The sequence below is a fragment of the Podarcis erhardii genome, assembly GCF_964252035.2.
Source record: "Podarcis erhardii genome assembly, chromosome: 17".
NCBI lineage: Eukaryota > Metazoa > Chordata > Lepidosauria > Squamata > Lacertidae > Podarcis > Podarcis erhardii.
The window spans coordinates 20416769-20560947 of record NC_138515.1 but is presented as its reverse complement, the minus strand read 5'-3'; the positions used below and the strand labels follow the sequence as shown (position 1 = coordinate 20560947).

General features: G+C 42.5%; 2 protein-coding genes across 2 annotated transcripts; both read left to right on the top strand.

Moving 5' to 3' along the window:
- Positions 1–53679: 53679 nt before the first annotated feature.
- Positions 53680–128121, top strand: FREM1 (FRAS1 related extracellular matrix 1; the record flags this gene model as incomplete). The annotated part of the gene is made up of 36 exons (XM_081845743.1): positions 53680–53910; positions 59158–59252; positions 62003–62304; positions 63349–63545; positions 64048–64371; positions 67353–67461; positions 68534–68665; positions 70313–70657; positions 71887–72029; positions 72815–73011; positions 74710–74800; positions 75629–75796; positions 76704–76912; positions 79978–80071; positions 82401–82653; positions 85701–85895; positions 87261–87446; positions 89175–89371; positions 91409–91634; positions 93919–94063; positions 94995–95136; positions 96611–96806; positions 97659–97923; positions 103028–103442; positions 105788–105989; positions 107682–107826; positions 111615–111744; positions 113707–113779; positions 115968–116117; positions 118938–119167; positions 120673–120720; positions 121410–121565; positions 121984–122112; positions 123523–123638; positions 124745–124830; positions 126024–128121. The coding sequence occupies 36 exons, from the start codon at positions 53680–53682 to the stop codon at positions 126221–126223; spliced, it is 6522 nt and encodes a 2173-aa protein (XP_081701869.1). The 3' UTR covers positions 126224–128121.
- Positions 128122–135678: 7557 nt separating this feature from the next.
- On the top strand, positions 135679–137747 carry CER1 (cerberus 1, DAN family BMP antagonist). Its single transcript, XM_081844682.1, has 2 exons — positions 135679–136176; positions 137343–137747. Exons 1-2 carry the CDS (start codon positions 135682–135684, stop codon positions 137634–137636), a joined length of 789 nt encoding a protein of 262 aa, XP_081700808.1. The 5' UTR covers positions 135679–135681; the 3' UTR covers positions 137637–137747.
- The last annotated feature ends 6432 nt before the right edge of the window (positions 137748–144179 follow it).

The window sequence follows — 144179 nt, the reverse complement described above, 5'->3', positions numbered from 1 at the left end:
TTGAATGTCTCATATTAAAAGCCACCTGGATGTAGAAAGCTAGCATGTCAGGGTAAAGCAAGGCCAGCTCACATTCCATAAGCAGGGGATTTTGAACCATAGCTGTCAACCGTCCCTTATTTGGCGGGAAAGTCCCTTATCCCAGAGCTGTGTCCCACTGCTGTCCCTTATTGAGGATGTCCCTTAAATTTACCGGGTTTCAAAGGAAGCAGCTCCTCTCCCTCCCTCCCTGCCGGCCAGGGAGGAGGGAGGCTCCAACTGTGTTGGTTGGCTGCGTTGCTCACCCAATAAGGCTTCTAAGAATGACTGGGGGGTGGAGCTTGCATGCCTTGTGCTGATCAAATCGGCTGTGTTGCCGGGGGACTCGCCTTTGCTCAGCGCTTCCCAGCAGAGAGGTGACGGTGGTTTTCCTTGCTGCATCCCCTTTGCCAGGTTGCTGCGCTGTGGGAACCACTGCTTCAGGCTTCGTTTGGCTGCTGGCTGGGCTTTCTGCCTTTGGCTTGGAGGGTCTCAGAAGCTGAACATACCTGTGCTGGGAAAATCCATTATTTTGGTTGCTAATCCCTTAGTTTCGAGGCTGCTGGTCCCTTATTTTCAAATCTGTAAGTTGACAGTTATGATTCAGATCAGATTTCATTCCCCCAATGGCACAGCTAATGGTATTTGCATTTTTGCTGCACCCCTCTGAAAAGTTTGTGCGTGCGTTTAAGAAGACATCTTTATTTTTAAACGTATGCAGCACTTAACTTCAGCTTTCTTCTTATCGCCTGTATTTTAAGGCGTGGTTCACCCGTGCCTCCTTTGCACTTGATGACTGCAGCATTGAGTAATGCCTTGCAAGTGTGAGTAAGTCATCACAGAAAGAGCTTTTTGTATCACCTCAAAGACACAGCACGGTTTCAATGGGGCGAGTGAATGAAGTGCCCATCAAATGGCAAAAAATGTGTGAACCACTCTGAAGCCACACTGAGTTCCACCTCGGCCTGAACTTGAAAAATGTGTTTCCATTTTCTCTTTGTGTCCCTCTGATGTCACTTTTCATCCATGCATATCAGCACATAACTTAAGGCACTTCTCACAGAATCCTTGACAAAGTCCCTTTAGATCAGCCAGATGTATGTCAGCTTTATATCAAATCACTCTTGAAACATGCAGAAGCTCATTTGGGGAGACTAAAATCGATATGAAATAGAAAATTGGCACGTGTCTAACAGCTCTAAAGTTACACTGAAAGAATAAAAAGTAAAATTAAGTGGCCCTTTTGGGGGGGGGGAAGGACCCATGTAAGCACATGGAAAGCCTTGGAATAAACTACTAGGACTGAGATAAAACTCAAGTTTCAACAATGTCAAAAAAGCATCATTATTTTTAAGCAGGTCTTTGGAAGGGGGAAGTTACTTGTTCGTCATATTGTCTTCACTTACCTTCACTAACAGCAATCTCTCTTATCGTGACGATTGGAATATATTGGCTACAAAGTACTGCGATGTCATCCAATTCACTGAGCCATAAAGCCACTTCCACACTTTGGAGGAGGTGGGGTTGCGGGCTTCACGACCCCTCCACACACGCGGTGGGTGGAGCTCAGCCCCCGTGCGATTGGGGGGATTCCTGGCTGCATCACTCCCTGGCCGGCCAATTGGCCGGCTCAGGAGATGTGGCCTGCCCTATAAAGGCGGGACGCGGCCGGGCATATCCCAGCTGTTCTGTTTCCCACCCTCCCACCCTATAAGGTTTTGTTCTTTGACCTTCCTATGGACCTTGGTTGGTTGCCATTGAAGGGCCTGGTAGGAATTTTTCCACTTGGCAAATTGGCACCACTTGGTTTTTGCCACTTGGTTTTTGCCTACCTCGTAGCAAATCGTCACAACTTTCTGGGTATTGGCGGTTAGGCATTGATATAGTTCTGCAGGTGGAAAAGGGGAGGTAATGCCATCACCTGCCTAACTCTCATGAGATTTTAAGAGAAATAAAGTTTCATCAAACACAATATATGGAACTGATGAATCAGGAAATAGAATGGAAAATAAAACAAATGAGGCAAAAGACCTTCGAGTCAGCAGATAAATGTGGGAAGCTACTGTCATGGCAATTGAAAAAGAGACAAAAGCTGAATACGGTGACATCACTCGAAGTAGATGGGAAGTTTATTAATAAACCAAATGAGATAAGTAATTGTTTTCAAAGTTTTTTCAAGAAATTGTATAAACAAGGGCCAAAAAATGAACAAGAGATAGAAGAATTTATTGAAAAATATGGCCTGCCAAAAATTTCGGAAAAAAACAGAAGGAGTTTGAATGAGAAAATTACAGATCAAGAAATAGAGAGTGCCATTCAGGATATGCAACTAGGGAAATCACCAGGACCAGATGGACTAACTGCGAGATACTATAAAGCATTGAAGGAATGGTTAGTACAACCATTGAAAGAAGTTTGCAACCAAATCTTGGAGGGGAAAAAGGCTCCCGAATCGTGGAAGGAAGCATTCATCTCACTTATACCGAAGACAGAAACTGAGAAACATCAAGTTAAGAACTACCGCCCTATATCACTTCTGAATGTGGATTATAAAATTTTTGCAGACATTTTAGCAAAAAGATTTTAAAAAGTTTTGTTAGAGGAGATTCACAGGGACCAAACAGGCTTTCTACCAGGTAGACAATTGTCAGACAATGTGAGGAACATTATAGACATTTTAGAACTTCTGGAAACTGACATAAATAGAAAAGCTGTGCTGATTTTTGTGGACGCAGAGAAAGCCTTTGACAATATTTGCTGGAGTTTTATGAAAAGGAATCTCCAAGGGATGGGGGTAGGCAAAAACTTTGAAAACGGTATAGGTGCAATATATTCTGAGCAAAAGGCTAAACTAATTGTAAATGGTATGGTCATGGACGAGATTCCAATAGAGAAAGGGACACGACAGGGATGCCCAATATCCCCCCTATTGTTTATATCGGTACTGGAGGTTTTCCTGAACATGATTAGAAGGGACCAGCTGGTTAAAGGAATACAGGTCGGAACTAAACATTATAAGTTAAGAGCATTTGCAGATGATCTAGTTTTGACATTGCAACAGCCAGAAGCCAGTACAAAAAGAGTTTTGGAATTAATTGAAATATTTGGTCAAGTAGCAGGTTTCAAATTAAATAAACATAAGACAAAGGTGTTGGAAAAAAATCTAACGATGGGGGAAAAAGATAGTTTCCAAAGAGAAACCGGTTTGGAAATTGCAAAAAGAGTAAAATATCTGGGGGTGAATTTAACATCTAAGAATGTGAACTTATTTAAAGATAATTATGAGAAATGTTGGTTGGAAGTGAAGAAAGATTTCGATATATGGTCTAGGCTGAGACTTTCCTTGTTAGGCCGAATTGCTGTTATCAAGATGAATGTATTGCCGAGATTGTTATTTCTGTTCCAGACATTGCAAATTCTAGACAAGATGGATTGTTTCAAGAAGTGGCAGAAAGATATATCTAAATTTGTCTGGCAGGGCAAAAAACCCAGAATAAAATTTAAGATTTTGACTGATGCAAAGGATAGAGGGGGCTTTGCCCTGCCGGACTTAAAACTTTACTATGAAGCAGCAGCTTTTTGCTGGCTGAAACCATGGCTACTTCTTGAGAATACAGATATTCTGGATCTGGAAGGTTATGATAACAACTTTGGTTGGCATGCATATTTATGGTATGACAAGGTAAAGGTACATAGAAACTTTAAAAACCATATTGTCAGGAAAGCACTGTATAATGTATGGAACCGATATAAAGATTTGTTAGAGAGTAAAACCCCCAGGTGGTTGTCACCAATGGAAGCCAAGGCGGTAAAAAGACTGAACATGGATTCAGACTGGCCAAAATATTGTGAAATTATAGAATATGATGGTGAAAAGTTGAAACTACAGAGTTTTGAGAAATTGAAACCTAAAGTCCGAGACTGGTTACATTATTACCAGATTAATGAGACCTTTAAGCAGGACAGGAAACTAGGATTCCAGAAGGAGAGGTCAAAGTTAGAAACAGAATTGCTAGAACCCAATACTAAGAATTTGTCTAGAATGTATAATTTGCTGCTAAAATGGAACACACAGGATGAAACGGTTAAATCAGCCATGATTAAGTGGGCACAAGATATTGGTCATGATATTATGTTTGCTGACTGGGAGCAGTTATGGACCACAGGTATTAAATTTACGGCATGTAGTGCCTTAAAAGAGAATATAATGAAAATGATCTATAGGTGGTACATGACCCCAGTCAAGCTTGCAAAGATATATCATTTGCCCAATAACAATTGTTGGAAGTGTAATGAATGCGAAGGAACTTTTTATCATCTTTGGTGGACCTGCCCGAAGATTAAGGCCTACTGGGAAATGATCTATAATGAAATTAAGAAAATCCTTAAGTGGACATTTGTAAAGAAACCGGAGGCTTTTCTCTTGGGCATGGTAGGCCAAATGGTTCCAAAGAAAGATAGAACATTTTTTATGTACGCAACAACAGCAGCAAGAATTCTTTTGGCAAAGTATTGGAAGACTAAAGAATTACCTACTCTGGAAGAATGGCAGACCAAGGTGACTGAATTTATGGGACTGGCAGAGATGACCGGCAGAATCCGTGACCAGAGGAGAGAGACAGTGGAAGAAGACTGGAAAAAATTCAAAATCTATCTTAGAAATTGTTGTAAAATTTCGGAATGTTAAGATGTCAAGGGATTGGATATAAAGAATTACAGCTGTAAAAATTGAAACTTAAAAAACTTTAAAGAGAATTAAATATAAAAAGGGATGAAGGATTGCTAAAAAATTTTAAAACAAGGATGCAGTGAAGGGGAGGTTTGGGGAAGTCGTGTTATGTTTGTCTGTTTTTTGTTTATGTTGTAAAATTAATAAAAATTATTTTTTTTAAAAAAAAAAAAGGTAATGCCATCACCTGCCCCGCTTTATTGAAGGGTAGTCCGATAAAGGATTCCAGGGGTCGTGGCCCTCTCTGAAGCAGGACTCCCTCTACTGTGGTTAACCCTTCCCAGACACAAACTCTGGCAGGGAGGAAGAACGCCCCACCTTGACCTTTCCTGGGCTTGGGTGCACGCAGGCTTCGCACTGCCCAAATGGTCCACCTGCTGCCTCCCCCCCCCCCCAGCTCAGGGCGGCTGAGTAGGAGGAGGCAGGCAGACTCCAGAGGCCCTGTGGTGCACTCGCCTTAAATACCATTGTAAAGAGTTTAAATCCTTAGTAGGATTGGAATATTACTTGTAGTTTAAGGTTGAATTCAGGACATAATGGAAGAGGTAAACATTTTGGATTACCGTAAAAGATGCGGGAGAAAAGGATTAATAAGAGGACCCACAAAGGGGAGGATGGAAGTCCAGGAGATTCCTTGGAATCTTGTCTTTATGATTTATGTTTGATATATCTCTGTAAAATTTTAATTTGAAAAAAACAAATTTCATTAAAAAAAAGAGATTTTAAAATTTACCAGATCTAGCTGTTGTTGTTTTTTACAAGGTGTACATCAGCAGAAAGAGAAAAGGGCATCGATTCTCACATCTGAAGCATCCAAACTAGCCCTCGAGGAAAACGTTTGGTATCCTGAGACACAGAATAAATGCATCCTTTCCACTGAAGCCTGGAAGGATGTGAAAGGTTAAAAACAGTCCTGGCCATTCCACCAGTGTCCCTGTTAAAGCTGACACTAGTGCTGATAGTTCCTGAGACATAGATGAATTAGTTCATTAATTCCTACACCGACCTCAGTAACTGGTAGAAAAGATAGGCAGTCCAGTCCCCAGCTAATATAGACAGGCCGAACTCTGCTAGACTCAGCAGAGCCATACAAATTAATAACTGCCGGGAAGCTGGTGACAAACCAGCAACTTCTTATTTCCCCCCAGCACCCTTTTCATCTCTATTGTGCCATGCCCTCTGCCATTCCATAGGTGAATATTGAGCCTTATAAACCCTATCAGTGCAGCAAAGGCTTTCTGCCTCAGTCCCTAGTCCCTCACATGCAACACTATTTTACACTGAAGGAGACCCTGGGGAAGGGTCATTGCTCAGGGGTGGAGCATCACCTCAGCCTGCAAGAGTCACCAGCATCGCCAGCCAGGTAGGACTGGAAGGTTCCCCAGTTCAAACCCCTGGAGACAGACTGAATCAAAGAACAGCTATGCGTCAAAATACAGTATGCACATCTTTGGGTTTTGCAATGTAGCCGCTCAGCTGTAAGCTGTGTGTAGATTGTAGCCGGAGTCAGTCCAAGCTCCTCCCAGGCCAGGTGGGAAAAGACCAGCAAGACAAGAAACAGGTCTTCCAGGACTAGCAGCCTGAAAAAAAAGACACAGAAATGTAGCCACCCAGCTGTAAACTGTGTGTAGATTGTAGCTGGAGTCAGTCCAAGCTCCTCCCGGCCAGGTGGGAAAAGACCAGCAAGACAAGAAACAGGTCTTCCAGGACTCACAGCCTGAAAAAAAAAGACACAGAAATGTAGCCACCCAGCTGTAAGCTGTGTGTAGATTGTAGCTGGAGTCAGTCCAAGCTCCTCCCAGGCCAGGTGGGGAAAGATCAGCAAGACAAGAAGCAGGTAAAATGGAAAACAAGCAAGGTCCCAACCAAAGAAGAATAGCAACTTAAACTGGTGGAATACGTGCAGCTTGCAGATTTAACATATAGAATAAGAGAACAAGAAGAACACATGTTTAAAGAAGACTGGGAAATGTTTACTGAATATACGGGTGAAAACTGTGTGCATTTAAAAACGCTGGTAGCATTAAGATAAACTCAACAGTGTAAATAAGTTTTGGTGGTGTAACGATGGATTACTGAATGGTTTAGTGCATGTAAAATATGCAGGGATGTATGGTATGCAAAACGAACCACGAAAAGAGAAGAAGGGAAGTCATTGATTTAAGGTTGCCCAAATGAATATTTTGAAATGTAAAACAAGCAAATGGTATTAACTCCTTCCCAGATTTATTATCCCAGGAAAGCTTCTTCAATAAATGTTAATGATTAATCGGTTAAAAAGAAAAAGAAAGAGAAGGAGCAGGTCTTCCAGGACTCATGGCCAAGATGAAAAAAATCAGATGAATTTCTGTGCTGGCTTTTTTTAAAAAAGACGTAGAAATGGGATGAACTGAATTTAAGACTGCAAAAATGAGAAATTGAGAGAAACTGAAATTGGCATGCTCATCTGTATTTCAGTCTGGATAGATTGTCTAGTATGGACCAGGCTGGCTGAAGGGAGGCTGGGAGAGATAACTTGGAGTCCATGGCTGCACTACTCTGGCGACAAGCCCCTCTTGAAAGGACCATGCTATAAGATCTGGATTCCCTATGCAGTCTGAAGGTGTAAATGGGTGAATAAATCATATTTCGTAAAGCTATGACATTCTCTGCTGAGTCTCAGTTCTCCATAATGGAGAATTCTGGGTGAGTGCCTGGAACCCCCTAGGATCTTGCTATTGCTCAGCAGAGAATGGGGGTACCACCCAACTTTTGTAACACTATGTTAAAATAGGATTTTTTTAAAAAAAAAAAAAAATACCATCAGGCATAAATCCAATAGGCCTGATCCAGGAGTCATAGCCAGAACCCAAAGGGTGAATCAGAGTAGACTGTGAACGGCCCTAGTAAAGAGACCCTGGATTGTGCTGAAAAACTGCAACTCCAGACACATGTTGAAGCCATAAAGAAGCCCAGAGGGGTCATTTTGGGAGGCGATGGAGAACAGGAAGTGAGGGAGCTGATACATCTTATCCCGGACATTTATTCCTACTCTGTGAATCTTGGCTTACATTTTCTTGCTTTTGTAATGCATCACTAGGGCTGCTTGCTTGTTTTGCAAAATCTTTCACGCTGACATCTCACCAAGCATCACACATCATTGCAAATTACTGTTTGTAAATGCAAACGGGAGTAATGTGCGGGGAAAGATAACACTATATCCTTAAGGTATCACCGGGAGTCATATCTGCTTAGATCACTGACAGTGGATGAGATATTTCTCGCTCCTACTGATGCATCCCCACCTTTGGTCTGAAAAATTAAACTGCTTTGAAAATCATTGTGAATAGTAATGAGCCTGAAATCAGAGCTTAAAGAAGTTTATTGATGGCCCAGTGTGCAGAATAGCTCCACCACTCTATTTGTTTTACAGTTCTACAAGTTATAGTGGGCGTAGATGTTCAGTTGTTGCTTGGCTCCCTATATGGTGAGGCCACAATCCATAACCCCTTTGCACTGAGCTAGGATGCCTGTGTATTGTATTGGGAGGAGTTCTTGCTCTGGCCAACCCTGCCAGATGTACAAATATGAAATGGGAGACACCTGGCTTACTAGCAGTATGTGTGAAAAGGATCTAGGGGTCTTGGTGGACCACAAGCTTAACATGAGTCATCAGTGTGATGCAGTAGCAAAAAAGCTAATGCTACTCTAGGTAAAGGTAAAGGGACCTCTGACCCTTAGGTCCAGTCGCGGACGACTCTGGGGTTGCGCTGCTCATCTCGCTTTACTGGCTGAGGGAGCTGGCGTACAGATTCTGGGTCATGTGGCCAGCATAACTAAGCCGCTTCTGGCGAACCAGAGCAGTGCACGGAAACACCGTTTACCTTCCCACCAGAGCAGTACCTATTTATCCACTTGTACGTTGATGTGCTTTCGAACTGCTAGGTGGGCAGGAGCAGGGACCGAGCAATGGGAGCTCTCCCCGTCACGGGGATTCGAACCACCAACCTTCTGATCGGCAAGCCCTAGGCTCTGTGGTTTAACCCACAGCACCACCCACATCCCTAATGCTACTCTAGGCTGCATCAATAGAAGTATAGTGTCCAGGTCAACGGAAGTAACAGTACCACTCAATTCTGCCTTGGTCAGACCACACCTAGAATATTGTATCCAATTCTGGGCACCACAATTTAAGAAGGATGTTGACGAGCTGCAATGTGTACAGAGGAGGGCAACCAAGCTGGTCAAGTGTCTGGAAATCAAACCTTATGAGGATCAGTTGAGGGAGCTGGGTATGTTGAGCCTGGAAAAGAGGAGTCTGAGGCTCCCCGCAGCCATCTTCAAATATCTCAATAGCTATCAAACGAACGATGGAGCAAGCTTGTTTTCTCCTGCTTTGGGGGGGGAATCCAACCAATGGCTTCAAGTTACAAGAAAGGAGATTAAGACTAAACTACAGAGTAAACTTTCTGACAATAAGAGCTGTTCAACAGTAGAACAGTCTCTCTCTGGAGGTTGTGCTCCGAGCCCCAAAACCCATCCCCCATGGAAATAAAGACACAGTGGAGACAGAATTTAGTTTAAATGTTAATGGGCAAATTTTGGCCACAACTTTATTAAATAAACAAATGTGACTGGTACTGACTTACACATTGGTATCAAAACTATAACTGGCTCCTGCCCCACCCTGCAGGAAGCCTGGAAGGGCAAACAAACAGCAGGGGGAGACCCATCAATGTATATTGACTGGTGCTCACCCCTGGGGTTCCCAGGGGTCCTGGCATGGCCCTAGCCCCTCTCTGGGCTTCGGACGAGATCCAGACCCCCGGATTCCTTTAACGGAATACCCTATTAATTGGAGGGGCAGGTGATGGCCGCACCTCCCCACATTCCCCTAAACCAATGCCTAACCGCCAAACCTTACAAAGTTGTGATGATTGCTAAGAGGTAGACAAAAACCAAGTGGCCACAGCCAATCTGCCACATTGGGCAAAATTCCTACCCAGCCCCCATTCCAAAACAGGTGACCAACAGAAATTCAAAGCAAGGCCAAACACAACCTAATCAACAGGTGGGTGGGTGAGTGCTTGGCAGGAGGTTCCTACGTCGCACTGCCAAATAAATACCCCCAACCTTGCCACGCTTCCGATTGGCTAAAGGCCATTGGCATAACTGTGGCACCACTGACTTGGAGCGGGGCAAGCCCCACCCACAAGCTGTTGGGGGAAAGTTCCAGGACCGAGCACAACATGGACCCTCTGTTAGGAGGATCCAACTTGTGGACTCTCCTTCCTTGGAAGTTTTGAAGCCGAGGTTGGGTGGTCATCTGTCATGGATGCTTTAGCTGATATTCCTGCGTTGGAGGAGGTTGGACTAGATGACTCTTGAGGTCTCTTCCAACTCTATGGTTCTATGATTCTGCTGGTAAATTTGAATACTATCTTTATGGGCCTGGTCAGTTATTATGCTTCCAGTCACTTCAAACTGCACAGTATTAGTGTCTGCCACAATAAAGCCCTGGCCTGTCAGTCTGAGCAACTCACCATTACAAGGAGCAGCCAATGGTGTATGCCTTGCCTTGCCTTGCCCAAACACTCAGCAATCCAGAGCGGGCTCCAGCTGAAGCAAAAGAGAGGTATAAAGCAAGCTCTTGACATTGCCTGCTCTTTTGCAATTTACTCTTGAACCGAGTGCCAGCCTTTTAACTTCAGTGAAGTTATTGTCCCCATCCTTACCAATATCTCTAATGGCCCTCCTGTTTGATTTGTACTCAGGCAGCACCAGGAGGGTTGACAGGTGAGGCAAGGCTGAGCCGCTTGCTCCAAGCTCTGAGTTTTCCTTTCAACCGTAACCTTAGATACTGGCTCATCTTCTGACAGTGCAGGAGGGTGGCTTCTTTGTATGGGCACGCTGGTGTTATGGACATCACAGAGAGGATAACATTTGAACGAAGTGACTTAAAAGAGCTTTGATGCCTGTTCTCAGCACCCGACTCCAGCTTCAGAGTAAATGATAGCTGCATGACTGCTTCACACCAGTCTTTCCCTTACTGTGTGGAGACAATTTGCATGAGCAGACGAAGATACTTGATTTGGGGTGCGGGGCGAATTCCTGCATAAGGCTGAGGTTTTTGTCACTGAAACCGAAGGGATAAAAGAAGCAAGGGGAATGGGTTTGGGAAAGATGTACGGTAATTCAGCTTGAGTTCAAGCACACGGTTGGCATACCCTCCGATTTTCCAGGGACAGTCCAAGTATTACAGAAGCCAGTTTCTGATTTGATCCCACGTTGTCCCTTCCCTCACCTTGGAGAACAATTTAAAGTGTCTCTGTGTGTGGTGCAAAAATGGAGTCCTGTTGATACTGAAAATAAAGTTCCTGAACCAAATGAAGGAAATGGTGAAGCTGGCATTCAAAGCCCTTCCTATAATTTTGAAGGGAAATGTCGCCAATCCACTTTAAATTCTTTTCTTGAAATGCTTCAGGAGCCAGCCATTTCATTGGAAACACAAAGCTAAATGTTGTAATGAAAATACTGGCTAGTATCCAACTTGGTGAGTGTTCACATGCTACATTTGAGTGTGCAATCTGTGTCAAACTAAGCACTCCTACAGTTATTCATATGTAATATCCAGTACTTTGGCCACCTCATGAGAAGAGAAGACTCCCTGGAAAAGACCCTGATGTTGGGAAAGATGGAGGGCACAAGGAGAAGGGGACGACAAAGGACGAGATGGTTGGATAGTGTTCTCGAAGCTACCAGCATGAGTTTGACCAAACTGCGGGAGGCAGTGGAAGACAGAAGTGCCTGGCGTGCTCTGGTTCATGGGGGTCACAAATAGTCGGACATGACTAAACAACTAAACAACAAAACAACAACAACAAAACATTCAATAGCTGCCATGTCTGATATTGGGGCAGGCTGGAGTTGAGAATATTGGGCAAGATGCACAGTGGTCTGATTCAGCATTTAGCAGCTTCATATGATAATGTGCAGTAAACACAATGAGCCTGGTGTGCTTCAAGGTTGTGCATGTGTGTGAGAGTATGTGGGAAGAATAATCATCCCACTGACAAATCAGGTGACACACCTGTTCTAAAATTCTGCTAATGGCACAACATGTTTCCTGTCTATACATTCAATCAACAAGCACAAAAAAGGCCAGATATTGAAATCAGACAGCAAGCAAAGAGATGCTAAAATGTGAATTGGAAGTAGATGTTAAAATAACTTTGTGATCACAATGCCCAATTCCTTCCTCTTCGCTCTGTGCTTTAAAAGGGGGGTGGGGGGAGTTGGTCATTACAAGATGGTTTTGTTATTTATTTATTTCCCAAATTTCCATAAATTCTGTAAATAAACAAACAAGGAAATAAACAGCTGTCTGACTTTTAGAAGACATACACAGGATGATGATACAAGATGATGGGGCTGCCTATGCTTTAACCCTCCTTTCATAAATTTTGCTGTTGAAAGCCTTTAACTACCTTGGTTTCCTTCCCTGTAACTAACACACACACACACACACACACACACACACACACACACACACTTAGGTAAATTTGTTTTCAGCCTTTCTGCAAACTTGCATTTTCTGTTTTATGCTGCCAGTCTTGATCGCAAGTAATGCAACAACAGCCCCACCTATTGATCAAAGCAGAGTTGTGCCTTGGCTGCTCTGCGGCAGCAAAGCGACTGAAGCGCTCTGCAGTTTTCACTGACAGTTGTGAACAGGTTTTTGAAAAGATTTTGTTTTGCACAATTAAGCAAGCCAATTGCGCCACAAAGGTGTTTTGCCGAATGCCTGCAGGATCGAGCAGCAGACGCAGAGGGCTGCCATCCTTTGCATGGGAAGTTATCCTCCTGCTGGTCTACATATGTTCATTTTGTGAAATTGTGTGTATATTTAATGTGACTTTAACACAGCCCTAAAAATAAGCACAGACATGTGCACTAAAATGGAAATCAAACCGCTGTAATGGATTTTTTAAAAAACCAACAACAACCCAAGCCAAGCATGATATGATATGATACATACTACAGTGCTTTCCAGCCATTTTAAAAATAATTACTTTGAAATCAATATCCCACCTTTCTTCCATATAGCTCAAGGTAGCATATGAAGTCCTCCTCCCTCTCTTTTTATGCTCACAACAACCCTGTGAGGTAGGCCTCATTTACCTAGTCTTACGCACTAACCCTGAAAACCAGATTATTGTGGACAATTGTAAAAGTGGAAGAAACAAAGCCTGATGAGCAGAGAAATGCTGTGTAGGTGAATCTGGAATATAACAAGCATTTGCCAGAGAAGTGGTTTTCGTCAGGCTTATGCATGGTGAAGAACGACAGTTGGGTCTTCCATTTTGGAAAAAATCAAAGCATTTCACAGTACAGTGGTACCTCTGGTTAAGTACTTAATTCATTCCGGAGGTCCATACTTAACCTGAAACTGTTCTTAACCTGAAGCACCACTTTAGCTAATGGAGCCTCCTGCTGCTGCCGCGCCACTGGAGCACGATTTCTGTTCTCATCCTGAAGCAAAGTTCTTAACCTGAAGCACTATTTCTGGGTTAGCGGAGTCTGTAACCTGAAGCGTATGTAACCTGAAACGTATGTAACCTGAGGTACTACTGTATTGTATTTCTCAGGCAAATTATCCTCAAAAATATATTCCCCCCACCCGACCCTGCACTGCACCAATTGGGGAAGAAGAAACTTTGCAGCTTTATATGCTGCTTAGTTGAAGAAGCAAGAAATGCTATTTTGATAGTGTTACTTAGGTCTACTGACCAGGGCCATAGTTTGGGGGTGGTAATGTGGGCCCCTGCCAGGGGCGCAGGCAATGGGGGAGGCACAAAATTGGCTTTTAAAAGTCCATAAATATAAATATTGATTATTGCCTCGTAAGAAATGGTTTTAAATAGGTAAAGGTAAAGGACCTCTGGATGGTTAAGTACAGTCAAAGGCGACTATGGGGTGTGGCACTCATCTCACTTTGAGGCCGAGGTAGCCGGCGTTTGTCCACAGACAGCTTTCTGGGTCATGTGGCCAGCATGACTAAACCACTTCTGGCATAACAGAACACCATGATGGAAACCAGAGCGCACAGAAACACTGTTTACCTTCCTGCCACAGCAGTACCTATTTATCTACTTGCACTGGTGTGCTTTTGAACTGCTAGGTTGGCAGGAGCTGGGACAGAGCAACGGAAGCTCATTCCGTCATGGGGATTCGAACCGCCAACCTTCTGATTGGCAAGCCCAAGAGGTTTAGACCACATAGACAGTGGATTGAATGGGTGGAGGAGAAGTAGAAAGAAGAACTAATTTGTCCATGGCTAGGGGGCACAATCTGGATGGTTCTGCCAGGGGACAAGATCACCTAGCTACGGCTCTGCTATGGACTCTACAAATAGATTTGAAGGAGAACCTGAGGGAGGGTCATTGCTTACAGGTGGAGCATCACCTTAGCCTGCAAGAGTCACTAGCATTGCCAGCCAGGTAGGGCTGGGAGGTTCCCCGGTTCGAAACCCTGGAGACACACTGAATCAAAGCACAGCTATGCGTCAAAATATGCAAGTCTTTGGGTTTTGCAATGTAGCCGCCCAGCTGTAAGCTGTGTGTAGATTGTAGTTGGAGTCAATCCAAGCTCCTCCCAGGCCAGGTGGGAAAAGACCAGCAAGACAAGAAACAGGTCTTCCAGGACTCACAGCCTGGAAAAAGAAGACGGCAAAAATGAGAAATTGAGTGAAACTGAAATTGGCATGCTCATCCGCATTTCAGTCTGAATGGATTGTCTAGTATGAACCAGGCTGGCTCAAGGGAGAGACTTCATGGCTGCACTACTCTGGCAACAAGCCCCTCCTCAAATGACCATGCTGTAAGACAGGGATCAGCAAACTTTTTCAGCAAGGGGCCAGTCCACTGTCCCTCAGACAGGGGGACGGACTATATTTTGGAGAAGAAGAAGAAGAAGAAAGAACGAATTCCTATGCCCCACAAATAACCCAGAGATGCATTTTAAATAAAAGCACACATTCTACTCATTTAAAAAAAAAGCAGGCAGGCCCCACCAATAAGCCAGAGATGCCTTTTAAATAAAAGGACACATTCTACTCATGTAAAAACACACTGATTCCCGGACCGTCCGCAGGCCAGGTTTAGAAGACGATTGGGCCGGATCCGGCCCCCGGGCCTTAGTTTGCCTACCCATGCTGTAAGATCTGGACTCCCTCTATGCAGTCTAAAGGTATAAATAGGTGAATAAATCATATGTCTTAAAGCTATGATATTCTCTGTCGTGTCTCAGTAAACACAAGGAGCCTGGTGTGCTTCAAGGTTGTGCATGTGTGTGAGGGTAGGTGGAAAGAATAATCTTCCCGCCGATAAATCAAGCGACACACTTGTTCTAAAATTCTGCTAATGGCACAGCATGTTTCCTGCCCATACATTCAATCAACAAGCAAAAAAAGAAAAAGAAAAAGAAAAAGGCCAGATATTGAAATCAGACAGCAAGCAAAGAGATGCTAAACTGTGAATTGTAAGTAGATGTTAAAATAACTTTGTAATCAACAACGCCCAGTTTCTTCCACTTCACTCTGTGCTTTAAAAAGGGGGTGGGGGGAGTTGGTCATTACAAGATGGTTTTGTTATTTATATCTTTATTAAATTTCTAGAAATTCTGTAAATAAACAAACAAGGAAATAAACAACTATCTGACTTTTAGACGACATCTGAAGAAGACATCTGATTCCCAGACAGTTTGTGGGCTAGATTGAGAAGGCGATTGGGCCACATCTGGCCCCCGGGCCTTAGGTTGCCTATCCCTGGGCTAGGGCCATACAGGGGCACCGGGGCTGAGCTTGAGTCAGTTCACATCGGCGGGGCTCCCTCTGGTGGTGTTTCACCCTTTTATCAGATTCCCCATGAAGCGAGTGGGAGTCTGACATAGTTTGGATGATTCCAATGCCTAAACCAATACTACTCACATTCTGTATTCAATAAAGTTGTGGCCCAAATTTTGCCCACTAACTTAAACTAGAATCCCGTTTCACTGTCTCTTCATTTTTTGAGGGGTGGTTGGGGGTCTCGAAGTGCAACCAATGACACGCACAATAGCCACTGACAGCCTCGGCAACAACCGATCCAACGTCCACCCTATGCACTACCCATGTATAAGACGACCCCCACTTTTTTAGCATGATTTTTAAAGAAATAGACATAGTCTTATACACAGAAAAGTATGGAATCTCTACTCCCCTCTGTAGATCAACAACACAGCTACCTACAATTCTTGGTGACCATTTTTGAGTGTCTCCACTTCTAAGACTGCTCTATAGAGGGCAGCAGAAACTTGCTATTGACAAAGTGATCACATTCCTTTTCTGTTTTTCTTTTTAAAACATCTCATACAGTGTCCCAGCATGAGAAAAAGATGGAAAAGATACCTTACAAGTGTTATAATAAACTTGCAGGAATAAAACACCATTATGCCTTGTCTCGAATTTGTGGGTTTTTTGCAAAAAGTTTTGCCAAACCTCTAAAAAATGACTGTGCCAATAGTCTGACTTTATGCCTGACTTTACATTTTTTTAATTTTACCTTCTGAAAATGTCAGGCAATACTAAATTATAATTATAATATAATATAATAAAAATAATTAATATAATATAATATAGCTGCAAGAACTTGACCATCATTTTTAATGATTTCCGTGCAATTTTACACACATTCTACTTATCAAGCAAAACTAAATTATATTAATTTAACTAAATTAATTTAACTAAAATATCTTTTGACTTGCCTGGTCATGTTACAACTTTTTAGCACCCCTCATTTTGGGAATTAGAAAGTTGAAAATTTTCACTGAAACGGCTGCTGCCATGAGTGCTGGAAGGAATACTTGCTCCCTGCTGCAAGGCTTATTTCCTCCTGGCTGCAGGGGGGGGGGGAGAGAGAGAGAGAGAGAGAGAGGGAGAGAGGGAGAGAGACTCATTCTCAACAGCTAAAAGAGGCTCTTGGGTGGCCAGAGGGACATTGCTGGAACAACTCTTGGAGTGGAAGATATCAGTTATTTATCACCTTTTCTTTTTAAAAAACTATTTTGTTTATTTAGTTCTCAAAAGTTTACATACTTTACTGTCAACAAATTAATCCATTGACTTCCCATCCCCCCCATGTTTATCCTTTAATACTGCATATTTTAACTTTTAACAGTCTTTACTTAGCCATAATGTCTTTCGACTGTTGCTCATACAGCAAATCCTGCTTGCGTTTTCATGCAATTATAATAGTTCTTTAGATATCCTACAAAATGCGCATATTGCAATGACATGGATGTAGGGAAATGGTGTGTCCTCAAGGGATGTTCAAAAGAGCCCTAGATTCAGGTCTTTCCTGCTTGTGTTTTACTTCTTGATCATGAGCTCAGTGCTGTGCTTTAATTTTCACAGCAGGTGGCAACCTTCTCAAAGTCGAACTGCTCTTGTGTGCTTTCTCCAACCTAAACCTTCATAAATTCCCGATGCTTGCACATTAAGTGCTATTCCACAAGGGTATCAGTTACCATTTTACCTATGGAAGAATGTGTTTATCTCTCTGACCCCTTCCCCTTTTCTCAGGATGAAGAGTTTTCTATTGGGAAGTGGAAGGAAAAGAGAACCCTTCTGCCTTTTCTTTTTCTTTAAGCAGCATATTTACACTAGTCCAAGCATTAAACCACAGAGCCTAGGACTTGCCGATCAGAAGGTTGGCGGTTCAAATCCCCACAACGGGGTGAGCGCCCGTTGCTCGGTCCCTGCTCCTGCCAAACTTGAAGTTCGAAAGCACATCAAAGTGCAAGTAGATAAATAGGTACCGCTCCGGCGGGAAGGTAAACGGCGTTTTCGTTCACTGCTCTGGTTTGCCAGAAGTGGCTTAGTCCCGCTGGCCACATAACCCAGAAGCTGTATGCTGGCTCCCTCGGCCAATAAAGCGAGATGAGCATCGCAACCCCAGAGTCGGCCACGACTGGACCTAATGGTCAGGGGTCCCTTTACCTTTAAGCATAGGCAAACAGCCCTCCAGATGCTTTGGGGCTACAACTCCCATCATCCCTAGCTAACAGGACTAGTGGTCAGGGATGATGGATGGGATTTGTAGTCTCAAAACATCTGGAGGGCTGAGTTTGCCTATGCCTGCACTAGGCACTTAAAAAAAAACCCCAATCCATAGGATCCTAATGTCGATTGGCACATGTGTTTGAATCTATATAGAGGCAATACTTGGATGACCATACAAATTAAGTGACATTTAGGTTGTGGCATGAAAATATTGAGTGCCAACGTTCCTTACTGCCCAGGTACACTGCCCAGGTTTGAGAAGGAATAGTATATTCTTCAAGCTGCCACAGCCAATGGCTGGGTGTTTGGAGAACAGTGCTTAATTTGGAACGCAGTTCAAAAATGGTGCTGAAAAAATGGGAAGAATCCCCATGAAAGCTGTAACAACGAAGGGCATAGAGAAGTCTAATCGCACCAAGAAATACTGGCTGTGATTAGCTTGGAGGATGCAGGAGAATAGATCATACAGAAGAGGAATGAACAACTGCCATCAGCCCCAACCAGTATAGCCATTGGTAAGGAATGAGGGGAATTGGAGCGCAGCAACCTCTGGCGGGGTATAGGTTCCCCATCTGTGATGTAGAGGATGAAGCTATCAACGATGCTAAACTGACAGCTGAAAGCTCCATCATCAAGAGGTAAGCATTGTATATTTTAAGTATGGGGTGACCTGTACCACAATACATAGCCCAAACACATTTGAGTTTATTTTTTTAAATAAAATTTCTGTTTTATATTTCAGAATATTCACTTAAACAACCTTAAAATATCAATGACTTCCTTTCCTCTCCTTACATGGTTCATTTTGCACAGCATATTTTATATAAACTAAACCATTCAGTATTCCATTATTACAGCCATCAAAACTTATTTACACTGTTGAATTTATCTTTATGCTGCCGATGTTTTCAAATACAGTGGATGCTTGGGTTGCAAACGTGATCCGTGCGGGATGCATGTTGGCAACCCGCAGTGTTTGCAACCTGCTGCGGCACATCGGCACATGCGCCGATTGCAATTTGGTGCTTCTGCACATGCTCAAAGCATGATTTGGCGCTTCTGCACATGCATGACCCCTGAAACCTGAAAGTAACCCGTTCCAGTGCTTCCGGGTTTCGGCAGGTCTGTAACCCAAAAAAACCACAACCTGGAGCGTCTGTAACCCGAGGTATGACTGCAAACACAATTTCCTCCATATATTGAATGAACAATCTTCTTTAAGCATATGTTCTTGTTCTCTTATTCTGTATATGTTAGGTCCGCAAGCTGTGCATATTCCATCAATTTAAGTTGCCAATCTTCTTTAGTTGGGACTTTGCTCGTTTTCCATGGCCCAAACACATTTTAACCTTTGTAAAGACAACATTCAGAAGTTCTTTTTCAATCGCAGTCTCCCATGTTTGCATACCAAATGAAGCTTATTGCACAGGCCTATAGCTGTAGTGTTCTTTGGACTCTTTGGTTTGCTTTGCCGGAATCACTCAAGGACCAGAAAGAGTTTGCACGGCGCCTCTGATTCACCTCCAGTAATGTGCAAATAGTAATACCTCTAAAAGGCCAGAGAGTTTTACAATGCAAGTTCATCATCATCTTCCAAGGTGCTATCAGGATAGCAAGTAGACTGGAGTGCCTGTGACCAATGCATGAGAAACAAATTGTGCACTCCATAATTTGCCTCACAAGGTTTAGGAAATCTATTTAAGCTAGGAATTGGACTAGATTCTCTGTTTTGATTCCCTCCTGCTTTGTGATTCTGTGAAAACTGAAAAAGAATAGTGAGTGCTGAGCATGAGGAAGCCAGCCTGCTGAAACAGCTGTTGCAGCTGCTGGGCCTAATTTTAAATTTATTTCACTTAAGACAAAAGGCCCCTCTGGCAGATCTTATTCACAGCTTTGAGCACATTCTTTGGTGGGGGTGGAATTCTAGTTCTGTGAGAAAGAGAGAGATGAGTCTTACTTTCTGTAAACCAGGAGGTTTCCTTGCCAAGTGTCCAATATTTAAATATTTAATCTTTTTCTTTTCTTTTGTTTGCTTCACAACTCAAAACCTCAATGGGAAAAATAATGAACAAGTCCTGCAAACTCTGAGCTGTTTCCTTCATTGTGCTTTGGTCTGGCACCCAAGCAAGAAAAACTCAAATGTGCAGAAATGAACAATGACAACTTGATTACTAAGTCGTATAGGCAGCCTCTGTCCCTGTTTCTCATTTATTGATTGGCAACTGGATCTTTGTCCCATTTTTTGTATGGTTGCAGTTCTTCCCAGGCACTATGAGAAATAATCCTCGATATCTTGGGTGGAGGGTGTCTGTTTCCATTTTTGATGATGTGTTCTCTGGTTGGAAACAATAAACGGGTTTCTCACCACATTATTTATTTTATCCACAGCCCCTAAGCCATTCACCACCACCACCAGGCGTGGCTGATCACATGCTGAAGACACACCTTTGGTACCCGAGGTACATATTGTTGCATGCCACCCCAATCTCCAAACAGTGTGAGATTTCAGGGGTTCCTGACACTCACTCAGGGTTCAGTTTCCTCAGAATGAGGCACAGCAGAGACTTTAGGATATATGGTTTCTTTATACAGCCTGATGGAGGAGTTCACAACATTAACACCCCAATAAGGTCTTGCTTCTCCCATAGCCAAAGCCTTGGATCCAAAAAGGAATCAAGCATCGCTCTACATCTCCAGTTTCTGCCTGCTTCTAGCCTAGCTCACATACACTTAGACTCTGGTCTCAGCTACATTAGTCAAAAAACAGCGTTTTAAATGTTTTATAAACATGCAACACCGGATGGCGCTGTAGAGAACCAATCATTTCTATGTGATTTTACATAGAGGTTTTCTTTCTTTTGTTACAGTCAAACCACGGTTCCCGAATGCCTCAGTTCTGAAACATTTTGGCTCCTGAACACAGAAAACCCAGCACTTACTGATCTGGTTTTTGAACAATTTTTGGAAGCCAAACATGCTACACAGCTTCCGTTTTGAGTTTCCCTATTGTATTGAGGCTTCCGCTTTCAGTTTCTGGTTGCTGAATGTTTCAGAAGTCGAAAGGTCTTCCAGAATGGATTACGTCGACTACCGAGGTTTGTCTGTATAACGATTTGATTTATGACTTATTTATAATGTATTTCCTCCACACACACACACATGTAGATCCACCCTTCTTGCTTTTGTCCTCCTACCTAGCAGCTGGTTGAGGGAGGGAATTTGAAATTTAACAGAAATTGAAATTTGCCTCCCATTTCCACCCATACCCCGTTTTCTTCATTTTTAAAAAAAGAGCTGGATGGTATTTTCTGTATTATTACTGTGACATTACAACTTCTTTTTGTGTGTATGAAAAAACGAAACTGCTGAGGAGGGCTGATATTTCAAATGTTCATGCATTTTGCTCTGGGCAACAGTAGGCATCACTGGATCTAGGGAATCGGGAGCAGTAGTAAGTCTGATCTCTTACACTGTTTCCCAAAGGCAGCACAATGGAACCATGGTTCTTGAACTTAATCCATTCCATGAGTCCATTCAACTCCTGAAACTGTTTGAAAACCAAGGCACGGTTTCCGATTGGCTACAGGAGCTTCCTGCACTCAAGCAGAAACTGTGTTGGATGTTCGGCTTCTGAAAAACGTTTGCAAACCGGAACACTCACTTCCAGGTTTGCTGCTTTCAGGGGCAAATTTGTTCAGGAGCCAAGCCATTTGAGTGCCAAGGTACCACTGAAGCTAATTTCTAGGCAGGTGGGCAGATGAGTAGTGTGAGCAAATAGTGAGTTTCTGTGTGAGTTGTATGACGATCCGAGCACTATCTAACTCAGAACTGCTTCAAGGGATAATACACATCTGGCCCTGATGATTACAGCACACAACTGAGTGCTTATCTTTAGGCCTAGACCCTTGCTGGTAGCATCACTCAGTGTAGAAAGCCAAAAGCATTCAGAAACTTGTTTAGAAACTTGTTTAGTGTGAAAGGATCCAACCTGGGGACTACCCCATTTAAGTCCTGGTCTACGATTTTGTACTCATACAGCTTCTAGACATGTCTGTTGGTGCCTCAGCATAGGAGGAATCAGGGAGTGCCGACTCAGGATGAGCAATAGGTTTGGGGATTGGTTAAGAGAGCTAGAGCTGCCTTTATGAGTTTAGGATTCAGTAGATCTGACTTCATTGTCCTCTCCCAGAAAGCCAGCACAACAAGTTTTTAATGCATCTGGAAAAGAGCTTGTAATAAAGACCACCAAGCAGGCTTCTTTATGTCTCCAGTGGTTTTGACAAGGCTGCAATCAAGATCCCTTAATGCTCCGGTCTGAAACACTTTGAAATTCCATTGGGACCGAACCAGTTTTTTTGCCAGTAAAAAGCCCCCTAAGGCCAGTCAAAATGTCGGTAATTTCTTGTGATGTTTTAGCTTATTAATTCTTCCATATGGCACATAGAATGTGCACACCAGCCACAAAAATCTGGTCTTTCGGAGCCCCCAGCTGATGTATTCAAATGTGTTTAAGGATAATGTAAAATGATGCATAGAATAGCATCCTCCCACAAGAACACAAGAAGTATCCTGCATGTTCAGACTGCCTAGTCCGCCATCTTGTTTAGCACAGTCGCCTGCCACTGCCAACCAGTTGCCTCAGCACAACAGGAAAGTAACAGTCATATCCTGTTGCCACCTCCCAGCAACATGTACTATCCTGTATTTTGAAGAGCAAAAAAGAATACGCTATGACGACTCTCATTTTAAATACCCCTGCTGTATATAGGCTATAGAAGTTGTGATATATTGCTGAGGGAGGTGGGAAAAGAGAAGGGGAAAGCAAGTCTTCAGCCACCAGTTATGTCCAGAAAGTATAGTCAGAGTTTTCAAAATCAGTTTTCAATCAATGTGCCATTCAAAGCAAATAAATGCAATTGTCCCAAATTCTACCCCTAAAAAAAGAGGATGTGTCCAGGAAAAACAGGACTCATGGCAACCCTATTCTGTGTACTCACTCCTAGAGTTTTTTCCATATAACGTTAGCAGGCCTACGGTCTGTGCGCCTATGTACACAGTAGCTGAGTTGTACAAATCAACCACTTTCACATAAACGCAAGACAGCTTGTACCTGTGTATGTGTGAACAAACCTATACCGTCACTGAATCTGTGTAGGAGCCACAATGTAGTGGACTGGATTCAAGCCTTGCTCCAGCCGGGGGGGGGGGGCGGGAGTTGTGGGGAAGGGACAGGTTTTATTCAGATTATTCCAGTGTGCTCATGTTTGTCTTCCCTCTCTCCCACTCCCTGTTTTCCTCCCATTGGTTCCGAACTCCAGGGCTGGTGCAGTTTTCTTACTGTGTCGGGGGCATGGCAGAGAAATGAAGGGGCTTTGGGTCCTGTGTACTAGGACTGGGCGATACATCAATATATAATCCAAAACTGGATTGAAGTCCATTTTGTGATAATGGTTTCCTAATATTTGACCTGGCAATATGTCACGAATCATGATGTGCGTTAGGGCTAGGCAATATATCGTCCAAAACCAGTTTCAAGTCCTTATCATGATATTGATTTCCTTATTTTTGAACTGGCAATATATTGTGAATTCATTATGTGTGTGCTATGCAAAAATTAAAATATGGGGGGAAACATGAAGACAGCCAATGCACTCCATAGCTCCATCCTGATTTCAGACATTGCGATATATCAGTATATTGTGATGTTTAGCTGGTGATATATCAAGAAGTTGAAAACCAGATATCGCCCAGCCCTACTGCGTGCTTTGGGCATTCAGTTTCATCTCAAAATCTCAGTGTTCAAGGGAGATAGTAGCCTGAGTCAGATGTAGCATTCCTGCCTGGTTTGTTCAATCACAGTTTTTCTGCGCTGTCAAACCCAGGAAACTGAAATTTAAGTGCTCCTTGCATGATTTAATCTTGGCAGATGAAAACATTAGAGTCCCTTCTGGGTCAGATCCTCTTACTTAGCCTCAGTCGGCTTCAGTCTAGATTTACACTACTGCTAACTGACAAAGAATAGTTTTATTCCAAGGGTAGTTTGTGTGTCTGTGAGTAATTTATTGAATGTTGCATGGAACTCAAGTTATGGAACTTGCAGAGCCTTGCATATGGTGCGTTTTTGAACAACTGGAAGCCCCTGGGGGAGTTGAGCCCAGGGCTGCAGCTGCCTTCTGATTTGTCTTCCATCCATGACTGTCACATTGGTATCCCATCTTGAAGATAATTTTCTACTCCTTTCTCCCACATTGTTGAAAAATTCACAAGCATGTTTTTCTTTCATTAAAGAGTGTGTTAATACGGTGCTTAACAATTTTGCCTAATGTTGTGTGATATATATGCTGTGGGAATATTCTCTTTCTCCCCAACCCCCAATATATTAAATTGTAACATCCAGGCTATTTTTCCAACAAATGCTCTATATAGCCTGATCTTATTTCAGTAGTGTTTCAGGTGAGAGGCAGGAGTCTTCAGTACAGCTGAGAACTATGTACAATGTGGTTGTCTTGATAATAGATCAATGGTGACAATTGCCATTATGTATCTGAAAATGCACAACCACAATCCAGCCAAAAGTTAAGTATCTAACATGTAACCCTAAGCATGTCTACTCAGATAAATTCCACTGAATTCAGTGAGATTTGCTCCTGCAGAGGCATGTATTGCAGCCTTAGTCCCATTTGCTCCAGTGGGAGAATTAAACACATCCAGAAACATTTCCCATTTAAATATACAGTATGGTTGGAACTTGAGAGTTTATATTTGGCTAGATTAAAGACAGGGAACCTGCAGCCCTCCAGATGTGGTTGGAGCACAACTCCTATAATCTCTTGTCATGCTAGCCAGGGCTATATCTTAATTTATTCTTCAGAGTTACTCTTATTTTGACATTTGCATAGTAAGGAGGGTCACTAGCCCATACTAAAGAGACTCTGGGTCCCTTTGATTTCAGCAAATAAATTAGTGTCAAATGTTGGATTCTGCATGAAATTTAAATTTCAGTTCTAGGTTTACAGTACAACTGCAGCTGTGAAGCCTACAGCACAACTCTACCAACTGAAAATCAATTTTTTTTGGCCGGGGTGGGGTGGAGGGCTCTCTTCAAAATGTTATTCAGGAGCAGTCCCATTACTCATAGTTTGAGATTACATTTTGGCACTACACTTTTAAAAGTTAGTAAAGCTAGCCAGTTTAATACACTGGATACTTGTAATTGTTTTCACATGTCCACAGGATAGACATCCACACACATTTGCCTTTACCTTGTTAGATTGGAGCTAAGAGAGTGAAAATAGCAAAGTCAGTACCGGTATTTATTGTTTTCCCTCTCCTTCTCCTTAGAAATTTTCCAAAGGAAGCAGAGACCCTCAGAAGTATGTGCATGTGTGTGCACACACAGAGAGAGGTGGAGAGAGAGGAGGGCTTACTTATGAGCAAGATGACACACATGGTTCTCCCCCTCCCCATTTTATCATCACAACAACCCAGTGACAGATCCTGAGGGTGAATGGCGGACCCAAGGTCATCCACTGAGCTTCATGGCCAAGTGAGGATTCGCACCCTGATCTCCCAGGTCCCAGTCCAACACTCTATCCACTGCTGTGACCCAGGGATCGGAGAAGAAATGAAACGCAAGAATTACAGACTGCAGCATGATTATCTGCCTGCCAACCAGGCTACTATTTCATGCATCTGCTAAAGTGCACTCTAGTTAAATTAGTCCATGAAAACTTCAGATTACAACTCCCATCGTCTCTGACTATATGTTATGCTGGCTGAGGCTGATGGGAGTTGTAGTCCGCAACATTCGGAACACACCATGTTGGCTGTCCCATGCTTATCGTAAATGTCTTTAAGGTCCACAAGTTCTTTGCTGTTTTCACTTCCTGAGAGAGATTTAGAAAGTAGCTTCATGGAGTTGTTTTCAAAAAATAGCAAGTTTACCCTATGAACACCAGGGGGGAAATTACTCCAGATCAGTGCCAACCTACTGTAAGCACCCAATACAGATTCAGCATCTAAACCTATTGCATTTGCTCTGAGCATTTTATCTGTGTTGTTTTGAGTTGTTTCATACGACACATTCCCCCCTTTTAAACTTTTTTTGCCATACAGAACTTGCCCGAGGCTTGCTTTTTCTCCTTCCTGCTGCACACCCTCAGAGTTATTTATGCAACTAGAGTTACATGTTTTTCCTCTGGTCTTTAAGACAGATTACCAAATCAAAAACAATTGCCAGAAGGCCTGGGGGAGAGCTTTGTGGGTTAACTGTGCTTGGCTGCTGCATGTAAATCTGCTTTGGCTTTCATCTTCTGCCCACCTCCTTTCTGAAACTCCTTTGGGGAGCTGGCTTTATCAGTTACAGATGGTTCTATGGAAGGGACACAGTCAAGCTGGCAATTCTTGTTTCGCTTCTCAGGGGATAAATCAAGGCCCCCAAGACTACCTTATCAGTATGATGTTATGAATGTGCTTAGTGACACAGGACAAATTGCCTTCCTGCTTGGTAAGATAAACTGTGGGAAGTGATATAAACCTGATACGTCTCCTATAGTTCATGTTTTGGCTCTCTTGGGACTCCTTGTATAGAACAGAACTTGTAGATAAGTTATTAAGGAGGGTGAAATCCTTCAAAATGCTGATGCATGACTTTGTGTATGTGGTCTGTGCCTGTTTCTGGGGACAAAATATAATGTATAATTACAATATTATTTTGGTAAGTACCGTATTTTTCCGTGTACAATGGTACCTTGGTCTACAAACTTAATCCGTTCTGGAAGTCCATTCTTAAACCAAAGCTGTTTTTAAACCGAGGTGCGCTTTCCCTAATGAGGCCCCCTGCTGCTGGTGCTCTTCCACTGTCCGGATTCCATTCATAGACCGGGGTAAAGTTCGCAAACCAGGACACTACTTCCGGTTTTGCAGAGCTCGTATACCAAATAGTTCATAAACAGGGCTGTTCTTAAACTGAGGTACCACTGTATAAGACAACCCCTATTTTTTAAAAAATCCAAAATTAAGAAATAGGACTAGAGCCCAAGCCCAAACCTGAAACCCACCACCCATGTATAAGACGAAACCCAATATTTGATTAAAAAATTAAAGCAAAACACATCCTCTTATACACCTAAAAATATGGATTTTATATGGAATACAAATCCTCCAAGTGTCCCTGTTTTCCAGGGGCAGCCCTGGATTTACAGAAGCTGTCCCACTTTCTGCTTTGATATTAGAATGTCCCACTTTTCCTTGAGAAGTCCCTGTTTTCATCAGAGAAATGTTGGAGGGTATGGAGTTATCCAACCCCTGAACATGGGGGGGGGGGAATATGGAGAAGACTATTTTGCCACTCAATGATATGCTTTTATTCAGTGAAATAATAGATGAGGTGCTTGGAGGATGTCACCATCCACACTCTATGGACTGAACTCCTGCAACAATAAGCAGACACTGCCTTCCTACTCAGGAAATCATTGTTCTCCACCCACCTTCGTATTATGAAACTGATGGGCCGTGTTGTAATGGAACTGGTGTTGTTTTCCCAGTAGTGATGTGTGGAAGTGAGAGTTGGACCATAAAGAAGGCTGATCACCAAAAAATTGATGCTTTTGAATTATGGTGCTGAGTGTCCCATGGACTGCAAGAAGAGTAAACCTATCCATTCTTAAGGAAATCAGCCCTGAGTGCTCACTGGAAGGACAGAAGCTGAGGCTCCAATACTTTGACCACCTCATGAGAAGAGAAGACTCCCTGGAAAAGACCCTGATGTTGGGAAAGATGGAGGGCACAAAGAGAAGGGGACAGCGGAGGACGAGATGGTTGGACAGTGTTCTCGAAGCTACAAACCTGAGTTTGACCAAACCGCGGGAGACAGTTGAAGACAGGAGTGCCTGGCATGCTCTGGTCCATGGGGTCATAAAGAGTCGGACATGACTAAATGCCTAAACAACAACAAGGCTTTTTGACTACAAATAAAGGATTCTTTTTAAAGAAAAGGAATGTTTGTGAAAGCAAATATCACATCACACAAGTGACTCTCAGCAGAGAATCACCTTTCGAAAATGGATGTGTTAGGAGATGAGGGAAGCTCAGTGAAAGGATCAGAATTTGGCACATTATCTGGCCGTGATCCTCAATTAGACTCAGAGAAAGACTTGGAAAGAGATGAGGCATCTCTCTCTCTTTGTCAGGCACACACACAGTGGAGCCATTCACACCAGAGGATGTGGTCTAGCCGAAATCCTCTAGCATAGATGACATCTCTCCAATGCCATCCATGCCACAGAAGCCAGCCATAATAACATACGCCAATCGCCCATTTAATGAACAGATGGCTCCTAAAATGGGGATGAGGCTAAAAGGAGGTATCTAGTTAGTTAACCTTCAGGTGGACTTAGCATGTAGCTGAGGCAACAACTCTTTGTGACTGAGAGCTCTCCAGGGTCCTTGCCAGCTATGTTTGGCCCTACCAAACAAAAACAAGCAAAACGAAAAGCAAGACAGAAAAAATACGATTAACACCACATGATATGTTGGCATTAATGTGACAACCACACCAGTGAAAACAGTTTACAAATAATGAGGTCTAGAAAAAGGTTTAAAGATCGATTTGAAAGTCTAGCCATAAAAATTTGAAAATTATCAAATGTGTGTGGAAGCAAATGGGATTCCTGCATTACAAGAGAGTTGGACTAGATGTCCCTTGGGGTCCCTTCCAACTCTACAATCATTGCTGTCAACGTTTTCCTTTTTTTAAGGGAAATTCCCTTATACCGAATAGGATTCCTCGCAAGAAAAGGGAAAAGTTGACAGCTATGCTACAATTCTATGATTCCATGATTAAGTGATGGGTCTACCATTTAACTGTGGTCAGTTGCACCCATATCTTAACAGAAGGAACTGAACGAATCAGGAATCCCTTTGAAAACATCTCAAATGCACTGTTTTGTAGATGCAATTTACTAATGATTCCGTGCGATATTATCCAGAGGATGCTAAGAATGTAAACTTGTGTTTCTGCTTGTGCTTATCAGGGTGAGGCTGATTGTAACCATCTGTCAAAAAATGGGATTAGAAAACCAGCTGACTCCTACAACTGCAAAGTCCCCAACCACCTCCATATTTCCAGTGTTAGAAACACTATTATTTCTTTTCAGAGACTTTTTAGATATTTTTGAAGTAGTGAAGTGAGACCTATGAAGAAAATTCGAGCTCGAATAAACATTTAATCCTTTACTGGACTACTAGATTGCAACCAGGAGTACCATTTCTGAATGGCATGTGCATGTTCGCACATAACAGTGAAACTACCAAAATAGGGTTGAATCATGCTGAGTCATGTTTGTGAACTACCCTGTGGTCTTCAGGTGATTTACTAAATAATAATAATGATAAGCCATGTGCAGAATGAGAGGAGTGGTGTTGTGGTCTGAACCACTGAGCCTCTTGGGCTTGCCGATCGGAAGGTTGGCGGTTCGAATCCCTGTGATGGGGTGAACTCCCGTTGCTCTGTCCCACCTCCTGCCAACCTAGTAGTTCGAAAGCACACCAGTGCAAGTAGATAAATAGGTACCACTGTGGCAGGAAGGTAAACTCCATTTCTGTGCGCTCTGGTTTCTGTCATGGTGTCCCGTTGAGCCAGAAGCGGTTTAGTCATGCTGGCCACATGACCTGGAGAGCTGTCTGTTGGCAAACCCTGGCTCCCTCAGCCTGAAAAGTGAGATGAGTGCCGCAACCTCATAGTCGCCTTTGACTGGACTTAACTGCCCAGGGGTCCTTTACCTTTACCTTTTTTCCACTTTATTATGACAGAGCCCTAGATATGCTGCAGCTTAGCACCCAGCCACAGCAAATCATACCAGGATATAAAGACTATGTTGAGTGGAATGAGGAAACCATCTTGTCATTTGCCTCAAGCAGCAAAATGTATTGGGCCAGCCCTGCTCATCTGAGCCATTCCCTACAGTGGAAGTTCTTAGTGGAGTTTGAAGTTCTTAGTGGAGTTAAAGTAAACGTAAAGGGACCCCTGACCATTAGGTCCGGTCACGACCGACTCTGGGGTTGCGGCGCTTATATCGCTTTACTGGCCAAGGGAGCCTGGGTACAGCTTCTGTGTCGTGTGGCCAGCATGACTAAGCCACTTCTGGTGAACCAGAGCAGCGCACAGAAACACCGTTTACCTTCCCACTGGAGTGGTACCTATTTATCTACTTGCACTTTGATGTGCTTTCAAACTGCTAGGTTGGCAGGAGCTGGGACTGAGCAACGGGAGCTCACCCCGTGGGGATTCAAACCGCCAACCTTCTGATCAGCAAGCCCTAGACTCAGTGGTTTAGACCACAGCACCACCTGCGTCCCCTGTTAGTGGACTTATCACCCATTAATTTCCCAGTTTCCATGGTCCAAGCAATGACTGCACACACAGTCAACGTTTGATCAGGCTTTTCAATCTTGTTTACTGTCACTGCATTAAAAGTGTTTCCTCCCTCCTTCTCACAGGCTCAAAAAGTAATTAGTGGAATAACAAGGACCTAGAAGCAGTGAAACCCAGTATGCTCTAAAAAAGGTTGTGAGCCAAGATCATATCCATAGCCACACGTAAGGAGTCTTTGATACCGTCTGTGTAATTCTCTTCCATGTAATTACATACCTGACTTGAGTCCATGACTTAAAAGGATCAAACTACAGTCTTTGGCTAGACTCTTAATAGGGGTTTTGTTGTTGTCTAGATCAGGCAGAATTAATAAAGTTACTGGCTTGAACAATGAATACTTCAGTGAATTCCATGGGTGGGTTTGCCAAGTTGGGGGAGGGGGGAGGGTTAACTTATATTGGCACAAGCTTTGAACATGAACAGTGTGATCCTATGTGTTATTATTATCAGTGTTTTTGTGGGGGTACTCGTGGGTATGCAATACTGGCGCCTCCCCCCATGTTAAAAGTGTGTCGCTTACTGTAACGACTTCATGGTGAGTACCAGCACCATTTTTACCTCAAAAGAAAGCATTATATAAGCTAATAATAATAATAATAATAATAATAATAATAATAATAATAATAATTCTATATTGCCCTTCACCCAAAGATCAAAGAGCTGTATACAATATAAAACCCCAAAAATGCATAGTAACATACAAAAACAATAACCCCTCACCCGCAGTTTAAAGTATGTCTGCTCAAAAGTAAATAATGCATATTTCAGTGGGACTCCCTCCCTAGTAAATAGAATCTCCAATGTGGAAGTACACATAATATGTACGTGAACAGACACATTTCTAGCTATGAAATTGTACGTAACTTCTTTATAGTTAACTTTCATTTCAATGTATAATGGAGGTCCACAAAATTGTATGAACAGGCACCAGAGCTGTAAGCTTTCCAGAGTACCCAATAAACAACTTCCTCCTCCTCCTCCTCCTCCTCCTCCTCCTCCTCCTCCTCCTCTTCTTCTTTTTCTTGTTATAAAGCACCTCCACTTGCTGCCTGCCAATACGCTACTGTCTCCACCACCACTCCTCCTCTGTCCAGTCCCAAACAGCACTTGAAACCATCACCTTGTTGAAGTGAAGTACGCCTAAGTCTGGTGCGTAGATGGGCACCACATACTTCACTATAGGTTCCCTGGGGTAAGAATACTGGGGTATAAATGGAAGAGATGGAAAGAACGAAGATACATTTAGTCTGATCTCTTATTTCAGGAATGATCCACTGACCAGCCACTTGATTTCATAGAACTGTAGAGTTGGAAGGGTCTTGAAGAGCTTATGTCAGTGTGGGTCAGCTATTAGTTCCCTTTCTGATTCTGTGCCCAGAGTTAGACGTTGTTGTTGTTGTCAATATTGATTAAATTTACCTACCACTCTTCATCTGAAGAGTACTAACATTGAACTTACAGGATGACTAATTACAAGCCCAAGAGATGTTGATTCCTTTTTTTATTTACTTACTTATTTATTGCTACTTATTAGTAACTATACAAAAAGTATCATTTTTGTGATATACTAAGATAAAGCAGCTACTTAGTCTAAAGAAGAACAAAGTCAGAAAGAAGAAGAAAAGACAAGAGAGAGAGAGATGGGATGGGAGAGAAAAGGGAAAGAAATAAAAAACTAAAGAGATTTTGATTCCTGATGCAAAAAAGCAAACTGGTTGTGCTCTTTCAGTGAGGGCTGCACAGAAGAGTTTCCTATTGTTGCAAGGATGCTGCTTGCCCAGAGCTGGAAAGATGATAAGGTACCTACGAGGGCAGACTGGGAGATGAAATTATTGGATTATGCAGAGATGGCAAGATTAACTGGGAAAATCAGAAACCAGCAGGATAAAAACTTCAACAGAGAATGGCACAAATATAGATTGTATTTAAAAGACCACTGGAAACACTTGAACTCTTTGGCAAGCCTTAAATAACTCTTGCAATGATGCATAGACTTTGGATATAATGGAGGATTGTAAACTAGATGGACTTACAATATGCAGTTGAAAAAGAACCCACAGAGGGGAGGAGGGGAGTCCTAGATTCGAAAGAAACTTGTGAAAAAAATTAATATTTGCAAGAATACTATTTCTATGAATGAATATGTAAAACCAAATAAAAACTCTCTCTCTCTCTCTGAGAGAGAATAGCTTCCTATTGAAGCCGTACTCTTGGGTCCCCTCTGCTGCCTTTAACAGATACAGTCCGCTGCATCTTTTAAACCTAAAGGTAGGATTGCGCTAACTGTGTTAATAACATTAGGTTGTGGGCAAAAATAATCACTCCCTTTTGGGTCTGGGGAAGGGATTCCTGGTGTGAGGCAATGAAGGTGACCTAAACTTGTAAAAACTGTGTTGATGTGATCTGGATTGGTTCACTTTTGTGCAAATGAACAAGTAGGACTTGGGGAGTTCTGAAAGTGCTTCCTGGTTGTCTGGAGGTAGGCTTTTCTGACTTTAAATCTCAGGAGAGTCCTTCAATCTTCTCTAATTAAATTGTCGTCTTAATAAACTCTTGGCGAGGCACCAGGGTATGAGAATCCCTGGAAATTAATCTTTTTAGAGGCTTATGGTCGATTTAAGCTGCTTTGTTAGATTGGAAACTTCAGAATACCTCCCAAGCATCAAGGAGCCACTCTGGGTTTGGGAGAGTGTTATAAAGTGGCAGAGGCACTTTACAATTTCAGAACTGTTCTGAAAAGTCGTAAAGAAATGAAAGGTCTTTCCTAACGTTTTGAAGTCCTTTGTAAATACGTAAAGGAACACTTATACAGTCAAACCTCGTTGTGCATCCACCTCCGCTTGCATCTGCTTCGGTGAATGTCTGCGGCAAACCCAGAAGTACTGGAACTTACTTCCGCTCGTGCATGCACAGATGCAACGCTTCGATGTGCATCATTTTCGGGTTGCGGTGGGGTCTCTGGAATGGATCCCTGCTGTAACCCGAGGTTCCACTGTAGTTTATTTTTTTCATAACTGAACCACATCACTCTTTTGGTCTGTTTAACTGTGATAATCAAATATAGCATAAATCTCAAAGCAATAGTGATGCCATCTTCTTTCCTGGCAGAGATTCTGTGTCTTTTAAAAGCCTTGCAGATAAAAATTTGGACAGGTGCAGTTTTACATATGCCTGCAAGGGAAAGCTGCTCCTGTTGAATTTCTGCCTATAAATGAGCAGTTAAAGTGTGTGTAGAGTTCTTGTTGGTTTCCCCTAAGGACCATACCCTCCAACATTTTCCCCATGAAAATAGGCACGTCCTATTTCATAATAATAATTGTATTATTTATACCCTGCCCATCTCACCGGCTTGCCCCAGCCATTCTGGAAGGCTCCCAACATATATAAAAACATAATAAAACAGTAAACATTAAAAAAAAACCACCCTTCCTTATACAGGGTTGCCTTCAGATGACTCAGGGGTTGGATAACTCCATACCCTCCAACATTTCTCCAATGAAAATAGGAACATCCTAAGAAACAGCAGGACATTCCAGGATCAAATCAGAAACAGGGACAGCTTCTGTAAATCTGAGACTGTCCCTGGAAATGAGTGCTCACACTTTACATTTTGGGTGCCCTTTGTGGGATTGCATGTGGCGCTACAATTCCCAGGGAGCTTACTGGCAAACAGGGGCTAGATTGCCTCTCAGTGTTAATTTTGGAGGTTCACATCCAGCCTCATTAGTCAAGTTTTTTGCTGGGAGGTGGGGCTAGCCCCATTTATAGATAGGGGGTGGAGCTGACAACAGCCAGGCAGTCGGCTCTGGAGATTCACCCTTCCTACCCTTCCTTTGTTTAGTGTTTCTTGTTCGCAGGTTAACTTTTTCTTCCTATTTAGCGGGCGCTGCTACGGTCTTTGACTGGTTGCTGTTGAAGGACCAGGAAGAAATTTTCCTGCATTGGCAGGTTTTGTCTTCCCCGTAGCAATTCGTCACAACTTTGGCGGTTTGTGGCCTTGGGTGGAATCCTTTAGTCTTTTCTTCCCTATATGGGTTAGGGGGGGTGAAGTGGCGACTCACCCCCCTGCGGCGGCGATTCCAGGGTCCCCCTCTTAAAGCGGTTATATATATGGGTGTCACTGGCCATACACTGAAAGGTCATCAGTGAACTATCCTGTGTGCAGGGATATGGGCTTGGCTTCCTGCTACACTTACATCTCGCAGAGCACTCCCATATCCCATTTACCCTGATGTGCCCCAGTTCCCTGGCTGTGGGGCTGGGAGGGATACATGTCCAAGGCCTAAGCCAAGGTCTTCCTACATTTGGAAGTTTAATAAAGTTGTGGCCTAATTTTAATTCCATAACATGTCAGAGTCTTTATTCCTTTCTTGTGATGCCTGGGGGCTGGGGCTGTCGCCGCCTGGTCATGCAAGCATTGTCCAACCCTGAGCACAATGTGGCCAAAGATTGGGTGTGACTTTGCCACACTCCTGCATATAACATACACAAACATCACACACACAGAGCCACCTCCAACGTACACGGATGAACACGATCAAGCCTTGATTCAATGGGAGGAAACTTAGGCTGTAGACACACAATACATCTAAAGCACATGACCCAAAAAAATTCGTTTACTCCTCACAGAGCTACCATTCCCAGCACACTTCACAAATTACAGCTCCCGGGATTCTTGGGATGGGGTGTGTGGTTTAAATGTATGGTATGTACACAGCCCCATATCTGAAGATGTTTTCTGTGTACATCTCTCCAGACCAAGTGCCTTGATTTAAGAATAAGTTTCAGTTACTGTTGCTCTACAAAACTGCCTAATATCTATTGGATGCTGGAGGGTGGGGCAGGGGAGGAGGTCTCAGTTTGGTCACCCCAGTCTCCCCCTGTTTGTTCCCCTTTTAGTTGGCCTTGCGTTATTGCAAAAACTCTGACTCTCCCTGACTTTTCAGCTCAAACAAATACACACTCAGCATCCTCATGTTGGACCAAGGTGTTAAAATTGAGCATTTAACATTGGCACTAGATTCTACAATATTATATAGATCCTTAGTCTTTCTTCTGTGCTGAAGAATACAATCTCCTTGTTCCCTGAAACAGGCCTGCTATTACATTTTTTTCTTTTTAGTCCTATAAAGCAATAACACGTTTCTAGTTCTCTCCCAGTTGGCAAGGCCTTCGGGCAATGGAACTTTATAGCCACATTGTTTTTGTTAAATATATGTTGTTAAGAAGTCCTGTTAATTATCCACGAGCTGTTAAAAGGCTCAGCCCTTTAGAACACAAAGCTGGCAGCCAATTGCCTGGGGAATCTCCTTCCATCCCCAAAAGGAACTTCTAAGCAAGTTACATTTCTGTCTTTGCAACTATTCAAAACAAAAGGCTGGTAGGGGCTTTTTGCAGCTTTTTGCTCTCCTCTCATCTTCCATGGGATTTGGGGAACAGGGGCCTATAGGGGTTTGCCTATGTTGAGTGTCAATGTATTGTCCATCATCTCTTTGACTGGGGTTGGCACAGGCTAGGCAGTGGCTTCCACTGCTAAGTGTTTGCATGTTTCCAATTTTGCAAAAAGGGAACACGATACACATCATCCAGGCATAAAATGGTCAGGAAGAGCACATATGGAAAAACAATTACGTAGCAGATGAATGCCACCTACGGTCATGTATATTCTATGGTGTTCCAATTAAGACAGTCTATACATATAACACTACAGACTTACACAATCCTGTGCCACTTTCACAAGGACTTTTATGTTCTGTATCAAATAATGCCAAGCTACAGGTTTGAGCCTCACATTGGGAGAAAGATTCCAGCATTTCAAGGGGTTGGACTAGATGATTCTCATGGCCCCTTCCAATTCTCACAGTTTCTCCTTTTTCCTCCCTGATGACATACCCTGACAGCTGTGGGATGCCTGACTCACAGTGATCCAGGGCTGCTCAACCCATCCTGACCCCCAAATTAGCCTCATTTGGTTTGGGCCATGTTTGAAGCCTGCACACAACCCTATGTCTCATATCATGTAGGGCTGTATCAAGGCAGTGAATGAAAGGGGTGTGCACAGGTCCCAGGTTGCGCCTGAACTGAGACAAAAGAACCGCCTAGTTGCATTTTAAGTCAATAACGTGTACACAGCCTGAAAACAAGCCCCACTGGAAACAGTAGGGATTACTTTTGAGTAATGTGTCTAGAATTGCAAGGTCAATCTGCTTAATTGTGGCTGAATCAGGCTTTTTTAAAAGATGGATATATTAAACCTAATGTCTGTTTTTTCTTCCCTCTTTCCTTGAAAACCAACAAGGGAGGGGGGGCGGGGGAAATCACATACATATCCTGCCAGTGTGTTTCAGTGTTGAAAACTTCACTGGTCTCTGGCATGGCCTCTGTCAACGTGAATTGCATTAGATTGTTTGTTTTGTTTTTAACAAATGGTTAATATTTGGTTTTAGTTACCGTATTATTGTTGCAACTTACCAACTACCTTCAGGGCCTTCTAGGATGCAAATAGGAAAATAAATACATAAATAAATAAATAACATGAGCAGTGAGGGATTTAGAGCTTAAATGTGTATATTTAAACAGTCCCATCATGTGCCATAGTAAAGTAGTAAATGCATTGCTTTTTTGTTTTTTAATCACACAAATATGATCAGCCATTCAATTATTAGTGGTGCATTCATAACCGCCATCTTTTTAAAACGTGTCATCCCAGACCCTCCTAGTGTCCCTATTTTTTAGGTAGTCCCAGATTTACAGAAGCCGTCCCAGTTTCTGATTTGATCCCAGAATGTCCCGCTTTTCCTTAGGACGTTCCTATGTTCATTGGAGAAATGTTGGAGGGTATGGAGTTATCTAACCCCAGAGCGAAGGAGATTAGTAACTATACAACCTTTAGAAGACATCTGAAGACTGTCCTTTATAAGGAAGCTTTTAAATGCTTAATGTTTTATTGTGTTTTATATGTATTGGAAGCCACGCAGAATGGAATTATTATGGAACAGGATGACCCTATTTTCATCAGAGAAATGTTGGAGAATATGTCATCCAGGTACATTGGTTGAGATCCAAAACAGCATGAGCAGGTGTCTGCTGGGACCAACATCTGATTTTTGAGGGGGGTGCTGGAGGGAGGATGAAATAAAATCAGAAGTCTTGCTGCGCAAGTGGGTTATTCTGCAAGTGAGAGGACATCACTGGGTGTTGCCCATTGTGATTAGCTGTTCAGTGAAAGAAATGTGGCAGTTTCAGTGTGTAGAAGTAGATTCTGCAGGCTGATAGTACACACACACACACACACACACACACACACACTCAAAGACACACAATATTTTACTCAACCATAAAAGAACAGCTGGCTTCAGCCAAGTTGTAAATATTTTAATAATCAGCTTCACTATTTCTCATCAATCTTCCTTTCATTTGGTTTGCGTGCTTGTTTTGGCCACCCTTCCTATATAAAATATAGCAGGAATAAAATCAGGAGCAATTAATCAGCAAAATCTCATTGCTTTCAAATCATGCAAATAGTTGTGTGATTACTTTAGGGCAGTGATGCTATTTCCTTAATGGCTGAAAAAGTGCCCAGAAACATTTTCATTACCTATTCCCTGGATTCTCTTGGAAAATTATGCCTCTTCACTGTGCATTTTATTACATTTATTTAACAAAATGTATATACGACATGCCTTTACGCTGCTTTGCCATGTGGCTTAACCTCCCTGACTTGAATTAAATGAAACTGTGTTTTCTGCACACACATCGGATGTGGGGATCGTTTTTTGCATTTGTCACGTAATAAATATTATCACATGTATATGCCAAAAGGGCAGGCAGAGGAACTGAAATATAACAGATCCTGCTTGTAGTCTGGTGAGTTTTTGTTGCTTTGACAATGTGCTTCTTTAACAGTGCTGGGCCATTGCTTTTCCTCGAACAGCTGCAAGCAGAATTAAAATGGTGGCTCCATTTGGCACTTGGATTGGAATCCTATATAACCTTATTCAGGAGAAGGTCTCATTAAACTCAATTGAGTTTACCTCTAAGTAGCTATGCATTGGGTTGCACAGGTAATGAAGTACTGTATTTCCTCTTTAAAAATCCAACAATGTCATTCGCCATTTTTACTACTACATATATACTAAAAATTAGAAGTAAGTTCTATTATGAAAAAGGTTCAAATTCTCTGTGCCACTGGCCTTTTAGTTAGTAGTTTTCTCCTTGCCCCTTTCCTCTAAAACAGTTTCTTCACCTGTTACTAGCTTCTTCTTTTTTAAAAAATAGTTTTTATTAAGTTTCATCTTACCAAATTAAACACATCAAGCCAATTAATCCAAATTATAACAATACAAATCATATAATCCAATTATTTTCCAAATTATAAATTTTTGTGGGGGGGGGTACCCATGCTTCTTGATCGGCAGGAGTCCAATCCTCGAATATTTGTGCTGCTTTCATATTAAGAATGATATTTCCAGTCCCCTCTTCTCAATCCTTGTCGTTACTCATTTTCCTTTTCATTTATCTCCAAGTTGCTCCGCAAGTGGGTTGAAAATAAAAACAGTCTTATTTGTGTTTCTGTGTGGGCTTCGTACTGCTCTCTCATAAATCACTCTCATCCAATAGTCCAGGCATGTCCGCTCGAGCGAGCAATCGCCATTTTGTCGTTCCGATGAAATACAGTCTAAAAGCTCGCTCTTTAACTTTCCCGACCTGTTGCATCGTAAATTAGTCTTTTTCCAGGAGGGCTGCCCCTTCCAGTTCGCAATCTCATCGAAAATAATAAATCTTCGGCTCGCCCTCCCCAAGACCAAACCTCCTGCAACACAGGTCTCGTATCACATTTCCATTCTTACTGCGTCACAAAGAGAGCCCTTCTTCTTTCCAAATCCTTCACAGAGTAAAACCTTTAAGTTCATATTATTCCCACACAGTTCATTTTTAGTCCCATTTGCCAATTAATTGCTGTGACGGATCTTCTAAGAGGGAGGGTTATTAGTTAATCATATAGAACAAAAATAAAATAAAAAGTCATTTCCCCCCTCTTTCAGTTCCGTTGCGTTCCATTCCACATACCATGTCTGTAGTACTTTGATGTAATCTTCTGTCTCAGTCTTCTTCATTTCGATGGTAAAATTGTTAGCAGATAAAAACCTCCTGCCTGGTGGGCTTCCTTTTAAGACAGGGGGTGCCAATGAGCATCTGCAGCCTTCATTGAGCTTATTTTCATGTGGGTGGCATGAGAGAAAAATGTATGCATGCTTTGCCCATGTTTGCCTTTTGTCCTAGCTCCCCACTTACTGAGAGACCAAAAGGAGATTCCTTTAACAAGGAAATCATGTGGTACTATATTTTGCAAGCTAGGCTGATAAAACTCAAAAATGGAACTCTCCATTATTCCCAAAAGCAGACCCTCCAAATGTCCCTATTTTCCAGGGACGTCCCTGATTTAGAGAAGCTGGCCCAGTTTCTGATTTGATCCTGGAATGTCCCACTTTTCCTTATGATGCCCCTATTTTCATTGGAGAAATGTTGGAGGGTATGGAGTTAGCTGTCTGAGCTGTCTGAAGGCAATCCTGTATAAGGAAGTTTTTAAAAATGTTTAATGTTTTATTATGTTTTTATATGTATTGGAAGCTGCCCAGAGTGGTTGGGGCAAACCAATAAGTTGTGTGGGGTATAAATAGAAAAATTATAATTATGGAATGGGGCATCCCTATTTTCATTGGGGAAATGTTGAAGTGTATGCAAAAGTACATTTTGATTTGAAAATGGCATTAATATTTTTTGAGGCTGAAAAAACAAACCCTGCCCTGCTGCATAAATTGTTGAAACTGTCAAAGAGTTGGGTCTTTTCTAGGTCCCAGTGATCAACAGGTTTGGCTACATTCAAGGTAATCTCTTTCTTTCTCTTTTACTCCATTTTGCTTTTTGCCTATTTTGAATTTCAAAAATCACAAAAATCACTAACATGCAGCATCACATAAAATAACAGTAAATCACAAATACATGAAACGTAAGAAAAAACAAATAGCATAGATGGAAAATTACCAAAATTAAGCAGGAAAAACTTACTGTTATTTAACAGCAATGACATAGGGGTGGGGGACACATGAATGGATATACTGAATCTTGAAATCTATTGTTCTAAAATGTAGCCACTTTGAATTCTGTGCTTGGGAGTTGGCTGGCATCAGATAATAAGCTATTAGCAGCCTTTCCTAGCAAAAACCCCCTTCCTTTCTTCCCCAGAGAAGAAAAGCATGCCTTTGTGTCTTCCTAATGGAAGTACACGCTTGTTAAAACTTCACTTTAGGTCACAGCTACATGCTTTTTCTTTTCTCAGAAAACAGGGCAGTCACGCACCATGAATTAAGAGGTCAATTGTTTTGTCACTGAAGCTGAAAATAACTCCCCCAAGGCTAGGTATTTGAAACAGAGCCTTTAAAATGTTTTTGGGTCTCCGTAACATTAAGCCTTTGAAAGGAATGTTTTCGATTCTTATCGAGGAAGAATCATCAGTGGTGCGTTGACGTACTGCTATCATTTGGTGTTCCTTCTTACCAAAGCTTCACTGTTATTTGTGAGCAGCAAGAATAGGTCTTCCCAGGATCCTTATCTGCTAACCAAAGTAAGATGAAAACCTTTCAACCAGTCCACATTAAGATAAAAGTTTCCAGGAATCCTTTAGCGCCCCCCAGTCCCACCACCAGCTGCAGAGATCAGATTTACTTGACTATGATCTGAAATAGATGCAAAATTAAAATTATTTAAAACGCCAAACTCTTTTTTTCCACACAGAAATTCAAAATTAGGATTGAAATCATACCCAAACGGAAGTTGCAACCAAACAGCAAAAAGAAAATTGGTGGAAGAAGAAGAAGAGTTTGGATTTGATATCCCGCCTTTCACTCCCTTTAAGGAGTCTGAAAGCGGCTAACATTCTCCTTTCCCTTCCTCCCCCACAACAAACACTCTGTGAGGTGAGTGGGGCTGAGAGACTTCAGAGAAGTGTGACTGGCCCAAGGTCACCCAGCAGCTGCATGTGGAGGAGCGGAGACGGGAACCCGGTTCCCCAGATTACAAGACTACCGCTCTCAACCACTACACCACACTGGCTCTCACTCTATATAAAGATTTGAGGTTATCACCCCTCTATTATTGTCCATTCCGGGTCACCCAGCCACTGTCACAGTGGCCTTTCTCTGGGCAGATCAAGATGAGCAGGTGACAGTAAAGGTCCAAGGTTTAACCCAGGGCAATTAGAATAAGATCCATTATTTGACTATTGATCCAAACCCCCAAAATGTATTTTGCATAATTGACTTTTTACCTTTATCCTTTGTATACTGCATTTTTCTTGTTTTATTGATATGGCTGGTGGCTGATGCAAATAAAGATTTCATTCATTCAAAAGCAAAAAGAGAGGATCTTCATTAAACAGGACCGGGGTTACTTCTTTTTGACTCCTAGAACAACAGCAGGGGTGCTTCTTATGCATTCTATGGACTCTCAATAGAAATTACTCCAAATCAGTATTTCCCAAACTTGGGTCTCCAGCTGTTTTTGGACTACAGTCTCCATAATCTCTGACTGCTCGCGGGGACCCTCAAAAACCATGGGCGGAGATGCCCATGGACTTGGTGACTCGGCGGGCACCGTTTGCGCCCCCCCGACCCGCGAAGGAGCCTTTTTAAAGGCTGCGGAGCGGGTGACGGGGGTGTGTGTGTGGTGCTATGAGTCCACTGCTTCCCCTGCCTAGCGAAGCCGCATGCCATTCGGCGGAGAGCAACGACTTCTTCTTTGGAAATTTCGGATTTGGATTAAAAAGAACAACCCATGAGTAAATTTATTGGACTTAAAAGGGAAATTTGATCTACGAATTTGGAGCGAGCGGGGGAGGTGCAAAAAGGAAGTCCGCCCGCCCCCCTGTTGTAGATGGCTTAACGCAAGGATTTGACAACTAAGATCGAGAGATGAACTTACTTACTTGAAAAAAAATTAACTTCACGAAGGGAAATTACAATAATTGCGCTGGAGGAGAAGATTGGTTTGTGGGAACTAAAGTGCAACCCCCCCGGGAACCGGGAACAATCCGCTATGAGAGACTGGCGAAGAGACACAGAAACTTTGACAGCTGTCAAAGTAGCTGTCAAAGCAGGAAAATAAAAGAGAACTTTGTTACGATGGCTTTGCTGGTTAGATTTGTTACAATTTGGATATAAATTACTGGAAATAAAGGCAACAAGTTATTTGACTTTTGGGTCTGATCTGGAAAGAAATTAAGTTACCATATTCCCTCTAGAGGGAGGCCGGGACATTGCAACAGTAGCAGCAAGTGGAAAAGTACTATGAATTTGAGCAGGATTCGTTATCTCTTGGGAAAGCTGCAAAAACAAAGCATTATTTTGTCTACAGAGGTCTCTATACTAAAGGAGACAATGGATTTATCTATTGAAGAAAGGAAGGGACTTGACCTAAGTTTATGTTCCTGAATAACAAAAGCCTCTGTGGAGAACAAGAAGTTTCTGAATTAGAAGGTTTCTGCAGCAGAACAGGAAAAAGCAACCTGAGGAATAAGAGCTGGACTAAACTTGAAGTTGGAGCATTTGGGACATCCAGACTTTAAAAGGATCAAGAAACAGAATTTGAGTTATACTCTTAAACATAGAGGTCTGGAGGGAAGAAGAATGATCTTTTCTGAGAGTTTCTCCGAGATTGGACTTTCTGAAATTAAAAGCTATCAAAAGACGGCAAACTGGAACTGAGATATAGACGTGGATGCACCAGGCTGGCAGTAGACAATGGATGAACTTTGGGGATCGGAACCGGGGAATGGGGGGGGGGAGATTTGGAACCCAAAGGCTGTAAAATTACATATTTTTTCTTTCTTTTCTTTTTTTTCTTGTCTGCTGTTTGAAAATAGGGGAATTTGTGGAAGGGAAATGGGGTCGACCTTAGGGAAGTATATAAAATATAAGGAGAAATGGTTAAATAAGATAAATAAGATAAATTAATTTGGAATAAATGGGTTATTTAAAATTACAATAAGGCTTTAAAATTCGGGGTAAGAATTTGTGGAATCAACTTAAGGGAAATGGAATACAAGAGGGGGAGGGGGGGGAGTCTGGGAAAGATGTTACTGAAACTAAGTGTAAACTATATTTTTCTTTTCTTTCTATCTTTCCTTTTTATTCTGGAAAATTTAATAAATATTATTTTTTAAAAAAACATAATCTCTGACTGCTGCTCCTGCTACCTAGGGATGATGGGAGTTGTAGCCTCTTGGGCTTGTTGATCGGAAGGTAGGCAGTTCAAATCCCTGCGGTGGGGTGAGCTCTCATTGCTCTGTCCCAGCTCCTGCCAACCTAGCAGTTCGAAAGCACACCAGTGCAAGTAGATAAATAGGTACCGCTACTGCAGGAAGGTAAACAGCATTTCTGTGTGCTCTGGTTTCTGTCATGGTGTCCCGTTGCTCCAGAAGCGCTTTAGTCATGCTGGACACATGACCCGGACAACTGTCTGTAGACAAACGCTGGCTCCCTTGGCCTGAAAACGAGATGAGGGCTGCAACCCCATAGTCACCTTTAACTGGGCTTAACCGTACAGGGGTCCTTTACCTTTTCCTCTTTACCTAATGAATTAATAAGTTGGCATATGATATGTGGGATATTGAGGACATGAACACCCATGTCTAAGTCCCATTTAAGTATCCAACAATGAAGGAATATAGAGAATAGAATCTAATCAAAACAAACAGAACTCCATATACAAAGGAACTATAATATGCACTGAATGTCCCAATGCAATTAGTATTAGGACCATACCCGGGTGTCTCATCAACCTGAGTCTTTTATGTACACAGTCTTATCTACAAAATTTACTGCAAAGTTGAACTCTTGAACTCTTGATGTCAGTTATTCTGAATAGCAGTTTTCAAAACTGCATATATGTATGTATACAGTATATTTAAGTTCCATTTAAGCCATTAGTTAATCACAACTTCAAGTTTCATAGCTTGCAGTGGGACATGATCACAACCAACTTCAGTACGACTGGGAGCAATAAGTAAACTTCCTGCACTTATGAATATTGAACCTGGCAAGATGTGTCACTGTTGCTACTGCCTAAAAGTGATCTTCTAACTAGCAAATACAGTACATGGGGCTTTTTGACAGCACACATGCTTATTGTTAAACAGACATAACCCAGATCCCAAGCATTGGGATGAATAATAGAGAGGGAGACCACCCATCAAAAGGATTTAGTTACAGGATATATGTGAATGTTGATTATGTCCAGCAGATTTAACACGTTAAAATGTTTTCACAGCTCTGTTGAGAAAGCTAGTCCACAAAATGCAGGAGTAAAACAGGAAGAAAGAATGTAGCATGCAGAGGTAATGTATTGAATTTCATAAATATCAGGTCTATTTCTAAAATCTGAGACGTTATCCTTGCCTTGACAAACAGGTATGTACACATTAACACAGACTTAAACTTTGGAGATTTATTAGCAGTACTCTGGTACATTTAAAGAGCTTTTTTTTTGCCCCATGTAGGAGCATTCAGAATATGCAATCTGAAGTGATATGATCCAAGAAGAATTCTGCCATGTGATTTGGCTGAATATATACATTTGCTGAAAGTCTCATTTACATGGTCCCTTCTTCGGGATACCATCTAAATATGTTTACTAGGGAGTAGGTCTTGTATACAGGAGGACTTACCTCTGAGTAAACGCGGGTAGGATTGTGCTGTCAGCTGCTTCTTTTCTTTCAGCTTGCTTAGGATAAATTATATGTCTGCACTCAGAACATGGCTCTAACAACAGCCAGTGTCCAGAAAGGCAACTCAAGGACCAAGTGTATTGCATCTACAAATGAATTTTAGTACAATTTTTCCACCAGAAGTCCCCTTTTGTTTCCAGTTCTGCCACTTTTACAGTCCATTTGGTATCAGCTTCCTTACCTCTCACATGAATGATATTTGGTTGTGGGGGCAAGCTTCAGGTTGCATACACAGGCCTTCCGAGCATCCCAATTTTCCAGAGACAGTCCCAGAACTACAAATGCTGTCCTGGCTTCTGATTTGATCCAGAATGCCCCTATTTTCCCTGCCAGTTTGCCGCCACTAAAATCAGGAAGGAGGAGGAGCCAGCACTTGTCCCAAGAGATGGTGGTGGCTTTGGGACTGAGGGACCATCCTGTTGCCTCTCCATGGCGGCTGCTGCCAGCCTCCTTCCTTGGGCAGCTTGTAGCAGCTGCTGGAGAGCAGGCGAGGAGGAAGAGAGGCTGCAGCCCTCAGGGACCAGCCCAGTGTGATGTGCCAGCTGTGAGGGGCTGGCAGAGGGCAGGGTCTCCCTGGGCTTGAAGAAATGGGGAGCAAAGTGGAGCTCAAGGAGTCTTGGTGTTTTTAAGGAATTAAATGTTCAATGTGTCCACATCTAATCTTGCCCCTCTCTAAAATTTATTTGTTGGTATGTGTTTTTCTTTTTGTAAATCTACTAAAGAAAACAAATAAAACCTTGGTTTCCGAACGTAATCTGTTCTGCAAGACGGTTCGACTTCCAAAATGTTCGAAAACCGAAAATTGAAAGTGGAAGCCTCAATGCAATGGGGAAACTCAAAACGGAAGCAACATAGCATGTTCGACTTCCAAAAATCGTTCAAAAACCGAAGCAGTTACTTCCGGGTTTTCGGCATCCGAGAACCAAAACGTACGACAGCGGAGGCGTCTGACATCCTATTTTCCACTGTATAATAGGGATTAAGGAGTTTTCTCAGGCTGTTGGAGGGTGGTGGACAAAAATGATAGGTTAAGAAGGGCCAGTTCTAGGGTGTGAGAAATGTTCCTAAGAGGAGTGCTGCAGGGTGTGCATTACATAGTTATGAGGAAGGCATGCATCTCAGGGGGACAACCTGTGTTTTGCATGCAAAAGGTGCCAGTTTCAATCCCTTGTCTCCTAGGCACTGCTGGAAAAAAGTGCCTGACACCTTGGAGAGCTGGGTGGAATCTACAAATATTTTTAAAAACACTGTGAAAACGCTTTAAAAAAAAAGTTTAAAAAATAACATTGAATTTGCCATTAGCTCACCATTGTCATCTAGTGTCACATTTGTATAATACCATTAAAACATTATTATTTGCAGCTGTACAGTGGACACTTGGGTTGCGAACGTGATTCATGCGGAAGGCACGTTCGCAACCCGCAGCATTCGCAACCCGCAGTGCCGTGTCTGCGCACGTGCGGGTTGTGATTCGGCGCTTCTGAGCATGCGCAAAGCGCGATTTAGCACTGCCCATGTGCAATACTGAGCTAAATCAACCAAAGGCCTGACCTCCATATAAGGCAACCTCCTGTATTCCTATACCTTTCCTAATGAAAAATAAGAACATCTGCTTTGCTCTAATGAGCCGTTTTCTTTAAAGAGTTTCCTTTTGGTTTTGTGTGTGAGGCTATATGGAAAGGCAGGCATCTCAAGTCCAGCCAGTGCTTCCTTAACAAAGCCCAGAGGTAAGATGTCTGTCTTCAGAATGAGACATATTCTCTGTTTACACTTGCAGTGGGATTATAAGAGACTGTCGTCTCAACTTTTTCACGCTGCTATTTCATTTAGAGTTTAATTCTGAGGCCTTTCCTGTAAAAAAAAAGTATATTGGCCTGATGTCCTTTTGGATTTGCATCTGAAAGTTCAAGCCATCTGCAACCATGATATTAATCACAAGATTTTGATAAGAAACGTTGTGGGTACTTTGCGGCCAGCCTTTTAGGGATCACTCAGCATGGCTGAGTTGCCAAGTGGCAGCCAGGACATTCTCCTCAGTACTTTGAAATTTGCTGGCGAATCTCACGATGGCCTCAGAAAGATGGGTGACAGACTGATGCAAGGGGTACAAAAGTAGCAGGGAGGTGGTGGTTGCAAGTGAACAGCATAGCCTCTTCGGCTCTGTGTGTGTGTGTGTCTTTGGCGTGTGTTTGTGTGGAGGGAGGCAGCTTCAGTGCAGTCAACTAGCAAGGAAGAAAATGGGAAGTTCTAGGGCTCTCTGCCAAAAAAATAATAGCTCAGTGTAAACACTTGAAGGCATCTTTAGAATGTCCTTATCGTAGAGAGCACTGGAGCTTTTGTATTCTGGAAGGTTTCAAGCCAGCAGCTGTCTTGCAGCCAGCTATCGCTGAAAGTCCTTTTTAATGTGGATGTTTAGTACAGGGCGGGGGGGGGGGGAAGGAGGATACAAGCAAGCTGACCAGAAAGACTGGAATTTCAGCTCCTCCACCCCACCTCCTTGGAGTTCTCCCTCTCCCTCTCCCTTTCCCTCTCTCTCATTCTGCAAGTCCTTTAAACCAGAGATTATTGGGTCAGTGACTCCTTATCCTTCCCAGGCTGTGCTGTCTTCTTGAGCTGGAGTTCTTCACGGACTACTGCTACCTGTAAGTACTCTTCCTCCCTCTTTCCTATCTGATAGCTGCACATATAAATGAATCGGCACGGATTTCATGTTTGCAAGATAATGCATGGTGTGTGCTTGTGAATATTGTGAGGCTCACAGTGCTGTGTTTGCCATAGCATAGAGGCTTTCCTAAGTGATATAGTCGAAGAATATAATACTTGTTTAGGATGAGGTACCATTCTCACAGGTGAGCATTTTAAATTCTAACAAGATCACCGAGAAATCAAATTCATCGCTTGCACCCACTGTCTCTTCACGACGAGGCACGTAGTGAGATCTTCTGCTGCCTACATTCCAAATGGTTTCTATATAGAATCCCCAGAAACCTGGAAGAAGAAATACTCTTGCTTCTTCCTCCCAGGCATTCCATAAACAGGTGGGTGAGACTGAGAAATGTGTTGGCACCCATATCCAACACTCTCAAGCAGCACTGTATCAGACAGCACTGTGTACCAGAATTTCAAAAGAGGGGCAAAAATGTCCAGCACTGCCGTGCCGCTGGAGCATGATTTCTGTTCTCATCCTGAAGCAAAGTTCTTAACCTGAGGTACTATTTCTGGGTTAGTGGAGTCTGTAAACTGAAGCGTATGTAACCTGAGGTACCACTGCATTTAAGGGTACCACAACATATTTACTGGCAACAGTTTAACTTCTGAACAGTTTAGCATGCCCCAAGGGGACGGGGTTATGTGTACCTAATGATAAAACCTAGTGAAAAACACTCCCTTTCCTCCCTCCTCAGCTCAGAAGATTTTTGCACTGCAAAAGGACTTTTCAAAGGGGCTGTGTTAAATTTACATAAGATGACATGAAATGTATTCTAAGCTGCCAAATTGCCTTAGCATTTCAGGGGCTGAGCTAGATGACCCATGGGGTCCCTTCCAACTCTGCAGATCTATAATTCTATGAAATATCTAATGAAGGAGCATGTCCTTCATTATTAAAGCAAGGTATGGGCTACAGTCCAGCATAACAGGCTGCTTAATGTCTCATAGAGTTTTAAACAGGATTTCAACTACAATCCTAAACTCAATAATTAAGGAGGAAGCTCTGTTGATTAACTGTTGAGTAAATCCACTTAGGACAGCAGACCCTCCAATTGTCCCTATTTTCCAGGGACCGTTCCAGATTTACAAAAGCCATCCCGGTTTCTGATTTGATCCTGGAATGTCCCGCTTTTCCTTAGGACATCCCTATTTTCATCAGAGAAATGTTGGAGGGTATGGAGTTATCCGACCCCCCCCCCCCAGCCAAGGAGATAAGTAACTCTACAACCTTTAGAAGACATCTGAAGGCAGCTCTGTATAGTGAACCATCCAGGCACTGTTGATCTGCTTAGCTTCAGCAAAATGTGCTCATCATGTGCCTTTATTTTAGATAGGGGGCGGGGCGGAAATTATGAATGCCCTGCAAGAATGAATAAATGAACAAACAATTCTTGGGCGTTCTTTACCACTACCTTCCTTGATTTTTAGTGCAACCTTCACAATTACAATTCTGTGTCCTCCTCCCCTCCCCATCTAGCTGCCTGCTGCCAGTCAGGGGCATAGTATGTGTGTGGGGGGGGGGTGCTGTTGGGGCAATGGTCCTGGGCACATTTTTCGGGGGGGCTGCTCACGCCACCTTGCCAGCCCCACACCACTTTGCAAGTCTGGGAACTGCTCTGAATGATCGCCTGGCAGCATGAGAATGATGCAACAGCCATGTGCCCTTCAATCCCAGCCTTGCCCTCTGAAGGGCGTATGACTCTCGTGTCCTTCTCATGCCCCCTTGCCAGACCTGAGTCGCTTTGTGAGGCTGGGATCTCAAAGTGACTTGGGGCTGGGGTCACTCTGACAGTATCAGCAGTGAGGGCTGAGCTGGCACTGTGGGGGGCTCTGTTCACCCTCCGTGCCCGGCCTCCACGGTGCCAGCAAACCATGCTATGCCACTGCCTCTAGTGCTTACTGTAGTTAACTCTTCTAAGCCCAACCTGATGGTAGAAGTACAGTACCTTGTTCACAAATGGCAACATAAGCCTTTGCAAAGGATCTAGCAGCCCATTCTTCAGCTAAGTAAAAAGCCTGAATAGGCAACATTTAAGAGGCTTTAAAAAAACACTTCCTAACAAAGAATCTTAGTTAGCCTGCTCTTGTTGTAATGCCTGTGGCCGCCTTTCAAAGTGTTCCATAAAAGCTGGCTGTGAAGGTAAACGGATGCTGTGTTTCCTTTGATTTTCAGATAAACTTTAACTGCCTGAGTGCATGAAGTCACCGCAGGCAAGAAAAGGCTATCAGTGCTCTTTCAGAATAGTTGAGTGTATAGAAAGCAGGCACAACATGGCCTGCTAAAGAGTTTACGAATAATCAGAGAGAGAGAGAGAGAGAGAGAGAGAGAGAGAGAGTCCTATAGTTAGGGACATGGTAAAAAATAAATAAATAGAGGAAAGTTTTTTAGCAGCAGGTCAGCATCATTCACATGCCATCTAATCTCCCATTTCATTATACTACCAGTATTGATATTTTATATAGCGCCATCAATGCACATGGTCTTTTACAGAGGAAAGGGGATAGGTTCCTGCCCCACAGATATTGCAATATACAATGAGACACAGGGAAGACAATAGAGTAAAGAGACTTCCTGGACTTCCTGGGACTGTGGCTGAGGGCATAGAGGATATGATAGATCACTTTCTTTGTTGGCAGAGACAGAGAGCCATAGGCAGAGACTATGCTGTGGAAAATTCTACTGCTTTATGAATGGCTATGCTCTAAGGGTTGTGGACCCAGAAACAGGGTGGGTCAGGTATGTGTGTCTCAGGGGGTGATGGGGGACATCTTAGATCTCCTTTATTTCCCTAGCACACACACAAACACAGCCCCAAAGAATGAAAAAGTATGTAGGTCATTTTGGTGTCAACAGAAGGGGAAATGGAAGGGTTTTTTCTTAAAGATTGAACTGGGGATGGGAAGCGCCATTCCTCGCCAGTTTAGGATGGCTCTGGCCAGAATACTGAGACTCTTGATTGTATCAAATGTCCCACTTGCGCTTGCACAACTTCCCTGCTCATCTTCTCTCCCCTGCAGCCCCCCTATCCTCAAAACCTGCCCTAAAGGGTTGAGGGACCTTCTGGAGCAGATTTGAGGAGGGCACGGTGAGAGGAGAGGAGGGGGAAATCCATTGCATGAGTGGAACCTGTGGCGTGGCTTTGGGTGCAGCCTTCTGCCTTGCTCACAGTCCTCCAGAATTGTGAAGACCAGTTATGGGCACAGCATGCATTTCCTCTAAGCCACTTAACCCCACTGTGAATTTATCGAAAGAAGCAGAGCATGCAGGTTCTTGGTTTCTTTTTATTGGGGGAATAAGAAAAGACAATCTCCCCCTAAATTAATAAGTAAAACTGCTGACTTTTAATTACTACAGGCAGGATTTGTATATGACAACTTAAGAAAGGGATGCAGGTAGCGCTGTGGTCGAAACCACTGAGCCTCTTGGGCTGGCCGATCAGAAGATTGGTGGTTCGAATCCGCACAACAAGATGAGCTCCTGTTGCTCTGTCCCAGCTCCTGCCTACCTAGCAGTTTGAAAGCACACCAGTGCAAGTAGATAAATAGGTACCGCAGTGGCAGAAAGGTAAATGGCGTTTCTATACGCTCTGGCTTCCATCATAGTGTCCCGTTGCACCAAAAGCGGTTTAGTCCTGCTGGCCACATGACCCGGAAGGCTGTCTGTGGACAAACGCTGGCTCCCTCAGCCTGAAAGTGAGATGAGCACTGCAACCCCACAGTCGCCTTTGACTGGACTTAACCGTCCAGGGATCCTTTACCTTTACCTCACTTAAGAAATGAAACAAAACTTATGCAGGGCTCAGCTGCCAGCCTATGATTAAATAAGATGGTCTGCGGACTGTAGTCTTGATGGGGTGGGGGTATTTGTTTTAACTGCATATAAAACTTAGAGTGTGGGATCAAAGCACATTTGCTTGATCACTATTATTGTATAATTAAAGACACTCCATGCCTTTCAAAGAGGATCTGCTTCATCTGTCTGCTGAGTGGGTGGTATGATGGAATTCATGGGAAAGTGTCTGCAGGGCAGTGCCATAGACTAAACCAGACTTCACCAATCTTGTGTCCTTTAGCTGTTTGGGGCTACATCTCCCATCAGCTTCAGCAGAGCTACTCTTAGGTTCTCTGATGATCTGCACAGAACTGTGTATTATAAAGAGGAGCATGGGTCAACTGTTAAGCGACAGTCTCCTGTTGAATTCCTCATTCCCCACTTAGGATTGCCATAATTTCAAGAGCAAAAAAAGGGGACGCATTTGCTGACTTCTACTTTTGATTGCTATGAGAACTCTACCCAGTGAAAAGAGGGCATGTCCTGGAAAAAGAGGACATATGGCAACCCTACGTACAACTTAATTTATGATGTGTACCATTGTGAATTTCCCTATGTGCTCATACCCTCCAACACTTCTCCAAGGAAAATAAGGATGTCCTATATAACAACAACAACAACAACAACAACAACAACAACAACAACAACATTGTTTATATCCCACCCATCTGATTGGGCTGCCCCAGCCACTCTAGGTAGCTTCCAACATATATAAAAACCTAATGAAACATGAAAAAACTGCCCTTTTCAAGACTGCCGTCAGATGTCTTCTAAAGGTTGTACAGTTACTCCTCTCTTTGGTTAAGGAGTCACTTAACTGCCTACCCTCCAACATTTCTCTGATGAAAATAGGGACATCCTAAGCAAAAGCAGGACATTCTATGATCAAATCAGAAAGTAGGATGGCTTCTGTAAATCCGGGGCTGTCCCTGGAAAATAGGGACACTTGGAGGGTCTGTAGAGCTTTATGGGTGAACACTAATATGGGTGACAAAGCTTTCCCCAGGACTATCTGATAAATGCATGAGATCCAGATTTGGAAAAAGCTTCCATATCTCTCAGTGAAACTGGTGACAGAAGTGTACAATGAGGAAATCTGAGTTGATGATTATGATTATGACTATTGATCTCCGGTCCATAATCAGGTCTGGCTCTATTCATAGGCAGCATGAGATGACCTGCCTCAAGCAGATAATATCAGGGTAACATTAAATTACACCAAAATGCCTGGTTGTTGTTGGGTTTTTTTTTTGTGTTGTTAATTATATTATACCCTGTGAGTTGGATTCTTCTACCTCAGGCACCAACATCAGTGCAATAGAACATTACCACCACCACAAAAAAAGCCATCCCCTCAATCTGTTCTTGGGTTTCCCCCAACCCTCTGGAGCAGATTTGGTGGCAGGAGAGGGTTCAAGTCCCAAACTGCAAGCAGCAATCATTGTAAATTTTGGTTGAAAATTGCCCAAAATATCCCAGGCCTTCCCAGCTTTGTGTGACATGCACAAGACCAGTGCTTTTTTCTGGGGGTACTCAAGTACCAGCACCTTGTTTTCAAATGTTAAAAGTGTATAATAACTTCATGGTGAGTACGGCACCTCCCCCCCCCTATACACAAGATACCTGAATTGCTGCAGCCTGGTAACCTTGGTCTGAGCATGTGGGGTGGAGATTGGGAGTTGTAGCAGCCCTTCAGCTGCCTGTCTCCCACCAACCTAGCTCATTTCTTGTCTGAAATGAAATATGATTGTGTGGGATGTCAAGGCATGATGTTCACTTGTAGCAACAGACACAATGCATAGTACCTTCCTTTTCATTACTGTCATTCTCTCTCTCTCTCTTTTCCCCCCACCCCCTAGATTTTTGGGGAAAACCGTGTCCGTTGTTCTAAATGTTGGGATTGATCCATGAATTTATTTACCTGAGGATTCTTTGAAAGGGTTCCGTGTCCAGATTCCATTATGCAGGAAATATTCTTGATAAAGCACATGGAGGACACTGTAGCCTGATGCCCATGATCAGGTAGTGAAGCTTCCCAGGAAGCACTAAGAAAACAACCCCCTTTCCCTAAAGAGTTTTCTCCTTTGCTAACCACACTATGAAGGCTTTGGGGAACAGCTGGCTCCTTTTGCTCTTTGCACTTAATTTGAGAAGCATCCACTCCTCCTTTGTCAACGTCAACCGTGGGGCAAAAGTGATGAAGGGCCAGTCCATCTTCCTGTTGCAAGAGGACCTGCAGTTTTCCATTCCCCGAGAGAAGGACGCTTGCAAAGTGGAAGTTGTGATGAACGAGCCGATGACGCAGAGGGTTGGGAAACTAACCCCACAGGTATGTGAAATATCTTGGCATGGAAATTTGGGGAGCTGGGAAGGGGAGGAAAAGGGACGACTTATTGGGAGTAACGACTTTGGAACGGCGGAATGGCCATTCACAAACATAGCATTGGCTTCCATTGTAGTGTAAAGTAGTTTGGACTTGATATTCCGCTTTATCACTACCCTAAGGAGTCTCAAAGCAGCTAACAATCTCCTTTCCCTTCCTCGGCCACAACAAACACTCTGTGAGGTGAGTGAGGCTGAGAGACTTCAGAGAAGCGTGACTAGCCCAAGGTCACCCAGCAGCTGCATGTGAAGGAGCAGGGAATCAAACCCAGTTCACCAGATTACGAGTCCACTACACCACACTGGGTCTCAGTGACTGGCTCTCAGTGGCTTTTCATTGTGAGTGAAGCTTGTTAGTTAGTTAAAAGCTTTTGAGACATCTTTTCCCAAACTGAAGCAACTGCATACAGCCCCACCTATATATCGATGGGCAAAGCAGACTTATCTCTATTTTTTCTCCACTGCTGCTGAATGAAACAGCACTTTGCCCTCAAACGCTTCTAATTTGTGCTTGCTTTGGTTTTTTAAAAACTATTATTAAAAGCCACCAGGAGGTAAGTCAGCTGTTCATGTACATTTTAGATAAGACCCCCCAGGGCAAAGCCCAGCACTATACAGCTCTTAACCACAAGCAAGGGTTCCTTTTAATTGCTCCCCATGTAGTAATGGCGTGACTAAAATGTGAATGCACAGCATACCATGGGACTTGTTCAGTTCCCAAGAATTACCATCAACAGATGGTAAACATACAAAGGGGTTTTTTATGCTTCCTTTCCACATCAGACATATTTCCCATATCACCTTTCTTCTACTTTTGTCCCATCTGGGTTTACTTATGGGAACCTGTGTGGAGAAAGCAATGTTTTCTCGATCTGGTTACTAATACAAAATAGAATGGGATGCTTTGAGAGCAGTGTGGCTGGCACTGAGAGCAGTGATCATGTGTGCTTTCTTCCTCCACCCTGGTATTTGAAACATAAACGTGTCAGGTGCACAAAATTATACTCGGCTCCTCCTGCTGCTGGGTGGGGAAATGTTTGATTTGAGGACTATGTGCACACCAAACAGTTAAAGTAAACAGCTCCCCCCCCCCCCGCAACAATCCTAAGTTCTGTAGTTCACACACAAAGAGAGCCCGAGGTTCAGCACCTTCAACAAACCACAGTTCCCAGGATTCTTTGGGGAAAGTCATGTAGTTTAAACATGTGGTGTGTATGCAACCTATGCAGTCAGGCAAATCCCATATGCCTAATTTGGCTTTGAAGAGTCAATGAAGGTGGGTTCTGTGGCCTGAATGCCTTGTTCATGAGCTTCCTGGGGGCTACTGTGGGAACCTGATCCAGAGCTAGATGGACCTTTGTTCTGACTCCTCTGGTCTCTTATTATATTCTTCTGGCTATAGCAATATGAAGTTTCACTCTTATGTAGTAAGCAGCCCATAAAAATGTGGCCAATTATCAACGAGAACATTGTTCTGGTCACTTTGCTTCAATGAATACTGCTCGTGCACCAACCAGTTGCACCCTTTTTCAGAGGTGCACCAAGCTCACCCCATATGTGGACTAATACATGTTCACCGTCTGCCTCATCAAGTGATTGGATGGATATATTTTAGAGGAAGCCGAATATCTCTTACTTGTTGCTCTCTACACAAAGGAAGTCCTTCTAGTTACCTAGCAGAGGTGCAGCCCCTCACAACAGCTTTGGTGGCCAAATTTGATTTGGCATCGGCCAGCTCTCTAGGAGCGCATACGCATGCCATATTTCAAAAAGTAAAATTCCAGCCCCGCGCATTCCATCTGGCTGTGCTCATTATGTTGCATGAGGGGAGACCCTCAAAGGCACCAGCTGCCTTCGGACAGGAAGATGACCGGCAGCAACAGAAGCATCTCTGCTTAAATTCAATAATTCCCCCCAGATGCCATTTTAGGCATCCAATTTCCATACATGTCCAGAATTTTCCAGATGTATGGCAAGCCTAGGAGTGTATGCCAGTGGTGGGTGTGTCCCAAAGTGGGCATGGCTACCCACATACATTTAAAAGAAATAAATTTTTGCAAACTAATCCCAAGAAGTTTGCAACCAAACAGCAAACTAGGTGGAAACTTTGTTTGTCTCATTGTGGAGAAGAGGATGCTAGACTAAGTAGACCTCATTTTTTTTCTTTTTTCCTCCAGTAGGACTTGTATTCTTCATTTGTTAAGATGAAGCATTGTGTAGGGGTGTTTTACTATGAATAAAGCTGCCATGATGAAGAAACAAATATGACTTTGGAAATTAGCAAGGGATTTTGGAAGAATGACACACAGTATATCTGTAACCTCTGCTATCCTCCTAGTTTAGACATAGGGTTGTGGGGTTTGTTTGTTTGTTTGTTTGTTTGTTTGTTTGTATCTTGCATATCCATATGCCTAATAGCGGGACACGGGTGGTGCGTGGTCTAAACCACAGAGCCTCTTGGGCTTGCCGATCAGAAGGTCAGCGGTTCAAATCCCCACGACAGGGTGAGCTCCCGTTGCTTGGACCTGCTCCTGCCAACCTAGCAGTTCGAAAGCATGTCAAAGTGCAAGTAGATAAATAGGTACCACTCTAGCGGGAAGGTGAACGGTGTTTCCATGCGCTGCTCTGGTTTGCCAGAAGCAGCTTAGTCATGCTGGCTTCATGATCTGGAAGCTGTCTGCGGACAAACGCTGGCTTCCTTGGCCAGTAAAGCGAGATGAGTGCCGCAACCCCAGAGTCATCCACGACTGGACTTAACGGTCAGGGGTCCCTTTATCTTTACCTATGCCTAAAAGCAGTATGCAGTTATCATCAGGTAATAATGCTGATCGCCATGCCTTGGTTCATTTTGAGCTGATGCTAATAGCATAGAAGCAGAACATGCTCTGGTCAGTTGGCAACTCTTAACTGCCAGCCCCGCCCCCCAATGGCAGAACTTGCCCTTGTTTTGCTAAAGAGATTGTGCTTTTAACCAGCAAACACTGCATTATGCGAGAACCTGTCCTATTATTTCCTTTGCTGTCATTAAAGTGAGTAATGTGCTAGGAATGTGTGACAATTTAATTACAAATTGTAATTGAAAAGTAGTTGAAGTGGAAATAAAAGCAAAGCCAGACAGTAATTAGGAAAAGATTTAACTCTCCTTTGTTTTACTTGTTAAATTTATAGACAATTATGGCTGCCTGTTCATATGAAAGAAAAACATATTAGGAAGCATAAAACAGCTGTTTCCTTTTAACAAAGCAGATTGTGTCTATTTTATAATCATTGTCTGTCTACGGCAAGAGTCATGTTGAGGAAAAAAGCTTTCATTATTTATCTCCCTCGTTATCAATTAAGTGGAGGAACTAATGATGTCTTCTGGAAAAACACAATTTATGACTATTATGGCCATAGTTCTCTGATGGATAGCATTGCCTGTACCGTGTTGCAGCTCTCGTCTTCCATTAGAAGGAAGCTGAATTCTCAGGGCTAAGAGCATTTTGAGACATGAGCCTTAAATTGCTTCTCTGACTTCCTAGCGCTCTTTCAGTGAGCACCTGAAGTCATTTCCACATGCGGGGCTTAAATTGGCTTTGTTTTAAATTGACTCTTTGGAGAAATGTAAACCTGCATTGACTAAGAGTTGCATCTAGTTTCTCTCCTGCGTTGGCTGCATTTGTGAGACGAAATTGGTGAGAGGGACTCAGATGTGTTTCCTTGTGTCCCATGTGGGGTCGGTGGGAATGCACTGCCCAATGTCAATGTAGACGAGGCTGCCTTTACCATTAGGCAAGGTGATGTTGGCCCCACCAGGTGACAGATTGGGGGGGGATAATTTAATGGTGACAAATTGTTTAGCATCTTATGTCTTTGCCACCCTGTGAGTGTGTGTGATGGGGTATTATTATTATTTAGCTCAGTTACAAAAAATGCCTTGGACCATTTTTGGATACGGGAGAAATACAGTGAAAGCAAGGCAAGTGTAATATGAATGAGCATTCTGGCCAAAGCAGTCTGTCTGTAGTCCAAATCAATTGCAGTGAGTGGGAACCTGCATGACAATGCTCTGAGAGTCAGACAGCAGCAGCAATGTGTGGTTGGTTATCCGATATCCAATTTGGGGCTCCATAGTCCCAGTTGGCTTGATCCTCCAGACTAAGCTGGTTGAATTTTAGTTCTTCCCAACTTCAATTTAAATCCCATTGAGTTAAATGGGGACTAAATGCAAATAACTGGATCCATGTCACTGTTGATGATGATGATGATGATATTGTTGTTTAGTCGTTTAGTCGTGTCCAGCACTTCGTGACCCCATGGACCAGAGCATGCCAGGCCCTCCTGTCTTCCGCTGCCTCCCGCAGTTTAGTCAAACTCATGTTAGTAGCTTTGAGAACACTGTCCAACCATCTCGTCCTCTGTCGTCCCCTTCTCCTTGTGTCCTCAATCTTTCCCAACATCAGGGTATTTTCCAGGGAGTCTTCTCTTCTCATATATTGGAGTATTGGAGCCTCAGCTTCAGGATCTGTCCTTCCTTATTATACTCTGTTTATACGTATTATACGTCTGTATTAGGATCATGATATGATCACAGAGCACCGAAGGCCACTTTACATAAAATATAAGGGAGACAAGCATATCTTCTGCAGATTTGTTTGTTTGCTTGTTGCATTTATATCCCAGCTTTTTCTCCCAGGAGCACAAGGAGGTATGCTTGGTTCTCCCCCTCCTCATTTAATTCTCACAACAATCCTGTGACGTAAGTTAGGCTGAGAGTCAGTGACCGGCCCCAGTTTACTCAGTAAGCAAGTGGGGATTTGAACCCTGGTCTCCCAGGTCCTAGTCTGACTCTTTAACCACTATACCAAATTCTCAAGTGGTTGTATATATGTGTAAATAAAACCAGATATGCTAAAGACACCACAGTCTCTATTGTCCTTCATTCCAAGGAAATTGAGCCCTGGGTAAAGCTCTTGGAACCCCAGGAGTCTCTGATTGCTCAAAGATTGTGGCGGCTTATAACTCTATTAATTCCCCACAGTCCCAGAAACATTGTTAAGCTATCTACCCATTTTTTATATAAATACCACAGGGTAATTATGCAAATCACTTCTGCATTGCAAAATGTTTTTTTCAAGATAAACCAAAATGAGCCAAAAGGGAAAACGTCTGAAATATGCTGCCTCCTCTTTAAACAAAGCCCATTTTTCAACAGGTGTTTGATTGCCATTTTCTTCCCAATGAAGTCAAGTACACTCACAACGGATGCCCAATTCTCAATGAAGACTTAGTCATGCTGAGGTTATACAGGTAATCAGCACTGGGGTGATGGCTCAGGGGGTGTTTCTTAGGAAAGAACAAGCATGTTTCTACCATTCACCTAATATTAAAAGGTAATGCTAAGTGAATTATCTCTTCTGAGTTTTCTTTTATATCGCGTCACAAAGAAAATTTAAAATCCATGATATAAGGATCCCTCTGATGCCTTATATCATGTATGGTGGGGATGTGATAAAATTAAGAAATTTTGGGAAAATATACATGAGGAACTGAAAAAAAATGTTTAAAACAACAATTGGTAAGAAACCGGAAACATTCCTTTTAGGAATTATAACGAATGACATCCAAAAACACGAAGCGAATCTTTTTATATGCAACAGCTGCCACTAGGTTATTGATTGCAAAAAGAAAGAAAGAAAGAAAGAAGTCAGAAGAAGTACCAACATTGAAAGATTGGCAAAATAATTTTTTTGAAATGATTGAATTAGCAAAAATGACGGCAACAATTAGAATGCAATCTAATCAAAATCTCAAACAGGAATGGAAATGTGTAGAAAAATACATGACCAAAAGATGCTCCAACAAGAATTTATTGATATGTATAGACTGATCTCACAAAGTTAAGTTAAGCTAAGCTAAACTAAGCAGATATATAAGATTGAATGTTTAATTATTAAAATACAAAATTACAATCTCAATAATAAAATTACATAATAATAACAAGGAAGTGACGCACGGGTGGAGGGGAGACACAGGGCAAGAAATAAGAAATGGATAAATGTTGGTACATAATGAAATGTGAAAATGTGAAATTACGAATATAATGTATATGTATAAATATGTAAAGATTTCGTATATGTATTGCAACATTAATAATAAATAAAGTGCAAAAAAATAAGAAAATAAAAAATCCAAGGTGCCCATTGGTTGCAAAACCAAACGCATTAAACAAATTATGTACGTTCATCCTATTCCTTGGCCCATAGTTAAAATTATGGATAATTTACTTAACACTGATTGTGCCTGTTGCTATTGTCAGCAGGGAAGAATTATGGTTCCAGTAATGGGATATCTCAAGACAGTAGGTCATGAACCCGCCCCAGAGGGTTAGATTCACAACACAAACAGAGCTAAATCAGGCTTTGAGGGTTGTTGAAGGCCTTCCTGCTCAAAAACAAAAAGAGCCTCTCTTTAAAACCTCTCCAGCAGCAGCAGAGCTGGCCATTGTGGTGTTTGTCCACCTCTGTGAGTGCCATTTTGTTGCCATGATTCTGTGGCATATAAATATCTAAATAAATGATTAAGCCAGTGAGGAGAAAAGTACTGGTTCACTGAAGAAGAAGAGCTCACTGGCTCATTTGGTATTGCTCATACTTTCCAGTTTTCAAGGTTGCATATCTGCTGTAGGATGTTGTTGATTAAATGAAATAATAGGTTTGCCTAACCATACACTTGGAACCATGCACTTAGGGATGTGGGTGGCGCTGTGGTCTAAACCACTGAACCTCTTGGGCTTCCTGATCAGAAGGTCAGCAGTTCGAATCCCCACAACGGGGTGAGCTCCCATTGCTCTGTCCCAGCTCCTGCCAACCTAGCAATTCAAAAGCATACCAGTGCAAGTAGATAAATAGGTACCACTGCAGCGGGAAGGTAAATGGCGTTTCCGTGCTCTCTGGTTTCCGTTGCGCCAGAAGCGGTTTAGTCCTGCTGGCCACATGACCCGGAAAGCTGTCTGTGGACAAACGCTGGCTCCCTCGGCCTGAAAACGAGATGAAGGCTGCAACCCCTTAGTCACCTTTGACTGGGCTTAGCCGTCCTGGGGTCCTTTACCTCTACCTTTTTACCTGATAACCTTTTAACTAGAGGGATGACTCTTGAAGTTTGAGACAGAGCTTCATAAGAGTTCAGCCACCTCAATGCATAAATAGGTTTTCTGAATTTTGTAAGAACATGAGAGGAATCTGCTGGATCAGGCCAAAGGCCCATATAGCCCAGCATTGTATTCTCACAGTAGACAACCAAATGCCTGTCAGAAACCCACAAGCAGGTTCCAAGCTCAAGAGGAGCCCCCGACAATGGATAGACGAAGGGACCTAGCGGGAGGGAAAGAAATCGAGCCGAGACCAGGGAGAAGACCGCAGGGAAGGAAATACAAACCGGGTCATAAAACTGGGTCAGCTGCAGCAGCGGAGGAAAAGAGGAGGAGCCTTGGCTGCGGCAGGTTTAAATCGCCGAGGCCCCACCCCCAGAGCCAGCTGATTGGCTGGCCCGGGGTATGACACGGGCGGGGATTCCCTTAGGTATCGCGGGGGCTGGAGCCAGCCCCGCGAATGTGGGGAAGGGGCGTGGCGCCCGCAACCCCACCTCCTTGTTTATTGCGGAAGTGGCTTTCTCACAGTAGACAACCAGATGCCTGTCAGAAGCCCACAAGCAGGTTCCAAGCTCAAGAGCCTAATTAAAATACAGTGGTACCTCAGGTTACATACGCTTCGGGTTACATACGCTTCAGGTTACAGACTCCGCTAACCCAGAAATAGTGCTTCAGGTTAAGAACTTTGCTTAAGGATGAGAACAGAAATTGTGCTTCAGCAGCGTGGTGGCAGCAGGAGGCCCCATTAGCTAAAGTGGTGCTTCAGGTTAAGAACAGTTTCAGGTTAAGAACGGACCTCTGGAACAAATTAAGTTCTTAACCCGAGGTATACCAAATGTTGTAGATTCCAAAATGTGCCCAACTCTTTTCCTTGATAAAATTCGACTGTCTTTTTGCTTGCCCTTTGCAGATTTACGGAAACCGAGACATTTACCGAAATGGTTCCCTTCCTTGTAAAGTTACTCGAACCTGATTGTAATATTATCAAGATGAGCTCAAGTGCCCTACAGGTCCCTGGCTTTCATGGCCTGTCCAATGTAATTAACAAGAACGTAATTACTTTAGACTACAACAGGAAAATAAACTTGGATTGTACCATAAGCCTGATTTCCGTAGAAACTTTCCTGCCAGCCCATGGGCAACTTGTCAGAGCATCAGCAGAAGAAGAACCGCCTCGTGGAGATCAGCCTCATAGTTTCCCTCCCACAACAGGTATGTACACTTCGTTTTTTTGCACCTGTTATATCATCACAAATATCTTCGTTTAATGATGAGGTTGTACAGGGGCGCCAACTTGCCTCCACATTATGGGGAGGGGCATGACATGACACATCATGGAACATCATGGGAGGAGGAGCCACCAGTCATTAAAGCTGAATGGCCGCTGTGTTTGGCTCTGCCCCAGCTCCTTCCAACCGATGTCCTGACGTCATGCATACAACATTGGTTCCCCCAATCGCCTTTGTAAGCTGCTGCCTCTGCCCAATAGAATGATGTCAGCAATATCTAGACAACATGATGACCATGTACATTGTTACGTGAGCACTGTTCCACAGCATTTGATATTTTCATTTACATACATTCATTCGAAATAAGATGGGTTTAAGAAGCAATTCTATATCCTCCCACCACCCTGACGAAGAATTCTATGAAACAGTAATCAATATCCGGAATCACTGTTCAGTGTTGGACATCATATTTGCTGAATACACAAAGCTTCGCAGCTTGTCTGCTATCGTACAAAGTCTGGTGCCTCGCTTCATTTAAAGATTTTCAGAGACTTTGAGACTAAAGATTTCATTTTGGACTTGTTATGGTTTGAAGGAATTCTCTAAAAGATTGTCTATTGCGTATGTACATGGTCATCGTGTTGCGTAGACATTGCTGACATTCTCTTTGCAACACAGGGGTTTGTTTGTTTGTTTGGTTACTTATTGTTGTACCATGGCCAATAGAATGATGTGCCTTAACATGATGCCTAAAAAATAATAAGAGTGGACGTCAGGCAAGTGTCCTTGGTGGGCTTCTCTGGGAGTGCATTCTATGAACAGAGAGATACCCCAACTGATTCACACAGAACATAAAGCTGGAGCTGGCTATAAAAATTATTCACAGAACATCTCATAGCCCCCTCATTCCTTCCCATAGGTATTTCAGTCATGAACTGTTCCTAGCTTCTGGTGTCTGGTTTGCATCTTCTGTCCATGTTTCTGTTGAGAGAGAAAAAACCCACTGTGATTTCCTTTGGGCCATTAGGACGTAGGAGAGGTGAAAACTGTCCATCTGGGAGCTGTGTTTCAGGCCTGAAGACCATACAGAACATTAAAGTGAGCTGTGAAGATTTTCTCCTGATGGGCCTAAGATACCAGCATTTGGACCCTCCTTCGCCCAACATTGATTACATACCCATCAGGCTGGATCTCACAGATAGCAGAAGCAAGACCATCTACAAGGTAAAGGCCTTATACAGGGGTAGGCAACCTAAGGCCCAGGGGCCAGATGTGGCCCAATCGCCTTCTCAATCCAGCCCACAGACGGTCCAGGAATCAGCGTGTTTTTACATGAGTAGAATGTGTCCTTTTATTTAAAATGCATCTCTGGGTTATTTCTGGGGCCTAGGAATTTCTTCATATATTTTTTTCAAAATCCGGCCCACCCCACCACATGGTCTGAGGGATGGTGGACCGCCCCATGGCTGAAAAAGGTTGCTGACCCCTGGCCTTATAGGAAGGAACTTTGGCATAGACAGATGCAAGCTTAGGTGAAGCCAGCCTTTGCCAACCTGGTGCCCTCCAGATGTTTTGGACTACAAGTCCCACCAGCCTCAGACATGCCGGCTGGGACTTATGGGAATTGCAGTCCAAAACACCTGGATGGCACCACTGGGTTAGGCTGCTAGAAGAGCATTCAGCCATAATTAGATGCTTACTTTGTCACCTGCTTCTTCTTCCGCAGTCTGAGCATGCTTGGCTTCCCGTTCACATTGGAGGTGCGTTTCCTAACCAGCCGCCCCAAGCTGCCTTCATGGCTATGCAAATCCTAGAAGCAGACCAGTTCATTCTGAGCCTGTTGTCAACAACCATACTGGATGCCGAAGATGGTGAAACAGCCAAATCCCTGCTCATCTTCAACATTACCAAACCACCCCGGGAAGGCTACATCACTCATCTGCAAGACCACACGAGGCCCATCTCATCCTTCACGTGGAACAGCCTCAATGATATGCTTATTGCTTATCAGCCACCAAACAGCAGCCACACAGAGAGGAGAAATTATGAGGTAACCAAAGCGATTTTAATGAAGTCTCTCACAAGATTTCAAAGCATTTATCAAGAAAGACTTTTTTTAAAAAAATATACGGTTTCTTGATGACTTTCCACTCCTACTGTCCTGATGTTTGTTTGTTTATTCCTTTTTATTAGCTGTTTTATAATACACATACTTTTATTATCTAAACCCCGCTACCATCAAATATTTCAGTAATCCATTGCTTATACCAGGCATAGGCAAACTTGGCCCTCCAGATGTTTTGAGACTACAGTTCCCACCATCCCTGACCACTTGTCCTGTTAGCTAGGGATGATGGGAGTTGTAGTCCCAAAACATCTTGAGGGCCGAGTTCACCTATGCCTGGCTTATACAGTCAAACCATGGTTTCCAAACACCTCTGTTTTGGAATGTATCAGCTGCCGAATGCCGAAAACCTAGAAGCAAATGCTCTGGTTTTTTAATGTTTTCAGAAGGCACACATCCGACGCGGCTTCCGCTTAAGTGCAGGAATGGATTGCGTTTGACAACCAAGGTTTGACTGTATATCAAATCCTGCCTGCAACTTCATATATTGGTGATTGTTTGATAGATCAGTGGTCTCCGTTACTCCTTAAAAACTTTGTCATCATGTCCTCTTTATGCCATTACGTTCCATCATTTTCACAAGCCATTCCTCCTTCGTTGGCAATCCTTTCTCTTTCCACTTCTGTTGTCGAATAGGGTACTTGGGAATTTCATTGCTGTGTAGGTAAAGATAAAAGTAAAGGACCCCTGGACACTTAAGTCCAGTCAAAGGTGACTATGGGGTTGCAGCACTCATCTCGCTTTCAGGCCAAGGGAGCTGGTGTTTGTCCACAGACAGCTTTCCAGGTCATATGGCCAGCATAATTAAACCACTTCTGGTGCAATGGGACACTGTGGCGGAAACCAGAGTGCACAGAAACACAGTTTACCTTCCTGCCACAGTGGTACCTATTTATCTACTTGTACTGGCGTGCTTTCGAACTGCTAGGTTGGCAGGAGCTGGGACAGAGCAACAGGAGCTCCCCCCCCCCTTTGTGTGTCACAATGACTGGAGTGTTGGACTATGACTTGGGAGAACGGGGTTCGAATCCCCTCTCAGCTGCGTGGGTCACTGGGTGACCTTTGGCCAGTTGCCATCTCTTAGCCCAGCCTTTCTCAACCCAGGATTTCCCAGATGTTCTTGAACTACAACTCCCATCATCCCTGATCATTCGTTATATGCTGGCTAGGAATCATGGGAGTTGTAGTCCAACATCATCTAGGGATCCAAGGTTGAGAAAGGCTGTCTTAGCCTAACCTACCTCACAGCAGGAGGATGACCATGCTGAGTATCTTTGCCCAGAAACACATCAGTGACTTCCAGTCATGGTGGTGGCAGTTAGGTAATTTTGGACTCTGGAATTAATAGCCTTGTTAGACCCCCTCTCTATAGACTGCAATGTGTGTTACAGTGGTACCTCAGGTTAAGTACTTAATTTGTTCTGAAGGTCCATTCTTAATCTGAAACTGTTCTTAACCTGAAGCACCACTTTAGCTAATGGGGCCTCCTGCTGCTGCTGCCGCGCCGCCAGAGCACGATTTCTGTTCTCATCCTGAAGCAAAGTTCTTACCCTGAAGTACTATTTCTGGGTTAGCGGAGTCTGTAACCTGAAGCGTATGTAACCTGAAGTGTATGTAACCCGAGGTACCACTGTACTTCATTTCAGGACAGGGGGCTCCTGTTCAGTGGGACTCTGGACTTTTGACCCATTCTCTGGTTACATCACAGCACTTTTCAACAGAGTGATTTCACACACTGTATTACAGGTCATCAAATGTTAAGTTGTTAAATCATGAGGAATCTGGTGACCTGCATGCACATGTGAACCATCTCAGTGTGTCACTAAAGTTTGTTCAACTGCCTCAGTTAATTTGTCAGAATCATGAGGGCTATTTGCCCCTTAATAAACATGAAAGCCACTTTCCTTATAAATTCCCAAATTACTAAAAATGTGGATCACAGCATTTGAAAGTTATATAGTTGCTTTATGATCATTATGATTATTATTACCAATGTTTTTCATCCAATGCTGTCCTTTAATCCTTTCAGGGAATCTGTCATGTTCTGTTGTGCATGCTGTGAGGAATGGTTGATGCTGAGAGGTGATAAGATGGGAGAACTTACACAATTTAATAACATTAGAAAAGAATTACAAGTATTTGAGATGCATAAATGCTTATGAGAGCTTAAACAGAAAAGATAAATGTCACCTATGACTGGATCTTGTCATCTCTTTAAATTTTAGCAAATAGCAATGGCAGTGAGTATTGCTGGAACAGAGATATCAGTGCCCTTTCCTTAGTGAAAATGTGTTCCATAAGCTGCTATTTAGCCTATTTTTATCTATTACCTTAATTATTTCTGGTTTTGTGTTTTTTTCTTTCAAAAAATGGTAAAAAGGGGGGTGATTGCTATTCTTTTAAAGAATCCCTAGCATTTTCATTTCAGTTGCAAAAATACTGTGGCAGTATAATTAGTGCTCCCTCTTGTGGAAGTTAAAATGAATGTCTCACGTGTGAAACATTTTTAAAAGAATTAAATTGTACAAACTGACTACAGGGAACAGCATTTTTTTTAAAGGGGGGGATATTGGAGATTATGGAGGAAAATATATGGCCTTTTAAACATTCTGGTTCCATTTAGCAGTCTAAACCTCTCTGTGGTTTATTTCCTATGTTATTTTGAGCTCAAAATCTTTCAAGATTCCTCTAGTTCAGAGGTTGGTAAACAGTTGGCCCTCCAGATTTTGTTAGACACCAAATCCCATTAACCCCAGACAGCATGGTCAGGGATGGCAGTAGCGACAGCCCAGCAACATTTGTAGGGCCACAGGTTCCCCACTCTGCAATAGTCTCTTACTTGTCAGCTGCTGTTTCATCTTCCCAGGTAATCTTCAGAAAATGCTGTTTCCATTTTTGTGTAACAGGTGGAGTTTGAAGTTCATGATTTGTTCTTTGAAAGAAGTTCACCAATTACTATCCATATCTCTGTTAGAACGGCACACACAAATGCTCCTCGGGTCTCATGGAATACTGGTGAGAATTCATATTATGCTTGATCGTTTTCTTTAAAAGACAGGATGTGGCTGCAGAGGTCAAATGCAACAAACCATTAGTCTTTCAATAGGTTCTTTAGCCTTTTTAAATGAGAAGCCACATGGGCTTATGCTATTTTGTGGGGAAAGAAATTGTCCTTGAGTTTGTTTCTGTCATAGACTCGTTGACTCGTAGAATTGTAGAGTTGGAAGGGACCCTGAGGATAATCTAGTCCAACCCCTCACAATGCAGGAACATGCAGCTACAGGGATCAAACCTGCAACCTTGGGGTTATTAGCACCACAACTGAGCTAACCAGGCTCAGTGTGACACTAGTTTTGTGCTGCCTCCTAGGAAGACCCAGGGGAGGTTCATGAAATCAACTCATATCTGCATCATGTGTCCCTTGTTGAATCAAAACGAGCATGTGATCTGAAAGCCATTGCACACCCTCTGGCATTTCTCTGATGAAAATAGGGATGTCCTATTCCATTATGATTATGATTATTAATATCTCGTCCATCTGACTGGGTTGCTCCAGACACTCTAGGCAGCTTCCAACATACATAAAAACATAATAAAACATTAAACATTAAAAAGCTTGCCTATACAGGGCTGCCTTCAGATGGCTCAGGGTTCAGATAACTCCATACTGTCCAACATTTCTCTGGTGAGAATAGGGACGTCCTGTGGAAAAGTGGGACATTTTGGGATCAAATCAGAAACCAGGATGGCTTCTGTAAATCTGGGACTTTCCCTGGAAAATAGGGACAATTGGAGGGTCTGCCATTGTCCCCAGTGAAGTTTCTTGAAGGGGTCAGTGCTAAATGAGGCTTCCAAGAGTTTACCTCCAGAGCTCTATATGGATGAAATTAATTCCTTTCTATAACAGATGCCAACTACTTGCATGGGACCTTTGAGTAAACCATATGGTTGTTTGAATATGGTTTACTCAAAGGCCCCATGCAAGTGGTTGGCATCTGTTATAGAAAGGAATTCACCATTAGTGCTGGGTTGCACTTATTGTTCTTACTGTTCTGAATAAATTACAGGTTCAGGGTTTCTGTTCTAGGTCTTGATCTCCTGGAAGGACAGTCTCGCCCTATAACTTGGGAACAGTTTCAGATTGTAGACAATGACGACATCAGTGGTGTTCGCATAGTCACTGTTGATGGTCTACAGCATGGACAGCTCACTCTAAGAGGTATTGTGTCCTCCCTGATGTCTGTATACAGATGTTACTATTGGTCAGTGCAGTTCATGCAACAATTCACCTTTTCAGCTGCCATGACAATGAGGACTTGAGGAGGAAGCCACCACTGGGCTCATGACAAGACTAGGGTTGCCGTATTTTTCAAACAGTGAAAATTCAGACAGAAAAGTTGTTGAGCTTCTTCTGGACATTTGACCGATTTCTGCCCAGACACCGATTTCTGCTGACTGCAGTATTCTGGATATGTCCAGGAAATTCCAGGTGTATCGCAACCCTAGACAAGACAGCACTTGTGAGAACTATACAGCACCCTGGTGAGGCATGGTTTCTGACAAATGCCTTTGTATGACTTCTGCACAGCTGTAAGTCTAGTACTGGCCCCACATGAACTTACTAAAGACACATCTGTGTATTTCTTAAACCTTTGGACCCTAAAGGTTATGGGGAGAACTGTAGCTTGGTGGTAGAGAACATATTTTTGCATGCAGAAGGTTCCAAGCGCAGTCCCTGGTATCTCAGTTTTAAAGAATTAGCTAGCCAGTGATGGGAAAGACTGAGTTGTTCCAACTACCGGTAAGTACTACTCAGAATAGACCCATTAAAATTAACAGTCCTAAGTTAATTATGCAAATCAAGTTCAATGGGTCCACTCTGAGTATGACTAACATTGGACACAACCCTCTGCTTGATACTAGGAATAGAGAAGAAATGTGTTTGGTCTGCATCTCAAAGCAAAGAAACCTAATGTGCAGGTCCCAAATTTATATGCAGATGAGAATGCAGCTGTCATTCTGATTATGTGTGTTTATGAATTTTCCAATGCAGTTTTTTAAAAACAACAACATAAAACAAAAACTTAAAATTCACTCACTGAGTTACCATTGGTGATCATCCCTCCATTTCAGGCGGGCGGAATGCATTGAAAAGTGTAAAAAAAAACCCAAAAACAAACCATGTATTTTAGGGAACAAATATCTAATTTAAATGCACATTTTTCATGTACATTTTTTTAAAAGCACACCAAAAAAAGGGACAGAATGTCAAATTGCACCCCATGTTATTTGTATAAAAAATTGTGGAAAATTGTTTGGTGCATTTTAATTGCCACATGTTGCAAAATTATTATTCTGCAATTTTAACTGTGGGTAGCTCATTAAGTCTTCCAAATAATGTGCTCTTGCGACATGGAAGCCTATATGTTGTTGCATTCATAGGGAGTTTGGATTCTTTTGCAATATGTTCTTGTTTGCTTCACTAACATCCCAGAGAAAAACGATGTTGTGTCTGTCACTCAGTGAACCAGCATTGATCTAGTAAGCCAGTTCTGATGTTTGTGGTGAAGGAATCATATTCATTTAATGGTGGTTGTTTTTTGGCCTGGCTAGTCTGGAAGAATCTCTTCTATGTAACAAGATTGTTTTCTGCAATTTATGAGGAAGGATGATCACCAATGGTGACCCATTGAGTGAATTTGTGCAGGGCTGAAATCCTTTATGATTTCCTGCTCTCAGCCCTCCAATTTCTACCTCTTACAAACTTAATCATTTCTGTCCATAAGCTTCACACCTTCTAAAGCAGTATTACCTTTTTAAAAAGTATATATCCATTATGAATCATGTTCCTGCTGTTGTCTGACAGGAGGAAAGGGATTCATGTTCATGGTCTCAGATCTTAAGGATGGTCTTGTCCGTTACCATCATGATGACAGTGATTCCACAAAGGACTATATTGTCTTCAGGATCTTTGATAACCGACACAGCAGTCGCCACAAATTTCCAATCAACATTCTACCTAAAGATGACAGCCCTCCATTTCTCATCAGTAATATTGAAATAGAAGTGCATGAAGGACAGATAATTCTGATCCAAGGCTCAATGCTTCAAGCCTCCGACATGGACTCTAGCGATGACTACATACTCTTCAATATAACCAAAGCATCACAGGCAGGAGAAATCATGAAGAAACCTGGACCAGACCTAATTGGTAAAATGTTAGACAAGCTGGAGGGGGGGAAGAACATCTTTCTTTCTGCTTATTTGTGTGTGTGCGTCCGTGTGTGTGTGTGTGTGTTATGTCTATGTCTTGCTTTCAGATATATTCCCATATCCCTCTTTAACACTTGAGATTTCAGCTGTTTTCCAGGCCTTAGTAAACAGGCTGTGAGTTTTGGCTTTGGTTTGATTATGCAAGTCAAGCCCCACCCTGCGTAATTGATCACAAGATGTGGTGCACACACACCATTTAATGGCAATGCCCATAAATTTGGGGGTACCCTGCATAATGAATTTGTTTAAGATGAGACTCTTGTCCAGGCAGGGCCGTCTTTACCCAGGGGTGCAAGGGGCGTGGGGCACCTGGGTACCAAATTCGGGGGGATGCCAACCAGTCCCTCTCAGTAGAAGGTGAGTGATCTCCCCCCCCAAAAAAAAAGCTTAACAAGCTCAACAACTTTGAGTTGCCCCCCCTAAAAATGGTCAAAAACTTTGGGCTTCCCTCCTCCCCATAAAAGTTCAATAAAAGTTATTTTGGAGACGCTGGGCAGATCTTTGTATTCCAATGGCGCATATGCTAAAGACAGCCCTGAGTCAAGGGGTTGAGAGCCTTTTCAAGCTTAAGATACTCATTCCATTGTGGGCAGCATTCATGCCAGTGGGAGACAGTGCAGCAAATGTAACTGTTACCTTTTTACAATAGGCTAGTTTCTCACAAATCCCCTCTATCTTGCATCCAGGCAAGCTAGACGCTATAGTCCTTTGTCTAATAATCCCAACCAATGAAGAAAACCAAAGTGTACACCTCGGTCATGCCCAAGAAAGTTGATAGACTGCTACTGAGTTGCTTTGAGTTTGGTTGGTAAAACATTTCCTCATAAACGTTTATTTCTCAGGAGAAATTTCTTTTATTTGCTTTTCATTAAAAAGGACTTGGGCAGCCAAGGATATTTTCATGGTCCAAAGATCCCTGGCAGCTTTAAGGGAGAAGGTAATGCCAGACATGCTACATGGAAAATAACTGACGCCTGTGGCAGAGTGTTTGACCACTTTTTTATTATAAAGGGTCATATTCTCCTCCATAGTGGAGGTATCAGTAAAATACTTGGGTTTTTTATTTTAGAAAAACCACAAAGCCTTCATAGGAGCACCATTATGGCATTAAATGCAAGGCCCTAATTCTTTTAGGTCTAAAATATATTTTCTTCTGTGATTCACCAGGTTATCCTGTCACTAAATTTCTTCAGAAAGATCTGTTCAATGGGATCATTTATTACCATCACTTAGGAGGAGAAATATTTGAAGATTCCATTGAATTCGTTTTGTGTGACTGTAATGATCCTCCCAATCTTTCAGAAACTCAGGTATGTCATTGGGGGATATATTGCAAGGTCACGAGGGAGAACACAATGACACCTGTGCTTTATGAATGTCATTTTATTGTTGATTTTTTATGCTTTTCACTTAATGTTGGCAGCATAGTTTCTTTGTTTTTGCAAATGAAACAAATCAATAAAATATATCTATGATCATGGACTGCACTCCTAAACATGCTCACTGTGGAATTTACTCCCAAATAAACATACATAGGAGTGTACTGTAAAGTGTGATAGTCGACTTTTCCTTAAACCGGAAGGATTCACCCCATTATATTACTAAAGTGCTTCACAAATTTCAAGGCTATGAATCAATGTTCAGAGAAGGGATTGTATAGCAGGCAAACAGAAAATCTGAAGCTGCCTTAATATGGTGAATAATTAGACACAATCCGGATAACAGAAAATGCTGGGATTTATTTGTAATATCTGTCTGTCTGTTCTGTCTGTCTGGGTTTCAACAAATTGAACTTGTATGTACACATCTTTAAAAACAACAGTAATGGGCAGTTCTAGAACCCAAGCTTAAGATCTCATGAAAAAATACATTGTAAAGTTTTCAAATAGTGACTTTAACAGAAATCTATCGAATCACAGGACACTTGAGGAATATTTTAGTATCTTTTCCAGTCTTGTCATTTCTTCCAGCAGATGCTAGATGCTTATTGTCTAACACTGTCTAAACACCATGGCCTTTTTGCTGCAATATTTCCAATAACCTGGGTGTCCTGACCACCACCACTATATAATGGTTTTCTAAATCCTAACACTAGGAAGTCAGAGTGCACATAATTCCTTCAGATGATCAACTTCCGAAAGAAATTTCAGGAACGACCCGCCATCTAACTGTCAAGGAAACTGAGATCGCCCATCTAACAAAGAAACATCTCAGTTATATCGACAGAGAAGCGCAGGAAAGGGAGATCATCTATACTATAACTTCTCCCCCATTCTTCTCTTCTGTACATCAGTAAGGCTTGTGTGAATGGTTACTTCTCATAAGAAAAGGGTGCATTTTCAAAATGTTGCATGGCAGAGCTGGTGATGACCTAGCAAAACTCTGATTAGTAATTAGCATTTGTATTTGCGTTCCTCGGACAGGGGAGTTAAGAATGTTTTCAAAGTAGTCTGACCAAAGCCCATTCTTCTGCATTGTCCACGTGGTGCCATTTCCAAATCTTTTGAAAAAAGGTCACCCCGAAATCAATAAATCAATTTTTTATATATGAAACTCTGTAATGTATTATGTGACATGCATAGTATGTATTATAATACAGGGGAAATAGAGCTTGCAAATTTTCTAATGCTTGTACAGTGTTTCAAACATTGTGGATCACTTCTTATTGCTTAGAATAAACCAAGGTTCTTGTGTGACATTGTATATTGCCACTGAAACAAATACAGTGGTGCCCCGCAAGACGAATGCCTCGCAAGATGGAAAACCCGCAAGACGAAAGGGTTTTCCGTTTTTCGAGGCGCTTCGCAAGACGAATTTCCCTATGGGCTTGCTTCGCAAGAAGAAAGCCCATAGGGAAATCTCCGGGGACCTCTTTTAAATGCTGGCGGTGGGGAGCAAAGCCTTCCCCCCCCCCTCCAGCCTTCAGAAGAGGTCCAGGAAGGCCGGCGGGGGCCGAAAGGCTTTGCTCCCCACCGCCAGCATTTTAAAAGCGGTCCGGGATAGCAGTGAAGCGCTTCCTGCTATCCTGGACGGCTTTTGAAGGCAGGCGGGGGAAGCAAAGACTTTCGCCCCCCACCGGCCTTCAGAAGAGGTCCTGGACCTCTTCCGAAGGCCGGTGGGGGGCGAAAGTCTTTGCTCCCCCCCGCCTGCCTTCCCGGGGGCTTTAAAATCGCCCCGGGACAGCGGACAAGGCCGCTGTCCGGGGCGATCTTAAAATGCTGGCGGGCGGCGCTGCCGCCCGCCAGCATTTTAAAAAACCCTGGGACAGCGGAGAAGTCCTTTGCTGTCCCGGGGTTTTTTAAAATGCTGGGGGCGGGAAGAAAAGCCCTCGCCCCCCCCCCATTCTTCAGAAGAGGTCGGGGGACAGACTGTCCCCGGACCTGGTCTGAAGGCGGTTTCCATAGGAACACGTTGATTGATTTTCAATGCATTCCTATGGGAAACCGTGCTTCGCAAGACGAAAAACTCGCAAGACGAAAAAACTTGCGGAATGAATTAATTTCGTCTTGCGAGGCACCACTGTATTAAAAGTTAAGTTTAGTTGTTTGCCCACAAAGCTTTCTATATAGACCAATATTTGGATTCTTCTTCTAGAAAGTTCAAAACAGTTTTAGGAAGTTCCAGACAGCTGTAAAAGTTCAAAAGAGTTCCATAAAGTCTTTTGTGGGTTTTTTAAGTGCTAATATTTATGAGTAGTAATACAATGATTCCAACTTTGCATTTCACGGTGACCTTTTCACAACTGAGAAGAATTAGTCCCCTTTTCAGTGTTTCTAAGCAAAAGTCCATCCCTTTATGATACAGGAAATAATTGGGGGGGGGGGTTGGGGCGGAGTAAAAAATATATAACCCTAATGGGGAGATGGTGACTATTTCTGGTGAGAGAAATTACGGTAGTTTTGGGATGTACATTTGTATCTTTTTGGCTATTTAAAATGTTATATGATTCTGCATATGTGTTCTCTATTATGACAATACCTTTCTGTGCAGCCACATGGATGCTGGAAAATTGTTTGTGGTTGACAGCATTCCTAAACTGATTAAGGATCCTGCTACTCCGTCACTGATATCATTCACACAGGTTAGTTATCAAGGTTAAAACCTGTCACCCAGTAGCCTCACTTCATACAGTCGTACCTTGGTTGTCGAATGCCCTGGAACCTGGACGTTTTAGCTCCCAAACGCCACAAACCCAGAAGTAATTGTTCCAGTTTACGAACGTTCTTTTGGAACCTGAACATCTGCAGCTTCCGATTGACTGCAGGAGCTTCCTATAGCCAATCAGAAGCCGCAGTTTGGTCTTCTGGTGTTTTGGATTCTGTTTGACTTCCAAGGTACGTCTGTATATGGGATCTTACTGTAATTATTATTTTTATTATTTATTAAATTTGTATACAGTGGTACCTCGGGTTAAATACTTAATTCGTTCTGGAGGTCCGTACTTAACCTGAAACTGTTCTTAACCTGAAGCACTGCTTTAGCTAATGGGGCCTCCTGCTGCCGCTGCGCTGCTGGAGCACAATTTCTGTTCTCAACCTGAAGCAAAGTTCTTAACCTGAAGCATTATTTCTGGGTTAGCGGAGTCTGTAACCTGAAGCATATGTAACCCGAGGTACCACTGTACCACCATATACCCGCAGGTATATGATGATTCGAAAACCAGTGGAGTTTATTACGATATCCTTTATGTTTACCAGGAGTAGCACACTGTGGCCCTGTAGATGTTGTTAAACTACAGTTCCCATCATCCTTTGGCCAAGTGGCTAGGGCTGATGGAAGTCATAGGTTCCCTACCCCTACTGTATTGAATACAAGGTATACCATGCCGTGGATAGTAATGCAAGTTTAGATATGGGAATTGGGGGGTGAACATATCCCTTACATTTTGTTTGGGTTTTTTTGCTCCTAGCATGCCGTAAACCACATGAAAGTTGCTTACATGCCACCGTTGCAAGATATCGGCCCTGATCCTCAGTATATCCAGTTCACATTTTCAGTCGGCAATCGACATGGCAACACTTTGCAGGGGATCTGTTTTAACATTACCATTGTCCCAGTAGACAACCAAGCTCCAGAGGTATGACTGTAATGCTAACAGGAACAAGAAAAAATTAGAGATTCGACATTGTTCAGGGTTGAACTTACCTAAAAAAGAAGAAGCTGTTGTTTGGGCTTGTGAATTTTTTTCCTTTTTGTTGTTTCAGCTCTTGAATGATGAAATCAAAGTGTAATATTTTTAGCATTAGATCATGTCTTCCCTAAACACATTTAAGAAGGATAAGTTTTGCTTTCCATCCTACTGTCTCAGAATAGAAACCACACATTATTTGGACAAACATGTGTTTCCCAAGCTTGTGGCTTTTCATTAATGTGAATACAGGGCAGATTGTATCATTTGCATGGAAAAACTGGTGGGCTGTAATGGGAGTGCTTAATCCCTCTTTTTTTAAAAAAAAAATATTTTATTGTTTCAACATTTTTAACATATGCAGTCAAAACACAATTTTGTCTTTTCTCTTATTTTTCCAACTTCCCACCTCTTTTTCCATGGAGTCATTGTTTCTCTCCTTCTGCCACACCTGATCTTCTATCTCTCAAATCATCTTCTGTTGCTCATAGCTCAAATTCTGCTCACAATTTCATCATACTACTGTATACTATTTCTTTAATTTTATGAAATCTCACTAACTTTAAATGTAGCCAAACAGGGGCAAATTTCACAAAGCGCAACCAATATATGTGTGTTTGTGTGTGTCGTTGGTTACCCTAGTTTCTTTCTTTTTCTAAAATTGTATTCCCGACTTAATTACAATTGTATAAAGCTTGCACTGTGGCGGTCCTGCAAATACTGTAGGTAGATCATCTCCCCTTTTTTCAGCTGTGCAAAATGATGTGGTAAAAAAAGATTTCCTCAAGGTAAAAGGATCAACAAAAACATCTTCTGAGAGGAACACTGGAACTTTTCTCTCTTTGCTTCTCTTCAGGTGTTCACAAACAACTTGAAAGTAGAAGAAGGGGGGTCATGTACCATTACAGAGGGCCACCTTTTGATTTCAGATGTGGACACCAAACAGGAGAACATCCGCATCTATCTGCTAAGGCCACCTCTTCACGGAGCTGTTGAGCTGGCTGGGATTCCTATGAATCAGGGGGACTGGCTCACCTGTGAAGACCTGCACCTGTCCAAAGTCAGGTTAGAAGGCGCTGAATATATATATGCCTGCTCTGTTCTTGATCCAGATTCTGCTAATTCAGCCCTAAATCAAAACAGTACTGACAGCAGAAACAAATGACTGTGATGTATGTTTTGATGTACTCCAGCAATTCACCTGTAGATTGAGGATCAAAGGTGGGAATCTCTCTCTCTCTCTCTCTCTCTCTCTCTCTCTCTCTCTCTCTCTCACACACACACACACACACACACACACACACTTCCCTGCAGATACAAAGCTAGAATGCCAGTGAAGGCTAGTACAGTACATCATCTCTGATATGCTTGTTTGTGTTTGTTTTTTGAGACAGGGCCTTTTCCGCTCCACTGAAAAGCAGGAGAGGGCAGGCTTCAGGCTTGTGGAACCTATTTTGTTTTGTTTTGTTTACATAAAAAGATCTTGCCCAACAACTTATTCTCAGCAACTGATGTTCAGAAGCATGCTGCTTCTGACAGTGCAAGTGGAACTCGGACCTTGTGGCCAGTAGCCTCTTCATTCATGAATATGCCTAATCCTTTTTTCAAAGTGATCCAAGTTGGTGGGCATCACTGCCTCCGATAAGAGTGAGTTTAGCTGATGTGCTGCATGAAGAAGTACAGTGGTACCTCTGGTTAAGAACTTAATTCGTTCTGGAGGTCCGTTCTTAACCTGAAACTGTTCTTAACCTGAGGTACCACTTTAGCTAATGGGGCTTCCCACTGTCGCCGCACCACCACTGCGCGATTTCTGTTCTCATGCTGAAGCAAAATTCTTAACCTGAGGTACTATTTTTGGGTTAGCAGATTCTGTAACCTGAAGTGCCTGTAACCTGAAGCGTCTGTAACCCGAGGTACCACTGTACTTCATTATTACAAACCTAAGTGCCACCACTCGCAAAAAATACTGGCTTAGTGGGGTGACATTCTCTGAGAATGCTCAGCTGTTAAATCTGTGAGCAGTACCAAAACCAAACTCAAAAATTATTTCATACCCATTCCTGGATTCTTTTTTCAGCCACCTAATTTAATGAGGGAGGGAAGCTTTATAGTTGCTGCTGTTGTTACACAACGGGCAGTAAGTAAGCCTTGTAAGTAAGTAAGTGAAGCATGCCCAATGTAGCATTACATTAATCCCTGTGGTGGTATCAGTACCACTACTAACTACTCCAGTGAAGGAGGAAGAGAAAGGAGGACTATAACTTCAACCTCTGGCTTCTTCAGGTATGACAGGGAAAGGCCCCTGTCTGATACCCTGAAGAGAGTACTGGAAAGAATATTATTTATGGTTTTGTGGATGCTTTTTACTGATTTTATTTTTATATGTTGCATATTGCCTTGATTTTTATTTTTTTATTTTTTTAAAAAATGAAAGGGCAGGTTATAAATATGCAAATAAATACATCACCCAGCTGTGAGTGTGAAGGCCACTCCCCACAAGGCCCTTTCCACCTGGCCAGACTCACCAGCCCTACTGAAGAGGCTCCTCATGAGGCTGGAGGCACATCACCCGGCTATTGTTTTATTCATATATTGATTTAATATGCTGTGCACCGCTTTGAGATTTTTATTAAAAATATAAAGCGGCATAGAAATTGAAATAAATAAATAAATACCCTAATTTATTTTGCAGAACGATATAGTAAGAAATTGGATTCTCAAGCATACAAATGCCAATCCCATCTATTCCAGTCAATCGGCACTAGGTTTTATTGCGAATCAAAAGACTCCTTGCCGAAAGGAGCAGCAATGTTTTTTGGCAAAACGTGTTCTCCCTAGCAGAGAGCGCGTGTTGCAGTGGGGGATACAAGCCACCCCATTGTTGCTGGGCGGATTTGTGGAGGGACCCAGGCAGTGAATTGATTAATCAGGTCACTGGGGAGAACTGCTTGTTGCCAATTTTGAAGGAGGGGTCAGAGGTTTTAGATACTGGTCGCCCAACTTTGAGCGTTCTCTTGGCTGCTTGCACCGGATCACCCACCCACCCTCCCTGTATTGGGGGGGGGGGTTGTTTGCTTGACCTTGCTATGCCTGTCATGGGGTCGTCTGCTTTGAGGCAGGGGCCTGGTAGGAATTTGTCCATTTGGCTGATAGGCTGGTGCCATTTGGTTTTGCCTACTGCGTAGCAAATCATCACAACTTGTGAGGTTGGCGGTTAGGCATTGGTTCAAATTGGTTGGTGGAGGGGTAAGTGCCTACCCCTCCAATGGTGGTGCGGAAAGGGAATTCCGTTAAAGGAATCCAGGGGCTTGCCATTCTTTTTGTCCTTGTTCCTGGCATCGGACTTGGGCCGTGCAAGCCACCAGGAGCATGAGGGTGAGAAGTGAGGGACTGAGGCCAAGCTTCATTTTCTCCCCAAAATTTGTTTCCCGCACTGGCTTTCGCTGGAATCCAGAAGTCAGTTCTGTCCCCTGGGCAAGGACAGATATGCCTAAGCAACCAGTCACTTGGATGTATTTAAATAAAGTTGTGGCCCAAATCGTGCCAAAAACCCAAACCAAAATTGATGTGTGATGTGTGAGTTATTGGGGGGTGGCTTGGGGGCCTCGACACGCAACTGGGCGAAAGGCAAGCTTGCCTTTCATTCTGGGCTGGCAAGGGTTGGCAGACAGAACAACTGCTTGGATCCCAGCTTTTCCTACAGGCAGTGGCTTCAGGTGCTTGGAAGTCCACCTGAACTCGAGGGAGGCCATAGTTCAGTGGTTTGCATGCAGAAGGTCTCAGGTTCCATCTTTGACTTCTCCAGCTGGGACTAGGGGTGTCCGAAACCCTGAAGAACTGCTGCCACTCAATGTAAACCGTGCTGAACTAGGTGAACCAATGTTCTGCCTCAGTATAAGGCATTTTCCTATGTTCCTTCCTAAGTTTTGATGCCCCATCCCCTTTCTTTGCCTTTCACCTCTATTTTTAAATACTAACATTGTTAGTAGTTTAACTACTAAGATTGTTAGATCTCTTGGCAAGGACTGTGAATTCTTATATATTGCACATTGTAGTAGGTGTGTGGTGCTGATGGCAGCAGTGGTAACAATGCAAACATTTGAAATGAGTTCAGAGTTTTATCCCTGCAGGTACCTTCACGACGGTTCTGAGGTTCTGCTGGACCATATCCTGCTTGCAGCTACAGATGGTATCAATTCCTTTGAGTTCATTCTGCAAGTTCAGGTCAGTGTGATACTCGTCAGAATATTCGTTCTCTGGAAGATGACAATCTTCAGGGGGCTTTGTGGTTATTTTAGAAACTGGGAGGTCTTGGACGAGATAGGGATTCTTCTGCACTTTTGAGGCTTATGTTATACGTGTTTGATGGGTATTATTGTAAGAGATACCTGCACCTTTCAGTTTTTCCTGTACTGTCAGGGATGAATCCACTCAGAATTAAATCCTGAAAAATGCAATGCATCAGCAAAAGAGAGATGCTTTATTTTTATGTATGAATGTTTCATCCTTAAAGGACTTGAAACCACTTGCAAATAAACACTGTGCTGTGTTTTGTATATATTTGGCCCTAGCATAGTTTGCTAAAACTCCCTAGTTTATTAAAAGTCAAAAATCAGGTTGGATACATTGGGATGTTTTAGTCAATGTTGCTCATACTCTGAGTAGCCACATGGAGGTGAATGGATGTGATTAACTTATCTCCATTTGGTCCATTGTTGTTGTTGTTTTTTGTTTGTTTGTTTTTTTTTGGGGGGGGGGTAACTGAAGGGTATGTAGTACCAGCACTTCTTTTATTTATTTAATTTTAAAAATGTACACTTACTGTAACAACTTCATGGTGAATACCGGCACCTATTTTTCTAGAAAAAAAGCACTGGGTCCATCCATTTCAGTAGGTTTATGTGGAGTTGTATAAAGCCCATTATTTTAAAAATTAGGAAGATATCAGTACACTAGGGGTGTTTGCAGAGGGTTATGTTTCTACAGTTCTGGACGCTCAGTGAGACAAATAGGTGCTGCATCAAGTCAGTCAATCAGTTTATTGCGTTTTAGCAAACAGCCAATATACACATAAGAAATAATAATAATATAATAATAGTAGTGATCTGCATATATAGTCCTTAACCTTTAAAGGATACATCATTTCCCATACCTCCTTTAAAATGTAGCATGGATCTGTAGAGCCTTAGCAAGAAATTCAGATATTCTGAAAGATATGTTCTTCTCTGCATTACACAGCAAAAACAACAACAAAAAATCTGCATCGTTTTTTTAATAGCTGCATCAAAATTTATATTTTTTTAAAGTGTACATTTATGGGGTTAGATCCAAACGCATGGGACACAGGTGGCACTGTGGGTTAAACCAGAGAGCCTAGGACTTGCCGATCAGAAGGTCGGCAGTTTGAATCCCCACGATGGGGTGACCCCCCGTTGCTTGGTCCCTCCTCCTGCCAACCTAGCAGTTAAAAAGCACATCAAAAGTGCAAGTAGGTCAATAGGTGGGAAGGTAAACAGTGTTTCCGTGCACTGCTCTGGTTCACCAGAAGCGGCTTAGTCATGCTGGCCACATGACCCGGAAGCTGTATGCCGGCTCCCTCGGCCAGTAAAGCGAGATGAGTGCCGCAACCCCAGAGTCGGTCACGACTGGACCTAATGGTCAGGGGTCCCTTTACCTTTATCCAAATGCATGCAATGGAATATGGATGCCATAAAAAATAAGCTTGGGAAGTGATTCATTTTCAAGACAAGTAGCAGAAGGGGAGTGCTTAACCCTTTCCTGGCCCACCATTTCCTTGCTCAAAATTGTACTTTCCAGAATTCTTTTTCTCTCTCTCTCTCCCCACTCCCCATAATGCATATAAACCAATTTTAACCCTTTGGTTAGGAGGTGGGATTTTGAATTAATATATGGGCTGGGAAAAGTTTAAACATCTCCTTCCCCCACTGTTCAATATCTGTCATTCCAAAGCTGCTTTTCTTTTCGTAATATATTATGTCAGTGCTGCCTTTCATGTTTGCACATGTGGAGATGTGACACCTATATTTAGAAACAGTGACAAATTTCCTACCATGAAATGCAAAGATCTGCCTTAGGATAGCGAATACATGGGTTTTCACAATTTGTAGGCACAACAGTTGCCTATAACTGTAATGTTTTCTTTACCTGCTTTTTGTTAATCTGTCCTTTTCTTCCAAATTTCTATTCCTTAGTATTGGAAAGTTTTTAATGTTTGACTTTTTACAATGTATTTATATGTGTTGTGAGCCGCTCAGAGTGGCTGGAGAAACTCAGCCAGATGGGCTAAGCGATAATAATAATAATAATAATAATAATAATAATAATAATAATAATGGAATAGAACATCCCTATTTTCAACAGCAGCATCAGTAGCTGGTGTTCTGTTTAACTGAACCCAAATCTACCAGCATTTACTCTTTGCTGTAAATAAAACATTCCCTTTATCCTGTCATAGGTTCCTGTCTTTGCAACCATGCTTACACACAGAAATGAATGGCCAGCACAGTTTTGCTCTCAAGCATATTTTTTCCAGGTGAATCCAGTAAATGATGAACCTCCTGTCATGAATGCTGACCTCATTCCCTCCATCGAATGCCCAGAGGGTCAGGCAGTGGCCATCACCTCGGAGAACCTTTATGCTACTGATGAAGACAGTGAAGACATGCAGCTTATGTTCATGCTCGCTCGAAACCCTAAATATGGAGTTGTGAAGAAAGATGGGATAGTGGTGGATCGCTTTCCACAAGTAGATGTTGTTTCTGGAGCAGTGGAATACGAACATACAAGTCAGTGTGAGCAATGCTCTGATCATATATCATAGGGTTGCCGTATTTCAAAAAGTTTGGCCAACATAGTTGAGCTTTCTTTGCAAAATCTCAAAAAAAAAAAAGTTTTTGAGCTGTTTTTAAATGAAATTCGCCCAAATCTATACTTCCGACATGGGCTGCCAAACGTCCAGATTTTCCCAGACATTTTTTTACCAATTTCCACCCATACGCTGTTTATGAGGGCCGAATACTGGCTCTATCCGGAAAATTCTGGACGTATTGCAACCTTTATCTATCCAGGCCAAGTCTTTATTCCTGTTACATGAAATTCCATTATACAGTGGTGCCTCGCAAGACGAAATTAATCCGTTCCGCGAGTCTCTTCGTCTTGCGGTTTTTTCGTCTTGCGAAGCATGGCTATTAGCGGCTTAGTGGATTAGCGCTGTCAGGGGCTCAGGAGCAGAGGCACAGGAGAGGGAGGAAATGGAGAGCGAGGGGGAGGAATCCGAGGGAAGCACAGGAGATGAAAGTGGTCCGAGGGATTCCATGAGCCTCTCCAGCGAATCGGAAGATTCACAGAAGGGAGCGCCGATGGCCAGGGCAAGGGGGGTGCCAAGGGGGAAACCCCAGAAGGAAGGGGCCAGCGGGGACTCCCAGAGCAGCACTTGGAAATCAGGACCAGCTTCCCCACCAGAGCGCAGTGGGGAGGAGGAGTCCCAGGCATCGGGACCAGTGTTCTCACCACCAGCGAGAGGAGATGAGTCAGGATTGACCACACCTCCATCGGAGAGCGGGGAAACGGTCAAGAGGAAAGTTACCGGCTGGGCGCGCGCGCCAAGTTCAAAGGTACAGGCGAGCAGCACAGCAGGCAGCCCGGATAGGGAGCCAGGTCCTAAAGCCCGCCGGAAGGAGGGGCAAGACTCAGGGGGGTCAGCGTCAGAAGAGTCCAGAAAGGAGGAAACCCCAGGGGGCAGAAGGACCCAGAGGAGGAAAGAACAACGGAAGAGGTGGAGTAAAGCTAGAGTCTTAAACTGGTGTCTAGGAGGCGGAGACTCAGATGGAGCTTCGCCGGTCTAGCTTCTAAGACGTAGAGTTGCACGCTGCGGTTTGGAAATGGAAACTAATCTTCAATAAAGACTTTTATACGTCATTACTGGCTAGCGTTGGTCCTCTGTGAGCTGGGACCTAGAGGCAGCTCTGACAAGCGCTATTAGCGGTTTAGCGGCTTAGCAGCTATTAGCGGCTTAGCGGCTTAGAAAAAGGGGGGGAGGGAAAAAACTCGTAAGAACTCGCAAGACGTTTCGTCTTGCGAAGCAAGCCCATAGGGAAATTCGTCTTGTGAAGCACCTCAAAAGACGGAAAACTCTTTCATCTAGCGAGTTTTTCGTCTTGCGAGGCATTCGTCTTGCGGGGCACCACTGTAAGTGGTTGCAACCCTATCTTGGGGATAAAGGGAACTCCATTGTGTGGGGGTGTATTGTTTTTGTTTGTTATTATGGTATGTAATTTTGCAGAGAACGCGGGTGGCGCTGTGGGTAAAACCTCAGCGCCTAGGACTTGCCGATCGCATGGTCGGAGGTTCAAATCCCCACGGCGGAGTGTGCTCCTGTCGTTCGGTCCCAGCGCCTGCCAACCTAGCAGTTCAAAAGCACCCCCGGGTGTAAGTAGATAAATAGGGACCGCTTACCAGCGGGAAGGTAAACGGCGTTCCGTGTGCTGTGCTGGCTCGCCAGATGCAGCTTGTCACACTGGCCACGTGACCGGGAAGTGTCTGCGGACAGCGCTGGCTCCCGGCCTATAGAGTGAGATGAGCACACAACCCTAGAGTCTGGCAAGACTGACCCGTACGGGCAGGGGTACCTTTACCTTTACCTTTACCTTTAATTTTGCAGAGACTTTTCAGGGAGCTACTGGGGGCAGTTTGCAGGGAGAGAGAGAAATCAGCTTCCACCTGCCCACTTCTTCATGTTGATCTCTGGATCCAACCCTTATTGAATAATAATGGATGTTCCTTGGAAATTAAAATCTTTTGGTTCATATCTTGGAAATAAAAACATACTGGCCATAGCCAAGCCAACTGGAAGCACTTATCAGTTTCGTTCATTTCTGCAAAAGAGATTGGAACATACCAATTTTAAGCAATGGGACTTCATAATCCTTGTCAATTGTTTCCAAAATGGTTATTGGGGAAAATACAGAAATATGAATAACATTAATAATTCCTACATATATGGCTTATCTCTTAAGTGATAGACATATGTATTGATTTCTAGATCATTAGGTTAACATTTTTTCCTGGGGGTAGTCTTTTTATATTATTTGTATGATACAGAAAAGATGTCTATGCAACCATGTGGATGTCTTTGTTATTGTTCCTTACAAGACAAGGATGGGTAACCTGTGGCTTTCCAGTTGTTTCTGGTCTACAACTTCCATCTTCCTGACCATTGGCTGTGTTGATCATGGTGGATGGGAGCTGAAGTCCAACAAAATCTGGAGCACCACAGTTTAGCCATCATTGTTGGAAGGAATAGGTAAAGGTAAAGGGACCCCTGACATTAGGTCCAGTCGTGGATGACTCTGGGGTTGCGGCGCTCATCTTGTTTTATTGGCCGAGGGAGCTGGCGTACAGCTTCCAGGTAATGTGGCCAGCATGACTAAGCTGCTTCTGGTGAACCAGAGCAGCGCACAGAAATGCCGTTTACCTTCCCGCCAGAGCGGTACCTATTTATCTACTTGCACTTTGACATGCTTTTGAACTGCTAGGTTGGCAGGAGCAGGGACAGAGCAACGGGAGCTCACCCCGTCGCAGGGATTCGAACCGCCGGCCTTCTGATCAGCAAGTCCTAGGCTCTGTGGTTTAACCCACAGCGCCACCCACATCCCTGTTGGAAGGAATAAGCTACCATAATTGAGTAATTTTAGAAATGCCTCCCATTCTTCTCGTTTCTTCTTCATGACTATTGCTGAAAATATTTTGCACCTCGGCATTTTAAACAAATGTTTCTTGCATTGCAAAAATATCCTGTTTTATCTCTTGTTGTTTCTTTCTTTGTTTTCCCCAGGTGGAGAGATTGGCTTGACCCCTTTATTTGATATCCTTACCTTTGTTGTCTCGGATGATGAAATTGGCCCAACAAATGAGTGTTGTTATGACGAATCTCCTTTTCCTTCTGTTCCGCTCCATAAATCTTTTCCAGTATATGATATTAACATCACAATATTTCCTATAGACAACCAACCACCATCCATTGTTACTGGTAAAACATCTTGACATTTTTTAATTTATTTTTTGTATGCCCAGCTGGCTTGTTGAGAATTTAAGATTATAATTCAGGACATGTGAGGACAATGCTGAACTGTCTATGCTAATTTATTTACAAAGCACTTAAGGTTTTCAAGCCACTGTATAAAGATTTTTTATATATTAAAAAATTGTTTTTCAGTTTTTTAAACTTTTTTACAAACATACAAATCCAATATTTCCCCAATAGACATATTTACCCCACCACTTTGTGGTTTCTTATATTTTTTAATTCTTTGCACTGCATTTCCCTCATTATTCCAATTATTAATTATTCCCTACTTTTCCTTTAACATTAATTTTAACTGCTTGGTTTTAAATTAATCCTGCCAATGAACTTAAATGTATACAATAACTTTTCAAATATTCCACAAATTTCCCCCATTCTTTAATAAAGTTTTTTTTCTTCTTGGTTTCTTATTGCTCCAGTAAGTTTTACCATTTCAGCATAGTCCATTAATTTAATCTGCCACTCCTCCTTGGTTGGTACAGAATCTTCTTTCCATCTCTGTCTTTCTTTTAAGACGGTTTAAGACGGTTGTTCCATGCATGCTTAGCTTAAAAATGTTGAAGTAAGGGATTTCCATGAAAAAAAAATCACATAACCTAAATGAATCCTACATGCCTAGACCAGACACTGCATCGATTCTCTGTGACAATTTCAATAGTTGTTTATTTTTTATAACTGAGTGGCATTATACGAAAGGCAGCTCTTTTGCCAGTAATGTGTGCATGTCCACTACTTTTCAATGAGGTATGTATGAGTAACTTTGTGATTTGCAGTCTATCACCTAAGCAATGTTCTGGAAATGAAGGATTGTCCCAGCAGGGAAATTAAGCACTGATGCATGAAAAAATGGTTCATTATGAGCAATTCATAACAGCTCTCAGGCAATTAATGCTGTGACAAACAGAGGTAACAACCGATCTTGAGCACTGCATAAACCATACTGAATAGCTTATCAGCAGAATTGTTTTGCAAGTGTGGTTCCCCCCCCCTTTCTCCCTCCTTGTTCAATTGGTGAGGATGAAGAGTCATTGGTATGGCACGCCTGGAAAACATTGCTATCAAGCAGATGAACGATGGCTTACACCACCAGCTATTTGAGACATTTCTTTAGCTTTGCAATTCCAGCTCCTTAAGTCACGCAGTGCTTATCACTGAAGAAGTGTGCATGCACATGAAAGCTCATACCAATAACAAACTTAGTTGGTCTCTAAGGTGCTACTGGAAGGATTTTTTTATTTTGTTTCGGCTACAGCAGACCTACACAGCTACCTACCTGTGACTAGTACTTATCACTGTATCATTTGTTTGCAGGTGCCATGTTTGTTGTGGAAGAGGGCACCTCGGCTGCCATTACAATTAACCACTTGTCTGCCACTGATCCCGACACGAAAGCAGATGACTTGCAGCTTGTTTTAGCTTCTCCTCCCCAATTTGGGTACATAGAGAATATATTGCCTTCCCCTGGCTTTGAGAAAAGCAATGTGGGAATAAGCATAGGTATGTGTGCTACAGGGAAAGGCAACTTGTATTTAAATCTAGGCACATTGCCAACACCACTGCAGTCCATTTTGTATGCAGGGGCCATTACCAGTGAACAATCAAAAGAATTGTAGAGTTGGAAGGGACCACTAGGATAAGCTATTCCAGTGTTTCCCAATCTTGGGGCTCCAGCTATTTTTGGACTACAGTTCCCATCATCCTTGACCACTGGTCCTGCTACTTAGGGATAATGGGAACTGTAATCCCAAAAACAGAGACTTGAGTTTGGGGAACACTGATCTAGTCCACCCCCCTGCAATGCAGGAATCCTTTGCCCAAAGTGGGGCTTGAACCCACAACTCTAAGATTACGGGTCTCATGCTGCTGCCTTAAGCCCCCACCTCTTCTGATTTTCCAATGAATGCCAGGTGGATGCCATTGTGATGAAGAGAGTGATGCTAAGTCTCTTCAGGACAATGTGGGTAATTACAGAGTATTACAAGTTAACCCTCCTTTGCCATTGTCTGCCTTCATCCGTACCTCGGTCCCTCATTTCTGTACTTGCCAGAAATATATGGAGGAGGGGGCTGGGCTGCATGGTGCCAGTGCCGGATTTATGTATAAGCTAAACAGGCTACAGCTTAGGTCCCCACTCTCTTGGGGGGCCCCAAAATTTTTAAAGGAAAAAAAAAAAACACCTGGATGTACATTTCCAAAATATAAGATAAAAAGCAAATAAAATAAAACCTACATACAGCAACAGTGTTTTGTGTTGTGTAGACTCCTATGATGTAAGCAATGGGCCCTGCCTGCTAGCCTGCTCCCCAAAATATCACTGGTTTGCTCATTTCTATATATAGGGTGCCTACATTCTGCATGGACTGGTTTAATGGCAACATGCGCAAATGGTTTTAGATACCTATTAGGTCCATAAATTGCCATATAGCATATATTCAACACAAAAAACAGCAACAATTTGTTGTTGGCAAAGGACAGCTGGACATATAAAGGGCCCCATTACCTTCAGTAGCTTAGGGCCTCATCAAACCTAAATCCAGCCCTGCATGGTGCAATGGGGGAGCATCAGAAGGCTTTATATTGAGCATCGTCTATTAAACTTGGAACCAACCTTGCCTGGAATAGTGAAAAAACTCTTGCTGGGGACTTTTTGAATTTGGCTGAGTCTCAGTGAGGCAGCCACCAACATTTCTCTCTGTGGCCACACAGCATCTTCTGGGCCTCTTAATCCATCCACTGCCTTAAAGTATGTTGGTGAATTCCACCCCATCCTCAATGTTGAAGCAAGTTTCAACTTGCCTTTTCAAAATGCTTTTTTCATTATAAGTTGCCTTTGCTTTCCTATTATGCAGTTTTAATTTATGGTTGTTGTTTTCATGTAAACTGCTTTGTGAGGCTTTGTTGGCGAGTTTGGGACTACTGCTGAATAGTGGGGTAAAACAAAAACAAAATCTGGGGACCCCTGAATTGGGAGCCCCTTCTAGCTGGTTTCCCGCAGCCACTGGATGTTAAAACTGCCCCAAAGTTTTGAGGGGTTTGCTCCACCCCAGGTCTCAGAACACATTTTGTGTAAATATCATCCACAGAAGCATTTTAGAGCATATCCCTCCTCTTTTCTACAAACACCTGTAGCCCGAACCAGTGTACATGTTAGTAAATGGCAAGGTCATTTCAAAGAGGACAGGAGAAGATGCATATCCAGTATTAACTTGCATTTCTTTCATCTAGCCTCATTTCAGCTGAAAAACATAAAGGGTCTGCACATAAACTATGTCCAGAGCAGGCACAGGAGAATAGAACCAACCGCAGACCAGTTTATGGTTTATGCCACTGACGGGAAGCATCGTTCGATGGAGACACCATTTTATGTATTGATCAACCCGACGAATGATGAAGTGCCAGAATTTGAAGCAAGGAATTTCACAGTAAGGACTGAAATATAGTTTGTTCCTCTGGTTGTTCCGTTCTCAAAGAAAACATAGCTGGTCTCTACTTTCGCTTCCTCCCCACACAACTCTTCCAGCATATTCCATTTATTTATTTCCTTGCATTTATATCGTGCCTTTTTTCCATCATGAAGCCCATCATGTGATTCCCAGGAGATCAGCTGTTTGGGCACTGATCAGATCAAGAGCTGCTTAGCTTCGGCAAGGTGGTGGCCTCATGTGCCTTCAGACCATCCTCTGGGAACACCATCTTTTATGCCTGTGTATTCAGTCAACCCCAAGTAAACCAGTGCACTATGCATGATTCAAGATGTCTTAATGTGAGCTTCTGGTTTCCTTGCAGTCCTCATCAACCCACATCTGCCTCTCTATCCTCTACGCCAGGGATGGGAAGCCTCCAACTTCCCTCAGCCCCAGATAGCATCACCAATGGAAGTTGTAGCCCAACAACACCTGGGGGGTCACAGTTTTCTCCAAGTTTGCTCTGGATTTATTCTGGTTCAATACTTAGCTTCCCTACTCTTCATAGTTGCTATCCATCACTTAGCTCTTCTGCTCCTTGCTACCTGTCCTGGTCCCTAAACATCACCTGGATGCTCTTTCTACCTCTTTGCCCCATTTTCTTTTGCTGCCCGATCTCCTATCCCTTGGCTCACATGTTTTTTATTTGCATTTTTTTAAAAAAAATATTTATTTAGTTTTTCAACTTACAATTTTACAGAAATATAACAAACATAAATAATAAAAACAAGTTTTCAAGGAATCTCTTGGACTTTCATCCCCCCCTTTGTGGGTCCTATTCCTCCCACATCTTTTATGATAATCTAAACCCTTTACCTCTTCCATTATGTCCAGAATTCACCCTTAAACTACAAGTGATATTCCAATCCTACTAATGATTTTTAACTGTTTACAATGGTCTTTAAGATAAGTTATACATTTTCCCCATTCCTTATTAAAATATTGGTCTTCCTTCTGACTCGTCGGGTCTTTTTAGCCATTTCAGCATAGTCCATTAACTTCATCTGCCATTCCCAAAATCCTTTTACTACCTTACAGTTCCACCATTTATTTGCATTTGTTTGCACAGCATTTTTAGAGGAACGGTGGCTGGAGCTGGGCAGTAGAGTTAGGAATATATGTCCAGGCAGACTAGTTCGCTGTTGTCTACAATGAATATATATATATATTACCAACAACCAAAACACAAACAGTGAAACCCCCCATATAACATATTCAAATCAACCATATGTACAATTCTGTATACATTAACACTCTTCCCTCCACAAGGTTTATTTAAGTTTTAACATTTTAATTGCCCCAAAGTGTTCAAACCTACCCAAATAATTCAATATCTTCTCAAACCAATCCTCCTCCTTCTCACTGACCTTAAACCCTTTCATTTTATGTATCTTCACAGATATTCCAAGATTATAATATTATTCAGTTTTTCCCTCCATTGGTTCACCCCTAGCTCTTCTGCATTTTTCCAGTTACTCGCTATAACCTGTCTGGCTGCAATTACCATCAATTTTACCCATTTACATTCCTCTTTTGTTTCTAACTCGGTCCTACTCAGGCCAATAAGAACCATTAATTTAGATATTACCACCTTCCTACCGACAATTCCCGATATTTCTATACCAATCTGTTTCCAGAAATCATTAACCAACAGACAATCCCACCACATATGACTGTACATTCCCATCACTCCACATTTCCTCCAACAATTCCTCCAATAATTGTCTGCAATGAATGGTAGCCACTCTCCATGGTTTCAGACAGAGGTCTCTCTCAGCCTTACATAGAGAGATAGGGATTGAGCCTGGGACCTTTGAGATGCATGCTTTGAGATACACCTTAACCTAAGATCAGGTGGACTTTTGAGCACCAGCAAAATTTAATGATGGCTTATTGGAACAGACTAGATGAGCATCAGCAGGCTTACAAATTCCGTGTCTTATTATTCCCTCATTCTGCAAAAGAATTCTGACTTGCCTTCCTTTGACCATTCAGGTGCAGGAGGGCCAGATGAAGGAACTGGATCCATCTGTAATCAGTGCTGTTGATCTGGACGTACCTCAAGATCCCCTGATCTTTACTGTCCTCCGGCAACCCCAGCACGGCTTCCTTGTTAATGGGAATCATGGCAATGATATCATCCGCTATAAACATGCAACTGACGGTCGCCAGCACCATGAACTTCCTATGCATGAGTTTTCCATGGAGCTTTTGAAAAACGGTAAATGCTCTCCCAGCCTGTTTGTCCTTCAGAACAGTTACAGCCAGATGGTGGGCTAATAAGAAATATTCATGTTTTATTTCTGCACCTGGTTCAAAGGTTGTCTTTTATATATCTATGGTTGTGTACACATCTACCCTGCACCCAGTGTACTCCCACTGTTTGGGAAGTGATGTACACATGTTAGCCCTGTACTTTTCCTGTACATATAGTTAATACATTTCCTATATATACTGTCATTTCTTGTGAAATGTTGTGTTTTTTGTTTTGTTTTTTTAAAAAATATTTTATTTTATTTTTTGAAATGCTATGCTTTGATACATTTTTCTCCAAACCAGCTTTGATCCAAATTGAGGGAAAGCTGTATTTTAAGTTGGCAATGTGTACACAGCCTCTCTCTGAGAAAATCATATTTAAACTACAGTACTATGCACATTTGCATGGAAATAAGTTCCATTTAATTTGATAGGATTTTTTTCTTTTCTTTTACTGAATAAAGGATGCTTGATAGGATCAGGCTACAAATCTGTTTAAGTTCAATCATATGTTTCTCAGAGTAAAATACAGTAAATTCAGTGGGAATATGGCCCTCAAACTCAGTGAGTCTCACATTTCAGCAGACATGCATAAAACTACACTGTGAATGGCATTCAGGTCTTTCTGCAACCAAATGGATCAAGGGAGCTGGAGGACTTTTCTTGCAAGGCTACAGATACTGGGAGTTAGTTTGGAAAATAGGTGGCTGAAGGCGGGGGGCATTGTAATAATATGAAAGAATTGCTAGATGCAGCCTGAGTTGGCTGTGCAGAGGAAGGCCCTCTGCTTTGGGTTGTGAGAAGAGGAGTTGTCAAAAGACCAAGACTGCTCAATGAAACTATCAATCAACAAAGCTTCAACATTTATTTGTAAAGCAGAGCCTGATTTATAAAATAACGCTTGGCATGGCGAAAGCGAGCAGAGACCATTCTGGGGAGTCACAAGAGCCAGAAAGGGAGGCAGGGCACTGACTTCTAGAGACTGAACCCCTTTGAGCCGCCCAACATTTGTTAGCTGAGCCATCACAATGTTCATCTGGGCATTGGATGTGACATCACGAAGTCGGATGTGATGCCCAGGTGCAACACCATTGTGTGTGACGCCAGGGACACAGTGGATCCTCTTCCTCCTCCTTTTAACACAGAGGGGAAGCAGCCCCCAGCCCATGACGGTGGCAGGAGGAGCAGAAGGCAGACAAGCCACCAGCCATGGAGGCCAAGCTGTCACATGATGGCATCACATCTGCCGTCCATGCATCACGCACAATGTCACCCCCCCCCAATCTCCACCCCGAGTCATTGTATCTTCAGAAAGGTTTGTGTGCCTGAGCTTCACAACTTGTGTTCTAAAGTCAGGTCCACTGAGTTCGACGAAGCTTCCTCCCAATTAAGGTTAAAAAAAAAAGGTAAAGGACCCCTGGATGGTAAAGTCCAGTCAAAGACAACTATGGGGTTGCAGCACTCATCTCGCTTTCAGGCCAAGGGACAGCTTTTCAGTCATGTGGCCAGCATGACTAAACTGCTTCTGGAGCAACGGGACACTGTGACGGAAGCCAGAGCACATGGGAACGCTGTTTACCTTCCTGCCATGGCAATACCTATTTATCTACTTGCACTGGTGTGCTTTCGAACTGCTAGGTTGGCAGGAGCTGGGACGGAGCAATGGGAGCTCCCCCCCTTTACGCGGATTCGAACTGCCAACCTTCAGAACGGCAAGCCCAAGAGGCTCAGTGGTTTAGACCACAGTCCTTTTGGTGTGTGGGAACCCCTTTGGTTTCTTCCCATACTGCATTGGCTAACTGGGAAGAGCCACAGTGGGGCACCTCCCAACATTTTTATCAAATCGCAGTAGAGTGGTTGAAATATGGTTTCTATATGCACTCAAAAGGGAAGGTGAACCTTTTTTAAATTTCACAGGGATGGATGAATGACAAAACAGACACGCTCTTCTCTCTCTCTCTCTTTTTAAAAAAGCAGATTGTTTTCAAAGGAGCATTATTAGTCAAGCAGGCCGTGATATGTGTTTTTGAGTCAATGGTGTGCTGATGGATTAATGAACAGCTGCTGTATTCAAGGCTTGTCCCATGCTAGTTGAAGCAAGCTGGCTGTGACCAGCAGACTTGTGGGGGGCGGGGAGCAGGATGGAAACAGTGGGAAATGATGTGAAAGAGATTTTGAGGGAAACCGATTAATTTTTCTCCCCCCCCCTCCCTCTCTCTTGTTACTGTCCCCTTCATCCCACCTTCCAGGAATGAGGTTGATGTATATGCATGATGACTCCGACAGCCTAGTGGATGGCTTTTCAATCCAGCTATCAGATGGGAAACATAAAGTGTCAAAAACCATTTCGGTAGAGGTCATTCCAGTTAATGACGAGAAACCAGTGCTGAGCAAGTAAGCCACATGTTCATGTTCCAATTTGGTGCATGTGTTCTGACAAAGTGATTCAGCAGTGATCACAACAGCAAATTAGTGATTAATAGAGCTCATCTCTTGTAAATAACCACAGACTAATGCCAACAGCCCTCCACAAAAACAATCCTTGGTGAAGGACATTCTGTTATGATCAGAGAGAGCAATGTAGCCAAATCTGAATCCGAGGTACCTACGAACAGAGATACACAGCTTGTATGTACAAAATAACGCACACATATACATATATTGTATACAAATCAAAGGCAACAAGTTTACAATGTTTGCACCCTCTGGTGGTCATTCCAAACTTTGGCTCAGACCTTTTCTCTGCTGTAGTTTCCTATCTGGGTTACTCTGACAATTTCAGTTTCTATCGGTTTCTCATTTTAAGTTGAGTTCTCCAGGCAAATTTGTGGTTTTTTCCATTTTCCATTTTAGTGCAAACATCTCCCAATATAGGCATTTTTGCCTAATATATAACTTTTTCGCAAAGCAACCTCAATATATGCATTTCAAGCATACTTTACCGCTGTATATGCATTATTATTTTGTATATGCTGTATATGCATCATCACGTGACCAGGGAAGTGCAAATTTAGAAAGGTGACTGTGTTTCAGTTTGTGTATTGCTCTGGAAAGGGCAAATTATGTAGGTTCACCTTCAAATGCAATTGGATTTCTCCTCTATCCCTAACTCCTCATGCCATTGTATGAACTGAGCCATAATTTAGGATCTCAGTACTGTATTTGAGGACCTTATTCTTCATCTGTATTAACAGAATGATGCCTTGCTTGCTTGAAATCTGTGTGGGGTGTGCGTGTTCTCTGAGTGATTCTTCCTCTCATTATTTCTGTAATTATCCTCCTTTTCAACAAATAACATGATGGATCCTTTGTCTGTTTGTTGCAGGAAGGGTAAGATAGAGGTGACTATGGGTGAAGCCCAAATTATTTCTAGTGCTGTTCTGTCAGCTGAAGATAAAGACACCCCAAGAGAACAAATTTATTATTTATTTGAGAGTGCCCCAGAAAATGGACATCTTCAGCTCAAGGTCAGTTTTTGTATTTCTACAAAAACCAAACAAAGTATTGCTTGGGGGAGAGGGGAAAGGAGGAACCCAGACTTATTGGGTTAGAATAGGAATCAGTGTAATCCTCCTGTTTCTTAATAGTCTCTCATGGCTTGAAACACATTGCAGTGCCTAAGATAATTTCCACTCTGATCCTTGGAACAATCCAGTAGTGGATGTTCTGTTCACATCAGTGGAACTTCTGCCAGCAGAGTTGTTTCAGAGGAAGTTGATTATAGGAAGTGTGAAGAACACGCACTGGGGCTCTTGTTCTTTTTAATTCTGTGTGTGCCAAATATGTAAAGGTAAAGGGACCCCTGACCATTAAGTCCAGTTGTGGACGACTCTGGGGTTGTGGTGCTCATCTCGCTTTACTGGCTGAGGGAGCTGCCATTTGTTCACAGACAGCTTCCAGGTCATGTGGCCAGCAGGACTAAGCCGCTTCTGGTGAACCAGAGCAGTGCACGGAAATGCCGTTTACCTTCTCGCCGGAGCAGTACCTATTTATCTACTTGCACTTTGACGTGCTTTTGAACTGCTAGGTTGGCAGCAGCCAAATATGTACCCCTGCTTATATTTTCAGAACTGTATAATTGCCGTAGGCCACAGTGGCTATGTGGACGGTGGTGCTATGGTCTAAACCACTGAGCCTCTTGGGCTTGCTGATCAGAAGGTTGGAATTTCGAATCCCTGCAATGGGGTGAGCTCCCTTTACTCTGTCCCAGCTCCTGCCAACCTAGCACACCAGTGCAAGTAGATAAATAGGTACCGCTGTGGCAGGAAGGTAAACGGCGTTTCCGTGTGCTCTGGTTTCTGTCACAGTGTCCCGCTGCAACAGAAGCAGTTTAGTCATGCTGGCCACATGACTGGAAAGCTGTCTGTGGACAAACGCAGGCTCCCTTGGCCTGAAAGCGAGATGAGCGCCGCAACCCCATAGTTGCCTTTGACTGGACTCAACTGTCCAGGGGTCATTTACCTTTTTTTACTTTTCTACAGTAAGTGGCTAAGGACAACAGTAGGGATAGCCAGTAAGGAGCGCTCCAGATATTGTGGACTACAGCTTCCATCATCCTTGAACACTGCCCGTGCTGGCTGATGGGAGTTGTAGTCTAGCCAACCAAGTTGGCTACTCCTGAGCTATGCTTTATAAACTGGGGCAGAAAGTCTTTTATCCTGCTTCCTCTCAAGGGCAATTTATGTGGCACTGGGTGGGGCTGGAATCAATGCTAGGCAGGATTAGAGCCAAAAGTGAGCAGGGCCACAGTCAAATGAGGACAGGACAGCTACCCCTTCCCCTTTGTTTTTCTTCCTTGTCATTCGCATGAAATTAGGCCAAGGCGTTGTTGGTCCCTGACCCCTGACTTATAAGGTCTCGTCACTAGCATTACACACAGCTGATCACTAAAATGGTATTTCTTTTGTTTAGTGACAGGGTTTTTTGTTTTGTTTTGTTTAGGTAGGCCATGACTGGGAGACACTCCAAAATGGGATGAAGTGCACCCAGAATGACATAGACATGAACTCTGTGAGATACATACACACCGGAACAATTGGCTCAAAGGAGCAGGACAGTTTTGTGTTTCATCTGTGGGATGGAGACAACAGATCACCAGAGGTGGTTTTCCCTATTACCATCAAGGACTTGGAAAAAGGTATATCTATATCTAATCTTCACATGTAAGGCAAGATTCCTCCTAGTATTTTTTTTTCATAAGGAGCAGCTCATACTTGATCTTGTATATGGGTATGTACAGGGCTTTTTTTCAGCCATAACTCAATTCCGGCAGATCTCAGATAAGTGCCATTGCTATTATAAGAGAACAAGAGTGGCATTCATGCTGAATTCCAGCACCTCTTTTTCCAGAAAAATGGCACTGGGTATGTATGAATTTAGCTCCAAGCAGGCCCTTCGTAGCTTCACACATTCACAGTGATCTAATCCTATAGAGCTCATCACAAGGAGGTTGTACAGACTTTACGCTTATTACAAACAAGGTTGTAAGAAGGCATCAATTTCCATTCACGAACAGTCCTGTTTCTGTTCTGCTGCAGTTCAGCTTCTAACAAAAACTACATTATTCATCTCATCGTCTATGATAGCAGAATTTTACATACTGTAATTAATAATTAGTTTACACTATTCATTTCAATGCACAGGAAACACACTGCATTTTGGGGTGGGGAGTTATCAATTATATATTGATACCAGCAAATACCTTTCATATTCAGCAGATTGATTTCCATTATGGTCATGGGGCAAATAAATGAACACCCGCAATTTATGCTCCTCTTTCTATTTCCATCAGAAATATAGGGGGGGCCCAACCCTTCAGAATACATTTCAACGGGGAGGGTTAATCAATATAAGTCACATTCTTCCTTTTCTACTCATGGGAACATCTTGTGAATGGAATTTCATTCCAGGAGCACTCCCACCAGCAGAAGCCTAGTAAGAATCCAAACCAAAAAATATTGTTAATATTTATGTTCCATGTGTCCTATAGGAAACATTGCAGTTTTCACAAAGCCACTCACTGTGATGAAGGGCGACAGAGGCTACTTGATGACTGATGTCCTCCTTGCAGTCGATGGCACTGAGAAGCCAGAGGAGATCCTCTATGTGATAACCTCCCCACCTCAGTACGGGCAGCTTGAGTATGTCACCTATCCTGGAGTTGCCATTACAAGTTTCAGCCAAATGGATGTGGCAGGCCAGGCCGTCTGCTATGTCCACCATAGCAAGGCAGCTTCTCCAAGGGATACGTTCAGGTAAGCAGTGAAAAATCTATTGCTTTTCTTAATAAAAGTAGCATCAAAATTGGAAGTAGGAACAGTCAATGCATGGCAGGAGGTGGTACAGCATTCTCCTTCTGGGCATGGCATCTTCATGCAAAGAGATCCATGTTGGGTTGAAGAACTTCTGGCCCTCCATATATTCCATGTTAGCACTTCTCTCACACAAGACACGAAACGTTGGCAGTTTTACAAGTTGAGGTTTATTAGCAATAACAGGCTTACAGCAGTCCAAGCTTCCCACAACTCATTCCTCACTGTCGGCATCAGTTGACTTGACTGGCTTCCAGCCCTTCTTCCTGCTGGTCGTCCTTAGTTCTAATTGCTTGCTCTGCCTCCTACTTCTTGGAGATTCAGGCGCAGCCAATTCCTCCTCCTCTGGAAGGGGGCTTATCTCACTTTTGTTGTGTGAAAGAATCAAGTTCCTGTTTTCCTCTGCTTCTTCTTCCCCCTCTGCAGATTCCTCTCTGCCGGCCATGACTCTGACAATATGTTGTTTGACACCAGTTCCCATCAGCCTCAACCAATGTGGCCAGGGGTCAGGGATGAGAGGAGCTGTAGTCTGAAGGGCCACCAGTTTCCCACTCCTCATCTAAAATAAGAATAGCACTTGAACAGTTCCCTGCACCGCATGGGAAATAGTTACCAATGTCTAAGGAGTTGTCCATAATGGGAACGTGGTAGATACATAAATGGATTGTGTGTTAACATTTTAGTTGTCTCCTAAAAGCACACATTAAAAATATGGTATAACCGAGCTCATTTGGAACCTGCTTTCTAGGTTGTTAATTATTTTCATAGGTCGCCCATGAACCCTTTCTAGGGCATCAGCATTATTGCCCGTAAGTAAATGAAGTTTTACCTAGCTGCACCACTAATTTGGCTGCTCAGTTTCTGCACTCAGTTTTAAAGCTGGAAGAAAAATTCAGAATGTCACATAATGCTGGATCTCCTTGAACACCAAGACTTTGCAAATAGAGTTGGTGTGCATGCTCAGGGCAACATTTTGGGTGGTATTCATCTAAGTTTTACTGACAATAGACCCATTAAATTAATGAACGTAAGTTAGACCCATTTGTTTTTATGCATTTGCTCTGAGTAAAACTTAGTTGAATATCACCCACTGCCTTGCAAACTACTTATTCCCGTATCTTGATTCAGGAAGCACATTTAAGATTATTTTTCTGTGGTTTGAAGAGATATTTTAATTTAATATAGTGTAATGATGTATTTTAACAATTTGAAATTCTTTACTTAAACTCATTGATTAGGCGGTTAAAAAGCAGAGACATTGATTAATGAAACAAATTTGTATCTATCGGCAGTTCTGTGTCGATTTGCTGTCCTCATCTGGGATTTTGCTTTTTTTAATTAATTAGTAGACTGGGGAAAAGCCAGATTCTGTATTCACACCATTGTTTTTGTTCCAGTTTAACTAAGATGGTACATATTCATGTTCAGATGCATAGATATAGCTACCAGTCTAACTATGTGTGTGTTTATACATACCTATAGTGAAATTCGTGTGACATTGCTTATAGACATTCCCAGAGTGTTATGCCCAGACCAGACACACTTTGATGAGGTATTTTAATGAAATGAAGATATACGTGTCTGTTTCAATCACTGTAAAATGATGTTCCTGGCTGTTCGAATTTGGCCAAGCAGTTGGTTATATATTGAGATATAAATACTGTGGCAGATTATTAAAAAATAAAACACCAAGGGCTGGTGACATTTAATTAAATGAGGGTTTAAATGATCAGATTTTTACCGTCCGTTAAGGCACTTTATTTCATCGTAAACCTCACAGCATTGTTTGATGCTGCTGGCCTGGAAGAAGGATTTGGCAGTGCTTGTTTTGGACAGATGACTTCAAGTGATTAGCAATCTGACATCAGACGCTGGCAGCAGGATGCTAAAAGAACATGCTAATGTCCTCCATTTTGACACGGTGGATCAGTTTTGTAATAAGCTGGCACTATCTCCTGATTCCATTTTTATATTTTAAATGCCATGACAGATGGTAAGTCCTGCAGCCAGCTCTATTGCCATGAACTAGAGAAAGCCTTGAAAACCTTGGTAATGGTGAAATCAAGTCACATGACTCAGCCTCCTAACTAAGCTTGAGAGTTATCCCCCAAAAAAAATTTCATCAGAGTGATGAGAATGTTAGCTGCTTCCCATTCCTGAGGGAAACGTGGAACAGAACTAAACATGGAATAAACAACATGCTGGAAGAAAGGGGCATGGTGTTACCTTGAAACAAACAACCTCATTGTCTGGGGGGACCTAGCAATGCACGCCATTTGCATGGCAATTACTAGCCTGCCTTTGAAAGTTGGACCACAGATAATCTATCCTCATGGGCTGAACTGTTTGCTAAGTCCTTTACCTTACTTGGGTTTGGGATGAATATATCTGTGGGCCTTTCTAAAGCAAGAACCTAATAAATCTTTAGTATTAGTATTTTTGCATCATGGACTAGCACTATATAGGCTATATAGGCAATTCTTTGGGGCAGCAGAACTCCGAGGTCTCCAGACTGCTTAGGGGTGTATTCTGTGGCAAATTGCCACCATAGTCCTTTAGGGCAACATGGTCTGAAGTATTTTATCCTGGTGTCAGCTCCTTTTTTATTCATTCCATTCAATTGAGTGGGCAAACTTCCATTTGTTTGTAGGGAATAGGAAAGTGCATCTTCAGTCAGGAAAACCTTTCAGGAGAAAGCACAGTTCATCCCTCTGCTTACAAGAACAGTGGGTGGAAGTAATTTTTGTTGATGGTAGGAAAGTCGCTTAACAATTTGGTCTGACGCTTGAGTATCATCTTCCCTCTTCACCCTCAAAATTCACAAAATGCCCTTACAGAGTGGTACATTGGTTCTCGAACTTAATTGGTTCGACTCCCAAAGCATTCAAAAACCAAGGTGCAGCTTCCAATTGGCTGTAGGAACTTCCTGCACTCAAGTGGAAGCTGAGTCGGACGTTCGGCTTCCGAAAAACATTCGAAAACCGGAACACTTACTTCTGGATTTTTGGCATTCGGGAGCCGATTTGTTCAACAACTAAGCCGTTTGAGAACCAAGGTATGACTACATCCACATCATTGCTTTCATTCCAGCTGAAGCTGTGATATAACTAAACTGATGACAGGACATCCGTTTTACCGCTGGAACAAGCATTAGGTCAGTTCAGACAGCTGCTGCAGTTTTTCTCAGATGGGAATATATTTACCTTCAGTAAATATATTTCTTACTCTTATAAATCATCAAACCTGCCTGCTCTTTTCCCCATCCGTTTGATGGCATAATGCCTACACACGTTGGTCACCTCTGAATCATCAGTGGAAGTTTTCAGGGTAGTAACTTGAATATCAGCAGTTTCTCAGGCCAAGAGGTCACAAACTCTACATCAAGAATCAGGCACACAACCCCAATGGTATCAAGGCTTTTCTGACCTCAAGAGTTCTATCTCTGGCCTTTGACCTAGGGCTAAGGTGAAATAAGTGTTTCAAATATTCATTGGTTTGTATATATGAACAAAATGCCTGTGGCTCAATGCACACCCCAATTAAGAGTTGTTCCTGTCTCAGAGGCACTCAGATAGGAGAGCTGAGGAAGACCCCTGCCTGCTGTGACCTTGAAGGCCTGTTGCCAGACAGCTTTTATTTTTATACAAAATAATAGTTCATTGGAGAGAGGAAACTTGGCTGACAGTGGTAGCAGACTTTAAATCAACATTCTATTATTTCTATTTCTATTTCTATTTCTATTTCTATTTCTATTTCTATTTCTATTTCTATTTCTATTTCTATTTCTATTTCTATATATATATATATATATCCAGTAGCACCTTAGAGACCAACTAAGTTTGTTCTTAGTATAAGCCATGGGTAGGCAAACTAAGGCCTGGGGGCTGGATCCGGCCCAATCACCTTCTAAATCTGGCCCACAGACGGTCCAGGAATCAGCATGTTTTTACATGAGTTGAATGTGTTCTTTTATTTAAAATGCATCTCTGGGTTATTTGTGGGGCCTGCCTGGTGTTTTTACATGAGTAGAATGTGTGCTTTTATTTAAAATGCATCTCTGGGTTATTTGTGGGGCATAGGAATTTGTTCAATATTTTTTTCAAAATATAGTCCAGCGCCCCACAACGTCTGAGGGACAGTGGACCGGCCCCCTGCTGAAAAAGTTTGCTGACCCCTGGTATAAGCTTTCGTGTGCATACGCACATCTTCAGATACACCAAGAAGTGTGCATGCACACAAAAAGCTTATACCAAGAATAAACTTTGTTGGTCTCTAAGGTGCTACTCTCCCTCTCTCTCTCTCTCTCTCTCTCTCTGTGTGTGTGTGTGTGTGTGTGTGTATCAACTGCATCAGACCAACATGGCTACCTAACTGAATTATATTTCTAGTAGATCATGTGCAATTGCATACCCTCCAAGTGTCTCCATTTTCCAGGGACAGTCCCAGAATTACAAAAGCCATATTGGCTTCCGATTTGATCCCGGAACGTCCTTATTTTCCCCGCCAGTGCCATCTCTACTGAGCTTGGGGTGGAGGATGAGCCAGCGCTTTTCCTGATTGGCAGCGGTGGCAGCAGCGGCTACCTCTCCATATTCTTTCCATGGCCATTGCTGCTAGCCTCCTCCCTTGGGCAGCTCATAGCTGTGTTCGTTTATCAGTTACACTTTAACATTTTGAAACAAGAGTTGAACACCATAAAAGTGGCATGTCAATCCTTAAAGTAAACAAACACTTCCACGGCAATTTGGGGTCACTGAAAAGAAACATAACAGAATACTGAAACATGGGTGCAATGACGTACCTGCATCCTCATAACCATTCCCACAACTTGCAGTCCATTTATGCAGTTGGTTTGATCATAAATCATTTGAATGCTGTCTCTTAAGTTCACAGACTTTGTGTCTGCCACTCGTGAGTGTCATTCTTTCAGAGACTGGGGTCTTGATATGTTCTCAGAGTAACCGAGAGGCAAACCCTTTAGTAAAGGTGTCTGTTATATTTCATTTCAGTAGATGGTGAAACAGGAACACTTGCCTCTTTTTGCCAGATTCATCGTCAGCAATGGACTAAGGACAAAACACGGAGAGTTTGAGATCATCCTAGAGACAGTGGACCAAGCCTTACCCACAGTGGCCAAGAACAAAGGCTTGACCTTACTCGAAGGTGGCATTGCATTCCTTTCTCCAGACATTCTCCAGCTCTCGGACCCAGACACAGATCCGCAGAACCTCTCCTTTCTCCTAGCACAGCTCCCACAGTACGGCCAGCTCTTCAACAGAAAGTCTGGCCTATGGCAGCAAAGCTTCAGCCAACAAGATGTGGACAATCTGAATATTGCTTATAGACATGGAGGAGGGGATTCTCGGATTGACAGATTTACATTTGTGGCAACAGATGGAGTGAATGAAGGCTTCATAGTAAATAACAAGGTGCAACTAGAGCCCTTGGCGTTCAGTATCCAGGCAAGTTCCTGCACACACACACACACACACACACACACACTCACTCACTCACTCACTATTGTCTTTAGCTTCATTTTGATGCAGGTTTTAGGATTCTATTGTGCTGTATTTTATTCTGTTATTTATATATATATATATATATATATATATAAACCATCCCAAAAGCACTACAGAATGTTGATAGATATGTTCTGTAGAATAAAGAAGTAAACTTAATATCCCAAGTTTTGACTGTTAGCTATTCCATTTCCATACTTCTTTATTAATTTGTTAAAATATTGGTATTGACAGTTTTTGAGATAAAATAAAATAAGAATCAAACTAGTCTACAGAACGAGAATATTTTTTTAAAAGAGAGAGAGAGAAAGAAAGAAAGAGAAAACAGAAAAAAGAGGAAGAGGGAAGAAAATACCTGTAAGGCCCTTTACCATATTACATCATATATATCCTGTCATTTGCTGGACAGGCGGAGTCCCCAGATCCCGAGTGGTCCCCCCCGTCATGTGGAATAACGACTCTAGACAACGTGCTATGGGATTAAATTGGCCACAACTTTATTAAATTTCAAATGTGGGTAGACCTTGGCTCAGGCATTGGGCATTCTCCCTCCCTAGTCCCCAGCCGGGGACCTAGGGAGCATCAGGGTTATCCAGTGTGGGGGGGGATGGGCCGGCTCTGGAGAACATATGTTCAAGCAGAGATAGCCGCCCCCGTTACGCCGCCGCAGGGGAGAGCAATGACGACCTTTCGGCGTACGGCCAAAGCCTCCCTTCAAAAACCCCTTTAACAGGGAACCCTGGTATCACCACCGCAAAGAGGAAGATGGACTAAAGGATTCCGCCCAAGGCCTGATACCGCCAAAGTTGTGACGTTTTGCTACAGGAAAGGCAAAACCTGCCAATGCAGGGAAATTCCTTTCCGGCCCTTTAACAGCGACCTTATCGTAGCAGCGCCCGCATACCTGTGGAGACAGGTTAACCTGCAAAACCTATGAAGAAAAGTTAACCTGCAAAAGAAGACATTAACTGAGGGTGGGTAGGGTGGGAGAAGCTCTGGAGCCAAGTGAGGATTACCAATTAAGATCCACCCTCTATTGTGTGGGCAGGTAATCCCTCCCCCTACCTGGCCTGGTTTCCCTGGCAACACTTCCCCCAGGTGGGATTGGACAACTCACTGGGGTAGGCGGGGACATCCAGGTATCCCACCTGAGGGAAGGCAAAGCCTATGTTGATGGGGCCACTCCAGATCCAGGGCTGCGCGCGTCCACGCAAAGGGCGCCCCCCGTTTTTTAAGTGGGGAGCGGTCATTATCCACATACAGAGAGGTAGATTCTCCCATCTCCCACCTGGGAGCATCCATCATCTCCCAGTCTCTCACCCTGGGAGACCCTTTCTACCCTGCCTTTCATGCAGGGACTCCCCCCCTCCAACTGTCCCCTTCCTATTTGTGTCCTCAGTCCAAGGAAAATGACTTCTTTCCCCCACCCAAATACCTACAATTGGCAGATAGAGATGTGCAAGTACATCTCTGTTTTTCCCTTCTTTGTTTTTCCTCCTTCTTTTATCCTTTTAACTTTGTCCTGTTTGTTCTCTTTCTCTCTTTTCTATTTCTCTTGTTTTCCCTTTGTATTTTTACTATTTTGTATTGGGAACATTCCTACTTCTCTATCGATGAGGATGTCTTGAACTGCTTGTATGCCAAATGAAGTGTTTTATGTTGCCTTGATTTTTGCTGTCTTCTTTAGCCCCCTTCATGTGTGAATTGCATAAAAGGGCATCAATTGTAGATGGTGGTTAAGGGACTGTGCTTCTGTCTTTGCTCATTTCCCACTGCCCACACATTAGACATGGATGTTTAACATGAAAAGCCTGTGTGTGTAAACTTGAGGCATTGAAGCTCACAGTCATACAGGCTTTGAGAATGTGTGAAGAAATGGCACATCCACTTTTCCCCATGGTAACATATGGATGTTGGGGGAGGAACTGAGAAGCCACATGAATTGGGGCATGGGGCTAGAGACATAGGCTCTTTCTGTGCCCCTTCACATGATTCTTGCATGAAGGGGGCTTTTCATCATAAACATACATACACAAAGTTGTAGTAATTTGCATGCCTTAGATTGCATGTATCTCAATCTAGGACTTATATAAGCTAATTCATCAAACTGATTTGGGTTTAAGACTCCTGTTTTGATGACATGTATGGCTTCAAAAAGTAGAGCCTTGGCTATAATAGGGAAAGGGTAAGGGAGTGTATTGCTCCTTCCTTCCTTCCTTCCTTCCTTCCTTCCTTCCATCAATATCTAACCTTTGATCAGTGATAGTGAGCATTAATATTTGTTTTAGGTGGACAGCCCAGCCAAAGCAGCACCAGAAATTGTCCACCTTCGTGCTGCTTCGGATGTAGAACTTCTGAAAAATGGCAATTTTGGTATTTACATTACTTCCTGGGCCCTGAAGGCATCGGATTGTGATGGAGATGATGAACAAATAATTTTCAAGATTTTGCGAGGACCTCGGTACGGCTACTTGCAAAATATAACAACAGGTATAGTATCATTTCCCCTTTCCACGTAGTTCACAAGATACATTGTGTTGGGTAGTACTGCAATTGATCCTTCTAATTAGACTTGCTACAGAAGAATTTTCCTGGAAACTTTATTTCAGGAGAAAGTGTCAGAGAAGCAGACTGAAATAGGCCTCTGCAGAAAAGTGTGTAGGACCCAAGTTTGTGGGAGTAATTGATTCTTTTCAAAACCTAATTATTTCATTTTGCTGTATAAGCCAGTTATATTCAATGAACTCAGAGCGGGACTCAGAAATTCATTCTATTCCTTCCTAAAAAGCAGAACCCACACTTGCAGTGTGTGTTGGTTTTTTAATCAAGGTAGTGTGGAACTTAAAAAAACAACAAAAGACCTCTTCAGATGTTACAAAAAAGTTACTACATGACAAAAAGGCAGCAGTGACAAGTTTGTTAGCTTCACACACAGCCTCTCGCCGTTTTTGTTGCCTTCCGCAAGTTGTAGTGCAACTACCAGCAGCAAGGAGCCTCTTGCATTTGTGGAGGCTCCCTGCGTGTTGTGGAACCCTGTAAAAATCAGGGCTCTCAATTGCGCATGGAGCCCTGAGGCCCTCTGTGGCAAGACAGTCTTCCAACTCATGGAAGGTGACAAAAAGAGGAACAGAGCTAGCGCATTCACACACACACACACACACATCATGTGGTAACCCCCCAATTTTCATAACACCTGAAGAGCACTGACTTGCCGCACAACATGGTGCCATGTTGCATGCAAGCCACATGGCTTGGATGTGTGATGTGAGCGTGCCATGCAGCACGCATGAGTGATGTCAGCACGTCACACGGCATGCATGCCCAGTGTGCGCAAATCACCACAGAATATTGAAGGGCCCAGCCCCCTTATTGAAAATTTTGAGGGGCCCTCACCACTCCCCCAATGTCACCCTTGACCATAAGGTGCAAGTGTTAGGGAAAAAATGCTGTGAAGGCTTATGGAATTGTATGTGTTAGATGCATCTGAAGACTTTTGGTGCTGTGACACGGCCAGGCCTACCATTAGACAGAGTGAGGTGTTTGCCTAAGACTGGGATATAATGAAGGAGCAGGAAATGGTCAATTATTTAATTTATTGTTGTTGTGTGGGGGGGGGGGTTGTTGCCAGGAAGCAGATGTTGCGGTTCTGTCTCAGGTGCCAAAATAATTTGAATGCCATTAAGTACCATGCCCCTTGACTTGGGAGTGGCAGGAGCACTGTTTGCTCAGGGTATCTCAGGCACCAAGATGGCTGGGGCTATCCATGGGCAAAGGGAATAATAGTAAAGCACGCAGACCCAGCTCAATTGAAGATTAGCTGAAGATTTGCCTCAGTGCTTGATACAGTGAAAGTCACCTCCAGTTCCTCAGGGCCCCTTAAATATGGCAAGTTATACAGTGGTACCTCGGGTTAAGTACTTAATTCATTCCAGAGGTCCGTTCTTAACCTGAAACTGTTCTTAACCTGAAGCACCACTTTAGCTAATGGAGTCTCCTGCTGCCGGAGCACAATTTCTGTTCTCATCCTGAAGCAAAGTTCTTAACCCGAGGTAATATTTCTGGGTTAGCGGAGTCTGTAACCTGAAGCGTATGTAACCTGAAGCGTATGTAACCCAAGATACCACTGTATTGGTTTGTTGGGTATAGTGGATTGACGTCACATTTCTTCATTCATTTTCTCAGGCGGATTTATTCAGCATGAATTCAGTCAGAAGGATTTAAAGAGCAAAACCATACTTTATGTCATTGACCGTTACTGGGAGGGGAATTCAGAAGACCTGGAGATTCAAGTTACCGATCCTGAAGGAAACTCTGCAATGCCTCAGATGTAAGTTAGAACTTTCTTTCTCCAAACACTTGCATTGCTCATAGCATTTGTTGTTTGTTTCCTCCCTTAAGTCAGGTCACTTGCTGAAGGTTTTGAAGCAGAGACCTTTTACTGGGTCACAGGTTTGTGTGGCAGGATTCTTTACAGGAGCTAGAAGGAAGCAGTTAGAAAAAATAATTGTAGGCCTTTAAAAAAATCTAGAAAGAGAATTGTCTGGGGAGTTGGTGCTATGTTGGCTCTTAGTGATTATGTACATTATATTTAGGACTTTTACGACATTCAAAGTGTTCCACATACATTAACCTGTTATTCTTACAAACAACTCTGTGAGGATGCCAGGCTAGGAGAAAGTGGCATGTTATGGTAAAAGTTGTCAGAGAAAACATTTTTGCGACTATAAATGGCAGAAAATAGGTAAATGCTACATTTTACTGTTGAAGTAAGATGAAGACTTTTGAAATACACAGAACTCTTGTTATCAGAGTTTACATACTTGTTCAAGAAAGTCTATCAGCTTTATGTTTTTAGTTTTTCTCAAATTTAGAAAAGTATTTGGCATGATCTAACATGGCCTTACACCTTCAACCTTGGAATCTGTTTTCATTACTGGAGATTGATCCTGACACTTTGGAAGGGATGATGAGAAGAATATCCTTGGGCAGTCACAAACCATCTTTCCTAAATCATACAAACTTCTGAGATTAAAGAGAAGGATTTCAAAATCAGACAATTTCACTTCTGGAAAGCAGTCTTTAGCCTTAACCTTTCACATTTGTGAAAAGAGCCTGTACTTAAGTATACAGTGATATTTTCAGTTTGCACAAATATGCAATGGATTGTGGCATAACACCAATCCATCATGTTTTCGTTCTTTTTTTCATTTTCCCAGTGTATATGCAAGCATTCAGATTTAGGAAGGTTTATCCTCTTTTCTTACTTGTTGACAAGACACACAGTCTTCAAGGTAGCAGAGAAAGGCAGGCAAGCTATTTGCCCACTGTGAAATATGACAGAAATAATACTAATGATGGCAATTATTAGTTATATATGTGCTTGTAAGATGGGAAGTTTGACTGTAAATTAAGCACATTCCGATGCTAAATTGTGCATGCGAAAATTGCATCTAGATGCAGCTTTCTGCAGCTAGAGGTCACTCTAGATCTGGGTTGGTAACATGTCCCAAATATATGGAATAATTTTCAGTGAGTTTTTTAAAAACTTCACATAACAAAAGGGTGTAAGCTATGTGATGAAATATCCCTCCAAACTCTTTCTTCCCTCTAATAATGTTTAACTAACTGCAGCCTGCAAATGCCCTGTTTATGACAGTGGTGGCAAATAAAGAAGGGAGCCGTACAAATCCAATTGCAGCACAAGTAATTTGAGTGGGTGTGTAGAACAGCATGAATCTAAGAAATAATCCTGCGGGTCCTAGGACATTTTGAGTTGCATTAGCGCCACATCTGGGGGATGCTTGCTTGTTTAAATGTTCCCAATTTTCATTCTTCCAAGAAGGGCAATGCAACATCTGTACCTGCTCAGAGTTAAGCATGCTGTACATCTGTACAGCTTTATTTTAAGTAGAGACAACTTTACAACCTCTTGGGCTGCTTTGGGTGCATTTCTAGAAATACCGTTTACTCTAATTGGTTTACGCTGCACCGATACTATGGTAAGTATTAGACTCAGATGGTGGGGAGCCTCCTTCTTCCTTTGTTTAAAATCTGATATACTTCCACTCAAACAAACAAAAATTGGGCATGCAGTTCTGTTTTGTGTGCGAACCTTTTTTCTTTTTTTCTTTTTGCTGTTCTTTTCTTTTTACTTGGAAGGGTTTTATTTTTAAAAAAATACAATTTTATTAGTTTTAACATACAAATTATAAAACATACCACAGAAATTATTACAAATACAATCTTATTGGACTTCCATCAGCACCTCTGATGATCCTCCATCTTATACCCTTCTTATGCATTACTTAATTTTATATTGCCTTTACTTTTCTTAACCTATCATCTCCTTTTCATCATTTTAGCAATATTTCCATAATATTCTTCACAGAACTTCCTGCAAACCTACAAATGTCATTTGATCATCACAAATACTTTTCATATAATTCGTAAATTTACTCTAGTCTTCGGTAAATCTCTGGTCCCGTCGGTTTCGGATCTTTCCTGTTAGCTTGTCTAATTCTGCATGGTCCATTAATTTCATTCTCCATTCTTCAATCGTTGGAAGGGTTTTAAATCATATCAGATCTTTTAGATACTAAATTTAGTGTAACTGAACCAAGCTTTCTGGAGGAGAAACCTTGGTGGATATAACCAGGGCATTTTTTCCAGTTCCGGCACCTCTCAGGTGGGTATCATTGCCATTTTAAGAGAACAAGAGAGAAGGTGTTCACGGTGAGTTCTGGCAACCCTTTTCCTCGAAAAACAGCACTCAAGCATTTGTTTTGGGGGCACATGGAAATGGTGATGTGTAAAGAATTCACTTCAGTTCCATAACTGGCCACTAGATGACTCTGCATTCAGCTTTTCAAAAAGTATTGCTAACCTATAAATGAGGTATCTGAAGAAGTGTGCATGCACACGAAAGCTCATACCAAGAACTGACTTAGTTGGTCTTTAAGGTGCTACTGGAAGGAATTTGTTTTGTTTTGACTATGGCAGACCAACACGGCTACCTATCTGTAACTGGAACTATAAATGAGGAATAGTGACTTTGCTCCAAACTGTTGAGATCTTACAGGCAGTTCCATATGTGGGGTGCAGGTGATATTTATGCCTCAGGTTTCATCCAACAGAAGTTGCTGCCCAGAAGCTTTTTAATCAATGGGAAGCCACAGGGAGTAGAATGATTGGAAACTGGATTCAGACCACTCGTCCGTCAGTATTGTCAGTATTGTCTACACTGGATGGCAGTATCCCTTCAGGATTTCAGATAAAGGTAGCATGTGGCACTTTCATATGAGAGTAGGAAGGCCTTTGAGTCTGACTATTGCACATTGCTGCCTACTTTTACAATGCTATTCTCTTGCCTGTCTCAGCAGAGTGGAGGTTATCATCATCATCATCATCATCATCATCATCATCATCGTTATACCCCATCCATCTGGCTGGGTTTCCCCAGCCACTCTGGGCAGCTCCCAACAGAATATTAAAAGCACAGTAAAACACCAAACATTAAAAACTTCCCTAAACAGGGCTGCTTTCAGATGTCTTCTAAAAGTCAGGGGGCACCAGGGTCTCTTTCTCCAGCAACAGGAGGAGAACCCAGCCATAGAAGCTGTGGCTCCACACTCAGCCTCCTCTGCCCCCTGAACATTGGGGGGAGGGTCTCTTCCTCAGCCAAATTATTAGCCAGGGGGCCCAAAAGAGCTCAGCAAGTTTGCATGTTTGCCCTAAACGCCTTCTAAAAACATGGAAACCAGCTGTCACTACTCCATGGTGAGCGGAATGCATGTTCTGTGCATTCTCAAAGGCACTTCTGTTCCTGTGAATACACATTGCAATTTGAGGACTGAACCTTAACGTGAAAGCACAACCAAGGTTTAACTCTGGTAAGCCTTTTATCAAATTAAGTCCTGTTTGCTTCTCTCTTAGGACCAGTTTCCTCCTGAGCACAGTGATACATTGGTAGAAAATGTATGTTTGCACAGACAGCAAGAAAGAAATGTCAGCTGTCTTGGATCCTGAACTATCAGGGACTTCACTTTTGGATTTTCTCTGCAAATTCCTCCTCTTCTGCATACAGTGTTTTCTTTTTCTCTCCCTTTGCCCCAATAGACTGGAACTGAAATGGTCAAAAATTGAAATAGAACAGGATGTTTATGAAGTTTGCGAAAATGTGGAGGTGCTGCCTTTGAGGATCACCCGATCTGGGTACATCAAAGATTCTGCCTTTGTTGCAGTGAAGGTAATGTTGTCATATCAGGAACTGAAAATAAAGCATAGTTTAAGGATGTTGAAGGATTTGCAAAGTGCTAGTTTGCAAAGTGCAGTCCTTCACAAGTCTTCTCAGAATAAGTCCAACTGACCTACCTTGTGTCGAAAGAACTACCCTGCTCAGGCTTTTGGGGTGCAGTTTTATCCCCTAAACCAAATGGTGGGTTGTTGTTTTTTGGCTGCTACCTACTTTAATGTTCGTCCCTGCCATTAAAACAAAATGAATTATTACGCTCGTCTCAAAAGCTTGGTAGCATTTATAACACACACAAGAAAAATCACCCTTTGTGTAGCATGGGAGACTTACACCACTGGTTTTAAGGGAATAGTAATGTGCACATGCACACACACACACACACACACACACACAACTCCATGCCCTCCATCATTTCTAGGATGAAAATAGGGACGTCCCATTCCATAAACCCCACACATTTCATTTGGTTGCTCTAGCCACTCTGGGCAGTTTCCAATATACAGTGGTACCTCGGGTTACATAAGCTTCAGGTTACAGACTCCGCTAACCCAGAAATAGTGCTTCAGGTTAAGAACTTTGCTTCAGGATGAGAACAGAAATCATGCTCCGGCAGCGCAGTAGCAGCAGGAGGCCCCATTAGCTAAAGTGGTGCTTCAGGTTAAGAACAGTTTCAGGTTAAGTACGGACCTCCGGAACGAATTAAGTACTTAACCAGAGGTACCACTGTATATAAAAACATAGCAAAATATTAAACTTTTTTAAAAAACCTTCCCTATACAGGATTGTCTGCAGACACTGTAGGGTTGGATAACTCCATCCCCTCCAACATTTCTCCGATGAAAATAGGGACATCTAAGGAAAAGTGGGATCAAATTAGAAACTGGGATAGCTTCTCTAAATCAGGGACGTCCCTGGAAAATAGGTACACTTGGAGTGTCTGACACATTGGTATCACAGACAAGATACATTGCCCACAACAGTCATTGATTGAATACTACTGTATGCAAGAGGTTGTCACAACATTTTGGATTGCTTCATCAGCATATTAAATGTACATACAAACATGCATGAAAAAACGAGGGGGGAAATTTCAACTCGTGTTAACTGTTTACCACTTCTAGCGCCCACCACATTCTTCACCCCATGTGGCATTTTATGTGTCACTTCTTGCATCTTAATGACTCAACAGAAAAATGCCCACCATTTTGAAACCTCTTTTAGAATCTCTAAACTCCATCTACTCTTCAGGTGCATAGAGGGAGGATTTTTTTGTGGGTTTGAACTGACCTTTAACTTGCTGTAATGAAACACTGTAGACAAATTGCATTGACTTAAGAATTTGTCTGGAGACTTTGTTGATAAAGACTTCTCTGCTAGACCATGGCATTAAGCATAATGGCATACTTACCTTCCTAGGAAAAGTGTTTCCCCTTTCTGAGATAAGGTCTGGTCTTAGTTAGAAACTGGACAAATCTTTGGGATATTACAGACTCATATACTGTAACTATAGCATGTGTAATGCTAGTCAATGCATGAAGGAATTAATACCATAGATCTGTATTGCTAGACTCAGCTAGGTCAAACCTCTCACCTGGAAGGAACTCACTGAGATTGGACATGCCTGAGGTTGCTTGCTACAATCTCCAACCGCATGCTTAGAGCTATTTCATCTTGTAGCCCATGATTTCTGCCTGTGTTTACTTGCTGCTGCATGAATAAATGCATGAACTTGAATTTTGGAACTGTGTACGTAAAGCATTTTTAAACTTACTAAGGTGTGTAGTCTGTTCAAGGGTAGAAACAGGGAAGCTCCAGTCACAGATTAAATGGGGCATTAAAAGTGTAACAGCCTAAATCCCCACACTACATTGCTGCTTATTTTTGTGACTAGAGATCCAGCTAAGTCTTTGTTTCAGCCCCTCATACTGTGCATTTTCTGTCCATTTTCTACCTTAGATCAATGAAGTAACTGCTTCATCAGGAAAGGATTTTACTGCGGCTCCTTCTAAACTTATTCAGTTTGATCCAGGTAAGCTCTGCCTCGGAGGGCAGTAACTTGAAAATTAATTTATTTATTGAAAGTGGTGAACAGGTAGTGTGATATAAACTGACATTCAGTGCAGACAAAACAGAGGTACTGTGGTGAGAGGTGGGTTTCACCCTGTCTTAATGTGGATGCAATGCCCCTTAAGAAGTGGGTCCTCAAGCCATTAGAGCCAATCTCCTGGCTTTTTATTGTATTCTATGTTGACATTTTTCAATAAAAATTGAATGCAGGTGGCGCTGTGGGTTAAAGCACAAAGTCTAGGGCTTTCCGATCAGAAGGTCGGCGGTTCGAATCCCCGCGACGGGGTGAGCTCCCTGCTCCTGCCAAGCTAGCAGTTCAAAAGCACATCAAAGTGCAAGTAGATAAATAGGTACCACTCCAGCGGGAAGGTAAACGGCGTTTCTGTGCACTGCTCTGGTTCACCAGAAGTGGCTTAGTCATGCTGGCCACATGACCCGGAAGCTGAACGCTGGCTCCCTTGGCCAATAAAGCGAGATGAGCGCCGCAACCGCAGAGTCATCCACAACTGGACCTAATGGTCAGGGGTCCCTTTACCTTCACCTATGTTGACATTTTTCAATAGAAATTGCTTACAAAAAAAGAAAATGTTTCTTGCCATTGAGTTTCTTAACTTTTCAATATCTTCTCATTTGTCCAGATGTTTAAGTCATTATTGATATGTGTCTGTGTGTTCTTTACTGGCTGATTTTACGTGGTTTTAACATGTACCTCTTGTTAAGAGTTCTGCCATTTTAATGTTTTACTGTTGGTAACTGGTTGTTTTAATGAACTGTTTTTAACCGCTTGCCGCTCTGGGAAGCATTCAGGGTCGGAGAGCAGGAGATATAATTAAAATTACAGCTTAGCTTATATATAAACCGTTCCATCCAAGGCTGTGCGCACCCACACATTTAAACTACAGTTCCCAGGATTCTTTGGTGGAAGTGATGTGCTTTTAAATACATGGTGTGGATGCAGCCTATACAGAGGCTGAAATCATTGCATGTACAAATTGTCTTAAGGGGAAACAGGGTCCCTGTATGTTCCTTTCATTTCTGTGACTGCCCACAAAGGGGACTAACAGTCTTGTGGGAAGATTATTGTATGAACGGCTGCTGTAACACATATAAGTGATACTCCACACGAACCTGCTCCATGACATAGAAAGTCTGTGCCAGCTTAGCACCTTTCTGGAGTGTGGGCACTGGAATTTGGTCTTTCCCTGTGGTCAGTCCATGCTCTGAGACACTCACAATAAACTATGGCACCTTTGCAGAGGCCAGTCAGGGTTTAATGGTCTAGGAGGGTGGTAAGCATTGGCCTTTGCTTTTAACTTCCAGAGCTGTAGTCTGCCAGCTTCTCCTTCAAAGTTGTGTGAGAAGTTTTGCCGCTCTCGCCAAGGCTCTTCCCCTCCCCCCTCCATTTTTTTCCTTCCTTTGAAATTCCTCTGATCTTTTGCCCAGGCGAGAACCTCAGAATTGGCTTTGCAATTTTGCACGAAGCGAAATTCAGTGGTGATCATGGTGTTATACCCTCCGACAGATGTTTGCTTCCATCAAAACTCCTTGGACCTTTTGCCCAACAGAAGCCTCCAGTTTTGCCTCAGTATTAGTGGCAACTCAGATTCCCATCTCTGTCTTCCTCCTGTGTGATTTTCAGATGCAGCTTTATGCAGTACTAGTTACCTTAGTTCATAGATAGTGCGATGCCAACAAATTATGTGGTATTTGCAATGAAGACTCCGGCTTTGCAACAAAGTACTTGACACTGAAAACAGAACTAGTCGTGGATGATTGATAATGACAATATTTCAAAACAATAGTGGATTCTCTGTAATTAAGATTTCAAGATGAGGAGCACTTTTTATTTCTTTTTGAAATTTACATGACGATCCGGCCCTTCCCCCTGAACTGCCTGCTATTATTTCCCACTCTATAGAAAACAGATCTTTGTTACTGTGTGAATGGAATCATCATTGCTCAGGAACAAATTTGGTCTCTAGTTAGTGTTATTTGGAAAAACCACAGGAGTCCAATCAGTGGGCAGGAACACAATGGTACATACAAGCTAGTCTGTTGTAGCTGTAGACATGTTAATTAATATATTTCTTCGACACCTAGGTTGATTGAAAAAGCAATTAAAGTGTAATTAAAATGTTTACTTCTGGTAGGGATGTCAACCAAGATGTGGAATATAGCAATTACCTATGACGGATTAGAGGAAGACGATGAGGTCTTTGAAGTGGTTCTCATCTCTCCTGTGAATGCTGTTCTTGGCAGTAGGACAAAAGCTGCAGTGAAAATTTTGGACTCAAAAGGAGGTATTCTCTTTTGATCTTCTTAATAAAATCTGGACCAATCTTGGCTGATAAGCGACTTATTTTTCAACACATAAATGTTGTTGCTAACACTTACCTTCAGATCAAAATGCTTCGTGTTTTTATTTAAAAAAGAAAATAGCCTTGACAGTTTCAAACCTTTCCTCCTCTGGCAATGTCTATTCTTCTTCTGCTTAGGAAGCACAGCTTGAAGGAATCAACGAGAGCAAGAGGGAAAAACAGCACTCCCCCTCCCCCCCCCAAAAAAAGAGCTTTTCCTAATGGATGAGTTTGATTTTTGGCTTGCAGCATTGCTTTCATGAGAAGCCCCTCTTGAGGAACTAGTGAAGCTCCCCACACACACACACACACAATTTTCTATTAACTATAGAACTTTTTCACTTCTTGGACAGGCAGTGTACTCAGGGGAAGTCCCTAATTACTATCATATCTTTCTAAAAGGCCATATCGTTAATATAAAAAAACCACATTTGCTTAAACAAATGGCTGATTTTTAAAAGAAGAATTGCTGGGACTCATGGTGTTGTTGTTTTTTTAAAAAAAGATCCTTAAATATTTGCACTCCGGTTGAGCAAGGAAAATCCAATGTGCAGAAACAAGTGTCTGTAAACAGTTTCTTTTGTGTGGCTGGTAATCTTGATCTCATATTGCATCTAATTGTGCATCTACATCATGTGAAGCATTTGAATGCAAGATGTGCACTGTGGTTCCCATTTGTACTTCAGAGTGGGGACAGGGTTGTGTTGTGCCATTTGTATTTTAAGTGGGGTGGGAATGCAAATTCCTATCCACTGACTCAGACCTGTAGTTATGTACCCACAACTCTAGCAGGATTAGGGGCACATTAGCTGAAGCTCAATAACTCTGAAGCATGGGCATTGTTTTGTGCATGAGGCTATATTATGGGCCCATTCCATCTCCTCGCCTGACCAAAGACCATTTGTCTATGGCAGAGGCAATCTGCCATACTCTTCCCTGAGATGTAGAAACCCCTTCCAAACTACAGTGGTACCTTGGCTTAAGAACTTAATTCGTTCTGGAGGTCTGTTCTTAACCTGAAACTGTTCTTAACCTGAAGCACCACTTTAGCTAATGGGGCCTCCCACTGCCGCCGCGCCACCACCATGTGTTTTCTGTTCTTATCCTGAAGCAAAGTTCTTAACCCGAGGTACTATTTCTGGGTTAGCAGAGTCTGTAACCTGAAGCGTTTGTAACCTGAAGCGTTTGTAACCTGAAGTACCACTGTATTTGTGAATGGCACCAGGAATGTAGGCTAGGGGTGAGGAATCTTTTCACATTGCCTTTGGAGCAACCTTTTGAGAGTCGCATGCCAATGGTGAGCAGGGTTGGGGCAAAAATAGTCGAAACAACAAATGTAAATTTTAACTTTGTACAGCAGGCTAGTTCCCTCCCCCCCCCACACACAAACACACACACTCCTGCTTCCCAGACAAGGAGGAGGCATTGTTGGAATTCAAGGTCCCATTCCAGCTAGACAAAACCATGGGGCAGGGCTGGTGACGGGGTATGGCCAGGAGGAAGTGCCAAGCTCCAGGCAGAGAGGCACAGAAACCTAGTTATTCCAGGTCACCTTTCCTAACAGTAAAGCTAGCTTTGAGGCCCTGAACAGTTTCGGTGGATACCTTTATTGATAAGCTATTTTAAATATGTCTTAATGCATTTTTTATCTTGTTGTGTATACCACCTTGTGGGTGCTATGCCCTAAAAAGCAGCCTTGACTATATGTAAACCCAGGTATTGCAGGTTCAGTTTGAAGAGAGAGTGTGGTGTCATGTTTAAAGGTACTTGGAGTAAGACAGGGCTGGGGAACATCTGGTCCATGAGCCAAAATCACCAGGACAAGGCAGATAAGAAGAAGAGGTTGTTTACTATTTGTACCCCACCCATCTGACTGGGTTGCGTCAGCCACTCTGGGAGGCTTCTAACAAATATAAAAGCATAATAAAACATCAAACATTAAAAAACTTCCCTCTACAGGGCTGCTTTCAGATGTCTATGGAATGTCATATAATTATTGATCTCTTTGACATCTGATGGGAGGGCGTTCCATAGAGTAGGTGCCACTACTGAGAAGGGCCTCTGCCTGGTTTCCTGTAGCCTCACTTCTTACAATGAGGGAACCGCCAGAAGGCCCTCAGAGCTGGACCTCAGTGTCTGGGCTGAACAATGAGGGTGGAGATGCTCCTTCAGGTATACAGGGCCAAGACCATTTCAAAGGCTTTAAAGGTCAGCACCAAGACATTGAATTGTGCTCGAAAACATACTGGGAGCCAGTGTACTGGGAGATCTTGGTTCAACTTTCTGCTGAGGCCACGGAGCTCACTGGATGACCTTGGATACATCAGACACTCTGAGCCTGACTTACCTCATAGGGTTTTCTAAGGATAAAATGGGGAAGGCAAACCCTGAGCAATTGATGTGCACAGTGGCCTTGCAGATGCCTGGCTCAAACAACGTCAAGTACACTCAGATGGAGAAGAATAAGTGGCCTTTGCTCCACCATGGAAACCTGATTCTGGTCTATGTGTGTATGCAATTTAAGAAACAAAGGATGTTGTTGATGCTTAAAAATATCTTCCTTAGAACTTCTAAAATTCCTTTTAAGTTGGCAGATAAAGTTCAGAAACAAGGACTAGTTAAGAAAAGAAAAACAACAAATCAACATCAGATGAAAAATCATCTTACTCCTAATGACAAGCTGTTTCATCGCCCACATCAATGTGACCAGCTATCTGTTTTATATAAAAAGAACTGACCATCTGCCATCTTGTTTGCTTTCAGGTCAGTGCAGCTCATTCCACTCCTCAAGCCAAAACATTCACAACTTATGGATGAAAGGAATATTGCTTCCAGGCCCCTCTTCATCTTCCAGGCATGGCACTGTTCATTTGGAAGGGATCCCATTGCCCGCTTCCAAAGAGATAGTAGTGCAGAGAAGGGACAAATTACCAGAATTCAACTCGGTGAATCTTGGAAGGAGCCGGCTAAGAGCCCTTGGAAATGGCAAAATAGTAAGGATTGCTTCTCAAACAGTGGGAGGATACAATTATTCCAAAGTTGGGGTGTCTGTGTGTATGTACTTCTGTATGAATATCTCACATGATTTAATGATTCGTTTTGAACTGAGCACTGATTAGGTTGGCAACAGTCAGAGACAACAGTCAAGAGCAGCAAAGGTTTTGTGACTAGGACACTCTTGGCCTTCGTGTACCCACTTATTTTGTCTTGCTACGGGTCAAACAGATGTTGCTGAAGTAGGGTTTTTTTAAAAAAGAATGGCAAAGTCTGAAAAACCGAAGATGTCAGTGCAATTGACATGCACATCATATGACATGATGCTTCTGCCATGTCACCTTCATGTCTTTAGGAAATTTAAAGTCTTGTTGTGGGAAGAAAGAAGCTAGTGAGCAAAATCCATTCTAGATAAGGCTCTCTTCAAATTTTCTATGCAGATGTTTCCTGGGGTTTGGGGATCTACATAATGGCCACCTGGGGTCCAAATTTTCCCCCAACCTGGCATTGCATGGGAATTCTAAGAAATTTTGAAATCAGATGTGAAAATCAGTGCAGAATTTTGAAAGGTTCAGTCTGTCACCTTGATTCAAAGTGGCAACCTCGAATTGAGTTTGGCAACAATATATTGAGGGGCATCAAACCTATGGGGGTCAGACAGACAGACAAACCACTTTCAAAACTACAGTATATAGTAGATGTGTGGATTATTAAAAGCCTGCCTTTGCAATGAGAAATTGCTCCCAAGTGATAACAGATTATAAAACTAACCAAATTAGAGACAGGATGTTTAAGTGCTATGGAATTGTAAGAATCACTATCATCACCACCCCTGCTTTTGGAATTTGGAATGTTCCCTAGGACAGATTGGTTAATACCCAAACGAGGTTGAGTTTCTTACGTCTTACTTAACCTTTTACTTAACCTGGATGTGTTTGTTCTACAGGTATTTCTCTAGAGGGCTGCAAATAGTTGTGGCACAATTTGCCCTTCTTAGCTCTATAGGGAGCTATATGGGTAGAAGTTCTACTGTAGAACCTCCTGTGATCTATGGACTGGCTGGGTACCCTACCCTACCCCACCCCTCTTCCTTTTTGCATTATGTGAGGTAGATGAATATTTAGTTAGCCTTAGCTAGATGATAGATGATGATGATAGATAGATGATAGATAGATAGATAGATAGATAGATGATAGATAGATAGATGATAGATAGATAGATAGATAGATAGATAGATAGATAGATAGATAGATGATAGATAGATAGATAGATAGATAGATAGATAGATAGATAGATGATAGATAGATAGATAGATAGATAGATAGATGATAGATAGATAGATAGATAGATAGATAGATAGATAGATAGATAGATAGATAGATAGGTGATATAGACACTCAGGTTGTCACCTCCACTCCCACCATCTCACTAAAGTACAAAAAAATTGTATTTTGCTTTCTTTATTAAGAAATGCTGTGAACATTTGATCTTCTTTTCCTTCCAGGTTCGTCCTTCTTTCACTTTTAGAAATGGCACTGGTGTCTTTTTTAAAGTAAGAACATGATTTTGCAGCAACATACACTTTTAATCCTTCTTTTGTTATAGCTTACCTGTATATACAACCTGATTAGTGATAGTAACTGAGTTTTTAAAGTTATATTCCATTTTAAAGTCATATTCCATTTTACCCTTTTTTCTTTTGGACTAAAATTGCACATGATGGTAATGTTTTTAAAGAGGCTCTGCCACTAATCATGTCTGAGACAAGATGGAGGTGAGAAGTGCAGCCCAGGTTTAGCTCCTTTAAGAGCAAACATGATATATTAGAAGGGCAGTTATTTTCTCTCCCCCGCCCCCAGATCCTATAACCAAACAACCCTTCCTTTTCCTGTGAAAAGTGAATATAGCTGACAGAAAAATGATATCATGGTAGACCACCAGGGTGAGGAGTTTAGCAACTCCATTTGCATGCTCTTCTTAAAATTGGGCCCTCACTCCATTTTATACATAAATTTGGGGCAAACCCAGTTTAAAGATGTGGTCAAACTGTTGTCATGTGTAATTTGAGCCTTAAAGACAGCTTGTATTTAAAAACTCTCTTTTTAGTTCTGTGACAAAGACAGCTTTGGAGCTGACTAGTGAGGAATTATCCTTTCTCTCTATCTGTTTTTGTTGTTTGTTTGTTTGTTTGTTTGTTTGTTTGTTTGTTTGTTTGTTGTTTGGTCATTCTTTCTCATCAAGTACCATGGGATGGCAGTGCTCAAAGTGGAGGATGACAACCCATTGCCTAACAAAAACAACATGGCAGCCACGTCAGTAATTAACCAAAGAGAGCCAAGGAAAAATATGGCTCCCCTCGAGGAAATGGAAGTTCCGCAAGCAGACTCTAGCATTCTGGTATCTTCTATTCCCTGTTTGTTTATGCACAGTATTCTGAAAAAGTTAAAAACCCAAAAGATGAATATTTAAAGCAACATTAAACATATATAATGTGTATGTGTGTGTATCTTCTGAAAACAAATTGTTCAGCTTAAGAAAACAGTAAAAGCAATAAAGTTGTGGAGACTATTCCAAGGATGTTCCTGAAAGACCTGAATCACAAATCTTCATTGATTTATTCAGGGATATCATATTTGAGATTGTACAAACATCTATCAGCAAAAATCTGTCCAGCACAATGTTTTTAAAAAGCTATGAAGAACATTAGCATTAGAAATGCAAGAGACTGGCTTGCAGTGCTGGAGAAAGAGACTAAAAATAAAAATAAAAATTGATTGTTTTGTCTTTTTTTGCCAAAAATCCATTTTTCTTTCAGGTCCAGAGCCTTTCCTTTCCAAACAGATGCACGCCAGGTTTGAAGGGTCTCTTGCATTTTGAAGGAATTACTCAGAAGATGTTTCAGTGTGATGGTCATTCCTGGACTCTGTGGAGTAATGCAGACCAGGTAGAAATCTGCTGGACGAATGTTTAAAAAATAAATAAAAGGAAAATAAAATAAATAAAACACAAACTTTAAATTTGTCTCAAAATAGCCAGTTTTCAGCAAATCAAAAGCAGGATTGTAGAAGCAGACAGACATATATAAACTGATTTAATGGATCTGTTTGGTCATGTTTCCCTTGTCCCTCTGTTGTACTAGGGCTGCAAGCGCACCATACATTTAAAGCACACAAACCCCACATAAAGACCCCTGACAACTGTAGTTTGTTAATGGTCCTGGGAATTGTAGCTCTGTGGTGGGTAAACTACAGTTCCCAAGATTCTTTGGGTGAATAAATGCTTGCCTAGTCTCAGTCTTGCTCACCCAAGTCCCATCCTGACAGCAGTTTCAGGAGGGCAATTTCATGGCTCTACCCCATGCGAAGGTCACCTCCAGACTTGATTATTGTAACTCACTCTACGTGGGGCTGCCCATGAGACTGACCCAGAAACTCCAGCGAGTGTTGAATGCCGCGTTGAGACTCCTTACGGGGTCCTTGCTGCTGGATCACATTCACCTGGTGCTATACCAGCTGCACTGGCTCCCGGTGAAGTACAGGATCAGGTTTAAGGTGCTGGTTTTAACCTTTAAAGCCCTATACGGCCTAGGACCCTTGTACCTATGGGACCGCCTCTCCTGATATGTCCCACAGAGGACCTTACGGTCCTCAAACAAAAACATCTTGGGGGTCCCAGGCCGCAGGGAGGTTAGGCTGGCCTCAACTAGAGCCAGGGCTTTTTCAGCTGTGGCCCTGATCTGGTGGAAAGCTCTGTCACAAGAGACTAGGGCCCTGCAGGACTTGACATCTTTCCGCAGGGCCTGCAAGACAGAGCTATTCCACCAGGCCTTTGGCCAAGGCACAGTCTGACCCCCTCCTTTGGTAATCCTCACAGAACTCAAGCCCAATGGTTGACATTAATTTGATTTTGAATTGATTTTAGAATGCTGTGTTACTTTTATTGTTGTTAGCCACTCTGAGCCCGGCTTCGGCTGGGGAGGGCAGGATATAAATAAAATTATTATTATTATTATTATTATTATTATTATTATTATTATTATTATTATCTCTAGCGTCACTGCTGCAGCATTCAAGAATATATTTCAGGGGGTTGGACTAGATGACCCTTGGTGTCCCTTTCAACTCTATGTTGTTGTTGTTACTTGGGAAAGCAAGCAGTGGTGCAGGACAGAGGGGCTCATGGCAAAAGCCGGAGGAGATTGAACCCTCCAGCTGATATCCAAATGCCATTGAGGGAACAGCCAGGGCCCAGATTTTCTGAATTCTCTGAGCTAGCTCAGCTTCCAAAGGACACTTCTTTCAGAAGGTGGGAACACGGAAGGAAATAATACTGAAATGAAACCATCTAATTCTAGGGTGTTAATGTGATTACCTGCCCTCCCGGTTGGACCCATCATAATGGAAGCTGCTACATCCTGATCAGCGATCCAAAAGTTACGTGGACCGTAGCTGCCCGGGATTGCAGGGAACAGTAAGGAGCTCTTATATATGTGTTCCCTGCTGTTTAATGTCGCATACAGTGTGTTACTGTAGAAATTATACTCTTGCCAGTAAAAGTTAATACCAAAGTTACATCTGTTTTTGCAAAGGTTTAGGGAGGATGTGAGGGATTTCAGTGTAGAGTGTAGGTGGTTAAACCCCTATTCCAAAGTTCTCTTTGCAGTTTGTTTGATCAAAGCCATTGATCACACACACACACCCTTTGTTTAACAAAATGTAGATACCGGTACCTCTGGATTGTAAATAGAACCTTATACAGTGGTACCTCAGGTTACAGACGCTTCAGGTTATAGACTCCGCTAACCCAGAAACAGTACCTCGGGTTAAGAACTTTGCTTCTGGATGAGAAAAGAAATCGTGCGGCGGCGGCAGGAGGCCCTATTAGCTAAAGTGGTACCTCAGGTTAAAAACAGTTTCAGGTTAAGAACAGGCCTCCGGAACAAATTAAGTTCTTAACCCAAGGCACCACTGTAACATGTACATCACAGCTTGTTTCACAATACAGTGGAAGCTTGATTTTCAAAAATAATCCATTCCGGAAGACCGTTCAACTTCCAAAACGTTCGAAAACCAAAGCAGGCATTTCCAGAAGCATTTACATCCAGAAAACCCAATACGGAAGCCGCGTGGCACGTTCTGCTTCCGAAGAGCATTCAAAAACTGAAGCAGTTACTTCCGGGTTTTCGGCATTTGAAAGCCAAAACATTCGACTTCTGAGATGTCTGAAAAGCAAGGTACCACTGTGTGTATCTTTTCTCAGCATGCTTTCCCAATATTTCCCCCCCCCCCAAAAAAAGGGTTTTAGTGACTCTCAGTTTTGACGTTCATTATCCATAAGCTCGTTGAGATATAGTAACCGTACATCACCTCTTTATCGGCAGAATGGATGCTTCTTCTGGATAGCTCAGTTGGTTAGAGTGTGGTGCAGATAATGCCAGGGTTGCAGGATCGATCCCCATATGGGACAGCTGAATATTCCTGCATTGTAGGGGGTTGGATTAGATGATCCTCAGGGTCCCAACTCTACAAGTCTATGATTCTGAGTCTAAAAACCCCTCTCTCCTTTGCTGAGCTTAGGTACCATGGCAGTTTAGTAAGTGTGGCTTCTAAAACACACATGCAGTGGCTGTGGGACTTCAGTGGAAGAAGACCCTTCTGGACAGGTAGGTATACAGTACAACAGACTGTCTACTCTTCAGCCTCTGGCCCACATTTCCCTCAAAATATATAACACCAAGGTTGACATTTTTTTCCTCTCCTGGTCTTTAGGATGGTAATTTCCAAATACCATTCTTTCAAAACATTTCCCTGCTTAAATTATCTTTGCTGCTGTTGTGTAGAAGGTGAATTTCTGGTCTTCCAGGTTTCTGGCATTGAACTTCCAAGCTCACCAGCTCTGTCCTTGGAGCTCTTCAATGGTTTGGCCTTTCTCCCAGCCGGCTTCATTCTTCTGGAGCTTTTCCCTCCTGCCCTAAGAGCTCATGGCTCAGCTTCATATGGCTCAGGGTCTAACGGGGAGCAGGCCTTAACCAGATGGCATCACAGCCCTGGCCAAGGGTCAGTAGCTGGAGCCAGTTGTTGTAGTTCCCTATTACAGGTACTAAATCTACACTTAAAGCAACTTTGCCTGTCCTGTTTCCCCTGCTAGTTTTACGTTTTAAATTGGAGTTTGTTTTTACAAGAAAGCACCCCCAATGTATAACCCGTTCTTTGGATTTGCAAGCACACCATACGTTTGAAACACATTCAGATTACCCATCCACCAAGAATTCTGGGAACTGTCGTTTATCCCCCCACAAAGCCCCCCACAATTCCCATCACCTTTAACAAATGTCCGTTCCCAGGATTCTGTGAATGTGCTTTAAATGTATGGTATGCATACCCTTCTACATTTCTCTGATGAAAATAGGGACATCCTATTTAATAATAATAATAATAATAATACCCCACCCATCTGCTGGGTTGCCCCAGCCACTCTGGGTGACTTCCAACATATATAAACCATAATAAAGCGTTAAATATTTTTTAAACCTTGTTTTTATAAAGGGCTGCCTTCAGATGTCTTCTAAAGGTTGTATAGGTCCTTATCTGCTTAGCTTGGGGGTCTCATAACTGCCCACCCTCCAACATTTCTCTAGTGAAAATAGGAGCATCCTAAGGAAAAGCAAGACATTACAGGTTCAATTCAGAAACGAGGACAGTTTTTATAAATCTGGGACTGTCCCTGGAAAACAGGGACACTTGGAGGGTCTGGGTATGTATGCAGCCTAAGAATATTTGTGAGAGACTGGTCAGGTTGTTCTGAACACTTTGTCAATTATATGATGGTCAACTTGCACATCTGAATTTGTTACAGGCTTCAACGACAGAAGAAATCCAGGCCAGTTCAGATGGAACAATGGAGACCGTGTTGCTTTCACGAACTGGGTGAAAGAGCCGTCACGTCTTTCAAAGAAAGGAAAGAACTGTGTTTTAGTACAGCAGAGGGGGAAATGGCAAAGAAAGAACTGCAGGAAGGGCAAAGGACACAATTATATATGCTCTAGGAAACTGTAAAGACAGCTGGTGCAAATCTCATCATGTATAAAAATAGCTATATTTATTTATAGCCAGGGGTGCTGAAAGGGCATGAAAGTAGGGAGTCAGGTGACCTATTTGTAATAGGTTTTTATAAGAAGGGGTTAAAAAATGATAGGGGGAAAGGTTACACTGTGACTGATCTCTTTCCAGGGTTTGTGGTATATTGAGTATGAGTGAAGAACAAGCCTTGTTCGCCCCAGAGTTATTTTCTATCAAGTCTCTTCCAAGACAAATAAAATATGAAACAGCTAGAGAAGTTGGCAGAGGTTGAGTTTTTTTATATTAAGCCATATGTTACTTGCCTTGTCGTTCCTGAACTTGGTACTCTACTCCTCACAACACTGCAATTGTTTGGTTTTGAAAGGGAAAAAGCCATGGGCATGGCAAGGATTTTGGGGAGGGGGACATAACCTCAGATTTGTATTGATTTTGATTAATTTCCCCCCCTCTTGGCTATGCCCATGGAAACAGCCAGCATTCTGTTGGTCAAAGTTTATAAAAGATGCATGATAGTGGCTACAGAAATTTTGGAGCTTTAAGTAAAAAAAAAAAAAAGAAATCAAAATTACTTCCCTTCCCCTTCAAACATTTTTATCGACACACAGAGAGGAAATATGGAAGTGGGAACATGGTGAACTCTTTCGAATGACGGTTTCATGTTGCTATGTTATGGTAATATGCCCAAAGCTGTAATAATTCTGTGAGATTTTAAAAGTTTACATTATGATGGTAACCAAAACTAAAGTACACACAGCCACTCTTCTGTTTCAAGTGGCACATGGTGACAACTCCAATGGTAAGCCAGCAATATCATTATAAGTAGGGACACAGGTGGCGCTGTGGTCTAAACCACTGAGCCTCTTGGGCTTGCTGATCAGAAGGTCGGCAGTTCGAATCCCCGCAATGGGGTGAGCTCCTGTTGCTCTGTCCCAGCTCCTGCCCAACCTAGCAGTTCAAAAGCACACCAGTGCAAGTAGATAAATAGGTACTGCTGTGGCGGGAAGGTAAATGGCGTTTCCGTGCACTCTGGCTTCTGTCACAGTGTCCTGTTGTGCCAGAAGTGATTTAGTCATGCTGGCCACATGACCCAGAAAGCTGTCTGTGGACAAACGCCAGCTCCCTCGGCCTGAAAACAAGATGAGCGCCACAACCCCAGAGTCGCCTTTGATTGGACTTAACCGTCCAGGGGTCCTTTACCTTTACCTTGTTTACCTATCATTATAAGTGTGGCCTGTCAGCCAAGATGACTGCAGCATTAAAGAATTCCTAGAGAAATTGTATTTTTAAAAAAATAATCAGTGATATGCTACTCTAAGTAAGAACATAAGAAAAGCTGTGGTAGATCAGGGCAGTAGCTCACCTAGTCCAACATTCTGTTAGCACAGCATTCTCCCCATCTGTAATTCCCAAATGTGTGTAGTAAAGGCAGCCATCATTAGCTTTACCCTCTGGTTTGCCGACGTTTTTCAGAAGCCAAATGTCTGATGCAGGAAACTCCTGCAGCCAACCGGAAGCCACGCCTTGGTTTTCGGTTTGGGGAGTCGAATGGACTCCTGGAATGGATTAAGTTCGAGAACCAAGGTACCACTGTAGTCTTACTTTTCAAGTGTGGACCAGGGAAACCTGTTTCTTCAAGCTCTTTATTTTTCCTCTCTCTGAGCCATGTCAATAATGTGGACTGCAACAGAGAAGGGAATCGCCCCTGTAAGAAACACCAATTGAATTTGGAGGACGAAACCAGGGAAAACACCACCTCCCCAAGAGAGGTATGACATGTGTCAAACCCCTAAAGATGACATCATCCTGTTTAGTAGTAAGGACATTTTACCACGCATCAGCCGACCATGCGTTGTACGATGTGAAATAAAATGGTGATGTGTACAAGCAAGCATTTAATATACAACATCTCAAAAAAGAATAATTTCCCAGATGGAATAATTTCCCAGACGGAAGCGAAAAATGCCATGTTAAACTTTGACATAAATAAACATGTAATAAGAGTCATAAAATTACATGTAATCATAAATTTTGTGCACAATTGTTTCTCCTCTTAAGACCGTTGAAAAGAAAATTTCTTATTATTAGATGTGCACATTCTTTCCTGACTGCTCAAGAAAATGTTGTTTATCAACAATGTGGTTTGGTTTTATTTAATAAAAGGTGCTAATCAACTTTTATACCCCTACACACAGCATGTGATATGTACCATAATTACTGTAATACTTAGAGTGTTAATAAAAAAAATGCTCTTATAAATGGATCTCAGCTATAGAGTTATAATCTTTCAACATTCCAGAGTACTGTAAATGCTGTTTTGATACAGAGTCCACTAAACCTATGAGGTGACACAATCACTGGCAAATGTGCTGCTGGAAACTGCAGCATCGCTGTAAAGTGAGAGGGATGGACAATTTGCAATGGGGGAAGGTGCTTAATCCTTCCTCTACCAGTCATAACCCCCCAGCTGGGTTTTCCAGATGCATTATCACCTTGCCAAATGGACAAAGCAGCTTCATGGAAGTGGGGGGGGGGGAGGTTGTAGGAAAAAAAAGGAGGGCAGAAAAAGTGCTAAGTTGTTGCTTAGTCGTGTCAGACTCTTCGTGACCCCATGGACCAGAGCATGCCAGGCACTCCTGTCTTCCACTACCTCCAGCAGTTTGGTCAAACTCATGCTGGTAGCTTCCAAGAACACTGTCCAACCATTTCGTCCTCTGTCGTCCCCTTCTCCTTGTGCCCTCCATCTTTCCCAACATCAGGGTCTTTTACAAGGAGTATTATCTTCTCATGAGGTGGCCAAAGTACTGGAGCCTCAGCTTCAGGATCTGTCCTTCCAGTGAGCACTCAGGGCTGATTTTCTTCAGAATGGATAGGTTTGATCTTCTTGCAGAGTCCATGGGACTCTCAAGAGTCTCCTCCAGCACATAATTCAAAAGCTAAGAACCTTAACACCCTCTTTTCCATTGCAAAGCCCCTGCTACATTGCAGTGTAGAAGAAGCAAGTGGTGTGTTTTCAGCCCCTCTGTTTCCTACTCCTCTCCAGAGCATGCTCTCATATTCATAGAACTGTAGAATTCTAGAGTTGTAAAGGACCACAAGGGTCATCCAGTCCAATCCCCTGCAATACAGGAATACAAGTTTTAGACTACAACCCTTAACAATGCAATCCTCTGTGGGTTTATTCAGAAATAACTCCCACTGTGTGAAGAACACAGGCAGAGTTCTGCATGGATCAAGCCAAAGGCCCATCTAGTCCTGCCTTCTGTTCTCAACAGTGGACAAGTAGATGCCTTAATGGTAAGCTCACATGCAAAACCTGAGCACACCAGCACTCATCCTATTATTATTATTATTATTATTATTATTATTATTATTATTATTACCCTGCCCATCTGGCTGGGTTTCCCCAGCCACTCTGGGTGGCTCCACCAGAATATTAATAATAATAAAGCGATAAAACATCAAACATTAAAAACTTTCCTAAACAGGGCTGCCTTCAGATGTCTTCTAAAAGTCCTTGACATCAGATGGGAGGGCATCCACAGGGCAGGTGCCACTACTGAGAAGGCCCTCTGCCTGGTTCCCTGTAACCTCGCTTCTTGCAGTGAGGGAACTGCCAGAAGGCCCTCGGAACTGGACCTCAGTGTCTGGGCTGAACAATGGGGGGTGGAGATGCTCCTTCAGATATACTGGGCCGAGGCTGTTTAGGGCTTTAAGGGGCAGCACCAGCACTTTGAATTGTGCTCGGAAACATACTGGGAGCCAATGTAGGTCTTTCAGGACCAGTGTTATGTGGTCTCGGCAGCTGCTCCCAATCACCAGTCTAGCTGCCACATTCTGGATTAGTTGTAGTTTCCAGGTCACCTTCAAAGGTAGCCCCACATAGAGCACATTGCAGTAGTCCAAGTGGGAGATAACCAGAGCATGCACCACTTTGGTGAGATAGTCTGCGGGCAGGTAGGGTCTCAGCCTGCGTACCAGATGGAGCTGGTAGACAGCTGCCTACCTGTGATTCCCCATCAACTGGTATTTGAAGGGATAGTGCCTCTGACAGGGGAGGTTGAACATAACCATTGTAGCTAGTAGCTATTGTTAGTTTTATCCTTCTAAACTTGCTCTTCAGGTCATCCAAGTTGGTGGGCATCAATACCACTTGTGAGAGCAAATTTCACTGTTTATGAAGCACTTCCTTCTGAGTGTGGTGGGGCTCCGAGAAGTGCAAGGGATTGGACCTAAAAAGATATGCATGCACTTCTGTAGATGAGCGACACTGCTTCTCGAGCAGCCGGAACCTTGTAATCTGGTGCTCTTGTAACCCAAACGATGTCCATTAAGAAAGAGAAGAATCTGAAAAGGGGAGACTTTTATTTTTCCTTCAGATTGGAGGACTCAAACGGTTACCCCAAGTCAGGGTTTTCCAATGCTCCTTGAGGATTGAGATTTGGAGCACACATGCAGACAGTCCCAACATGCACTACTGGTTAGAAGAGTCAAGAGAGAGAGATTTTTAAGTTCTTCGAAATGAGAGTGTAAGGTGTGCCCTCAAATGGTTAAGGTATCTTCAGACCACCCAGAAACCTGGGATGTAGGACACACATTGCTCAAGATAGGCTCCCCTTCTTCAAATGATCACTTGCCACCTCTGGTTCCACAAGCTGCCTTCTGCTTACACAAACATTAGATGCAATGTGTTTAAGATTGGTAATGGGTGTCTCTTTCAAAAATACAAGCTATAGTCGCATCCCCCCTTTATGTTACATATATGAAGCTGCCTTTGGGCAACAGTTTTTATATTTGTTTATTTCACATCCAACAGTGTTTTGAGCAATAAACTGAAGAGAGAGCACATTATTATTATTATTATTATTATTATTATTATTATTATTATTATTATTATTATTCCCTGTCTGGCTGGTTGGATTTCCCTAGCGACTCTGGATGGCCAATGGTACATATAAAACATATTAATGCATCAAACATTAAAAACAGGGCTGCCTTCAGATGTCTTCTAAAAGTCAGATAGTTGTTCATTTCCTTGACATTTTTAAGAAAATGGAAGGAAAGTTCAAGGCACTCTGCTAGGCTAAAATATACTTTAAATCCAAACTAAGATGTATTATCCTTACTAATAACACTGCAAACCAAACCAAACACTAAGCATGCTTTTGAATCCAGCTGATTTTCCCCCCATTCAGCCTCCGAACTCATTTCCTTCCAGTCGCTGAAGTTGTAATCCCTGTGTAAACAGCTGTCTGTGTATTCCTGATGCCATTTGCTTTTCCCAAGCACCCGGCTTGCTTTCATTTTGCCTTCCTCCTAATGCGATCCACAATCCTGCTCACTCTTGCCAATCCACAATCCGATTCTACGGAGAGAATGCTTTCAGACAGTCAAGCAAACCCAAAATAAGGCAGGATATGGAAACCAGGCTACAGTCTGTCAGGGACGGCTGGGAAAAACTCTGCAAACCATCACAAACTTTTTCTCTCTGTGCCACGCAGAGTCTCTCTCTCTCTCTCTCTCTCTCTCTCTCTCTCTCTCTCTCTCTCTCTCTCTCTGTGTGTGTGTGTGTGTGTGTGTGTGTGCCTGCCACATGTCTGTCTGCAAAGCAGGATACACTTTGAGCTCCTCAAAGTGTTGGGAAAGTCGAGATATAAATGTTAGCAACACCACCACCACTTCCGTTATCTGTCAAAGTGAGTTTCAGTCAATAAATAATAAAATGGTGACACAGGATTGTATTGTTTCCGTTAGAACGATAGGGAATAACTATGTTGGAATCAGTTACTTTAATTGCTTTTTGCATTTTTGTTGTCTCAGCTCCCAAAGTCAGGAAGCAAAGGAGTAGCTCACTCTGCCATTCGCCCCCTGTAAATATATAAAGATTTCAGTTATGATCCCAGATCTTACGTGTATAGCAGCCAGGAGGTTCTTGCCCAATGCAACTCCCAATGGCATTGTAAATCAAGATGAAAATATATGGAGTTGAATAAGTGTCATGGGCGTAGCCAAGGAGGGATAGAAGGGCACCTGCCCCTCCCAATCCTCAAATAATATTGAAAAGCATTAAAAATACTCAATTAACTGAGGTTCTGCCCAGCAGAAGACTGCCCTCCCCAACAAAAGTCTACCCCTCATAATGTCATCTGGGGGGGGGATTTATAATGGTGATCTCACAAAAAAGCTCAACAACTTTTTGGGTGATCTCCCCCAAAAGCCCCCCCCCCCCAAGAAAGAAATCCTGTCTACACCCATGATAAGTATTGCATTAATATGGGAAGGTATCAAGACCTGAACTCCTGGGGATTGCCATTCTAAATAAAAAAGACAGGAGGTGTACAATTTATTGCCTGATGTAGGTGTTTATGGTGTGATGCAAATTTGATCCTCATATGGATGACAGCTGCATGTTGGGTTGGGCTAGATGACCCTCAGGTTCCCTTCTAGCTCTAAGATTCTGTGAATCTGTGAATAGTTGGATGAGATCTGTTGAAATTAAGGGACATGACTAATTTAGGTCCATTAATTTCAGTGGGTCTATTCTGAACAAAACTTAGTTGGAACTTAGCCCATTTTGATTTTTTTGCTGATTGACACACCACTTTCAGATTTTCTTTTTCTTTTCGGAATTAAAACAGAAGTGATGAGGAGTGTAAAGGACCTTGGCATAATATATGTAATACAGTGGTACCTCGGGTTAAAGACGCTTCAGGTTACAGACTCTGCTAACTCAGAAATAGTACCTCAGGTTAAGAACTTTGCTTCAGGATGAGAACAGTAATCGCATGGCGGCAGCGGGAGACTCCATTAGCTAAAGTGGTGCTTCAGGTTAAGAACAGTTTCAGGTTAAGAACGGACCCCCAGAACGAATTAAGTTCTTAACCCAACGTACCACTGTATATGGTGATGTGCACAATCCTGCAATTTATAATCTCTAGTGTATGTTTGAAAGGCACTACCAGCATATGGCTAGTTCTACTGTAATATTTGTTAAATGTTCCACCCTAGAAAACTAAAATAGCATAGGAAAGTAGTTTTCAGGCAAGTCCTCACTTATACGGCAAAAGCTACAACATGAATTAAGTACAGTGGTACCTCAGGTTACATACGCTTCAGGTAGGTTACATACGCTTCAGGTTACAAACGCTTCAGGTTACAGACTCTTCTAACCCAGAACTAGTGCTTCAGGTTAAGAACTTTGCTTCAGGATGAGAACAGAAATTGTACTCCAGCGGCGCGGCAGCAGCAGGAGGCCCCATTAGCTAAAGTGGTGCTTCAGGATAAGAACAGTTTCAGGTTAAGAATGGACCTCTGGAACGAATTAAGTACTTAACCTGAGGTACCACTGTACACCTTTACATGGAAGTGATTTCCTTAGTAATAAATAGAATCTACAATAGCTGAGGCACAAGAACAAGCCTGCCCCCTCCTCAAAACTTGCATAACTTGTATTTACCAGTGTGGTGTAGCTTTTAGAGTGTCAGACTATGGCCCGGGAGACCAGGGCTCACTGGACAACCTTGGGCCAGTCTCTCTCTCTCTCTCTCTCTCTCTCTCTCTCTCCCTCTCCCTCTCCCTCTCCCTCCCTCTCTTTGCCTATCCTACCTTGCAGGGTTGTGGTGAGGGTAAAATAAGGAAAAGGAGAACTAGGTGCACCGTCTTGAGCTCCTTGAAGGAAAAATGGGGTAGAAATGTGATAAATAAATAAATAATAAAATAATAAATAATAAAACATACCACTTAATCAAATGAATAAATTAAAGATACCCGTGAGCTGGTCCAGATACCACATGGCAGCAGCATTGCATTTGACTCCGAAGGTCGGTTTTACAGTAAATGGGTGTGCTATATTGTGCTGTCGTGTGTACAAATTTATTACATTATATTTTAAGGTTCCTTAGGCACATGGTCTCCGCAATCCTGACAATGGATCTGAAAAACAGGCCGGTATAATCCCCACTCAGTGCAGAAGGTGATTTGCTTAGCGTCATCGAACAGCTCTCTCTCTCTCCCTCAAAAAACATACACCATTATTTTCAGACACACTCACTACCCTCCCAAGTAAAATTCCACTGTATAAATTTAACAATAAAGAGGGGTTTTTGGGGGTGGGGGAGAGAGATTTCTGTGCTTTCCTGCCGGGTAAGATTTAAGCCTACCTAGAAAGTTTATATCTAAGGACCAGTGTTGCTTTTCTGGGGGGACGCATACCCCTAAACATTTTGTGAATCTTTGTACTTTTGTCCATTTACTGTATTTATTTTCCCCGATTAGAACTATAAAATGGTGATTTTCTTGAATAAAAATAAGAGTACATCTAAACATTTTTAGGAGGGGGGAGCACTCCTGAGGACAGATTTGATCCTAATTCCCAAGAAGTTGCAACAACAATTGGGATTTTTATCTGGGGTGTGAGTCTGATCTGGATATGCAGGTGTGTCTACACAGAATAGTTTGAAACTGATTTAGATGTGCTAATGGATCTCCCCAAAGCAAAATGTTTGCAGACATGGGTTGCATATAATACCCAGCTGCGGAAATATCATCTAGCCCAGAAGCATGATAGCTAATTTTGAAGGTGGGACTGTGCTGAGGTGGGAAAGGGGGTGTTATCTCTACTTACAACAAAAAGCAGGGCTGGAAGAATTTTGGCCATGTTTGTTTTTCGTTGTTGTGGGGCGTTTTTTTGTTAGCAGTAGTGACTGGACTGCTCCACACAGTATATGTTTTTTACAATGTTATTAGTTATCTTTAACATGATAGCCACTTCATAAAGTCACAGAAATCACTCTCTGCATAGCCGCATTAAATGCCACATTTAATGTCTCGCATTCCCCTCAGTATTTACCACAGTGTGTGCACCTAAAGTAAAAAGGGGGGGGAAGCTGTCTGTTTGGCCATAAATGCCATTGGAATTTTACAAATATAGGCACATCGTGCTCAGAGAGACGATTTAACCTTGCTTTAACCTACACCTACAAATGTGGCAGTCTTCCTTTTGTTGTGCTGAGCGGCCACATTCCTTTGTTGTGCTCTCCTGAGATATTCAGCAGGGCAGAAAGAAGCTAATACACATGTGGGAACTTTTCCACAGTTCCTAGACAGCAGCTAAACAATCAGTCCAAACATTTAAAATCACTCCCTGGCAGGGAAAACACATTTTATTGTAGATCCAAACTTTGAATACACATCCTCCAAGAGTAAAAAGGAAGGATAAGATGCCCTTGGCCTGGAGTCTGGGGTTAATGAGTGTTAATGGGTGTCACCTTCTTGGTCCCCGTTTTTTTATCTCTTCCTCATGCCCCCCCCCCAATTTGGAGCAGCTGGAATCTAAAACTTCAGACCCTGTGTATAAATATAGCAGTCTGCCTTCAGTCTTTTTTGAAACTGCAAGAAAGTGAGGAAGGGAAAAGCACGCCAGAATTTTTAAAAAGGTCATGTTTTTGTTGTTGGTCCAGATGATGCTGCTTTCATGGCTTGGAACAACAGAGCAAATGGCTGTACTGCAGAAGAAAAGGAGATTTCTACACCTCCTGCCTCAAGACAGAGATACGCTAGTGAAATATCTTAGGGGCCAAGAAGGAATTCTGGCAGATACTGGTTTGTTTGGGACACACCTCTTGGCAGAAATGGAGGGCGAGAGGCAAAATGGCCCAGAGGTGCCTAGGTTTCTTTTGGCCTATAAAGATAGCCATGCCCCTCAAGATTTGGGAAACAGAACTTATTCCACAAGCGCATCTCCGGAGAGAACGCAAAACGCTCCTTGCCACCCTCACAGGAAAAGGGAAGCAGAACTGCCCTTCAGGAAAGATGCCAAGAAGTTCTGGGACCTTTTCATGTTGAAAACCAAGTCACGGTCTGATGTGATTGTCCTTCCAATCAAGACAAATGAAATGTATCAGGAGACCTGCAGCACCATCCCATTCTCTCAGGTAAAGTTAAATCTTAAAATCAGCACTTAACCCAACGCTCCTTCTATATACTTAGGAACATCCAGTGAAGCTACTATTTGCAATTTTAATTTGCAAAATGGTTCACACATACACACCCACACACCCATAGTAACCCTGTGAGGCGGGCCATTGTTTTCCATATTTACAGAAGTGCAAGGGCTTATTGGCCTATGGTCTTATCAGTGCAAAATTTGCTTATGGAAGCAAAAAACATTACAAGTGTCTGTGCCAGAGACAGCCTGTAGCTTTGGGCTGCTAAAAAGTTTCGTTGCAATAGCCTGTTTGTTTGTTTGTTCTAGTTACAAGTAGGTAGCCGTGTTTGTCTGCTGTAGTTGAAACAAAATTAAAACAATTCCTTCCAGTAGCACCTTAGAGACCAACTAAGTTTGTAATTGGTATGAGCTTCCATGTGCATGCACACTTCTTCAGATTTGTTTGCTTTTGTTTGTTTTTATTAAAATTTACAAACACTTGGAAGCGTGTCAGTGCATGATTCCCATTTTATACCGATGGAAGTTTCAGAAAACAATATACAGTGCTAGATTTTAGAGCGCAGGAATGTATGCTTCTGCCTTGAATTTATTTTCATTTTATTTATCTGAGCTATTTCTATACCACTTAATCCTTGACATTTCTAAGTGGACACAACGATGATTAAAAAAAACCATACAGTGAATAAAATTATATATATATAAAAAACAGAAACTCTCCTAAAATGCCTGTTGAAATAGAAAAAGGGCCTATTCCCACCCCACCCCCCAGTAATTGTAGCAGCAAATATAAAAAGTGACTTTTTTATTTAAAAAAAATGTAATTCTGTATACAAGATAATGGTTTTATATGGAGCTGATGTAGCACACTAGTTGAATACCTGAGACATGTGCTTAGAAGCCCTGGCTCAAATCTGTTTAGCTGTGAACTCACTGGTAGTCAGATGCAAAGCCACTATTTCTCACTCCCCTATTGTAATATGGAAATAATATTACTGGCCCACTGCAGGGTGTTGATCTAAAGATTACTGAGATACATTTTGAATAATGGCTTCATATATCAAAAGTATTCCATATGATTCCATTTCTTGTATTTATATGCTATCTAATGAAGTGCCATAGAACGTGCTTTAACAGCGGTGCACTTTCTTTCAGAGCATTGCACATGAGAACTGCGAGGATCTGGTGGTGCAAAACAACTTGTGCTTCGGCAGGTGCAGCTCTTTTCACGTTCCCGGTCTTGAAGATCGCCTTTACACCTTTTGCTCGCACTGCTTGCCCACCAAATTTTCCACGGAACATTTGGAGATGAATTGCACAATCGCTGCTCCTGTAATCAAGGTCGTCATGATCGTCGAAGAATGCAAGTGTGAGGTTCAGAAAACAACAGATCCCAAAATGGGATTTCTGCACTCAGATCTGCATGCCAATGTGTATGAACAAAACTGAGCCTTTCAAAACGAACTTTTCTTAGTAGATTTTTATCACTGGTGAGACTAGCCAGGACTTCACTTTAATGCCAACACAACATCTTGAAGAAGCCTCTGGTACAGTTTGTGCAAGTGTAAGAGTGAGTGAATGAGTGAGTGAGTGAGATATTCTCCACACATGAGATTAAAGAGCTGAGTTGATCTATTATCAGCTACTACTATAGGTGCCCTTTACCTGTTTTTAGGTGCACACCACAGTTTTTCATGTGTGTAATTGTGATTTCTGACCGAAATTATGTCCCTGTTTATTTATTAGGTGCACATATACCCAGTTAGTTCAGCTGCACTCTGGGCACAACAATGCAGGAATGTGTTCAGGATTGCCTCTTAACTGATGGAGCAACCTAAAACTGTTTTAATTATCAAACCGAAAAAAGGGGGATTCTTTCTATGCAAATCTTTCTGAGCACTCATGGACAATAATACCTTGTCAAGCCATTTATCCTTATGTCCTTAGTTCTCTGAATAAAGCAACCAGAACTCAGTTTTTCTAACCTTTCATTACCAAAAAAAATCCCATCCGGATCAAAGGGAATTTTCAATACTGAGAACTTGACGGATTGGGCCCTAACTGTGAATATGCACCATTTAGAAAGGAGGTATAAAGAGGAAAACAGCAGCTGTAGTAATTGTTAATTAGATTAGTGCCTTAGCTATTGGGGGTGAGTGTTTAATTAACCCAGCAATGATCAGCTGCATGTAATTAACACTGTATTCTGTTATATCAAGGATGTGTTAATTGGATCTGATTTTCAGAGTCAACTTCCATATTCAGAGCAAGTTGAGCCCAGGTGCTAACGGAATATTGCTCCAAAAAAAGAAAGGAAGAAAAAAACAAATTCGAGTCAGAGGACAGTGGTCTTGTATACACCCCAGGGACTGTTAACTGTAGTCACATTTGAAACATAGGGTAACTGTTTCTGCAAAGTTCCCTTTGCTTTTAATTTGTCATAGTGTTCTATTTTATTTTACAGGATTTTCAGAGCTATTCCTAATTGCAGGGGGGGGGGAACAGTTTCCAATTATTGCAATGGTGCATCTTATACAGAGACTGTTAACTTTAAGACTTTTTAAATGAAGTTAATTGTCAGCCCCTAGAGTACACTTTTTCTCTGCTTTAGAATATCAGATTAATCACCACAAATACCTGCACAGTTTCAAAATGCCAGTAAAGTTTAATCAACACTGTTGCATGGTTTTTTAATTTTGGGTTGCTGATAGAAGAGTTCAGTTGGAGACAACTGTAACACCTTGAAACTCTGCAGCCCTTCCCTTTCAATGCCATCTAACTTTTATTTTAGCCATTGACACTGAAAGATCCACTGCTTGCAAGTTAATAAAAGTAGAATACTAATAATATAATTATTCAGGCCTTTTTTGTTATCAGCAACATATTAAAATTGACCATTTTGTCCATTATTAGATTTACCTGTTAATAGCTTCAAAGCATATATGATCTTGCTTTGTGAAAAAGTTGGTAATTATATGGTATTGCTTCTTTTAATGCATATATGTTAATAATTTAGGCTGCAGTCCTAGGAACTATTCGTCTAAATTCATGTGACTCTAGTAGCATGAGCAGCTAGTTGGCACCATGGATAGTGTTCTAATAAACCTCTAATAAACCTTAGGACATATTCACATGTACAGATGTATCACTGCGTGTCTCATCACCTGATAGTTCTAGTTCTCTGTAAAATGGCAAACTTGTGTCTCATCCGAACCATTTCAGGTTACAGGTGAGTCTCACATATGACTGAATACCCTGCCATGAACAAGAAAAGTACCGGTAGTATGTCAGGGGAAAAGACAAACTTCAACCCTTATCCTTAACATCTAATTTTCTGCGTACAAGGGTTTCTCAATATGTGGAACACCTTAACTGAAAAATACTGGTCAAGATAGCATGAGGTGGTTCTAGTTGTTGTTACAGATATTCAAGGAAGAACATAGTTGTTTGAGCTTGCTTTCCATGATATTCTTTGAAAAGCCAGTATCCCTTGCCATCATTTCCACCTTACAGGATTGTTGTGAAGATAAAGATTTTAAAGCATATATTGTATGCACTATGTCGGTAGTAATATTAGTGCATCTTCTGAACAAAACCAGTATTTTGTCACGAATATATAGGTAACAAAACAAACAAAACAAAACAAACGAATATATAGGTAATAAAACAAACTAAAATTTACCCATCCTCTCAATGTATAAATTTATCCCAACATAAGAATAGTTACCCACAGAATGTTCTTATTCAACTGCCTAAATAAATCTTACTTATTTCAATGCTGCTATATTCCAAATACACCTGATTAGGATTGTAACCCAAAGCATGTGTCCAGTGTAATTTTGGGGGGAATAGATGGTGGGTGTGCACAACTCCACCTTGATGTAGAAAACTAACGTCATATTAGTTCGGTTTTATGCATATCATTTGAAAGTGGAAAAATGTCTCTGGCCCATCAGCATCAGAAAAGTTTGCTAAATGCATATGTTTGGAGTGAAAAGCTCATGTGAAGGTATGCATATTAAAGCATGGCACGAAAAGGTGGAGATTCTGGTTTACAGATCATGCCTTAAATGCATTGGAAGGACCAAAACCTGCATTAGCATTGCAAAATATCCTGGTGTAGGAGGCTTATAGAACAAAGTGCCATCCCCTCTCTTGCAGGCTGCCTCCATAAGAGAGCATCAGCTGCCGCTACACATGGCATGATTTTAGCATGCTGATTTAATATTTACAGAGTGCCAATAAAATTTTTATGACGACAGCTGGTGGTTCCTGTGGTAATTTATAAACAACAACATAACACAGACATCAGGGAACTCCCGAGGAAGGTTCTGCATGGCTGTACAATATTTAGGAATATCAGACACAAGGTTGTTTTTCCAAACACTGAAAAGGTTTTTGTTTGTTTTTTTTCCCTCCTTTGCTTTGCAGGTTTTTAAGGATCATTGCAGAATGCATTGCTGAAAGACTTTCTGCAGCTGAACTGCACAGTTCAGACTTAAGTTTGTAGCACTCAAAAGTCATAATACCTGGATGCTTTCTCTCTCGAGGGCTGAAACAGCAGATGTGTATACAGAGTCTTCATTCTTCCTATACTGTACCAGATTTTCACAGGCCTGTTTCTGTGGACCTGATATGCCTGCAATTTCATTGTGCTTGGACAGTGCTGGATTTACGTATAAACAAGCTATAGCTTAGAGCCCCACTCTCTTGGGGGGCCCCCAAAAAAAATTAAAGGAAAAAACTGGATGTACATTTCCAAAATATAAGATAAAGAACAAAACTTACATTCAGCAACAGTGTTTTGTGTTGTGTAGGCTCCTATGATGTAAATAATGGGCCCTGTCTGCTAGCTTGCTCCCTAAAATATCACATATAAAGGGCCGCATTACCTTCAGTAGCTTAGGGCCTCATCAAACCTAAATCCAGCCCTGTGGTTGTAAGACCTATTAAATCTTCCAGACAACTTAATTCCTTTCCAGGAGAAGCAGAATTTCTCAGCGCTCCAACTGGTAAACCCATTTGGGACTGAGTCTTGCTCCAGCAAGGATCAGCGTCACAAGTCCTTTCCCCTACCAAGCCCTTTTTAAAATCAGCAGAATAAACGTTTTATTCTGTTGTATTTCAGCTCTCCCCCCCCCCCCTTTGGAGGCCCCATATATGATGCTGGGGTGCATGGCTCCTACAATTAACACCACATCACCCCCCACTGCCAAGCAGCATGGTTATTAGAGGGGACAAAGTTGTCACTTCATGTAACTAGTGCCAGGGAAGTGTGTGGAAAACAAGATTAAATACTCTCATTCACAAAGAGAGGCTCATAGTCTGTCTAACCTTTCTGATTCCTACTTTGTACTGAAGACCACCAGGCTCAACAAGATTGCAAACAGCCTGGGCATGAAGCTGCTGCTGCTGCTGCTTCTTCTTCTTCTTCTTCTTCTTCTTCTTCTTCTTCTTCTTCTTCTTCTTCTTCTTCTTCTTATTGCATTGAACAGCTAAGACTGCCATATCATTTAAAGGCACTATTCCACTATTTTTAAAAGCCAGCTTCATATTTCCCATTTTGTGAATCAAACTTTTTTCTCCACAGCCATTGCAATACAGAATTCCTTCTGAAGTTGTAGCTTTTCCAGAAAGAAAAAAAGTGAAATTTTCCAGTGTCCTAAATCAACAGAGATCTGATGAAGTGTGCTTCTTTCACTTAAATTTAGTAAAGATTTTTTTTAAAGATGCTAATTTTATATGAAGTGTAAATATCTGAAAAGTTATTCCATTAGGCAGAAGTCGTTGGATTGAAATATTTGATTCGGAAGGAGAGTCGATTAAAGTGTACAGTACTTAGTGTGATTTCAATGCCATGTTCAAACCAGTTCAAAGCTTGAAGCAAACTGCCAACGGACGAATTTTAACATGTCGTAAGAGCTGTGTAGGGAAGCGGATGGTGCTGTGGGTTAAACCACAGAGCCTAGGACTTGCTGATCAGAAGGTTGGTGGTTCGAATCCCCGCAATGGGGTGAGCTCCCATTGCTCAGTCCCTGCTCCTGCCCACCTAGCAGTTCGAAAGCACATCAATAGGTGCCACTCTGGCAGGAAGGTAAACGGCATTTCCATGCGCTGCTCTGGTTTGCCAGAAGTGGCTTAATCATGCTGGCCACATGACTCGGAAGTTGTCTGCGGACAAACGCCGGCTCCCTCCGCCAATAAAGCGAGATGAATGCCGCAACCCCAGAGTCAGCCACTACTGGACCTAATGGTCAGGGGTCCCTTTACCTTTTAAGAGCTGTGTACATGAGAAAGGGCCAGTCTAGCTGTGACATTCTGGATTAGTTGTAGTTTCCGAGTCACTTTCAAAGGTAGCCCCATGTTGAGCATTACAGTAGTCCAAGCGGGAGATAACCAGGGCATGCATGACTCTGGTGAGACAGTGCACAGGCAGGGAGCCACAGAGAGGCTGTTTTCAGGAGCAGCATGTGACAAACATAACATGTGCACTATTCTCTATGAACATAGAAGAGTTGACCATATGTGGAGTAACACCCAATCAGTTAATAATAAGGGTACATCTATTATTATTATTACTGCTTTACCTGTAGGTTTATAAATCGTTTAATGTGTCAATACAAATGGAGGTCGTTAATATTGCAATTGTTGTATAAGGGATTGTTATTTAGACTGGAGTGTAATTGAAATTACTAAGATTTTGGAACGCAGAAATAAAGTAAATCATCAAAACGTTTATTCTAGCATGCAGGGGGGGCACCTAAATTATATAATTTGGCATCTGAATGATTGGTATTAATAATTGTACTGTATTACAGTTTGGCATTGTTATAATGCGGCTATTATTGTAATTGAAAACTTGTTGTTGTTGTTGATGTTGTCCTGCAGGATCAGGCTAACCCGATGCTCCAAGCAGCAGGAGCAAAAACAAAACCATGCCCTTTGCTTCCGCGTTTTAGCCTAGCTGGCGAAGAGGGCGAGTTTACTTCTACTCGCGCCCGACTTCCGTCACAAGCCGCAAGAGGGCGCTGTGCAACCAACCGTCGCCATGGAGACCGGTCGCCGCGATCCTCTTGCTCGATAGCCGGATGTTCTGCAAGCCCGGAGCGCATGCGTAGCTTGCCGCTGTGGGTTTCGAAAGAACTGGGTTGCCCATTAAGAGGGGCGGTCTAGGGACTGGACCCTGGCTGATTCCATGGGCGTAGCCAAGGGGGGGAACAGCTGCCCCTCTTAAATCCTCAAAAACTATTGAAAAGCATTAAAAAGACTCAATTAACTGAGGTTCTGCCTCCCCTCCAGGAGAGGCCTGCCCCCCCTGCCCTTAATGTCCTCTTTTGGGGGATTTTTACCGGTGATCTCCCCCCAAAAGCTCAACAATTCCCCCACCCCCCAAAAAATACTGGGCTGTGGGGGGGGGGGAGGTAAGGGCATTGCTGTCAACTTTGCCCTTTTCTTGCGAGGAATCCTATTCGGAATAAGGGAATTTCCCCTTAAAAAAGGGAAACGTTGACAGCTATGGTGAAGGGATTACCGTAATTGAAATTGTTAAAGATTGGTACAGTATTTAAGAAATTTAATTTTTTGTAAAGATTCTATAAGAAAAGCAGAAAGCAGCAAGAAATATCAAGTAAAGGTATCGGAGAGGAGATCAGTGTAAATGCGACTTACGGTTTTGTTACATATTATTTTATTTTGGAGTTGTCTGCTTATTTTGGAGTTGTTTGTTGTAAAGAATGTATATTATGTGAATAAAATAAAATAAAAATGTTATAAAAAAATAAAAAAAATGGAAATGGAAAAAATAATATTCCTGGCTACGACCATGCCCCCATAGAATTGCTGAGCTGGAAGGGAGCCCGGGGGTCACCTGGTCCAACCCCCCTGCAATGCAGGCAACTTTCACCCAACATAGGGCTCAAATTAAGAGTCTCATGCTCTACCAACTGGGCTATCCCAGGATTGTTCCTAAGATAATACAAGACTCTTCATCGT

Excerpts from the sequence above, each read along its gene's own strand:
- CER1 (XM_081844682.1), top strand. The coding sequence starts at position 135,682 with ATGTTTTTGTTGTTGGTCCAGATGATGCTGCTTTCATGGCTTGGAACA. Across the intron at positions 136,177-137,342 it reads GCACCATCCCATTCTCTCAG|AGCATTGCACATGAGAACTG; the intron begins GTAAAGTTAAAT and ends ACTTTCTTTCAG.